We start from the raw sequence: 144,179 nt of genomic DNA, 5'->3' as shown, positions 1-144,179 counted from the left end.
TACAGTACGTCAAGTCAGTATCCTCCACGGGTTCATTAAGAGCATAACCCATTGTGCAATAGGTCATGACACAAATCCTTTAAATCTGTACTTATAACCCAATAACAGAGGAAAGTTAAGTGCGCTGGAAAATGAAAACATGTTTATAGGCTACAGAAGAATTTTATTCTACACTCAGTAATTATGAAGAACATATTAACGGCAGGAAACATATGTTTTTACAATAGGCACTAATATTGTCTGTACAGAATGGGATTGATTTACTTAAAGGGTAACTCCACTTTTGGTAGAAAAAAAAAAGCAAATAAAAAAATAATATAGCATATACAACTGGTACACAAATCATACTGCAATTGAATGTTATTAAAAAATGACCTGTCATTTTCAATCTGCAATGCTGTAATTTTCTGTAAACTGCAATATGGCAACCTGGAGGCGTTCTGTACACAGATGATGTAGAGAAGCCCCCCAGATGTGCCATTTCCTGCTTGCGTGATTGGCTCACTGATTTTTGCCAGAAGTCTGCACTAAGATGCAAGTCAGATTTTGGGCATCCCCTGCAACATAAATGTCATGTTTACTGAAATACTCCCAAAGGCAATTAACATCAAAAGGAATGCAGACCCTGATAATTTCCTCACTAGAACCCTGCAGGTGCAGCAGCTGATTGATCATTATAAAATCACTCCTATTCACATTTAGTTTGCGCATGGCCAAATACAAATAGCTATTTCTTCAGAATTACAAAAGGTAGGAATCAGCTAAAACGTTTGTTAAAATCCATGCAATACACAGACCACCCAGAGGGGATTTTTTTTTCTTAACAAAACTGGAGTTACTCTTTAACCCTTTTCCCGACCGCCCTATAGCAGAAATACTGCTACAGGGCAGCATGGGTGTGCAAAATCACATATATATATATATAGACGTGATTTAGCATCTCCGGGTAGGGAGCTCGCGCGAGGAGTAGAGCTATACAAAGCAGTGTGCATGAGCTGACAGGTGAGAGATCTTTGTTGTTTATACACAGGTCTCTCACCAGTCGAATATACTCGACGATCACCGACTGCCGGTGAGAAATCAGTGGCCAGGAACCAGTGATTGACAGCTGAGGTCGCGAATGTCCCCGTGGCGCCCTGTAGCAGTATTTCTATTATAGGGCGGCGAGGAAGTGGTTAAAGGAAATCAGCAAAAGTAAGCAATATGTTTATATTTTAAATTTGCTTTTTATTTTGATTTTGTTTACAAATATGATTTGAATTCAATTAGAATTTCGGGCAAAATTTTGTTTTGTTATTTCGCATTTGTTTGTAGTTTGGAAGTTAGGATACATCTGAATCTCCAAATAATAAAAGTTTTGTTCGAATTTCATTTTGGAACAAAATGAACCGCTTGTGTCCAGTGGCAACTCCAAAAGTTAGGATATCCCCTTTAGCCCAATACTTGGAGGGTGGTTGGAGCAGGTCCTTGGCCAGGAAGTAAACTTTCTTTTTCTTTTTCACATCATTTCATTTCTTCCTGTCCTGCTACTTTGGGAGCTTACGTGCCTTCCCATAAGTTTTGAATATTGGGAGGCTAATATAGGTAAGACCTTATTATGAACATTCTGATAGGTTCCAAGTTTCCAGTGCTAATGCTAACACAATAACCAGTTTTGGATACAAGTTTTGTTCTCATTACTCATAGGGGCGGCACAGTGGCTAAATGGTTAGCACTTCTGCCTGGCAGTACTAGGGTCGCTGGTTTGTATCCCAGCCACAGCTCCACTTGCCTGGAGTTTGCATGTTCTCCCTGTACCTGCGTGGGTTTCCTCCGGGTACTCCGGTTTCCTCCCATACTCCGAAGACATGCTGGTAGGTTCATTGGATCCTGTCTAAATTACCCCTCGTATGTGTATGTATGAATGTAAGTTAGGGACCTTAGATTGTACACCCCTTGAGGGTTAGGGACTGATGTGAATGTACAATATATATATGTGTAAAGCGCTGCGTAAATTGACGGCGCTATATAAGTACCTGAAATAAATAAATAAAATATCATAAAACTGCATCTTAGCTTCAGATTCAGGCCCAGACATCTGAAACCTAGGCCTCTTTGATGGTCTTTCCTTTCACTTTAACTATAAACATCCAGATTTGGCTTTTAATATACAGTACGGGGGAGATTTACTAAAACTGGTGCACACAGAGTCTGGTGCAGCTGGATAGCTTCTAACTTCTAGCTTCTAGCCAATCAGCTTCTAACTTCAACTTGTCAAATTAAGCTTTCACAATAGAATCTGGAAGCTGGTTGGTTACTTGTGTACAGCTGCACTAGTTTCTGTATATACCGGTTTGAGTAAATCCCCCCCATGTGTCCTGTTGAGTAAAGACTGGGAGGACTTCTGTATGTATGACTTTTTTTTAAATATTCAATAAAATTCATTGAAATACAGAATTTTGGATACTCGTATCCCACCATTTTTTGTTTCAGTGACAATGGTCTCCAAGAGAAGCAGAGAGAGTGAGTTTCCCCAGCAGAATACAGACAGCCATGAAAAAAAGGTTCTCATTCTTCTCTGCCCTATCCAAAAAAAAAAAGATCTTGGCTTTGCATACATGTTAATTCCCACAACCATATCTGCAATTCGGGTTTCATGTGGCTAAATTTGACTCGAAGCTAAATTTCCTACTTCATCGGGGGGGGGGGGGGGGGTACTAGGCCCATGACATAAAAGGAGGTAGGATCGGCTGCCAAGATAGCAACTTTGCCCTGTAAGAACAACAACATTTACTGAAGCAGCAGAACTGCTCCCCAATGTTCTCGGGGGGGAAAGGAAGAACCAATCCTATTTTGTGGTTGCGGAAGGGTCCTGTAGCAGGACCGGTTTTAGTATATCCCCCCTATGTGTCCTGTTGAGAAAAGACTGGAAGGACTTCTGTATGTATGATTTTTTTTTAATATTCAAGTAAAATCATTGAAATACAGAATTTTGGATACTTGTATCCCACCATTTTTTGTTTCAGTGGCAATGGTCTCCTAGAGAAGCGGAGAGAGTCAGTTTTTCCAGCAGAATACACACAGCCATGAAAAAGGTTCTCATTCTTCTCTGCCCTATCCAAAAAAAAAAAATCTTGGCTTTGCATACATGTTAATCCCCACAACCAGAAACCATATCTGCAATTCAAGTTTTATGTGGCTGAATTTGACTCTAGCCTAAATTTCCTACTTCATCGGGGAATGTTCTAGGCGGGTAAAGGAAAAACCAATCCTATTTTGTGGTTGCGGAAGGGTCCTGGTAAAACAAAACAAACAAATTTGAAAACAAATTCGAAATATATATATATTGCTGAATATTGCTGATTTCCTTCAAAGACTGTGTGTATTAGTGCTGGAATATAGCCTTCTTCTGAAATTTGAACTTTGAAAAGTAGAATAGAACAGAATCGAAAAAAAAATAGAATATAAAATGCAAGCATAGAATAGAATAGAAAATAAAGGAATAGAATAGAAAAGAATAGAATAGAATAGAAAGAATATAGTCATCTTCCAAAATTTTTATTTTGAAAAGAATGGAATAAAATACAACAGAATAGAACAGACTAGAATAGAATAGAAAATAATAGAATATAATAAAATAGAAAAGAATATAACAAAACATACAAAATTGTAAGTGTTTCCTGGAGTTCTACTTCAGTGTAAGCCAGAAAGACTAATTGACTGGTTACCATTAAAAACAAATTATGTAGTATACATTTACTAGGACATAAGCATTAAAAGCTAAGTTCACCTTAATGAAAGAAATAATAAATGCACATATGTTTGCATGCAAAAAAATGTTCATTTATCATTTCTTGCTCAGGAGCCTGCAGAGCATTTCACCCATGATCAGTGGATCTCGGGTGCAATGCCAGACTCCTGCAGACTAATGCAACCAGCACATCTAAGCACTGTGATATGAAACATATTATATTTTTGCTTTTGAGTTTAGTTATCCTCTAAAGTGGTTCTAAGTGCTGGTTCACATATATGTGGATTGGATGCGGTTTGATCCACATCCAATCCGCATGACATGTGAAATACCTTTGCTTCCCATGGTGCTTGTTCACATACTGTATGTCCGGCGCACGGCCTGCGCAGATTCAGTGCGGTTTTAAAAAGAGTCCCGTCTGATTTCTGAGCAGTGGCTTCAGGTTCAGGTGTAGATTACAGGCAATGGACTGCTATGGGAACCATTCCCAAATTGCATATGTGTCAACAGGATAAAATCCTGAGCTAATCCTGTCCTGAACCTGATATAAACCTGACGTGAGCCTGTGAACAGCTACTGTATCGATTAGCTATAAAGCCTGAGCTTCAATCTGCACTGCATGCAAAAAAAAAAAACCCTTCTGTATGTATCTCCCGCAGCAAACCCCCCCCCCCCCTTGGCCTTATCTACAGGTGAAACTCGAAAAATTAGAATATCGTGCAAAAATTCATTTATTTCAGTAATGCAACTTAAAGGGTGAAAATAATATATGAGATAGACTCATTACATGCAAAGCAAGATAGTTCAAGCCGTGATTTGTCATCATTGTGATGATTATGGCTTACAGCTCATGAAAACCCCAAATCCACAATCTTAGAAAATGAGAATAATGTGAAAAGGTGCAATATTCTCGGCTCAAAGTGTCCCACTCTAATCAGATAATTAAGCGATAACAGCTGCAAAGGGTTCCTGAGCCTTTAAATGGTCTCTCAGTCTGGTTTAGTAGGAATCACAATCATGGGAAAGACTGCTGACCTGACAGTTGTGCAGAAAACCATCATTGACACCCTCCATAAGGAGGGAAAGCCTCAAAAGGTAATTGCAAAAGAAGTTCGATGTTCCCAAAGTGCTGTATCAAAGCACATTAATAGAAAGTTATGTGGAAGGGAAAAGCGTGGACGAAAAAGGTGCACAAGCAGCAGGGAAGACCGCAGCCTGGAGAGGATTGTCAGGAAAAGGCTATTCAAAAGTGTTGGCGACTTTCACAAGGAGTGGACTGAGGCTGGAGTCAGTGCATCAAGAGCCACCACACACAGGCGGATCCTGGACATGGGCTTCAAATGTCGTATTCCTCTTGTCAAGCCGCTCCTGAACAACAAACAATGTCAGAAGCGTCTTACCTGGGCTAAAGAAAAACAGACCTGGTCTGTTGCTCAGTGGTCCAAAGTCCTCTTTTCTGATGAGAGCAACTTTTGCATCTCATTTGGAAACCAAGGACCCAGAGTATGGAGGAAGAATGGAGAGGCACAAGGACCCCGAGTATGGAGGAAGAGTGGAGAGGCACACACTGCAAGATGCTTGAAGTCCAGTGTGAAGTTTCCACAGTCTGTGTTGATTTGGGGAGCCATGTCATCTGCTGGTGTTGGTCCCGTGTGCTTCATTAAGTCCAGGGTCAACGCACCAGTCTACCAGGAGATTTTGGAGCACTTCATGCTTCCTTCCACAGACGAGCTTTATGGGGATGCTGACTTCATTTTCCAGCAGGACTTGGTACCTGCCCACACTGCCAAAAGCACCAAAACCTGGTTCAATGACCGTGGGATTACTGTGCTTGATTGGCCAGCAAACTCGCCTGACCTGAACCCCATAGAGAATCTATGGGGCATTGCCAAGAGAAAGATGAGAGACATGAGACCAAACAATGCAGAAGAGCTGAAGGCCGCTATTGAAGCATCCTGGTCTTCCATAACACCTCAGCAGTGCCACAGGCTGATAGCTTCCATGCCACACCACATTGAGGCAGTAATTGCTGCAAAAGGGGCCCAAACCAAGTACTGAGTATATATGCATGATTCTACTTTTCAGAGGTCCGATATTGTTCTATGTACAATCCTTGTTTTATTGATTGCATGTAATATTCTAATTTTCTGAGATTGTGGATTTGGGGTTTTCATAAGCTGTAAGCCATAATCATCACAATTATGACAAATCACGGCTTGAACTATCTTGCTTTGCATGTAATGAGTCTATCTCATATATTAGTTTCACCTTTTAAGTTGCTGCACTGAAATAAATGAACTTTTGCACGATGTTCTAATTTTTCAAGTTTCACCGGTAAATTCAATTTCGATCCAGAGCTGTATACGAGAGCAGAGGCTCTCTCCACTTTCTCTCGTCTCATTGGCTCAGAGACAGTAGCATGAGCCATTGACTATCGCTGCTATTAATCACAAACAATGAAGAGTGAGTGGCGGATAGGGTTGAGCCACACTCTGTGTGTCAATGGATCAATGGACACATAGAGCGTGGCTTTGGAATGAGCCCACACGAGTGCCCCCCATAACAAGCAGCTTGCTAGTAGGAGGGAGGACTCAGGAGCACCGGTGGAAGGGGAGGGCAGAAGAGGATGATTGAGGCTGCTCTCTGCAAAACTATTTTTTAAACTCTTCCCATGTCGATAAACAGATGGACGGGGGCACTGCTGATGCGGGTGGACGTTTCTAAATGTCCCCCCGCATTAATTGCCTGTGCATGCTCCCTGAGAGCGCGCAGAACCACAATCTGTACCCACTGTGTCCAGACACAGCAGAACACATATCACTTTACAGGACCTCTGTGTGAGGTCCCAATTCATGTGATCCCTGATTGGCCAATCAGAGATCACATGAACAGTAGTAAACAAGATGTCACTTCCTGACATCATTGCTTACTACTTGTGAAATCTGTGAATGATCACAGAGGTCACATGGTACAGGGCTAATCACAACATCCTTGTACCATGTGACAAGCTGTGACCAATCACTGCTCACACAGTAGTTCTCAATGGCTGCAGAAATGCAGTCAGAGAGATGGAGAAATGATTGCTTTTACACCCATAAAGGCTGTAAAAGCAATCAGTGAAAAAAAAGGGGAAAAAAATCTTCATCACCCCCCACAAGCAGTACACAAGCAGTACAGTGTCACTATGGTGACACTGTACTGCTAGGGTGACAATATGTTAAAAAACATAAATAATAAGATAAAAAATAAAATTAAAATGTAAAAACATTTTTTGAAAAATTATAATTTTTGGTTATAGACTAATTTGTTTTTTTTTGTTTTTTTTTACTAAATAGATAGATGAATACATTTTGGCCAACATTTATGAAGAAAGATTATTTGCAAAATTTTGTAAGAAAAACTTTTTTTTTCAAAATTATTGGACTTTTTCATTTATATAGCAAAAAAAAATTTAAATTCCAGTAGTGAATAAATACCTCCAAAATAAAGTTTTATCTGTCTCAAAAAAATGCTAAAAATGTCATATGGGTACAGTGTTGCATGAGCCTCAATCTAACTAGTCTTAAAAATAACCCCCCTGCAACACTTACTGTATGCTTACTAACCTGTGTTAAAAGGATCTATGTACTTACCTATTCTTAGCCTACTGATGTGATCCCCTGTGTCAGCCAGCAGCAGCTGCAGGGAAGAGGAGAAAGCATGACATTGGCTTTGAATGCCTGGGAACTCAGACGTCACCCATAGGCTCCCATGTTCCAGACATTGTCGGCTCTTATTCCTCTCCCCTGCAGCTGCTGCTTGTTGAGACAGACTATAACTATATTCCCTTCACACACATTCCTGGAAGTATGGCTCATCCATAGAGGGTGCTGTAGCGACTACCAGCTGGGACTGGAAACACCATAGGCAAACGTACATATTCGCCAGCACACCACGGATCTCGATATGGTACAAAAAGATTTTTATTCCAAAAAGATCACATCACAAAGAAAAGTGCAATGCTTTTGAGCCGTGCAGGACCCCTTCGTCAGGCATGTGATGATGTCATCACCAGGGCAGACTGACCATTTGGAAACTTTGGCACTGCCCGAGGGCCCGGGATCAGTAGGGGGCCCCATGAGATGCCCTTGGTACCTTTTTCATAGGTTTTTTGAGTTTGGGCAAGGACACAGGGGCCCCATGATCCCCTATTGCCCGGGGGCCCCATGAGTTGTCAGTCAGCCCCTGGTCATCACATGCCTGACGAAGGGGTCCTGTGTGGCTCTGAAACATTGCACTTTTCTTTATGATGTGATCTTTTTGGAATAAAATCTTTTTGGACCATATCGAGATCCGTGGTGTTCTGGTGAATATGTACATTTGCTGGTTGACACAGGGTAACTGGATCACTTGACTGGACTGGAGCTGGATGAAAATTTCTAAGTATTTCCATTTTTAAGACTAGTTAGGTTTAGGCTGGAATTCTACTTTAACCATGTTACCACAACACATGGTGGGGAGGAGCCCTCAATATACTACTCCATATTGGTTCAATCCAATTAAACTGAATAGGTGTATCTAAAGCCAAAACTAAAAAGAAATGTAGGCTGGAGATGCACTTCAATCAATAATCACTAAGCGGTGTGTAATACAATTTATTATTATACAGGATGTATGTAGAGCCAACAGTTTGCGCAGCACTTCACAAAATGAAGGTAGACATTACAGTTACAATACAATTTGGTACAAGAGGAAACAGAGGGCCCTGCTCGTTAGAGCTTACAGTCTAGGATGAAGGGTTGAGTGATACAAAAGGTAATAGCTGTGGGGGGGATGAGCTGATGGAGGAAATAAATGGCGGTTTACTAGTTAGAAGCAGGATAGGCTTCTTGAAAGAGAAAGGTTTTCAGGGATCGTCTAAAGGTGGATAGATTAGGAGACAGCCGGACAGATTGGGGTAGGGAGTACCATAGGATGGGAGAAGCTTTGGAGAAGTTCTGGAGGTGAGCATGGGAGGAGGTGACACAGTAACTACAGAGCAGAAGGTCTTGGGAGGATCGCACAGAGTGGTTTGGTTGATATTTTGAGACCAGGTTGGTGATGTAGTTGGGGGTAGAGTTGTGGATGGCTTTTTAAGTTGTTAGTATTTTGAATTATTCATTGAGCGAGTGGAAGACAGTGGAGGGATTGGTAGAGAGGGGTAGCAGACACTGAACGGTTGGTAAGGTGGATGAGCCTGGCGGCAGTATTCATGATGGTAAAAAACAAGTGCAGCGCTATATAAAAATAAATAAATAAATAATGATAAAGTACATGCAATTAACAATAGACTACAAAAATCGTCCCAAAATAGAAACAGCAATATATATTCTCAATATGAAGATGCCCAAGGTGATGTTAAATATCTCAGGTGACAGTGACAGTCCCCAATAATGTTGATGGACAAGTATCTCCCGGTGTGAATCAAGATAATTCAGTGATGTGCAACCAATAGAAAGATTGCCCACTCACCGGAAGCGCAATCTTAATACGCATAGATCAAATATGCCAGAACCGGCGGTTTCTTTTAGGGTACAGCCTGGGACAGGATACTGTCCTCTGCAGGTGTGGGTGCTAGAGATGTCACTCAACAACGCCCTTAACCGGATATATTGGAATGGGATCTGGTGGTCAAAAGAGGTTCCCCCCTCTGGTCCTGGTAGGATACCTGGGATCCTGGATGGATTTAATTGCTCGGTAAAGAGCAACAAAATGGATGCCCATAGTGTAGTATGTAACCAAATAAATTATGAAAATAAAAGTATCACTGGTATTTTACATACATGAGTAAAAATTAAGGTAATTAGATCCTAAAATCAAGTAAACCGGGTAAAGCAGTAACCAAACTGCTAAATTCACTGACCAGCTGGAGTGGGAAGATGACCGCCGGACCTCCATGATCCAGTGGCGTGATGTCACGGTGCACAAAGGCTCTTCCTTGACGCGTTTCATATGCAAATACATCCTCAAAAAGGGGTGGTGCCATCTATTCATGATGGACTGGAGGGGGGATAGCCTATGTAAAGGTAAGCCAATGAGGATGGAGTTGCAGTAGTCGAGGCGAGAGATAACCAGGGAGTGAATTAGGAGCTTTGTGGTATCATTGGTTAAAACGGGGCGTATTCTGGAGATGTTGCGGAGGCTGAGGTGGCATGATTTGGACAGGGATTGGATGTGGGACTGAAAGCATAGTTCACAATCCAGGGTTACACCTAGCACCCTGGCATGCGGGGATGGGTTGATGGTGGTGCTATTGATCCTGACTGAGAAAACAGGGGAAGAGGCACGTAGGGGAGGAAATATTATGAGCTCAGTATTGGATAGATTGAGTTTTAGGAAGTCGTGTGACATCCAGTCTGATATGTCTGTTAGTAAATTGGTGATACGCCAGGAAACTGATGGGGTGAGCTGAGAAGTAGAGAGATAGATTTATGTCTCATCAGTATAGAAATGGTATTGGATACAAAAAACATAACTTTATAAACGGATACAATGAACTAATGGCCACACAATACACCTTCACAATAACATTCATGAGCTAATGATTGAATTTTATTATCCTGTCCTAATTATGATGATGATCCCTGGTGTAAATTACACTTAATGAGGAATCGCTAGCTGATTACATGTCAGCCTAGAAACACGTCTTATCATACATCTGTTGATGTCAATGATCAGATGCAATCTGGAATACAGCAGTTTTTAGGGATTATGTGTTCTGTCTCATTGGAAAGATTATACTTTAGGATTTAACATGCCTAAAGATTTAGGGAGAATAGATATTTTACAAATGGATGCCTCCCAGAAAAGGCGTTTTCCCAGGATAGCTAAGAATGTTAAAGTGTATTTCCACATTTGTAGCCAAATTGGGATAACATCTACGAGGGGCATTCAAGTCAAACTGGGATTTTTAATTTAACAGGTATAAAATGCTAGCGTGGCTCTACTACATGCAGTAGTAAGTGGCAAGGGTGTCCTAATATTGATAGGTGGCACACATGACGTGGGCCAGTCTAGAGACTGCTAATTAAAATGGCAGACAACAGTGTTAGTGCGTCCATGGAACAGTCATGGTGATGAAGTTTCTTGTGCATGAAGGCATAAAACCCACAGATATCAACAGAAGACTTCAAGCACAGTATGGTGATATTTGAATGGTGTAAACATTTCAAAGATGGCTTTACATCCGTCAGTGATGATCCTGACCATGGTGGTTCCCAACCCACAGCAGTCATTCCTGTGAACATTTAGTATGTGGAACACCTGATCTTGGATAATTGACACATAACCTGTCATGAAATTGGACCCCTTTTGTTCCTTGGTGGTCAGCATTTCAGCACTGATAACAAAATGCTAGCATGGCGGTACTACATGCAGTAGTAAGTGGCAAGGGTGTCCTATTATTGATAGGTGACATTTGAATGGTGTAAATGTTTCAATGATGACTGTACATCCATCAGTGACAATCCCAGCCATGGTGGTTCCCAGCCCACAGCAGTCATTCCTGTGAACATTCAGTGTGTGGAAAGCCTGATCTTGGATAACTGATGCATAACCTGTTGTAAAATTGGACCCCTTAAAGTGTTCCTTGGTGATCAGCATTTCAGCACTGATGACAAAGTGAAGCCGGCTGTCCTAGGATGGCATACTGACAAATCTTTCTATGCTGAAGATTTAAGGTATTAGTTTAATATGGGGATAAATGTAGCAGGGGAGTATGCTGAAAAATAAATGCAGTTTCAACTCCTTGAAATTTGTTCTTTTATTATATACAGTAAACGCAAAAGTCCTGGTTTCCCGGTGTTCTTAAAAGAGTTCTGCTTGGCCTGGAAAAGAGACCAGTCACTAGTGGTGTACCCCAAAGCTCTGTACTAGGTCCTGTTCTATGTAATCTATGTATAAATTATGTAACTAAAGGTTTTTTGGGTAAGGCATGTCTTTTTGCTGATGACACAATGGTGTGCAATAGGGTTCATATCTCTGGAGGTGTCCGTAACATGGAACATGATTTGGCATTGCTGGAAGACTGGTCAAAAAAGTGGAAATTACAGTTCAATGTTTCTAAATGGGAAATAATTCACCTGGGAAAAAGAATCCCTTGACAGAGTACAACATTGGGGGTACAGTGTTGGCCAGCACTACAGAGGAGAAGGACTTGGGGGTACTTATTTCAGATGATTGCAAAATGAGAAAACATTGTGGCAAGGCAGTGGAGAAATAATTCTAGGTTGCATCACTGGAGGGGTCACCAGCAGGAGGAAGGAGGTCCTGATTCCTCTATATAGATATTTAGTTAGACCTCATTTAGAATACTGTGTCCAGGTCTGAAGACTTCACTTACAAAAAGTTATTGATAAGATAGAATGAGTCCAGAGACGGGTAACAAAAATGGTGAAAGGTCTGGGGGATAAAACATATCAAGAGCGACTTCAGTAACTTACCTTGTACAGTCTGGAGGAAAGAAGGGAAAGGGGAGACATGACTGAAACCTTTAAATACCTCAAGGGGGTGAATAAGGTTCAGGAGGGCAGGCTTTCCAACATGAAACCAAAATCAAGAACACGGGACATGACCTTAAACTAACTGGTGGAAAGTTCAAACTAATCTCAGAAAGTACTATTTTACTGAAACAGTGGTTGATGCTCGGAATAAACTTCCAGCAGAGGTAGTGAGGCAGTCAACAGTAAATAGATTCAAACATGCTTGGGACAAACATAGATATATACAAAACTAAACAACAACAAAAAAAAAAACAGAAAAAAGGCAGACTCGATGGACCACTTAGTCTTTTTCCGTCATCACTTTTCTATGTTTTTAAAATAGTTGCTCGCAAATATAGGGGCTGCCAAAAAATGATGACGATGACTTCCGCTGCATGAATTCGCTAAGTGTAAATGCATTTTTACAACAAATTAAAAAAAATCAACATTTTTAAGAAAGTTTACAATTTTGCGTTGAGCCACAGTCTTAGCTGTCTTGGGCCGCATGCAGCCCATGGGGTGCTGGTTGGACACCCATGCTCGAAATTCGGCTGGTTCAGCATGGCCTGGCCAAATTTCAATCCATGTGCCGCCAGTGTCCTAGCAAAGAATTATGCTGTGCAGCCTCTTGCACCATAACAACCAAATGTCTATAACAGTCTGACTGTCAACCAATGATGCTGTGCTGCCCCAACGCCATAATTCTAGCAACTAATGACCCTGTGCAGCCCCTGACCATAACAACCAATGAAGCTGTGAGACCTGGCAGCAGGGCTGGTGCTTCAACTAAGCAAACTAGGTGGCTGCCTAGGGTGCACTGCCACCTAGGGGTACCTAGGTGCAGCACAGGCTGGCATTCTCTCTGTGGGTCACTGCCACATCATGAATGATTCTTCAGCTGAGAGTATTGGCAGCAGAGGGAAGGAAGAAAGGACAGAGGAAGATGCCAGGTGTCTGGGGCCAGTTTAGCAGCTGAGCCTCTGCAGGGGTATAGTAGTGGCCCTTCAGCTGTTGCGAAACTACAAGTCCTGTCATGCCTCTAGCTTTGGGAGTCATGCTTGTATCTGTCAATCTTGCAATGCCTTATGGGACTTGTAGTTTGACAACAGCTGGAGGGCCACCAGTTTGACACCTGTGGTCTAGCCTGGGATCTGTCAGAGTGTGGATCCATCATCCTCCACTCACTGCAATTGTCACCCCGCCACTGCCAGTCACAGATACAGTCCATCCGTGACATTCATTTTGTCTTTAATATTGGTGCTGGTGGCATCTTACGGCACTTATTTTTGCAAATTAAAAGAAATTTAGCAGTTTCATGTTTTGTTGATTTAATATTTTCTACTGTTTTTAAACAATTTTCTTTTTCTTTTGTGGGAGGGGGGAGCAAGTAGCTTGTCTAGCCTTGGGAGCAAAATAGTCTAGCACCGGCCCTGCCTGGCAATCTGAATTCCAGCACACAATGACGGGGGCAACATCTACTTCAGGCCTGGCCCTGTCTAAAGGTTTTCACTTTATACCTGTAGCAATTTTTTTAAATACCAATATATGTTAGATGATGCTGTTAGATGCACTACGGCTAGGTTCACATATGTGCGGGTGGTGCCGTTGCGGATCCGCACAAAAACACCCACACAGAAGAATGCGGACCCGCGGGCGAGTGCCATTAATTCTAATGGCACGCCGCCCGCACTGGAAATCGAAACCGTACTGGGAACTGAGGTTCCCGTGTGGGCTGCATTCTCAGAACAAGTGCAGGGACTTCTTTCCTGCATGACCTGGGGCACGGGAGTCTATTTAAATGTATGGGCTCTCATGCCCGCGCAAAACACGGCCCGCAGGAACGTGGATATGTGAGCCAGAGGTAACAGTATCTCTTTAAGTATTCAAAACAGGTACTGGGCTGCCTCCTAAACCGAAGATATAAAATTAGAACTTATGTATGTATCAATGTAACATTATCATGAACAGCTACAAAGGACTCCGAAATAAAACAAACATGCAGAATCGGGACAGATCAGCGGTGTATAGATTTCTGTAACATGGATGATATCTGTTGGGTCAGACACTACAGATGAGGAACTCCAGGGACACCTGAAACTAATTATTTCTGAGATCCGTGCCAGGGATATTTCTGTAGCAGCCTGGACATGTTTAATGAGCAGGAGCGTACAGGGTATTATGAACCCACAAAACAAATTAATATGTTTCACATGACTGGGTGAGTGAATGCATATCACAGCTTATTGAAGAAAAAAGAGACAGATTTGCACTTAAATACTATTACCAAATGTTAATTTTATTTTTATTAATAATAGACTAACCAGCAATATTAATGATATGAAAAAAAAAGTGCTCACTTTTAGACCATAACTTACTTACGACAACAACTGCACAATGTATTTGTATTTAGATTTGCAATTGCAAGGACCAGAAAGGTCCCATACATATTCCATCTGTACATAGCAGTGTATTAAAGGCCCATATAAATTATCTTAGAGATCCTTGCCAGGGATATTCCTGTAGCAGCCTGGACTTTAATGCACAGGGGCGTACAGGGTATTATGAACCCAAAAAACAAATTAATATGTTTCACTTGACTGGGTCAGCAAATTTATATCACAGCTTAATGGGAAAAAAAAGAGACAGGTTTCAACTTAAAAATACTATTACCATTTCTTTTTTATTTATATTCATAGACTATCCAGTGATGCTAATGAAAAAATGAATCCCATTTAGAGCATAACTTAATTAATTGCAACAGCTGTACAATACACATTTAAATTTGGAAACCCAAGAGCCAGAAAAAAAACCATTTGGTCATGTATGAAAAATGCCACCTTGTCCAAATTGTCTTTCTGGCTTGCTTGTGCTCCTTCTGTCCCTCTGTGCTGTGCTCCCCCAGCCATTGTGCCCAGCAGGTCCACCGCCAGCCACTATTGCCACCTGTTCCCTTCAACCTTAGGGTCACCTGCCTAGCCCCTGGGCCCCATGGCAGCCAGAACAGCCAGTACAGTAGCAGGTGCTATGCATCAGCCCACCATATTAAACATCAAATATCTCAGTTCCTCAAAAAAAAAAAAAAGCCAATCTTAGAGAATGCTCACAAACAGCTCATCACCATTATTGTCTGAAGTTTTGCCACTTAACCACTTGCCCTCCAGAGGATTTCCCCCCCTTCCTGACCAGGCAATTTTTGCGATATGGTGGTGCGTTAATTTTACTGACAATTGCACGGTCATGCAACGCTGCACCCAAATTAAATTTATGTCCTTTTTTTCCCACAAATAGAGCTTTTTTTTTCGGTGGTATTTGATCGCCTGTGCGTTTTTTATTTTTTGTGCTATAAACAAAAAAGACCGACAATTTTGAATCAAAATATATATATTTTTGACTTTTTGCTATAAAACTGAGGGGAAGTGACTAACTGTCAATGACATCCCCAGTGAGACTAATACAGTGATCAGTGCCTATAAAAAGCAATGACACTGTACTAATGGCACTGGGCAGGAAAGGGTTAACATGTGGGGTGATCAAAGGGTTAACTATGTGCTGTGTGTGTTCCACTATGGAAGCATGCTGCTTTGTATTGCTCTGCCATGCATTGTTTGCATACAGACCTCTCCCCTGTCTGGGTTCCGCAGTGATTGCCGGGTGCTGGCCGGAATCTCCTTCCGGGACCCAGTGATCGACAGCTGCAGCTGCCAATGGAGATGAGGATAGGACGGCATACGTGTGCCCCCTACCCGGAAATGCAAAATCATATATATATATATATATATATATTTATATATATATGTGATTTTGCATGGACCTTATGCCCTGTAGCAGTAGTTCTGCTATATGGCGGTAGGGAAGCGGTTAAAGTGATGTTAAAGACATTTTTTAAAAATAACAAATATGACACCGTATTTGCCGGCGTATAAGACGACCCCCTACTTTTCCTGTTAAAATATAGGGTTTGAGCTATACTCGCCGTATAAGACTACCCCTCTTCCAACGCACACCAAATAAAAATGAAAAAACATCAGATTTTATTTCAATATGGTATGCTATTTCAGTATGGTATTCCAATGATGGGGTGCTATTCCTCTCACTGACACCAATGATGGGGCACTATTCCTCCCACTGATACCAATGATGGAGCACTATTCCTCCCACTGATACCAATGATGGAGCACTACTCCTCCCAGTGACACTAATGATGGGGCACTATTCCTCCCACTGATATCAATGATGGGGCACTATTCCTCCCACTGATACCAATGATGGGGAACTATTTCATCCACTGACACCAATGATGGGGCACTATTCCTCCCACTGATACCAATGATGGGGAACTATTCCTCCCACTGACACCAATGATGGGGCATGATTCCTCCCACTGATACCAATGATGAGGCACTACTCCTCCCACTGATACCAATGATGAGGCACTATTCCTCCCACTGACACTAATGATGGGGCACTATTTCATCCACTGACACCAATGATGGGGCACTATTCCTCCCACTGATACCAATGATGGGGAACTATTCCTCCCACTGATACCAATGATGGGACACTATTCCTCCCACTGATACCAATGATGGTGCCCCATCATTAGTGTCAGTGTGTGAGGAATAGTGTCCCATCATTAGTGTCAGTGGGAGGAATAGTGTCCCATCATTAGTGTCAGTGGGAAGAATCGTGCCCCATCATTGGTGTCAGTGGGAGGAATAGTGTCCCATCATTAGTGTCAGTGGGAGGAATAGTGCCCCATCATTGGTATCAGTGGCAGGAATTGCGCCCCATCATTGGTATCAGTGGCAGGAATTGCGCCCCATCATTGGTGTCAGTGGGAGGAATAGCGCCCCATCATTGGTATCAGTGGAAGGAATAGTGCCCCATCATTGGTGTCAGTGGGGAGGAGGAATAGTGCCCCATCGTTGGTGTCAGTGGGGGAGGAATAGTGCCCCATCATTGGTGTCAGTGGGGAGAAAAGTGCCCCATCGTTGGTGTCAGTGGGGAGGAGGAATAGTGCCCCATCGTTGGTGTCAGTGGGGAGGAGGAATAGTGCCCCATCGTTGGTGTCAGTGGGGGAGGAATAGTGCCCCATCGTTGGTGTCAGTGGGGGAGGAATAGTGCCCCATCATTGGTATCAGTGGGGAGAAAAGTGCCCCATCATTGGTGTCAGTGGGGAGGAGGAACAGTGCCTCATCGTTGGTGTCAGTGGGGAGGAGGAATACTGCCCCATCGTTGGTGTCAGTGGGGAGGAGGAAGAGTGCCCCATGGTTGGTGTCAGTGGGGGAGGAATAGTGCCCCATCATTGGTGTCAGTGGGGGAGGAATAGTGCCCCATCATTGGTATCAGTGGGGAGAAAAGTGCCCCATCATTGGTGTCAGTGGGGAGGAGGAACAGTGCCTTATCGTTGGTGTCAGTGTGGAGGAGGAATAGTTCCCCATCATTGGTGTCAGTGGCAGGAATTGCGCCCCATCATTGGTGTCAGTGGGAGGAATAGCGCCCCATCATTGGTATCAGTGGAAGGAATAGTGCCCCATCATTGGTGTCAGTGGGGAGGAGGAATAGTGCCCCATCATTGGTGTCAGTGGGGAGAAAAGTGCCCCATCGTTGGTGTCAGTGGGGAGGAGGAATAGTGCCCCATCGTTGGTGTCAGTGGGGAGGAGGAATAGTGCCCCATAGTTGGTGTCAGTGGGGGAGGAATACTGCCCCATCGTTGGTGTCAGTGGGGGAGGAATAGTGCCCCATCATTGGTATCAGTGGGGAGAAAAGTGCCTCATCGTTGGTGTCAGTGGGGAGGAGGAACAGTGCCTCATCGTTGGTGTCAGTGTGGAGGAGGAACAGTGTCCCATCGTTAGTGTCAGTGGGGGAGAGGAGCGGCTGCTCCTTCTTTCAGTTCGGCCGCTTGATTTTCGCGAGGCCATTCGGCTCCGCCTCCTCGCCGGTGATTGGTCGCCTGTGTGCCTTTCCAGTGCTGGCGCCCAATCACCGGTGAGGAGGCGGAGCCGAGCTGCCGCGCGACCATCGAGCGGCTGAACTGAAAGAAGGAGCAGCCGCGCTTCCTGGACCGGATCGTCGTGGGACCGGGACCGGAGCCAGGTAAGGTACAGCAGCCCCTCTGCCCACCCCTGTACTTGGTGTCCATTGGAGGAGGAGGGGGGGGCGGCGCCGCCCCTCGAAAAAGTGCTGCCATGACACCGGCTCGCCGTATACCGGCGTATAAGACGACCCCCGACTTTTCAAACGATTTTCACGGGTTGAAAAGTCGTCTTATACGCCGGCAAATACGGTACTTACCTGCTCTGTGCAATGGTTTTGCACAGAGCAGCCTCAATCCTCCTCTTCTTGGGAGCTCCTGGCCCCTTCCCCCTGCGGAGTGGCCCCAAAGCAAGCAGTTTGGGGGGCACCCAAGCAGGTTCATTCCTGAGCCACTGCTCTGCATGTCCATTCACACATACAGAGCCATGGCTCTGCCCTTTCCCGCCCTGCAGCTTCTCTCTTCTCATTGGGTCACTGGCTGTGATCGACATCAGTGGGATCCAATGAATACGATTTTGGTGCACTCATATTTCTGCCACTAAACACTCCTGCCTCTAAATGCCTGTAAATGCCTATGTGTGCAAGGACACATAGGCCAACAATGAGAGGCAGAAAAAAAAAAAAGTCAAACGGATGTTTGACAGCTACAATGTGCATGAGGCCTATATCAGTCCCTCATCAAGCATAAGGATCTGGTATGTATTTTTTGGGGGAGAACCCTATGACACTTTTTTTTTGTTTGCCGTCCTCCATTAACATCTGTATCAGACTCTCATCTAGGATAAGGTATAGATGCAGGAAATCCTGAACAGCTTTGTTTACAAAAAAAAATAAGGGTGGTAAAATACAGGCATTTTACATGGCATGTTTTTCTTTGTAAATGTCAGTGTTGCTATAGTAAGTTGTATACATTGTAAAAATGTGCCACTTCACGGGCAGGTTAAAGTGGTTGTAAAGACCTAAGGTTGTATACCTTCATGCGTTCTATACATGAAGGTAAAAAACATTGTTTGTGCAGCAGCCCTGCAGCCCCCCTAATACTTACCTGAGTCCCATCATTAACCAGCTATGTGCACAGAAGCCTAGATCTCTCTCTCCTCATTGGCTGAGATAACAGCAGGAGCCATTGGCTCCCGCTGCTGTCAATCATAGCCAGTGAGCCAATGAGGAGAGAGAGGGAGCAAGGCCAAATTTCTGCTTTGTGTGTGAATGGACACACAGGGCAGCAGCTCAGGAGCAAGCTTGCTCAGGTGCCCCCATAGCAAGCTGCTTGTTGTGGGGGCACTTGGCAGAAGAGAGGGGCCAGGAGCAGCAGCGTGGGACCTGAGAAGAGAAGGATTGGGGCTGCTCTACGCATAATCATTACACGGAGCAGGTAAGTATGACATGTTTTTTTCTTTTAAATATTGCCTTTAATACCACTTTAAGAACTTCCCCTGGCATGACATTTAAAGGAAAATCCCATTTCAGTCTTTGCAGATGACACCAAGCTGTGCCGTGGAATAACGTCCTTACAGGATGTCTTCAACTTACAAGCCGACCTCAATGCTCTGTGTAATTGGGCAACTATGTGGCAAATGAGGTTTAATGTTGATAAATGTAAGGTGCTGCACTTGGGGGCTAAGAATATGCATGCATCATACATACTGGGGGGGTACAACTGGGGGGATCAATGGTGGAGAAGGATCTGGGAGTTCTGGTAGATCACAAGCTTAATAAATGGCATGCAATGCCAAGCTTCGGGTTCTAAAGCGAGCAAAATCCTCTCTTGTATTAAAAGAGGTATAGACTCCAGAAAGAGAGATATAATTTCCCCCGATACAAATCATTAGTAACACCTCATCTGGAATATGCAGTTCAGTAATGGGCACCAATTCACATAAATAACATTAGGGAACTGGAGAAAGTACAGAGAAGGGCAACCAAACTGATAAGAGGCATGGAGGAGCTCAGCTATGAGGAAAGATTAGAGGAACTGAATTTATTCTCTCTTGAGAAGAGGAGATTAAGGGGGGATATGATCTCCATGTATAATACATAAGGGGGGATATGATCTCCATGTATAATACATAAGGGGGATATGATCTCCATGTATAATACATAAGGGGGGATATGATCTCCATGTATAATACATAAGGGGGGATATGATCTCCATGTATAATACATAAGGGGGGGATATGATCTCCATGTATAATACATAAGGGGGGATATGATCACCATGTGTAATACATAAGGGGGGATATGATCTCCAAGTATAATACATAAGGGGGGATATGATCTCCATGTATAATACATAAGGGGGGATATGATCATCATGTATAATACATAAGGGGGGATATGATCACCATGTATAATACATAAGGGGGGATATGATCACCATGTGTAATACATAAGGGGGGATATGATCTCCATGTATAATACATAAGGGGGGATATGATCACCATGTATAATACATAAGGGGGGATATGATCTCCATGTATAATACATAAGGGGGATATGATCTCCATGTATAATACATAAGGGGGGATATGATCTCCAAGTATAATACATAAGGGGGGATATGATCTCCATGTATAATACATAAGGGGGGATATCATCTCCATGTATAATACATAAGGGGGGATATGATCGCCATGTATAATACATAAGGGGGGATATGATCACCATGTATAATACATAAGGGGGGATATGATCACCATGTGGTTGAACTGGATGAACTTTTGTCTTTTTTCAGCCAGACTAACTATGTAACAATGTAACATTTTTAATGTTGAACTCTAGTCATTAAAAAAAATTACTGCTCCCTGCCATATGGAACTTTTCAACAATATTTTCCATAGAAACATAGACAATTGACAGCAGAAAAAAGACCAAGTGGTCCACTGAGTGTGGTACATTGTCCCCAGGATGGAATCCAGCCCCCTATGCCATTTGTTTGATGATGTCTTGCCTATTAGCCAAGAAAATAGCCATTACTTTTTTTTATATCATTAAAGTGGTTGTAAAGGTTGAAGGTATTTTACCTTTATGCATTCAATGCATGAAGGTAAAAAAACCTTCTGTGTGCAGCAGTGCCCACAACCCTCTCAATACTTACCTGAGCCTCATCGTGATCCAGCGATGTGAATGACAGCCTCGGCTGTTCCGGATCTCTGCCTATTCATTGGCTGAGACAGCAAGCAGTAGCCATTAGTCAATCACAGCCAGTCAGCTAATGAGGAAAGAGAGGGGGCGGGGCCATGGCTCACTGTGTGAATGGACACACAGACCAGTGGGTGCCCCCATAGCAAGCTACTTGCTGTGGGGGCACTCGATAGACAGGAGGAGCCAGGAGAGCCTGACCCAAGAAGAGGAGGATCCGGGCTGCTCTGTGCAAAACCACTGTACACAGTAGGTAAGTATAGACATGTTTGTTATTTTGCAAAAAAAAAAAAAATAGGACCGTTAGAATTGCTTTAAGCTTATTGGGGTTCAGATTTTGACACTTCAGTAATGTTCACCAAACCTTCCTCAAAAGGAACCCAGGTACATTTGGTTCATCCCTACCCAGGACTGTATCATGTCTATTTTAAATTTAATTGTGACTAAGAAACTCTTGAAGCAGTAAAAAATAATGCTATACCTACTCTTTATGCTCAGTGTCCTGTTAATGATTTATGAATATGGTTGTTATTTTTCGGGGTCAGGCTTGAAGACCAGTAGCTATGGCAGTAGGGAGGCTCAAGTGCACAAGCAGGTCACCCTGGTGGATGACGCAAGTCCACTCGAGGTGAGGGGTCTAAGCACTAACTGTTATTCCCCCAGAGCTCCTGATGGTGGAGACTTTTTTTTTTAAATCACGTTTTATTGTTTAACAAAGAAAACAATACAAACAAGTGTCAAGGTGTCTGTCACCATCACAAAAAAAAGTGATGTATAAAGCAAACTTCCAGCATTACGTTGTAGAAACATACCATGTATCAAAAATAGAGCTTGTCAGATAACAGGTTCGGCATCTGTATAGGCAGGTCCATCGACCTTTATCGTCTACATCAAATGCAAGAAGACTTTATTGCCACCTTCTCTCAATATCACATATCAGCAAGATGACAGCTTTGAAGAACCGCCAAGAGATAAAAATAGAGATAGAAAGAAAACAAAAAAAAAAAAAAAGACGAGGGAAAAAAATACCAGATTATATAGAAATCATAGAGAAAATGTATAAACGGATATCAGATGCAGGGCAAGTGAATCAGGTTGGTATCAGGGTTTCCAATAAATATGTTCATAGTATCATCTTGGAAGTTTAACAGTTTCTTCAAGGCATAAAGGTACGTTAAAGAAAAATCTCAGCATAGAAAAGTTGCCCCTAAGTTAAATCAGATGGCACATTAACCACTTCCAGACCGGGCACTTTTACCCCCTTCCTGACCAGGGCAATTTTCAGCTTTCAGCGCTATCACACTTTGAATGACAATTGCGCGGTCATGCAACACTGTACCCAAATGAATTTTTTACCATTTTTTTGAGACAGATAAAGCTTTATTTTGGTGGTATTTATTCACCGCTGGGATTTTTATTTTTTTTGCTATGTAAATGAAAATGTCCAAAAATTTTGAAAAAAAGTGTTTTTTTTATAAAATTTTGCAAATAAATAATATTTCATCATAAATCTTGGCCAAAATTTATTCCGTTATCTTTTTAGTAAGAAAAAAAAATCCAAAATTAGTTTATAACCAAAAATTATAATTTTTAAACATTTCTTTTTACATTTTTATTTTATTTTTTAATATTATTTTTATTTATTTATTTATTTTTTTACATACTGTCACCCTAGCAGTACAGTGTCACCATGGTGACACTGTACTACTTGTGGGGGGTGATGAAGATTTTTTTTTTTTTTACACATTGCTTTTACACCCATATAGGATGTAAAAGCAATCATTTCTCTTTCTCTCTGTGTGCATTCTTGCACTCATTGAGAAGTACTGAGTGAGCTGTGATTGGTCACAGCTTGTCACATGGTACAAGGCTGTTGTGAATAGCCTTGTACCATGTGACCTCTGTGATCATTCACAGATTTCACACGTAGTAAGCAATGATGTCACAAGTGACATCTTGCTTACTACTTTGAATGTGATCACTGATTGGCCAATCAGTGATCACATGATCGGGACCTCGTACAGAGGTCCCGTCCGACGATTGGTGTTTCACTGTGTCCGGGCACTGGATCGTGGTGCTGCGCGCTCCGAGGGAGCGCGCACAAGCAGGGTGCGGGGAGGCCGTTTATAGATGGCCACCCGACCCTGCACTGCCACCGTCCGGCTGTTTATATGCAACGGCCGGTCGGGAAGTGGTTAACAGGGCTGCCTGAAATTGGTGGAGATGAGTTTGTACCAGGTCACGGACCTCAGGATCGTCTGACCAGGAGGTGAGCAAACCATGGTCCAGTAACAGATATAGCAGGTAGGGATCAAGCAGAAGCATAGTCAGTAAAGAAGCCAAAGGTCAGTAACAAGTGGTTGCAGATTGGGATCAAGCAGAAGCATAGTTGAGGAAACAAGCAAAGGGAAGATAACAAATGGTTGTAGGTTGGGATCAAGTGGAAGCATAGTCGAAGAACAAACCAAAGGTTGGTAATGTATGGTAGTGAAGCTAAGGACAGCCGCAGGTACAATGCAAGATATGAACTGGAAAGAGCACAATAATCTGGTAAACAGGAAGTGTAGAGACGTGGCTTAAATCAGGAAATTCATGGGAGGAGCAAAGAGTTCAAGGTCCACCAGAAACAAGATACAAGGCAAGATTGTTGTAAGGCATCAGACAGGGAGCTGTCCAGCATCTCAGGTAGCACAGCAAGAAGAGCCACAGCCAGACACCACATAAGTTCCAGGTTCAGATCCAGATTCTGACAGAGGTTTACCTGTTGCTAATTTTTTTATTGCAATTCCAAATCTTTCTAGAACATTTAAAGACTCTCATAAGTGGCAACATGGAAGAACAGAGCAATAAACTTTATGTAACCTCCTTGTAATGGCAGTTTTCTGAAACCTTGCGATGATCTTGTGATGACAAGCTGGGAATCCAATGTCACGTAGCACCTTTGCTAGGATGACAGCAGAAAAAGCCCTCCTGTCATTTCTTGGTCCTGACATCACAAGTATGAACTAATATTAATTATGAGTTTTGCACAGATTCTCATAATAGAATGTGTTACTTTTAGTGGCTTTTAGGCATTCACATAGTTCATAAAAAATAGTAATGGCTAAAGAAATGGTAATTATATATAACAAGTGTTGCAGTGTTACATATTCCCTGCAATGTGTAAATGAGTGTCTAAATTGTAGTTGTATTGTATTGTAAATTGTAATGATCTAAATTGTAGTAATGATCACACTAAGCAGCAATGTAAGGACCAGGGGCGGACTGACCATTTGCAAACTCGGGCACTGCCCGAGGGCCCGGGGTCAGTAGGGGGCCCCATGAGATGCCCCTGGTACCTTTTTCAAAGGCTTTTTTGAGTTTGGACAAAGACACAGGGGCCCCATGATCCCCTATTGCCCGGGGGCCCCATGAGTTGTCAGTCCACCCCTGGTAAGGACATTTGTCAATGCATATAAGACTGCAGTGGAATGCCAATGCAAAGAGGGTAATGGTTGGACATTAAAGGCTGCCATTGACTATCAATGTAATGTGGCCTAATATAAGGTGGGGGCACTAAAGGTTACCACTGACCACCAATGTAAGGGGACTACTATCAGTGAGGCAGTATACACTCTACCACCAATGCCAAGTGTTATATATTGCATAAAGATGTCACAGGGTGAGACCCTTGTTATTTATAGATGCCACACTCATAGGGCTCATTTACATTTGCATCGAATTAATACACATTAAAGTGCCTACTGCTTTAAAACCTTTTTTTTTTGTTTTTGATGCTTCGGTGATGCTTTGATGATGCTTTTTTAAAGCTTCGCAAATGTGTGTTGATTTTCTATTAATTTTTAAGTGGCCCAGTAGAACCCCAGCTCAGTAATACCCCCAGTTAACAGATTAACAGTTCATTAGTACTGCTGTTTAGCAGATCCCCAGCTCATTGGTACCCTTGTTCTGCAGATCTCCAGCTTATTAGTACCCTTGTTCTGCAGATCATCTCCTCAGTAGTACTCCCAGCTCTGCTGATGCCCCACTCAGTAGCATCCTCTATCTCTGCTGATCCCCTGCTTACTACTACTCAGTAGTAACCCTCAGCTCTACTGAGAATTGAATTCTGGTCACTGACGTCATCACGCCTACGCCGACGTTGCGCATCAGCGTGCGTTCCAGCCGCCATCTTGAGGAGTACGTGCTTGCCGGCCAGCTCCACATTGGTCTCCCTCCTGCTACCATGCTTGTCCAGCGAGATGCAGACGTATAGGCACCTGTGACAGCCATTCCACACTGTATATGTCAGGGACCATCGCGACGCATGGGTCTGCACATATGTAGGTGTCTGTCAAGACATGCAGGCATCAGGGCACTAGGACCCAGGCGCACCCATCACCTATGACGGTGCTGGGCAGGCACTAGGACCTAGGCTGCGCCCATCAGGTGCAGGGCGGGCTACTTAAACCAGCCCTGCACAGACACAAGTTGCCGTATGGTCTGATCTGGTTCCTGTGTTCCTGTGTTCCCGTTGTTTGAGATTCGTTGCTGACCTGCCTGGACCTGACCTCTGCTGACTTCTCCTGCTCTTACCCCTGGCTAAGTTTGACCTCTCTTTTTGGATATCCCTACCTGATCTGAACTACTGGTACCGACCCCGGCGAGTGACCTGATTATTCTTCTGCCTGCTGCCTTGTACTACGTTGACCCCTCTGTTACCGACCTGGCCCGTTTGACCACGCTTTTGCTCAGCCATCAATCCGACCCGCACGGATTAGCTGCTACTCTCCAGACCTGTCTGCCTCTTCACGTCAGGCTCTCTACCTGTCATTACCTCTGGTGATTCCTCTACCTCAGGTGGGTGTACTCAGGGGCCACGACCTGGTCACTGTCCGCTCCAAGCCCATCCCCACCATCAGGGGCTCTGGTGAACAAGCGGACTGGGGCTTAGACTCCGCGCCCTGGGGAATCCTGTCCTGGGGACTGCTAGAGTACACCAGGTGGTCCATAACAGTATACAAACATGCCTGTTTTACTCAACTAACATGGGAGTGCTCCTACTTTTATGCTGAATTAAAGTGGTCTGCTGCAATTAGAGGCGCTTCTTCTCTCCTTTCACTACACAGAGTTCTGCTACAGTACTGCATGAAGCTTGCCCTTAGTGCCTTACGGACCCCTCCTAATCCAAGTCACTCAGACTTATACCACTAACTATTGGACTATTTGGACTTGGTTCTAGTATTTATTTATTACAGGTACTTATATAGCGCCATCAATTTACACAGCGCTTTACACATATATATTGTACATTCACATCAGCCCCTAACCCTCAAGGAGTGTACAATCTATGGTCCCTAACTCACATTCATACATACACATACTAGGGCCAATTTAGACAGGATCCAATTAACCTACCAGCATGTCTTTGGAGTGTGGGAGGAAACAGGAGGACCCGGAGGAAACCCACGCAGGCACAGGGAGAACATGCAAACTCCAGGCAGGAGGTGCCGTGGCTGGGATTCAAACCAACGACCCTAGTACTGCCAGGCAGAATTACACTGATTACCATTTCTTTCTACTCTACTGATCCTCTGGTTTGCTATTCCTCTTCTCTTTCTGGTCCCCACTCATCTCCCGCTATATTGTTCCCATGCTGATCAGCATGTGACATTATGCGTTTCTTATGCTTCAGTCCCCCAGCTCTGCTGATCCTCTTCCACTCAGTCCTCTCTCTCTGGTCTCCTCTCACCTTCTGCTATAGCATTCCCATGTTACACACCATGTGTGCCGTCTGCTCCACTCTGGTCTAGACCCCACTCATCTTCCTGCTGCTCCACTCTGCACATCAGATGTGACATCTGCACCAGACACTCCCAGAATATATATAAATGAACCAGAAATGACTGCTGATGATGTCTTTCCTGAGAGCCAGCTGTTATCGTACAATATCAGAAACACTCTAAAATCTCATGGAAAGCCTTCCCAAAAGAATGGAGGTTGGGGTGTGGTTAATGGGAACATGCCTATGATTTGCAATGACATGTCTATCCCATTGCATCTAGGTATTATAGTTATGTGTCCAGAAGCCTTTAACCATTTCAATACCGGGCAATTTTCCCCCTTCCTGCCCAGGCCAGTTTTCAGGTTTCAGCGCTCTCACACTTTGAATGACAATTGCGCGGTCATACAACATTGTACCCAAACTAAAATTTTATAATTTTCTTCACACAACTAGAACTTTCTTTTGGTGGTATTTAATCACCACTGGGATTTTTATTTTTTGCTAAATTAATAAAAAAAGACAAAAATTTTGAAAAAACCACACGTTTTTCTTTGTTTCTGTTATAAAAGTTTGCAAATAAATAAATGTTCTTCATAAATTTAGGCCAAGATGTATTCTGCTACATGTCTTTGGTGAAAATAACCCAAATTAGGATGTATTTTTTAGTTTGTAGGAAAGTTATAGAGTTCACAAACTATGGTATAGATCTGAATATTGATCAATCCTGAAGTACTGATGGCCAATCTAATTTCTTGAGGTCCAAGAATGTCAGAATAGTACAGATATCCCCCAAATGACCCCTTTTTGCAAAGTAGACAGTCCAACGTACTTCATAAGAGGCATGGCGAGTTTTTTGAAGTTGTATTTTTTTTGTCATAATTTTTCGGAAAATGAAAAAATTTAAAAAAATTAGTTTCACAATTTTTTTTTTACATACTGTCACCAGTGCAGTACAGCGTCATCATATAACTGTCATGGCGGTGATCAGGGACACTGACTGGTGACAGTATGAAAAAAATAAATATTTTTTTTTTTTAAGATTTTTTTTTCATATTTCACTATGACCAAAGTAGTACAATGTTACCATAGTAACATTGTACTACTTTGGGGGAAGTGATCAGTATTATTTTATTTTTTTTTTTTTACACAATTTGCTTATAGCAAAGAATTACTTTGCTATAAGCAAGCATTTAGCTGAATGACATCGATTCATTCAGGGTTTTTTTTTTTTTTTTTGTGCTTAGTTGTGATTTGGCCACAGCTAATCACATGACATGTGCATGTGAATAGCTGTGACCATTCACAGCTAGACACTAGTATACAATGGATGGCATGAATGAAACCATCCATTGTATACAACTGATTGGTCACAGCAGGTCACATGGTACCGGCAACGGGGGCCGATACTCAGATCTGTCATCGGCCGTGCCCGAGGTACACGGTTGGTGACAGATCGCGCCACTGCGTGGCTCTGCAGGAGCGCAATCTGCGCATGTGCGGGAGGACGCCATATGGCGTCCACCCGGAACGCTGATGACATTTGCCGGCCGCCGTTCGGCCATAGGGCGGGCGGCAAATGGTTAAATATATAGTGTATGAGCTAGAAATAAATATGATGTTGCTTCTGGAAGCTTAACCTGTTATCCAGGGAAATGTCAGACAGAATACGCAGACAGCATAGCCTTTTCTAATATATATATATATATATAGCATTTTAGCGATTATTTCCAATATGCTATTTTCCTCAGTACACATATTTTGAAATTAAAAGACCATCGGTGGTTCTATTAGCTTTAAATCTGGATGGAAAGGTTCACGTTTGTGTTCCCAGTGATTCCTGGGATATCTCATACCTGCAATACCTCCAAAACAAAGTGAAGCTAAAGCTGAATAAAAGCCTCTCAAAAGCTGCAGGTGCTGCAAGCGAGCTTTGTCATAGACTTCTATGGAGGCTTCAGAGATGCTTTGAAGCACCAAGAAAGCAATATGGGGTATACTTTTTGAAGCAAAGCAGAAGAAACGTGTAAAAAAGACTGTAAGCTAACCATTTTATTTAGTGAGCACTTTAAAAAAAAGTATGTCCAAAACCACATTTTGAAGCATTTGTAAACAAGCCCATAGCTTTGACATTTAACTTTGTTACAAGTGATCAATTGGGGAAAAGATTGGCAAGTTTATGTTTTTTAGACAAGGGGTTTATTACACTTTTCCTTTCAACTCTCACTTAATATGACCCATTGTAAACTCCACTGGAAAGAAGCACATTCTGTTCATGGTCCTCTGGAGTCCTGGCATTCCACTCTCAGTGCTGTCACACAGGTAACCCATAGCCTGTCTAAGCTGTGACTCTGGCAACGTGCAGCTTGCACAGGGCTTTCATTTCTCCCTTAGCAACTTAGCCGAGCAGCAGGGAGTAAAAGAAAAGTAAGTACACTATATTGTGCCTGGCTGTGCAGAGGGAGGCTTAGAGATACCCACAACACAGCAGCCCTCATGAAGGTAGCGCTACATTCATATAATGCTACATATACTGTATGTATATATATATATATATATATATATATATATAGTATATATATATATATATATATATATATACACACTATAATGCCAAAAGTATTGGTCGGCCTGCCTTTACACACACATGAACTTTAATAGCATCCCAATCTTAGTCCGTAGGGTTCAATATTGAGTTGGCCCCGCCCTTTGCAGCTATAACAGCTTCAACTTTTCTGGGAAGGCTGTCCACAAGGTTTAGGAGGGTGTCTATGGGAAGGTTTGACCATTCTTCCAGAAGCGCATTTGTGAGGTCAGGCATTGATGTCGGACGAGAAGGCCTGTCTTGTAGTCTCTGCTCAAATTCATCCCAAAGGTGTTCTATTGGGTTGAGGTCAAGTTCCTCCACCCCAAACTCACTCATCCATGTCTTTATGGACCTTGCTTTGTGTACTGGTGTGCAGTCATGTTGGAACAGGAAGGGACCATCCCCAAATTGTTCCCACAAAGTTGGGAGCATGAAATTGTCCAAAATGTCTTGGTATGCTGACGCCTTAAGAGTTCCCTTCACTGGAACAAAGGGGCCAAGCCCAACCCCTGAAAAACAACCCCACACCATAATCCCCCCTCCACCAAACTTTACACACCTGTGGCCGTAGAGGTGATTGGAACACCTGAATCCAATTAATTGGAGAGGTTTCCCAATACATTTGGCAATATTGTGTACTATGTATAATAATAACGTGCTGCTATGAAGAGCCCAATTAGCATGAAGCCGTTCCTTTGTTCTGTGTAGGCAAAGCACAGGATAACTTTAAAGCCCGACTCCACTGTTTTTTTTTTAAAGTGAAATCCAGCATAGTTAAAAAATAGCACTTCTTTCTATGGCAATTTAGAGGCGTCCCCCACCATAGCTCTTCTTCCTTTACAGTTTTTAGGTTTGAATTTGGTCCAACACTCCCCAGGGGTGTGTGATAATGCCTGCCTTGGCTCATAGTGGTCCTGGACAACGTCATTACATGTAATAAAAATAGAAATTGAAGCATCATATCATTGCTAAGAGGTCCAGATACAAGGTTTTGGTCTATTCAGATTGTTGTTAATCAAGCCTTGTTAAACAGGGCGCTTTTGGGGCCTTTAATTAGTAGTTATGTCACTGTCAAGGGTTAGCCTCAGAGAACAGTAGCTATAGCAGTAGAGATGCTTCCACCGACCAGCTGGATAAGTACACAAGCAGGTCACCCTGACAGATGACTTTGGCTCACCCAAGGTGCGGAGTGTAAGCACTAACCACTTTTCACCAGAGTTCCTGATGGTGAAGTTGGGTTGTACTGCCTGTTATTACCAGGTCATGGTACTCAGGATCACCCCAACCAGGAGGTGAGCAAACTGTGGTCCAGTAGCAGATATAGCAGGTAGGGATCAAGCAGAAACGTAGTCAGCAAACAAGCCAACGGTCAGTAATAAGTGGTTCCAGGTTGGGATCAAGCTGAAACATAGTCGAGGAACAAGCCAAAAGTTGGTAACAAATAGTGGAGATAAGGGCAGTCGCAGGTATGAAAAGGAGCAAGATACTGTCAGGAAAGAGCACAATCATTCAGAAAAACAGGAAGTGAAGAGACATGGCTTAAATAAAATTTTCATGGGAAGGTTCAAAGAGTTCAAGGTTCACCAGATACAAGTGACAAGTCAAGAAAGCTCAAAGGATTAGACAGAGAGCTGTCCTGCATTGCAGGTGTCCCCTCAAGAAGAGTCACTGCCAGATGCAGCAGAGGTTGTGGGTTCAGTTCTCAGTCATCACATGTGGTGTAGCACTTTAATTTCCATTTTGTTGTAATACACTAAAATCCAAGGGGACCATAGAGATCCTCTGGGGTGTAGAAGCCTTCTGCCCAGAGACCAAATCACTTAAATCAACATCAATACTTTAGGATAGCCATACCAGTGAAATAACCCAGTGGTCCAGTGCTGTTTTTCCACTTTCCTCAACATATTTCATGAGCACTGAATTTTAGACGGTAGAACTGACCGCCCACCACAGAGGAATAAGAAGAAACCACATTGTCAGTAGACTTTTAATCATGCCTTCAGGTGGAGAGTGAGGAGGGAGAGTAGAGGGAAAAGTAGACTTGGACTATAAGGTGGTAGTTGACAATGTAAAGTACCCAGTAATGGTGGCTTAAGGGAGAAAGAGGATGTATGGTAAGGTCTGATGATTGTTCAAACAAGAAGAAAGAAACCAACTCAATGGCATCGAGTCTACAGAATTACAGATTACAAAATGTGTTGTCAATTATTTTATGCAATCAGTCAAAAACAGGGGTGACTAAATCAAAATAGCATGAATGTAATTTCATAAGCCACAAAAGGAAAACATGCAGCGCTAGGATATTGAGGTATATCTCACAATGCAACACAGCTAACATATAAGTGATGGTGTATACAACCAATACTACAACATTCTCATGGTAAAAAAGGATGTACATGGTGACATTGGTGTCAAAGTCAATATATCAGTGGAGTGACATTAGGAAATCTGTGACATCTGTGGTAGGAAGTGTGGCTGTAGAATGCACTAACCAGATAGCGCAAATAGTAGCGCATTGGAGTAAAATGACCTACTCCTGGTCAATGGATCAGGAACCCTGCCGGAGTGGTGGTCGTCTCTGCTGCAGTCACCAGAATCATCTGCGTCCTCTCCAATTATGGCATCACCAGACATCAAGTGGGATAAACGCTCATCTGATATGTTGTGGAATCCTTTATAACGGCAACCTCCAGGGGGTGTGGTGCACGCTCATAGAACATGAGTCACCTTAAGGGCTCAGAAATAAACCCAAAAGAGAGGCTTCCGATAGTGTAGTAACTTTTATTAAGGAGTATAAAACAAATGTAGCACTTACATGATGCAATTCATGACAACGTGCATTTGCCACGAAACGCGTTAGGGAGATGCTACTTTACCTACTACTATTGTCCACACCTTGATACGGGCGGCCACCTTCACACCACTTGGAATTGTGAATTGCATCATGTAAGTGCTACATTTGTTTTATACTCCTTAATAAAAGTTACTACACTATCGGAAGCCTCTCTTTTGGGTTTATTTCTGAGCCCTTAAGGTGACTCATGTTCTATGAGCGCACACCGCACCCCCTGGAGGTTGCCTTTATAAAGGATTCCACAACATATTGGATGAGCGTTTATCCCACTTGATGTCTGGTGATGCCATAATTGGAGAGGACGCAGATGATTCTGGTGACTGCAGCAGAGACGACCACCACTCCGGCAGGGTTCCTGATCCATTGACCAGGAGTAGGTCATTTTACTCCAATGCGCTACTATTTGCGCTATCTGGTTAGTGCATTCTACAGCCACACTTCCTACCACAGATGTCACAGATTTCCTTATGTCACTCCACTGATATATTGACTTTGACACCAATGTCACCATGTACATCTTTTTTACCATGAGAATGTTGTAGTATTGGTTGTATACACCATCACTTATATGTTAGCTGTGTTGCATTGTGAGATATACCTCAATATCCTAGCGCTGCATGTTTTCCTTTTGTGGCTGTTACCCCATGAGGCGTTTTTGAGGTTTGCCTTTCATGCCAGCTGCTTTTATATTTTGTTCTAACACCATCCAGCGCTCGTTTTACCCCCTTTTTATCTAATTTCATAAGCCATTTGGTAAGCAGAAGATTTGTCATATGCAGGGGCGGACTGACCATTTGGAAACTCGGGCACTGCCCGAGGTCAGTAGGGGGCCCCATGAGATGCCCCTGGTACCTTTTTCATAGGCTTTTTTGAGTTTGGGCAAGGACACAGGGGCACCATGATCCCGTATTGCCCAGGGGCCCCATGAGTTGTCAGTCCGCCGCTGGTCATATGTGTGTTAAAAAACATGCATTGTGCTGTTTGGCTGGAATCACCCTGAGCTTGTTGTAACCCTTGTTAAGCATGACAACAGACATGCTTTATATCGGGTTATTCTCAGTGAAAAGAGCCATATGGTAAAATGAGCACTTTGTGACAAACAGAACAACTCCCCGGCGTCTTTAAACGAGCTACAGCTGATGTGCTTCAAATGAAAATGTTACAGTGAGTTTCTTTGGGGGCCAACAATAGATTGATCCTGACTCTCTCTGCTCAGCTTGGACACACACAGCCGGTTAGGCAGCTGCCAATCATGCGGAGGGTAATTGTATTTTAATGAGGCAGCGAGATCCATGGATTACTTGGACATGCTGCTTGATTTACTGAACAGTTCTGATAGTCAACAGGCCACTAACCTTTTATCATTGTGTCAACAAAGACTGCTAAGACAGCAGTTCAGGAATATCTCAGATAAATAAAAAATCAATGCGTTCAATATTGAGGAACAGATGATCTGCATTTTAATTACTTGGATTTTTAAAAAAGCATTTCTACTGTATTTAAAAAAAAAAAAGATTTAAAGCAAGCCTAAATATTTCCTAAAAAACATATTTTTATAATATATATCTATCTCCTAGATTGTAAAAAAAAGATTTAAAGCAAGCCTAAATATTTCCTAAAAAAACATATTTTTATAATATATATCTATCTCCTAGATTGTAAGCTCGAAAGAGCAGGGCCCTCAATCCCCTCATGTTTTGCATTGTATTGGTATTGTTCTGTCACATGTTCTGTCCCCCTTTGTAATGTACAGCACTGAGCGAACTATTGGCGCTTTATAAATACTGCATAATAATAATAATAATAATGTATTATATTATGTCATATATTATATTATGTTATTTTATTTTATATTATATTATATTTTTATATAAATATATATTTTTCTGAAATAGCAAAGCAAAGGGTTTTTTGGTAATATATAACTAATTTTAAATACTTTTTGCATAAGGAAATCAACAATTTTAACCCTGTTTTCAATTAGGTAACACTAAAAATGTATCAGGCTCCGTTCACACCAATGCGTTTTTTTAGTCCTTTTTTTCTTTTTGCAGAAACGCACTACAGTCCATTTAACATGGTTTCCTATGGAACATGTTCACATCAATGCTTTTTTTGAGCTGCTGCATTTTTGGAAAGGGTCAGGGACTTTTTTAAAAGCAAAAAGCAGCATTTTTACTACAACAGAGTTCAATGGAGAAGCTGCTAAAATGCATGGTAGTGCGTTTTTGCCATGTTTTTGCCACGCTTTGCATTTTTATTCTGCCCAGCAACAAAAATTTACACTTTAACAAAAAAAAAAAAGAGCTGAACAAAATACAAAACGCGTCAAGAATGCGTGTAGGAAGATTCAAAAGAAACTGCAAAAAGCACTGGAGAAAGCATATATGTGAACCAAGCCTTAGATCTATGTGACCCAAATTCACCTTGTATTAAATAGTTCAGCTCTCACCTGTACATCCACTGTGGACCAGAACAACTTTTATATTCTGCTATGGGCCTGTTTATTCCACAATAACTTTGGCATTGCTTAAAGTGGAGCTTAACAGTATGTGAGCACCACAAACTGAAAATGCTGCATATTCCATTTTTAACATTCAAAGCAAACTTCCCCATCACTCCATGACTCAGTGTTTTATTTTGTTTAACCCCCCCCCCCCCCCCCCTAGCATTTCTAGCTGTGGCAATCTTGAGTAAGGGCAGTTGATTCAGGTTTTGCTTCTAAATATCAGACATTTTTAAAATGCATTTTTAAAGGGGACGTTCCGTTTTAAAGATTGGTCCTCCGCTCCCCATTAAGGATTGGCACCTTTGGGGAGCGGGGAGGATGGGTACCCGAATTTGACAGGTACCCCCTTCCGGCAGCGATCGCCTAGGTGATCAGAAACAGAAGTTGTCCTCCTACCCTCCCTCCCGAAGTCTTGTGGGACACAAGCGCGGCACTACTCTCGCATGCGCAGTGGGCATCCGGCTGTGTGCAGTGTGCTGAGCTGACAGGGAAGAGAACTGTTAGTAAACAAAACAGTCCTCCTCCCAGTCAGAGATCCTTGGAAATCACCTGGCACCAGAGAGTAATCACCGGCCGGGACCCGGTGATTGACAGCCTGCGAATGGTGGCATGGGTAGGGCGTGTGCATGGCCCGTACGTGCACCCTACCCGGAAATGCTAAATCATGTATATATGATTTTGTGCACCCGTGCCACCCTGTAGCAGTATTTCTGCTACAGGGCTGTCGGGAAGCTGTTGAACATACTTTTTTTATGCCAGGTTGTTTATGTCCCCAGTCACACTGGACCAGTGGCGGACTGACAACTCATGGGGCCCCCGGGCAATAGGGAATCATGGGGCCCCTGTGTCCTTGCCCAAACTCAAAAAAGCCTATGAAAAAGGTACCAGGGGCATCGCATGGGGCCCCCCAGGCAATAGGGGATCATGGGGCCCCTGTGTCCTTGCCCAAACTCAAAAAAGCCTATGAAAAAGGTACCAGGGGCATCTCTTGGAGCCCCCTACTGACCCTGGGCCCTCGGGCAGTGCCCGAGTTTCCAAATGGTCAGTCCGCCCCTGCACTGGGGTGCAACTTTTCATGCAATTTGCATTCCATATGACTTGCAAATAGCATGGCAAGTGGCACCCTATTGTCCACAATTACAGCGGTCATATCGGTGCGGTGCCAACTTGGAGCCGCACCGATTTCTAAAGTAGTTCATTCACTACATTTGGGGCGATTTGCACATCTGTGTCAGATGCCTTGCAAATCGTACCTCAAATCGGCATGTCATCCGACTTTGCAATTGTGCGACTGCACTGTAAGTCACAGGATTTCAAAGCCGGGATCAGTGTGATCGGGGTGTTAACTAATATCATAGGCAGATGAGAGCTCACACCTTTGATCTGCAGGTGGATATAATACAAAAGAAACAATGTCACATTGCATCTCTCTATCCCATTTCTGAACAGTGTTGATAAATAATGTGCCAAAGGTCTGTGTTTTGACAACAGATTCTACAGCTGCTGTAGTTACACATGAAATCCAGGCTATCATTTTGACATTTAGGAATTGCTAATGTTTAAAACCCAAAATTATAGTCCAAATAAATTAATCCTCCGTGTCCAACTTCAACATCCTCATAAATCCAGATAATATGTGTACCTCAAAAAAATGAAAACATTAAATAGTGTATTACCTTCAATATCAACTGGTATATACTTTCACCTAGGTGAGCACAGACAAACCCACATGTGAAAGGAATCAGAAACAGCATTGCAGCAAGGAGGATGATGAGTTATGAGATGTTTGCCTAAGGATTGGAACCCCATCTGTAACATACTGGAGTGAGAGTCCAGGGAGTGACTACAACACTGGAGTGAGAGTCCAGGGAGTGACTACAACACTGGAGTGAGAGTCCAGGGAGTGACTACAACACTGGAGCGAGAGTCCAGGGAGTGACTACAACACTGGAGCGAGAGTCCAGGGGGTGACTACAACACTGGAGTGAGAGTCCAGGGGGTGACTACAACACTGGAGTGAGAGTCCAGGGAGTGACTACAACACTGGAGCGAGAGTCCAGGGGGTGACTACAACACTGGAGCGAGAGTCCAGGGGGTGACTACAACACTGGAGTGAAAGTCCAGGGAGTGACTACAACACTGGAGCGAGAGTCCAGGGGGTGACTACAACACTGGAGCGAGAGTCCAGGGAGTGACTACAACACTGGAGCGAGAGTCCAGGGAGTGACTACAACACTGGAGTGAGAGTCCAGGGTGTACTCTTTAAAGGCTTGCTACTACTCTAATGAGGGTAATTGTATGCATTTCAGCTATTTAGAAGTGTTCACGGAGTGTTCACAATTTATATAATTTTATTTATTTATTTCCATTATTTTATTTTTAATTTTATTTATTATTTTTTTTAATTTCTTTTGTTTTATGAGTGTACACTGAATGTTCATATATATATATATATATATATATATATATATATATATATATATATCTGGTCTCCCACAGTACACACAACATAGAAAAGCAATTATTTTAGTAAATATAAACTGCTAAATACCTTTTCTGATCAGCAGTATATAGCAATCGTGTGACTTCTATCAGTGTCCAGCCCAGCACATGTTAAAGCTTGTAGGAGGCGTTTTCTTTCTGCTCTAGGAGGAAGCATAACCCCTGACCTCTGTCTGGGCAGTGCTGATTGGCTCTGTGCTGATCACATGCACTCTCCCAAGAAAAAAAAACTTCTCTAGCAATACACAATAAACTGAGCATGTGCAGAATGACTACAGTTCCCTTTGTCTTATCAGCGTGGACATTCGAACAAGAGGAGGTGCAGAGAAGTCAGGATCAAACAGCTTTTTTACACAATGCAGAGGATTAACCCCTTAGGTTCCACAGTGAGTATAACAAGCATGCTTTACTGTATATACAGACTGATTGTACTGTTGTGGGTTTAGTAACATTTCAACCACTTGTTGACTGCCCTATTGCTGAATGATGGCTACAGCAAAGTCATCCAGTTTTGGGAGGGCATCATAAGACGTCATTCCAGAACAGCGCCCCCTGCGTACCTGCAGTGGCACTTACCCGACAATGCCCTGATTATCAGTGCAGCCCCACCAGTGCCAAACAGTGGCCAGCAGTGCTGCCAATCAGTGCCGCCAGTCAGTGCCACATATCAGTGCTACCTAACAATGCCGCCTATCAGTACCCTTTATTGCTGCCTATTAGTGCCCTTCAGTGCTGCCTATTAGTGCCCATCAGTGCCATCAGTGTCCATCAGTGCCGACTATCAGTGCCGACTATCAGTGCTGCCAGTCAGTGCCACCTATCAGTGCTATCTAACAATGCAGCCTATCAGTACCCTATTGCTGCTATTAGTGCCCATCAGTGCCGAATATCAGTGCCGAATATCAGTGCGAATATCAGTGCAGCCTCATCAGTGCCGACCCATCAATGCCCGCCAGTGGCTCCTCATCAGTGTCTAACAGTGCTGCCTATCTGTGCCACCTCATCAGTGCTGCCAGTCAGTGCCACCTATCAGTGCTACCTAACAATGCAGCCTATCAGTACCCTATTGCTGCTATTAGTGCCCATCAGTGCCGAATATCAGTGCCGAATATCAGTGCAGCCTCATCAGTGCCGACCCATCAATGCCCGCCAGTGGCTCCTCATCAGAGTCTAACAGTGCTGCCTATCTGTGCCACCTCATCAGTGCAGCCTATCAATGCTGCCTATCAGTACTGCCTATCAGTGCCCATCAGTGCAGCCTCATCAATGCCCATCAGTGAAGGAGAAAATTTTTTTTTTTTTCAAAATTGTCTGTATTTTTTTAGTTTTTTTAGCAAAAAATAAAACACCCCAGTGATTATTAAATACCACCAAAAAGAAAGCTCTATTTGTGTGGAAAAAATGTCATATGGGTACAATGTTGCATGACTGCGCAATTGTCATTCAAAGTGTCAACAGCGCTGACAGCTGAAAATTGGCCTGGGCATGAAGGGGGTAAAAGTGTTGAATAGGCAAGTGGTTAAAGCATTTGAGAGGCATTTTTGTTTGTGAACAGGCCCCCCAAGATTCAAGGAAGAATACACAACCTCTCAGATTTAGCCAATATTTGTTTATTCCGGAGTTGAGCTTTAATCTGTCAAACACAATGGTGAAATTATGCTAAGTGTGCGTTTAAACAAAGATCTCACGTATAATAAATCACAGGAGGAAACACGTCTAGCTCAGGTGTTTCTCTCAACGTCTTAAAACGAATAATATAATATGGTATTTGTGAATCAACAAACAGCCGACGTGATGCACGGAGGTGCAGAATCACCATCTTCATGCTAAAATTGTAATTTCAAGCATTACATCATTCATAGCAATATTGCTGGAAGGAAAAAAAAGAAATCTCAGGAATTATCAACACCTGGCATTTTTCAAAGGAAAAAGTTCGATGTGTTAGGCAATTATTTTCCCCTTCTGGTTATAACACCTGATTCACATTTTTTTTAAAGGTGAAAAAACTGGTTTGGGGTGTTAGAATTACAAATTATTATTAAAGTGTTGCACCTGCTAAAAGCAGATCCCAGCTTTAGCTTTTCACCTTCCAGAAGAGCAGTCCTGTGTGCTTCTATCACATTGCAGGGGCCCCGCTGTACAATTTTAATTTTAACTACTTGCTGATCCACTCACAGTACATTTACTGAGGGCAAACCGTATCTACAGGCATGACCATATATATATATATATATATACACGTGATCTTCCGGGTTTGGCGTATGCATGCATACCCCCTGTGATTGGACACAGCACAAGTTTGGCAGATGATTTCTGATTTCAGCCAATGATGTTGGCTGATGTAAGCTGATTGACTGTGTCCAATTACAGCACAGAGTTCTGTGTTTACAAAACACAGAACTCTGTGTACAGGGAATAGCAGTCTGGCTGTTTATTCTCCCTGCAAAGCTGGGAGAATAAACAACCATACAGTAAAGTAAAAGCAGCACATATTGCACATTCTTAGGCACACAAAAAACCCTTGATCACCCCTTGATGTTAACCCAGTGGTCTCCAAACTGTGGCCCAGGGGCTGAATGCAGCACTTTGCTTGCTCTTATCTGGCCCTTGGAGCACTACTTCATTCACTGACACCAACAAATTCCTCCCAATGACACCAATGATGGGGCACAGTTCTTCCCAATGATGCCAACGGTGGGACACAATTTCTCCTAATGACACCAATGATGGGGCACAGTTCCTTCCAATGACACAAACAATGGTAACATCAGAGACCGGCACATTCTTTCCAATGACACCAGTGATGGGGCACAATCCCTCCCAATTGCACCAACAATGGAGCCCAATTCCCATCAATGTTGGGGCACAATTTGAGTGGGGGAGGAATACTGCTCCATCGTTGGTGTCAGTGGGGGGAGGAATAGTGCTCCATTGTTGGTGTCAGTGGGGGCAGGAATAGTGCCCCATCGTTGGTGTCATTGGGGGGGAAATAGTGCCCCATCATTGGTATCAGTGACACCAATGATGGGGCACTATTCCTCCCACTGACACCAGTGATAGTTACCTTGCTGACCCCTGCTCCAGCCTGGGCTCGCTCCCTCCCTCTCCCATCCACAGCCAGCATACCTGGCTGCAGGAGCATGATCATGCAAATCAGTATCATTTGTTAGACATGCATTTCTTTCAAATTTTTTTTTGCTATTCTGTCTCTCAGTGTTACAATACACCTACCATTCGATTTTTAGACTGATCATTTCTTTGTGAGTGGGCAAACATTCAAAATCAGCAGGGGATCAAATACTTATTTCCTTCACTGTAGTAGATTGTGTCATATACCTATGTGCCTTGAAAACCTAGCTATGAAGTTGGATAGGGTGTCCATTCCCCCTGTGGCTGTCTGACAAAGGGTTGTCCTGGCCCCTTGCCAAGCCTCCTGTTGGGGATTGGTCAGGCTCCCTCAAAAGTGCAGATCAGCCACTCCTCAGATCCACCCACTGCTTCTAGACCTTTCTCTAAAGTTCTAGAACAGGGGGACATTCCAGAGGGCTGGTCTACAGAGCCTCTCAGCTCTGACCCAATTTTGACCCCCTGCTAGCTAGCCCCAGGCTGCTACTCATCCCTTGCTAACAATTGGTGCTACATATAGAATATATTCCTTTGGTGTTTTTCAGTGACATAAGATACTGAGAATGCCTGTATGATTAATAAGGCAAGACAATGTCATACAGTATGGGTCTCCAAACTTTCTAAACAAAGGGACAGTTTACTGTCCTTCAGACTTTAGGGGGGGGGGGCAGACCATTGCTAGTGGGAGTAGGAAATGACCTGGCATCAGAGGGAATAAACGATGTCCCATCTTTTCTATTAGAGGAATTATTAGTGCCCTAGCTTTGGTGTTAGTGGGAGGAATAGTGACCCATCATTGGTATTAGTGGGAGGAATAGTGACCCATCATTGGTATCAGTGGGAGGAATAGTGTCCCATCATTGGTATCAGTGGAAGAAATAGTGACCCATCATTGGTGTCAGTGGGAGGTATAGTGCCCCATCATTGGTATCAATGGGGGGAATAGCGCCCCATCATTGGTATCAGTGGGAGGAATAGTGTCCCATCATTGGTAGCAGTGGGAGGAATAGTGACCCACCATTGGTGTCAGTGGGAGGAATAGCGCCCCATCAATAGCATCAGTGGAAAGAATTGTCCTCCATATTTGGGAGGGATAGTGCTCGGTCGTTGGTGTCAGTGAAAGGAATAGTGCCCCATTGTTGGTGTCAGTGGGAGGAATAATGCTTCAAGGGCCAGATAAAGGCAAGCAAAGGGCCATATTCACCCCTGGGTGGAGACCACTGTCATAGAGTGTGATGGGAGTGGTGACTTTTGGGGGTGGGGAGACCCCTTTCTCAGCTCCCTAAATTACTCTTATGTTTAACCCACCCTGTGCCTGTTAGGGGTACAGGGTGGGAATGTCCTAGTATTGTGTATTGGTGTGGGGATTGTTCATTGTTCACTGCCATGTGGTTGTCCATTGTTCACTGCCATGTGATTATTCCATTGTTCATTGTTCTCTGCCATGTGGCTGCATCCTATTGTTATGTGTCTTGGTTTGGTGGGGGGTGTTTCCTTCAGCCCTTCCCCGTGATGGGAGGGCCTACTGATGTATTTCCTGTTCCTGGTGGTATTTCCCCGCCCTGTGTATATATCTTGTGTTTGTGTTAAAATAAAGCAGTTGACTTCCTGTCTTAAGAAGAGTCTGGTGCTGTCTTATTTCCTGCATGATCAGCGGTGGTGACCGGGGATTTGTGTTCGGACAGGGAAGCGGGAGTATAACGGAAATACCCAAGTGCGGTCTGGGTCTGGTTCCGTTACATAGAGGATCAAATTGATATTGTGAAAGCCATTTCATGCTGTATGGGAGGATTACATAGCTGAAATAAATCCCTAATTTACTTAATATAACAGCCTATTGATTTTGACTTTGGTTGAAACCATTTACATCTTTCATGGAAGTATGATAAAATGTATTTTAGGGCTCATGCTGTCATTAGGTAGTGTGGCCCCAATTAGGCACAACACAAAGACAAGTCGTTTTGGTTCAGCCCTAAGTCCTATCAGTTCAGTTCACACCACTGCACTGAAAAATGTATTACATGCTGTACTTCTTTCAGCTCAGCACGTTGCGATGCACTACAACGCATCTCAAATCACTGAAGTGTAAAAAAAAAAGAAAAAAAGATTAAAATATAATTTAACAGAGGTACCAAATTGGTAGGCAAGAGTAGAATCAGAAGGCAGTCTGGGGTCATTATCAGATGAACAGCAGAAGTTAAAAAAAACAGTAGAGGATGAAATTGGGACAAAAGCCAAGGTCAGCAACAGCGGATCAGGATAAAGCGGAGTGAGGAGATGAGTCAAGTCAAATACAAGATAGCAGATCGTCTGCTCACAAGTCACAGGAGCTGACAACTTCTCAGCAATTCTCCTAAATTGTTCTGTGCTTTAAATAGCACTCTGGGTGTCAAAAGCGAGTGCTGTTCATGCATGCTACTTCACGCTAATGCGCAGATGCACACACAGCCTTGATGCACCATGCACACGCATAGATCCTTCGGCACAGCCATGAACTTGATCTTCTTGACAGCAAGTCTGGATAAATTCAAAGTGCCAGGCTACCTAGGAGGGGTCTGCTAACTTCTGAGTATTGCATTTTTTTTTAATTTCTATATACCAACAATCACAATTTCTATTCCTGGAAAGAACATGTTCATTTCTTATCAGAGCTCATTTTGAGGTTAAAGGGAATTTGTCACTTGTCAAAAAACACTTGAAAAAAGCAGCATTTCTGCAGGTCTGAATTCATGTATTCTGCACATCTGATTAGCTGACCTGATCTGACAGATATTTATTTAAAGGTGCTGAATACTGCTAAATACTCATAAAAGACAACATGGAGTTGGATGAAAATATAGAAACAATACATGAATTGCAGATGCAAAAGTGACAACATGTTCAGGGCTCATGTACACTGCAGCTGATAAACTGACATTCAGGAGCTGTTCAGCGTTTTTTCCAGCAGCCCCTGAACTCTCCCTAATGTTTTCCTATGTGTCCATGTACACATCGTCATTTACAGTCGTTTACAGGCAGTTGAGTTTACAGTCATTTTTTGAATGTGCCAAACTTGCGTTCAGGAGTAGATTTTACTGGCATTTCAAACGCCAAATGCTTGTAAACAAGGTTAACTGTGTTTTTAAGCGTTTGCATTTAGAAGCGTTTTTTAACTGTTCCATGTACAGATGCTGTCCAGAGCCTTTTTCATCATCAGAAATGCATGCAAAGCATTTTCCAGGTATTCAAATGGACCCGGTACACCAGCGCAGTCAGTTCCAGGTTTAGAGTGAATGAAAAAATTATAGAACGTGCCGCATTATGCTCATGATGGGATCCATAGTGAATACAACCAGAAAAGACAGGTCATCTCAACACATACTGCTCTCTCTGCTTCTGCTCTCTCTATTCCTCTCTGCCTGAAATAGTTAATTTTTTACTATTTTTCAGTGCATTCTGGGCATTTGGGAAGGTCTCCTGATTTTATCTTTTAAAAACGCTTCTAAAAGCAAACGCGACTAAACTTACGTTTTTTAACCTACGTTTTCCAGCAGTCAGTTTCCATCATTCAGAAGAGTTTTCCAAATGCCTCATGTACATGAGCCCTTAGTGTTGAAAGCAGAAGTGATGTAACATTCTTTTGCTTCCGCTGTATGATGAGACACCTAGCTAACAGGTGGGAAGCCTCCCTTTGTCATTCACGCATTCCCTGCTAGTAATATGGAGTCATGTCAGAGCTTCAAAGAGAGCAAATTGATAGCTGGTGCCTTTAACATGTAGCAAAGTATGACGACTTATATGGTTTCTGGGAAAATGTCATCTGACAAGTATAAGCAGGGTCGACATGGTAAACTGACCGAAAGAAACAAGAGAAAATTGCAAAGGATTGTGAAAAAACTGCTGCAAAGCTTCACACTATTCCCAACCACCAAACCTGTTTACATGTGGCAAACACCGTCCCAAGCTTACAACCAGGACTGTATAGTGCCAACTGTGAAGCATGGAGGTGGTGCAATCATAGTTTGGGTAGCCATATATTGGCATTCTGCAGGTCCCCTCATCACCTTGAAAAGTAAAGTAATTTCCAGATACTAGGTACAAATTTTGGCCAACCATGTGCACCCCATGGTGCAGATATTGTTTCCCAAAGACAGCGCCATTTTGCAAAAGGATAATGCTACAATTGTTGTTTTCAAATGCAGACAAAGTCTTGCACCTTCCCTGGGCACCACCGTCACTGGACCTCAATATCATAGAGTCACTATGGTCAATTTTGGAGAACAAAGTTCAGGCTTGTTTTCTGCCTTCAGCATCTCTGCAAGAACTGGAACGATTTCTTCATGAACTGGAACGATTTCAAGTGGCATCAGATTCCATTATCCACCATCCAAGACTTACTGTATATTTGTCAGTTTTCAGGAGATTTCAGGCCACATTGGATGCCAAAGGCTGTCCAACACCATATTAACCTCCCTGGCGGTATTCCTGAGTGTAGCTCGGGGTAAAGTTTTAGTACCAAAAGCGGTAACCCCAAGCTACACTCGGGCTTACCATGCGGCGCTGCTCTGGGATCTGTTCTTCACTTACCTTGTCCTGCGCTCCCGCGATGTCCCTCCTGCAGTGTTCCCGGCCATCTCCTCTAGCCGATGCCGGCATCTGTCTTCTGTTCCCTGCGACATCAGGACGTATGGGGGACGGAACTGGCGGTAAATTTGAAAATGACAAAAAGTGAAATTCACTGAATACACTAAAATCACATAGTATAACATTCCTGTATCAAACCATTTCACATACATTTTGTCCCGAGTGCTTTGTCCGGCGCCCTGCCTGCATTTTTACTGTTCTTTCTGCCTGGAAACTGAGAAACGTCCATGGCATCCAAAAAGCGTCCCTTTAGGGCAAAAGCGGTTTTAGACCGGCTAGAGAACAGCGATAGTAAATCAGAACCACTTGCAGAATTGAGTGATAATGATTCGTGGGGAAATTCGTCATCAGACACTGAAAACGATTCTGCGACTTTGCTCAGCGATGTGCGAACTTGGCGCTATTTTTCAAATTTCAGTGTTTTTGGTTTGAATATATTATTGAATTAAATGTATTATTATTATTTTTTATGATTATTTATTATATTATAATTTATGATTTCGTGTTTCAAATTGTATCATACCCGGGATGTTTACTAGACTCTTGTTCGGACAGATTTCAGTGAGTTATTCCTAAAAATTACAGGCCTACAATAAAAAAATGACATATTTCCATGCAAAAAAATGTACCACTTTGAGCACAGAAATATGGACATAATCAGACGGCTAGGGAGGTTAGGTAACAATTTTGTTCTTTTACCTGGTGTTTCCATAATTTTGTCCAACTTCTAACATGAATTAAAAAAAGGAACATCCGTTTTTGCAGTATTTCAGTCCATTTAACAGCATGATGATCTTGACTCATCAGTGACAATTTGAATATATATTGTTTTTGAATATAGAGAACAAAATAGGAAATAAAACAGACTCATTTTAGGTCTGCTAACCCTTGTGTTTGTTTAGGGGCTTGTTCATGGATACAGGTGTAACAATGAACAAAACAAATGGAGACTCCGGCTGAATACGGGGGAGACCTGGGGCCATTCTAACATTTTTTAAACAAACCTTTTGAGTTTCAAAGCTAGAATTCTAAGAATAAAAGTCAAAATTTTGTTTATTCCGTGTTAGGATGGACCCAGGTCTGTGTACTCATCATCTGCATTGGTTGTAAAAAAACAATTACCCTTTTTGTACCCTTTATCAAAACCATGTAGAAGCAAAATGAACCATGTAGGATTAGCCATGTAGAAGAAAAGTCTTCCATATGCATTTGGAGTTTACCCTTTTCTTTTTTAAAGTGTCACTAAACCCACAACAGTAAAATCAGTCTCTATATTCAATAAAGCATGCTTGTTATACTCACTGTGGAACCTAAAAGGTTAGTCCTCTCCATTGTGTAAAAAGGCTGATTTATCCTGACTTCTCTGATCTTTCCCTTCTTCCAGTGTCCTCCTCTTATCTCCTGGTAAGACATATCATATGGAGACACACATGCTCAGTTTGGTGTGTATTGCTAGATAGGTTTTTATTTTCTTGGGAGAGTGCATGTGATCAGCACAGGGCCAATCAGCACTGTCCAGACAAAGGGTCAGGGGTTCTGCATCCTCCTAGAGCAGAAAAAAAATTCCTCCTACAAGCTTTAATCAGTGTTCAGCTGGACACTGATAGAAGTCGGAAGACTGCTATATACTGCTGATGGGAAAAGGTATTTAGCAGTTTATATTTACTAAAATAATTGTATTTTCATGTTCTGTGTACTGTGGGAGACCAGATATAGTGAATGCAGGGTCCTGGGAGACAGGATATAGTGAATGCAGGATCCGGGGAGACCAGATATAGTGAATGCAGGGTCCGAGGAGACCAGATATAGTGAATGCAGGGTCCGGGGAGACCAGATATAGTGAATGCAGGGTCCGGGGAGACCGGATATAGTGAATGCAGGGTCCGGGGAGACCAGATATAGTGAATGCAGGGTCCGGGGAGACCAGATATAGTGAATGCAGGGTCCGGGGAGACCAGATATAGTGAATGCAGGGTCCTGGGAGACCAGATATAGTGAATGCAGGGTCCGGGGAGACCAGATTTAGTGAATGCGGGGTCCGGGGAGACCAGATATAGTGAATGCGGGGTCCGGGGAGACCGGATATAGTGAATGCAGGGTCTGGGGAGACCAGATTTAGTGAATGCAGTGTCCGGGGAGACCGGATATAGTGAATGCAGGGTCTGGGGAGACCAGATTTAGTGAAGGCAGGGTCCGGGGAGACCAGATATAGTGAATGCAGGGTCCAGGAAGACCGGATATAGTGAATGCAGGGTCTGGGGAGACCGGATATAGTGAATGCAGGGTCTGGGGAGACCGGATATAGTGAATGCAGGGTTCGGGGAGACCAGATATAGTGAATGCAGGGTCTGGGGAGACCAGATATAGTGAATGCAGGGTCCGGGGAGACCAGATATAGTGAATGCAGTGTCCGGGGAGACCGGATATAGTGAATGCAGGGTCTGGGGAGACCAGATTTAGTGAATGCAGTGTCCGGGGAGACCGGATATAGTGAATGCAGGGTCTGGGGAGACCAGATTTAGTGAAGGCAGGGTCCGGGGAGACCGGATATAGTGAATGCAGGGTCCGGGGAGACCAGATTTAGTGAAGGCAGGGTCCTGGGAGACCAGATATAGCGAAGGCAGGGTCCTGGGAGACCAGATATAGTGAATGCAGGGTCTGGGGAGACCAGATTTAGTGAAGGCAGGGTCCGGGGAGACCAGATATAGTGAATGCAGGGTCCAGGGAGACCGGATATAGTGAATGCAGGGTCCAGGGAGATCGGATATAGTGAAGGCAGGGTCCTGGGAGATCAGATATAGTGAATGCAGAGTCCGGGGAGACCGGATATAGTGAATGCAGGGTCCGGGCAGACCGGATATAGTGAATGCAGGGTCCGGGGAGACCAGATATAGTGAATGCAGGGTCCGGGGAGACCGGATATAGTTAATGCAGGGTACGGGGAGACCAGATATAGTGAATGCAGGGTCCGGGGAGACCGGATATAGTTAATGCAGGGTACGGGGAGACCAGATATAGTGAATGCAGGATCCAGGGTTTAGTAACACTATAAGCTCTGCAGTCAAAGTGGAAAAAAAGTCTTGCTAGATCACTTCAGGCTGGCCACTTTTGCAGATATGTAAGACATTAAAAATAAGTGCCTATACTGTTTAAAATCCAGTAATACACTGTCTCACCCTGCTTTGTACATGCTCAGTTGCTCTCTATTATTAGGCATTGTACCAAATTTGTAGAGGCTGATTTGCTAACAGCCTAAAGATTTACTCCTGCTCAGGGGCTCTTGGCTTCAGCAAAATGGCCACCTCCAGCAAAAAGAAACAGGAGCAATGCTGGAGGCAGTTTACAGCACACACTAATTTTGGTAGCAGAATTAATCATGTGAAATGTACACTCACCGGCCACTTTATTAGGTACACCTGTTCAATTGCTTGGTAAGACAAATTGCTAATCAGCCAATCACATGGCAGCAACTCAATGCATTTAGGAATCTAGACGTGATGAAAGCAACTTGCTGAAGTTCAAACCGAGCATCAGGATGGGGAAGAAAGGAGATTTAAATGACTTTGAATGTGACATGGTTGTTGGTGCCAGATGGGCTGGTCTGAGTATTTAAAAAACTGCTGATCTACTGGGATTTTCACGCACAACCATCTCTAGGGTTTACAGAGAATGGTCCGAAAAAGAGAAAATATCCAGTGAGCAGCAGTTGTGTGGATGAAAATGCCTTGTTGATGTCAGAGGAGAATGGGCCGACTAGTCCAGATGATAGAAAGGCAACAGTAACTCATGTCAATATGGACCAAAATCTCTGAGGAATGTTTCCAACACCTTGTTGAATCTATGCCACGAAGAACGAAGGCCGTTCTGAAGGCAAAAGCGGATCCAACCCGGAACTAGCAAGGTGTACCTAATAAAGTGACCGGAGAGTGTATGTTCCTTGCTAAGGAACATTATTTTTTATCTAGTATTGATGGATAAAGTTCCACTTTAATGAGCATGGTACAATGAGGGAAGAGGCACGGACATCACAATTTTCAGGTTTTTATATGTAGGGTTGAACGTTAGATTCTTTCCCATTGCACAGTGATATGGAGAAAGTGTTAATGAGTTTGTTTTGCAATTTTCAGTATCTCTTTTATAAACAGCGTCTTCTTTTCCATTAGAAGTTGTCATTTCTTTAGCAATGCAAAAGTACAGCTTACATAGACCAAAAAAGGAAACTGTATTTTACAGCTCAGTCTGACAGCCACAGAGAGAGATTGAAACAAAATGTGTTACATAGTTAAAGGATACGTTCACCTTTTGAACAAAAAAATAAATGAACCTTTTTTTTGCAGATAAAAAAATGTGCATTTATTATTTTTGTCTAAAGGAGCCTGGAAAGTATTGCACCAGCGATCAGTAGATTGCTGATGCCATGCAGGTCTCCTGCAGACCTTTCAGAATATCTGCTTGCCGTATGGGGTGTACTGGATGTGCGGGATGTACGGGATGTGCGGGATATACAGGAAAGCAGATGTACTGACAGGAAGCTTCAATAAACTTCCAAGATGCTGTGGAACGCTGTGGTAGTTCATTGAAGCTTCCTGTCAGTAAATCTGCATGGCCGTACATCCCGCACATCCAGTACATCCCATACATCCCACACATCCAGTACATCCCGTACATCCCGCACATCCCGTACATCCAGTACATCCTGTACATCCCGTACATCCCGCACATCCAGTATATCCCATACATCCCGCACATCCAGTACATCCCGCACATCCATTACATCCCGTACATCCCGTACATCCAGCACATCCAGTACATCCCGCACATCCAGTACATCCCGCACATCCCGCACATCCAGTACATCCTGTACATCCAGTACATCCTGTACATCCCGTACATCCCTTACATCCCGCACATCCAGTACATCCAGTACATCCCGCACATCCCACACATCCTGTACATCCCGTACATCCTGCACATCCAGTACATCCCGCACATCCAGTACATCCCATACATCCCGTACATCCCGCACATCCAGTTCATCCCATACATCCAGTACATCCTGTACATCCCATACATCCTTTACATCCCACACATCCAGTACATCCCGTACATCCCTTACATCCTACACATCCAGTACATCCCGTACATCCCTTACATCCCACACATCCAGTACATCCAGTACATCCCATACATCCCTTACATCTTGCACATCCAGTACATCCAGTACATCCCGCACATCCAGTACATCCTGTACGGCAAGCAGATATTCTGACATGTCTACAGGTCAGCCGCTAAGGCTGCCGGGACTTGTAGGCACTCATTCACAGAACACTGAATGAGTGACGCGGCCATGTGGGCGGAGCCCCGCTTGGCTTCGCTGTTTTCAAATCTGGCAGATAGTACAGGGAAACGTCTCCCCATACTACCCGAAAAACAGGTGGAACTTGTAATATGTTCCCAAAGGTGAACTTATCCTTTAAAAGGGTTGAAAAAAGATAAAGGGTCCATTCAGTTTCACCTATGTCTGTGTGATGTTTAGTCTCTAACAATGCATGTCACCTTGTATATTCTGCTTATTTAAGTTGTCGACATTTTTTGGCTAGTACCACTTCCTGGTGAAGGGAGATCCACCTATTTTAATGCTCTAACAGTAAAGAACACTTTCCCAATCTAAGGTTAAAATTCCTTTCTTCTAACCTCAAAATGTGACCATCTCTCCTCTTCAGGGACCTTAGAGTTAATTACCGTTACTGAAGCCACCTTTGATATATTTATAGATTGTAATCATATCCCCCCTTAAAGTGTTACTAAACCCACAACAGTAAAATCAGTCTGAATACGCAGTAAAGCATGCTTGTCATACTGTAGAACCTAAGGGGTTAATCCTCTGCATTGTATAAAAATGCTGTTTGATCCTGTCTTCTCTGATCCTCCCTTTCATCTACTGTCCCAAATCCATCTTCTGATAGAACAGAGCTTTGGGGGCAAACTGTGCATGCTCAGTTTGGTGTGTATTGCTAGAGTGTGTTTTTTTTTCCTGGGAGGGTGCATGGAATCAGCACAGGGCCAATCAGCACTGTCCAGACAGAGGGTCAGGGGTCATGCAGACTCAAAGGAAAATCAGGGGAGGATGAAAACTCCTCCTACAGGTTTAACCAATGCTTTGCTGGACACTAATAGAAGTCACCAAACTGCTATATACTGCTGAGGAGGAAAGCTATTTAGCAGTTTATATTTACTAAAATAATTGAATTTATTTATTTTATTATTTATTACAGGTACTTATATAGCGCCGTCAATTTACGCAGCACTTTGCATGTATATTGTACATTCACATCAGTCCCTAACCCTCAAGGGGTGTACAATCTAAGGTCCCTAACTCCCATTCATATACAAGGGCCAATTTAGACAGGAGCCAATTAACCTACCAGCATGTCTTTGGAGTGTGGGAGGAAACCGGAGTACCCGGAGGAAACCCACGCAGGCACAGGGAGAACATGCACACTCCAGGCAGATGGTGCTGGGATTTTCCATGTTGTGTGTACTGTGGGAGACCAGATATAGTAAATGCAGGTTCTGGGGCAGGGGCGGACTGACCATTTGGAAACTCGGGCACTGCCCGAGGGCCCGGGGTCAGTAGGGGGCCCCATGAGATGCCCCTGGTACCTTTTTCATAGGCTTTTTTGAGTTTGGGCAAGGACTCAGGGGCCCCATGATCCCCTATTGCCCGGGGGCCCCATGAGTTGTCAGTACGCCCCTGGTCCGGGGTTTAGTAACACTTTAAGTACCTCTTCTCCAGGGTGAATAATCTACGCAATTGATCCTCATAGCTGAGCTTCTCCATCCCCCTATTAAGTTTCTTGCCCATCACTGAACCCTTTCTGAGGCTAGGTTCACACGCAGTTTGTGTTTGATCCGTTTCTGCAGTGCGTTTTGTGTTGCACTTTTGCAAATGCGTTTTGACGTGTTTTTGATGCATTTTGCGGGATTTTTTTTCTTGTTGCTAGGCAGATTTAAAATGCAAAACGCATCAAAAACGCAAAAATGCACTACATGCTTTTCTGCAGCATTTCCATTGAAGTCTACAGAAACAAAAATGCAACTTTTTGCATTTAAAAATGTCCCTGACCCTTTCCAAACAATGTATTGGGTGGAAACACGGAGAAGTGAATGTGTCCCATAGGAAAACATGTTAAATGGACTGCTGTGTGTTTCTGCAAAACGCAACAGAAAACGCCTAGGTGTGAACAAAGGGTAAGTCAGCAATATATTACCTGAGGACTGGTGACCAAACTGAACTGCATATTCAGGATGAGGGTGAACCAGTGTCCTGTAAATGGGTAGAATTATTGATCTATCTCTGGAATTAGAATTGGAGTTTTGTAATGCATAGGAGTCATTTTCTAGCTTTGTTAGCTGTGTCTTGGCATGAAAATGCTATTGCTAAGTCTGTTATTTATGAGCTCCCCCAGATCTTTTCTCCTCACTGATTCTCCTTGGGGAGAACCTCACAATGTGTCATTTGCATGTGTATTTTTGGCACCCAAGTGCATACATTTACATTTCTCAATATTGAACCTCATCTGCCATGTTTTAAATAGACTTAAATTATTTTTGTCGTTGTGTCTATTTAAATTACAGTAATTCATATTTCGACTAATTGCTCCCCTATGATATATTTTAAACAAATACTGTATTTTGCATACCCATAGTTTTATTATATGAGTATAAACCATTTTTTTTTTTTTACTGTAGGGCCATGGAAGGTTTGGAAGAATTTACTGGTCTCAGGTTGAAGGCTCAATGGTGGAGAAACAATTTGAGATGGGCTTTAACTTTAAAGCGATTTTAAAGGCTAAACGTTTTTTTTCCTGAAATAAAAAAGAGTCCGATACTTACCTGCTCTCAGGGCTGTCTTAATGCATGGGCACCTCTAGGCATTATAAATCAAAAGAGGTAAGTGAGCGCAAAACACAGAGCGAGCTGCTAGCATATAAGGCAATCCTCAGCACCTCAAATGAAATAATATGTATAGGGTATGCAGCGCTATAGAATGATAAGATGAATAATATTTTGATTTATAGATATAGAAATCAACCATATATCAACAACATATAGCAGTCCTTGTATTGAAACTCATATATTCAGATAATCAAGAAAAGCAAAACTTATAATGATAAGTTCATAAATCAATGCTAACTGATATAAAAGGTATGAGATACACCAGGTGACATCAGAAGCAATTGGTGCGTTCCAAATCCAGATTTGTGTATTCAGAAAATCTAGTGCAATTATGCGCTTACCACAGGGACATACAAACTGAACGTTGTATGTATGACATCAAGTAGATCACCGGTGGACATCAGGGCCCCATCAGCGGTAAAGACAGCATCCGGTCATCGGGGATGGTAAATCTCACTCTGGGGTCATCTCAGTCTCCCAGTTTGTATGTCCCTGTGGTAAGCGCATAATTGCACTAGATTTTCTGAATAAACGAATCTGGATTTGGAACGCACCAATTGCTTCTGATGTTACCTGGTGTATCTCATACCTTTTATATCAGTTAGCATTGATTTATGAAATTATCATTATAAGTTTTGCTTTTCTTGATTATTAAATATATGAGTTTCAATACAAGGACTGCTATATGTTGTTGACATATGGTTGATCTCTATATCTATAAATCAAAATATTATTCATCTTATCATTCTATAGCGCTGCACACCCTATACATATTACCTCTAGGCATTGCCCAGGCACCCCAGATACATGGGGACCCCATGATAATCTTGCATTACATCATACATGCCAACTGTCCTGGATTTGCCAGGACAATCACCCTTTTTAGTGAGCTGTTCTGGTATGGTCCAGGCAACATCCTAAAACCTGGCCTGTGCCCTCGTTCCCCGTATTGTGTTCTCCTGCCCCCCCCCCACATACAGTACCCTTTGTGTTGATTAGTCTTTGATTTATGGTATGTTTTCTTATTGTTTAAAATACATTTTATGTTCTCATAATTCTTTCTTTTATACTATGCATTGTTTGATTTATTGCAAAACCAAATAAAGACAAATTTAAAATACATTTTATTGAAAGTACTAATAAATATATACATATAAATATAATAAATATATATATATATATATATATATATATATATAAAAGTGTAGCCCTAAAAAATAAAGCAGTAATAATGCAATCCTAGTTGCCACCCCGTAAAGCTAGGTATGAAAATATTCCAATACAATATCAAAATCATATAAATGAAATGCATTTCCAAGTGGGGGGTGCATTTGTGGCCATGGCTGTCGATCACAGGGTCCTGGACGGTGATTACTCACCAGCGCCCAGTGATTGCTGAGGATCTGCGACGGGGGGGGAGAACGTTATCAGCGCAAACACATGTCACCCCACTCTGTGCTCGAAAAAGGCTTACCAGATGTATTTGACCATCATAATATAGAGTGGTCAAAATCAGCATGATATCAGAATAATAAGGGATCATTTTGATCCCTGATGACGTCATTTGTGACGAAACGTGTTGGATGGCGCTTGGTCGTACATCACTACGCATACGTGTATGCCTGTGGCCATCTTGGAAGTGGGAACATGTGGATGGTTTTGGACACACAGCGCTCTATTGATCTTGGAGTTTGAAAGTGCACTTATTTAGCTTAATAAATTGTTTTAGATGATTTTACACTATGGGAAGCTTTTTCATTTCATGCACATGCCACTTTTAATGCCTGACAATGCATACATTGATGTTCGAGACGGAGTGGGTGAATGATATTTGAGGCAAATTTGGATGCTATGAAGGAGGCTGGAGCGTCTGTTTAATTATCATTCTGGAGCTGATTTTGACCACTCTATAACATGATGGTCAAATACATCTGGTGAGCCTTTTTTGAGCAGGGAGTGGGGTGACACGTGTTTGTGCTGATAACGTTTGGTCGTCTAGCAATTGAAGATTCACGTTTTCACTTTTGATATACTAAACTTTTGGAACTGGGACTCACTTCTGTTATATCATTTTTATGATTTAGATATTGTATTGGAATATTTTCCTATCTAGCTTTATGGGCTGGCAGCCAGGATTGCATTATCACTGCTTTATTCTTTAGCGCTACGCTTTTATATGTATGTTTTGAAAATTCTTTGTATCAGAATTTAGTGTAGGCAGCTTGTGATTTATTTGAACCAGCGCAGATTTTGTTTAGTTTTTTCACTAATAAATAAATGTTTAATTCTATCAACTATGTATACTTTGATTCTTGAAAGTAGGTGTGTAAATTAGGGCAGGCTGGTAGGGGCCCCAGTGCATGATGTTATTAAGATGACCCTGCCGGCTCTCTGCACTGGTACTGCCCGAACCTCATCTTCTAGGGTCCCCCACTACTGCTCTAAGCTTCTCCTCTTCTGCATGTGTCACCATAGGAAGCAGCTTATTATGCTACCCTGTTCTGGTTAGCTTCCAAGCTGCACTGTGTGCATCCATAGACAGACACAGCATGTCCCAGCTGACTTTTTATTGTGCATTATAAATGAAAAAAGAGAAAATTTAGGAAAAAAAGTTTTTCATTGTTTCTATTATAAAATGTTGCAAGCAAGTAATTTTTATCCTTCACTGATGTGCGCTGATGAGGCTGCACTAGTAGGCTGCAGTAGTAGGCAGCACTGATATGCAGCACTGATATGCAGCACTGATGGGTACTGATGAGGAGGAACTGTTAGGAAGCACTGATGGGCACTGATAGGCTGCACTGATGAGGCGACACTGATGAAGTGGCACTGGTGGGCATTAATGAGGAGGCACTGATGAGACTGCACTGATATAAGGCACTGATAGGCAGCACTGATGGGCACTGATAGGCTGCACTGATGAGGCGACACTGATGAAGTGGCACTGGTGGGCATTGATGAGGAGGCACTGATGAGGCTGCACTCATAGGCAGCAGTGATGGGCACTAATAGGCAGCACTGAAGGGCACTGACTGGTGGCACTGATGGGTACAGATTGTCAGCACTGATGGGCACAAATTGGCAACACTGATGGCCATTGATAGGCAGCACTGTTAGGCACTGATGGGCACTTTTGAGGCTGCACTGAGAATCAGGTTACTGATAATCAGTGCCCTGATTATAAGTGTAGATTAATCCTTTCACTGTTGCCAAATATCGGCAATGCTTTCCTCGCACTGTGACAGCATGAGGAAAGTAGTGCCGATAACCAGCAAATGTATATACAGTACATGGTGATTAGCTGTGATTGAACACAGCTGATCACGTGGCAAAAGGTTGCTGTGATTGGCACTTTATTGTGTCATGTGATAAGCTGGGTCCAATGGACACCTTGATCACAGAAAGTGCCAGGTGTGTGCTGCTGGGGGCCCGAAGGGGGTGCGTTCTAGGAAGGCATCATATAACTCCCTCCGAGAACTGGACAACCGCGCTGTAGCTGTTGTTTGGCTATAACATGCTCAAGAAGTGGCTAATGTTCTTTTTGGCATCTAAAAAGTCCAAAATAATATGAGTACTTACTGCTGTGCTACAATCCATCTTTCGCAGGTATAACTACATAGAGGGCAATATCCAGCTATTGTTAAACTCCAATCATTCTAAAAATAAAATGTGAAATAGTGTGCAAAGGGGTGTACTATAATACACCTCCCTCCTATCCAAAAACCTAATTGTTTGCTTCAAAAATGTAATATACACAATAATGATAATTGTGGATTATGTAAAAAAAGGCAAAAAAACGAAAACACTTAGCTTTTTTTGCCTTCTTTTTTGCATATTCACTATTGTTGACAGTGTGTGTATTCCATTTTTGAACCATTAGGTTTTTGGGTAGGAGGGAGGCCCTATTACAGAAATACTGCTACAGGGTGGCACGGGTGCGCAAAATCACATATATGTACGTGATTTTGCAGTTCCGGGTAGGGGGCATGGTGGAACATGGTGCATTGCATGTATTTGTTTGTAAAATTGAAGAAACATTATGAAATAATACAATTATTATGCTCCTCCAAATGTTTGTTGGGAATATATTGTTCTCTTCTCTCCCTCTAGGGGGAGTTCTGTTGGAAAAACTTGGTAATGGCGCCGGAGCCGAACTCCTGTTTTTAGGACAGTAGGGCACTGCCCGCCTTAGGATGTGAACAGATCCTTGCATATGGGAGCGTGCTGCTCATGTGCGCCCCCTGTGGGACTGCACTTGCACAACTCCGGTGCCCGGGCCGCTGGGATAGAGAAGTGGTAGGTGTTTTTGGTTTTCCTCCACTTTTTGTCTAGTGTTGTGGGGTTTGCCAAATAGGTTCTTTTGAGCCCTTTTCACTGTTGCAATCTTTGTATATTATGTTATATATATAGTGTTTGGCTGTTTACCAGGGTTTTGATCACTGCATTACTTGGGGAAGGGATTGAGACAGCCTCAAGAGGAAGTTGAAAGCACACTAGGTAAATTATTAGCCAACACTAGATGAAAAGATATATATTTGTGTGGTTTGTATATGCATACATATATATATACAGTATATATACAGTGAAGAACAGAAGTATTTGAACACCCTGCGATTTTGCAAGTTCTCCCACTTAGAAATCATGGAGGGGTCTGAAATTCACATTGTAGCTGCATTCTCATGATTTTTAAAGAATTTATTTGTCTTGCACTGCTGAACATAAGTATTTGAACACCTAAGAAACAGCAAGAATTCTGGCCCTCTAAAACCTGTTTCTGTGCCTTTGAAAAGTCCACCTCTACTCCACTCATTACTCTAACTTAGTAGCACCTGTCTGAGCTCTTTAAAGACACCTGTCCACCCTACCGTCAGTCAGACGCAAACTACTACCATGGGCAAGACCAAAGAGCTGTCAAAAGACTCCAGGGACAAAATTGTGAACCTCCACAAGGCTGGAAACGGCTACGGGGCAATTGCCAAGCAGCTTGGTGAAAATAGATCAATTGGAGCAATTGTTAGAAAATGGAAGAGGCTAAAGACGACTGTCAGTCTCCCTCGGACTGGGGCTCCATGCAAGATCTCACCTCGTGGGGTATCACTGATGATAAGAAAGGTGAGGAGTCAGCCCAGAACTACAAGGGAGGAGCTGGTCAATGACATGAAGAGAGCTGGGACCACAGTTTAAAAGGTCACTGTCGGTAGAACACTACGCCGTCATGGTTTCCAATCATGCATTGCATGGAAGGTTCCTCTGCTCAAGTCATCACATGTCCAGGCCCGTCTGAAGTTTGCCAATGACCATCTGGATGATCCAGAGGAGGCATGGGAGAAAGTCATGTGGTCAGATGAGACCAAAGTAGAACTTTTTGGTCTAAACTTCACTCGTCGTGTTTGGAGGAAAAAGAAGGATGAGTTGCATCCCAAGAACACCATCCCTACTGTGAAGCATGGGGGTGGTAACATCATGCTTTGGGGGTGCTTTTCTGCAAAGGGGACAGGACAACTGCACTGTATTGAGGAGAGGATGAATGGGGCCATTTATTGTGAGATTTTGAGCAACAACCTCCTTCCCTCAGTCAGAGCATTGAAGATGGGTCGTGGCTGGGTCTTCCAACATGACAACAACCCGAAGCACACAGCCAGGATAACCAAGGAGTGGCTCCGTAAGAAGCATATCAAGGTTCTGGAGTGGCCTAGCCAGTCTCCAGACCTAAATCCAATAAAACATCGTTGGAGGGAGCTGAAACTCCATGTTGCTCAGCGACAGCCCCGAAACCGGACAGATCTAGAGGAGATCTGTGTGGAGGAGTGGGCCAAAATCCCTGTTGCAGTGTGTGCAAACCTGGTCAAGAACTACAGGAAACGTTTGACCTCTGTAATTGCAAACAAAGGCTTCTGTATAAAATATTAATACTGATTTTCTCAGGTGTTCAAATACTTATGTTCAGCAGTGCAAGACAAATAAATTCTTTAAAAATCATACAATGTGATTTCCTGATTTTTTTTTAAATTCTGTCTCTCAGAGTGGGAATGCACCTACAATGTGAATTTCAGACCCCTCCGTGATTTCTAACTGGCAGAACTTCAGGTTTGCCCCCTTGCCTTCATCAGTCCTCTTTTCCCCTCTTCTATATGGGCTTATCCAGGTAAATGGTAAATATAAGAACTACATACACACATTTGGACAGAATATAATATGTACTGATAATTTGTGTTTTTATATTTAGACACATTCATCTCTAGCACCTGATGAAGTGGATAAAATGCAAGAAACACGTTGAACTTTTGAGAATTTGAATTTGTAATCCATATTATATTTGAGATGTAATGCAAATTGAATATGGTTTTAGATATTAAGTTGATGAAAATGCTATATTTTTAATTGATTTTTGTACGAATATACTGCATGTTTTTAAAATAAAATAGTGCTGTTGTGCCTGAAAAATCCCACCATGTCAAATACTGTGTTTAGTCTGAATTAAATGGGCATGTGGCATGTTTTGGGCCATTTATATTGACTTTTTCCTTTTGGAGCCTGTTGGATTTCACTTTATAAGGTTAATTTGTCTTCTTTATATCATCAATGGGTTTAAGATGTTTTTGTTTGTTTTGTTTTTTTTCTTTTAATGTAGCTATGAAATATGAAGAAATGTATTTTAATTTTCACCAGTTGAATACCAGCTGTTTTGTTACCTTCTGTATAAAATTCTGCACAAAGCTGCCTAGGGCCAGCAATCCTTCTCACTGCTGTGTGCCTGAAATCTGCAGATAATTATCCAACAGCCACATACAAAGCAACTTTTGTATCCCATTGTGGGCTTGTTCCCACGTGTCTGTTTTTCTTGCAGTAAAATACATATTTTTTACTGCATTAAAATACATTTTCAAGTAGAAATCTGATTCAATACTCTCTGTATAGTTGGCATTTGTATGCTATGGCCTTTTTCTTCAGAACTGGACAGTTTTTGTGTGTTTGTTTTATTAGTTAGGCCTATTTGACCACTTTAGCTCCACCCCATAGCAGAAATACTGCTACAGGGCAGCAGCTGTGTGCAAAATCACACAGCACACTCAGTCCTCCACCCACTCCAATGGAAACACCCTGGACCTCGTCTTCTCCCACCTCTGCACCCCCCACGATTTCACTAACACCCCCTTCCCCCTCTCTGACCACCACCTCCTCACATTCTCCATCTCCCCCTCCCTCAACTCCCCCCCCCCGAAGCATCTAACCATCACCCGCAACCTCCGCAATCTGAACCCGACCCATCTCCACCCGGCAGCTGACCGTCTGTATGACAGTATCCTCCCTCTGTCATGCCCTGACCTGGCCACTACTGCATACAACGACTCACTGTCAGCTGCCCTTGACTACCTGGCACCCCTAACCACACATAGCATTAGACCCCGACCGCTTCAACCCTGGCAAAACGACCACACAAAATGCCTCAAACGACTCAGTCGCACGTTGGAGCGCTTATGGCGCAAACCAGATCCCCTTGCGCGTTCTTCCTCTATAAAGCCGCCTACCTCGCCTACACCACCTCCCTCCATGCCGCCAAGCAAGCCTATTTCATAACCCTTATCAACACCCTCTCCACCTGTCCTTGCCAGCTCTTCTCCACCTTCAAATCCCTGCTCTCTCCCCCCCCCACCTCCACCCAGCACCTCACTCACCGCCCACGAGATTGCCAATCACTTCCAAAACAAGATTGACGCAATCCGTAAGGATATTGTCAACTCACAATCCACCTCTCCACCCAGCCTCCCGCCCTCCTTTAACCCCACAACCCTCCCCTCCCCCGACCTCATAGCCGCACTACCCTCCACTATACCTAATGCCCTGCACACCATCACCTCCCCAACACTCCGCTCCTTCAGCCCAACTACCCCTGAGGAGGTCTCTAAGGTCTTCACTGAAGCCCGCCTCACCACCTGCCCCCTGGACCCTATCCCCTCACAGCTCCTCCAGTCACCCCCCCCTCCATCACCCACATCTTCAATCTCTCCCTCTCCACCGGCACTTTCCCCTCCCCTCTAAAGCACTCACACATCACCCCCATACTCAAAAAACCCTCCCTTGACCCCACTAACCTTAACAACCTTAGACCCATCTCCCTGCTGCCTTTCACTTCCAAGCTCCTTGAGCGCCTGGCCTACAATTGCCTAAGCGCCCACCTCACTGATAACAACCTCCTTGACCCCCTACAGTCTGGCTTCCGTCCCCTGCACTCCACCAAAACCGCCCTACTTAAAATCACCAAAGACCTGCTAACCGCCAAAGCCAATGGCCACTATTCTATTCTCCTGCTCCTCGACCTCTCCGCGGCCTTCGACACTGTTGACCACCCTCTCCTCCTTGCCAAACTGCACTCCCTTGGCATCAGGGACGCTGCTCTCTCCTGGTTCTCCTCCTACCTTTCCCAACACTCCTTCAGCGTCACCTACAACACTGCCACCTCCCCCTCTCTCCCCCTCTCTGTCGGGGTCCCCCAAGGCTCTGTCCTCGGGCCCCTCCTCTTCTCCATCTATACCTCCTCCCTTGGCAAACTTATTCACTCCCACGGCTTCAATTACCACCTCTATGCTGACGACACCCAAATTTACCTCTCCGCCCCCCACCTCACCCCCTCACTCTCCGCCCTCATTGCCCACCTCCTAAACGACATATCGGACTGGATGTCGCCCCATTTCCTCAAACTTAACCTATCCAAAACCGAGCTCCTGGTCTTCCCCCCACCCCGCGCCCCCCCACCCCCATCCTCTCCATCACTACTAACAATGCCACCATCTCTCCCACCCCACACGCCAAAGTCCTGGGTGTCACCCTGGACTCCCACCTCTCCTTCCTACCCCACATCCAACTGCGATCTAGATCTTGCAGGCTCCACCTCCGCAACATCTCCAAGATACGCACATTCCTCACCCCAGACACCACCAAACAACTCGTACACTCCCTCATCATCTCACGCCTGGACTATTGCAATTCCCTTCTCACTGGCCTACCCAAACGAACGCTATCCCCACTCCAGTCGATCCTAAACTCAGCGGCTAGACTCATCCACCTCACCAACCGCTCCACATCTGCCTCCCCCCTCTGCCAATCCCTTCACTGGCTCCCGATTGCCCAACGCATCAAATTCAAACTGCTAACTCTGAACTACAAAGCCATTCACAACGCTGCCCCAAACTACATAACCGACCTGATACCCAAATACTACCCTACCCGTGCCCTCCGCTCCTCACAGGACCTCCTGCTCTCTAGCTTCCTGGTCTCCTCCTCCCACGCCCGATTGCAGGACTTCTCTAGGACTTCCCCCATCCTCTGGAACTACCTACCCCAATCCATCAGACTGTCACCTACCCTCCTCACCTTCAGGCGCACCCTGAAAACCCTCCTCTTCAGGGAAGCCTACCCCAACCTCACCTAACACCTGACCTCACCTAACAACTAACCTCCTCCACTCCATCCCCCACAGCCATTTCCTCCTGTACCACTTTCCCCTCCCTCCTAGATTGTAAGCTCGAAAAAACAGGGCCCTCGATCCCCTCGTATATTGTATTGTTACTGTTTTGTCTCATGTTCTGTCCCCCTTGCTACTGTACAGTGCTGAGCATACCCTTTGGCGCTATATAAATACTGTATAATAATAATAATATATACGTGAGTTTGCATTTCCAGGCAGGGGGTGCATTAGAGGCCATGGCTGTCGATCACCGGGTCCTGGACGGTGATTACTCACCGGCGCTCAGTGATTGTCGAGGATCTCCGATGGGGGGGAGTACTGTTAGTAAACAAAACAGTTATCTTCCCTGTCAGCTCCTCTCTCCTTCATTCAGAGAGAAAAAATAGAAGGGGCCGGGCTATACAGTGACTGATCACTGTGATAGCCTATCAGAGGCTATCACAGCGATCATGTTATCTGGAATCGGGAGTCCAGAGTCCCGATTCTTAGAATGGGACCCAGGACTCTCAGTGACACCCCGGTCTTTGTTCTTGGAGAGCGCTGTGCAGCGCGCTCCTAGCACAAAGACAGGTACTCAAATATGCAGCCCCACAGAAAAAAGCCCAGTTCTCTGAGGCCGCATATTTGTGTGACGTCGGCATCAAGCTTACTTGGATAATGAATAATGAAAACCTGGTTAGCATACTACGTGATACCTCCTCAAGAGAGTCTTGAATCCATGGATGCAATATCTTCAACCCCCTTCAAAATGGTTGTTGTGGAGGCGGTCGGGAGGGGTGGCAGGTCATGGCTTTTTTCTCTCTCCCCTCATTTTTTTCTTCTTTCTTATTTATTTCTTTTTCTCTCTGTTGATTTCTCTAAATGGCTTTTAAGAGATACCAACTACCCATTATTATGGTGGTATGCTGGTTTCTTATATTCTTTGTGCCTTAGTTGGCACTTGGCAACTTATGTTGGGGATTTGTTCCTATCAATTTGACAATTTATATTTCACTTTTCTTCATTAACTGGAATGTTGGTGCTATTTTCATTCCATGTCTTGACTTACGTAAGCTTGCAACCACATGTTACTACTGTTGTTCTGTTATGCTAATGGTTGCAGTATCTGTCAGCAAGCAAAACACTGATGCAAAGTGTAATAGTAGAGGAAGGACCAGGGGTGGACTGACCATTTGGAAACTCGGGCACTGCCCGAGGGCCCGGGGTCAGTAGGGGGCACCATGAGATGCCCCTGGTACCTTTTTCATAGGCTTTTTTGAGTTTGGGCAAGGGCACAGGAGCCCCATGATCCCCTATTGCCCGGGGGCCCCATGAGTTATCAGTCCACCCCTGGGAAGGACTAAATACCCTCCCAGCAGCCAGCATCAGGTGGAGACTGATTACTGGGATTTGTTAGGAGCAGGGGCGGACTGACCATTTGATAACTCAGGCACTGCCCGAGGGCCCGGGGTCAGTAGGGGGCCCCATGAGATGCCCCTGGTACCTTTTTCATAGGCTTTTTTGAGTTTGGGCAAGGACACAGGGGCCCCATGATCCCTATTGCTCGGGGGGCCCCATGAGTTGTCAGTCCGCCCCTGGTTAGGAGACACTTGCTGGCGGACACTGAAACTACAACCTTCCACTCTGGGAAGCACAGTGTCACCGATAGGTGATCCAGGTCCTGGCAGGTGCAATTACTGCAACTCCATAGAGTGTGTTATTCTAATCAAGATTTGTGCAAAAACATTTATTTAAATGTTAGGGCCCTTTATCACTGCTCCATTGAAAAAAAACGGGTAAAAATGCACATGCATGTTTGATGCATTTCTGGTGCATTTTCAGTGTGTTTTGTGGTTGCCCGACTCCCAGTATGCACCTGTGACACATGGACATGTGACTTAAAAAGCACACCAAGAACACAACTGCGGTGCATTTTTTATACTTTTTTGACACTTTTTTTATTCATTTCAATGCGCACCAAAGATGCAGCACGCAAGACTGTTCAAAATGCACCACACCCACAGCGCTTTGGTGTGAAGAGTTCCATAGGATTTAAAGAGAAATATTTTTATTGCACGTTTCTTGAGCTTGTAAAAAGGTAAAAATTAAAAAAAAAAAAGCAAAAACACATCAGTGTGAAAGGACCCTTCAACTACCACATGTTCAAGTATTCTTTTTTGCTGAAAAATTCTATAAGAATATCTTTTTTATCTGCAATACATCTCTGTCTTTTTTTTACAACAGTATGAGTCATGCTTATTTTCAAAATGATATGTTCCAAGAGTTCTGTAAATCAAGTGACTGTTTTACAAATTTACAGTGTAGGTGAGCTCCATGAAGGAACAAATATGTACTGAGCTCAGATTTATGATCTAGAACAAAAGTGTGAAGTAAAGAAAAGTACTAAACCCATTATAAACTTCTTATTATAAAGATTTTCACAGTCGCAGCAGCACCAACTCACTAATTAATAGACATGTGTTTTGGGGGTCACCACTAGTCATTATTGAGGCTTTCTTTCCTATTAATATAATTTTTGTAGAAATAAAAGAATTTTCAGAAATCAGCTGTATTTGTGAAGTGTCGAAAGACAAAGCCTGCAAAAAAAAATAGACCGAGAGCAACTATTTGCTCAGGCCAATGCGAATGTTTGAGACAAGATAGAAAAGGAGGTACAGACGTTGCCATAATGTAATATATTAAAAATGTGTATAAAAAACACATTAATAAAAATATATTAAATCCTGTATAATAATAATAATAATCATAATAATCATATTAATAATAATAATCACAATAATCATATTAATAATAATAATAATAATAATAATAGAAAATGGTATTATTATTATTATTATTAATAATAATAATAATAATAATAATAATAATAATAATAATAATAATAATAACACAGAATTAAACTCAATCAACATTAACTATTTGCAATCCTTATCCTGTTGGCATTAGTAAATAAATATGAAGGTATATTATATTTACTTGTTTTAAACTTTTTTTATAATATATTCCTTCAGTTGCTTCCTGGTTTCTGGTCTAGGCCACAATGATGTCATACGTACATCCCAGGAGTCAAGTTATTTTCTTTCATTTGGAGGAGAGGCTTTCTCAGCTAAACACACCCCCTGCCTGCATGCTTGAGCTAAGGGCAGGTGGCTTCCAGGCAGCTGGCATCAGTCATCTGCCCTTACTCAAGATTGCCACTGTAAGGGATACTATAAGCAGTTATTCAGCAGGAATGACCAGATCAGTTGACTACACTTCAAGGAATCATGAACCAGACCAAGTATTATTATACGAGGTGGTATCAAAAAGTTTTGAGACTAGTTTTGAAACACGCCAATAGATGGCAGCACAATGATGCAGGCACAGTCACAGGGAGCACCAAAATTCATACGTCAGCGTGCCAAAAACATCATCTTGTGTATATTGAGAGCAACTGGTCCTATTCAATCCACCTGCGTTACCACGTCTTCTATTTCATCATGGACAGCAAGTTAGAACAAAGAGCAAACGTAAAATACTGCATGAAACTGGGAAAATCACTGGATTTTCACAATGTTGTCAAAATGGCGACCATTGAGCTGGATCTTCATCTTCAGGAAGAGGGCATTTTCAGGGATTGAGCTCATTGAAGGCCTTCCTGAGCTTTCATCTTCTTCCAGTAATGTTCTTCCACTCTTGAAGTGCACATGCCACTCAAAACAACTTAAACGACTCATTGCAGTACCGCTGTAAGCTTCCAAAGTAATGTCAAATGTCTCTCTGGCAGATTTGCCCAGTTTCACTCGGAATTTAATGGTTTCTCTTTGTTTTATTTTGCTGGCTATGATTACATAGCAGATGTGGTAACGCACATGGTCAGAATAGCACCAGTTGCACAGCTCCTGATGTACACAGAACAATGTCTTTTAGCATTATTATACAGAAAATGCTACTAAATAGTTCAACTATTTAGTAGCATTTTCTGTATATTAATATTTATACATCTTCAGGGGTAAAGGTGTTGATTGTGCTGTGAGGAGTTGAATTTGTATATTTATTTAGGACGTGTTTTTATTTAAATAATGTCTTTTAGCACACTGACTTATGGTCGGTGATCCCTGTGACTGTGCATGCAGCCTTGTGCTGCCATCTGTTGGTGTGTTACAAAGCTAGTCTCAAAACTTTTTGGTACCACCTCGTATAAAGTTTATTTATTAACATAAATAACACCCTTCCAACACCAACAAAACGTTATAGCGTAGCAAACCCAGAACAACAATGTAGCAAGTGCTAAGAACAAAATAGAGAGAGCTCGCATAAATATGGCAGGATCAGAACTGGGACTGGGAACAAGGGGAGTGGCACAGAATAGAGGGTACTGGATGCAGGGACCAGGATACTGGATACCAGGTACAGGATGCAGGGTACTGGAAGCAGGTCACAGGAAACAAGGCACAGGATCATGCAGGGACATGGCTCAGAGGTAGACCACTGAAGCTTCATTCTTCATCAAGGGAGGGAATAAATACCTTTCTAGCAGCCAGTATCAGGTGAACCCTACTTACAGGATAATCTTCCTGCTGGGAGACACCTGTTGGTGGCCACCGAAACTACTCCCTTCAATTCCAGGAAAAACAGTGCTACCAACATGGCAAGTCCTGACAGCCATGGCCAGAAATACTAGGGGGCGGTTTTCCAAAGTGATTTCTCAACAAAATAACCCATGGAGACATGGATGGATGGGGGATTTTGCTTTGAATATTACAGATGAATTAAATAGAATTTTGAGTTTGCGGTGCTCAGATACAGTTAAGTTCTGCTTTAAAATGCATTTATGAGTCCAATAAAGTGCAAGAGGTAGCCTGGAAGAGTAGGCTGATAAAAGAGATGTGTCTCCCTAGAAATGCATTCTAACCCTTTGATGTCATACCCAGAATGGGTGGAGCCTAGCATGCTGTTACCACTCTCTTGCTGTAGACACTTGTGGTGGTTTTTCCATCCTGTGCCTGCTGAGTGGTTTCACCCAGCTGATGCCCTCCTTTGGGATACATGCTGCTTATGATTTTGCCACATTCCATATGTGTTTCAGGGTAAAAGTGAGACAGATGATCCTCTTGCTGAAAAATGATTGCACAAGAAGTCAGGTGTGGGTTCAAAATATTGCTTCCCAATGTACCTAATTTTAAATATGTTACTTTATGATCTTACCAGACTTTTTATATATTATCCATGAAATGTGATTAGAACCTCTTTGCAGGCAACAGCTTGTACTTTAATGGTTAATTAACTTTTTATAGTCATGGAATACATGTTGACATTTTATTCTTCATTATCTTTCTTAAAATCTTTTTTTTTTCTCTGCATTGACAAATTTTATTTTCTTTTTAAATAAAGGAATTTTATTATGCTTTTGAGGAAGTAATTGGCTGGGGGACCTTCATTTGTTAAATCTAGAAACATGAGATGACTATAGCTAAATTGGGTGAGTTTCATGTCTATGGAAACAGGCAGGAATGCCCAACTGACCAATCTAAAGACGTAAGATCAGCCAGATGTGTTAGAAAATACCAGTTCAGATGTATCATTTAAAGGAGACAAGATAGCCAGGGTGCAGAACACGGTGAATGGCATGAATGAACGCCATCCGTTGTGTATAATTGTGAACTGATGTGCAATGATTAGTCACAGCGATCACATGATACCAGCAGTGAGACGGTACACTGATCTGTTATCTGCAGTGTTTGGTGGTCACAATGGGTGACATATTGCATCACGTGTTCTGGGAGGAAGTCATATGATGTCCACCTGGATCTAGAGCGGTCCTGCCTGGCCATCATTTGACTATAAACCAGGTGAGAACTGGCTGATAAACCATAAATTGATTTATTGGAAAGACAATATCCACACTTCCATTAAAATACAGGATGTGCAGCTTGGGACATGGAGAGAGATGGTCACAGAAATGGATGGAATGACAGACAGCCGCTTAATGGGAGACTCGCAACCAGCAAGTAAGGATGTTTCGGGACGTTCTTCATGTTCACTACAGGCTTCAGGATCAAATTGTGGACCAGCACTATGCGATTCTGGGGCTCCACCTCCTTTCTCAAGTCCTTCTAAGGATCTATTGTATTCAGCCAACGGGGAGCCTTGCCAACCTGCAAATTACAATGACCACTGCTATAGCCGCCGACAATGATCATGTGAAAAATATCCAACAGGCTGGTTGTACTGAAGTCAATCAGAGGATCAACTTCAGTACAACCAGCATGCTCTTAGATGGATTGATTCTCAGCCAGTCACTGTTGATTCCATCTATGGCCATCTATGGTCACAGTTGATTCGTTTTATTTTCAAAAGCAAACAGATTCCTCCATCCACAATAAATGAAGTGGATTGAAGAATCCCCAATGCTGGGACATTGTTTTGCTGACAGCAGGACCCTATCAATACAAACGTTTTCCAACTTTTCTATTTGACAGAAGTTGATCTAATAATCTAATTTTTGATTGCATGGATTGACATTCGGTCAGTCCCTACTGAACCAGCTGAAATTTGGTGCATCTATGGTCAGCTTTAAGGTGTCTCCCCTATGGATGGAGGAACAATAGAGCCACCCTTGAACAGCAGCATTGTCAGTCTGGGGAGAGGAAAGTGTTTAATGAACTAGCAGACTTAGATGGACTTAACTAACAAATCCTCCTCTTCTCAGGTCAACTTTGCTCCTGGCTCCTCCTTCTCACTGAGTGCCCCCATAGCAAGCTGCTTACTATTGGGGCACCTGTGTGGGCTCGCTCCTGAGCGGTGCTCTGTGTGCACATTGACACACAGAGTGCGGCTCAGCCCCGCCCCTTGCTCCCTTTTTACTGGCTGTAATTGATAGCAGCAGGAGTGAATGGCTCCCACTGCTGTCTCTAAGCCAGTGAGGAGGGAGAGAGGCAAGAAAGCTGCTGCTCCCGTGCTTTCACTGGATCGTGGTCAGATGGGGGGATGGAGGATTTTTAACCTAAAGTGATATTAAAGGCAATTTAAAAAAAAAAATACCAACATGTCATACCTACCTGCTCTGAGCAATGGTTTTGCACAGAGAAAACCACGGTCCTCCTCTTCTCGGGTCCTCTGCTGGCGCTCATGGCCCTTCCTTACGTCCAAGTGCCCCCACAGCAAGCAGCTTGCTAGGGGGGCACCCAAGCAGGCTCGCTCCTGAGCTACTGCTCTGCGTGTTCATTCACACACAGAGCTATGGCTCAGCTCTGCCCCCTCTCTCTCCTCATTGGCTCTCTGGCTGTGATTGATAGCAGTGGAAGCCAATGGCACCCACTGCTGTCTCAGTCAATGAGGAGGGGGAGTCCTTGTAAAGCCGAGGCTCTTGTGCACATCGCTGGATCGCTACGTGACTTAGGTAAGTATTGGGGGGGGTTGGGCTGCTACACACAGAAGGTTTTTTTATCTTCATGCATAGAATGTATGAAGGTAAAAAGCCTTGAGCTTTTACAACTACTTTAATTCAGAGAATATATTAAGGTAAAAAAAAACCTTCAGCTTTTAGATCCACTTTAAGGCCAGGGTGCGGACTGACAACTCATGGGGTCCCTGGGCAATAGGGGATCATGGGGCCCCTGTGTCCTTGCCCAAACTCAAAAAAGCCTATGAAAAAGGTACTAGGGGCATCTCATGGGGGCCCCTACTGACCCTGGGCCCTCGGGCAGAGCCTGAGTTTCCAAATGGTCAGTCCGCCCTTGTTTAAGGCTGAACTTCAGATAACACATTTTAAAAAGGAGTTCCGCCCCCCCCCCCCAAAAGAAAAAAATATTAAAAGTCAGAAGCTACATATACTGTAGCTGTTGTCTTTTAAAATTAGGGCACTTACTTGTCCAGGCATCCATTAGGGCGCTTACTTGTCTTTTCTTCAATCAGCTTGCCCAGCCGGTTTCCTACTGTGTGCTGCGCTATGTGGATGGACCGGGGCAAACTGACCATTTGGGAACTCAGGCATTGCCGAGGGCCCGGGGTCAGTAGGGGGCCCCATGAAATGCTCCTGGTACCTTTCATAGGCTTTTTTGGGTGTGGTTTGAGTGTGGGCGAGGACACAGGGGCCCCATAAATCCCTATTGCCCAGGGGCCCCATAAGTTGTCAGTCCGCCCCTGGGATGGACCACAGTTTTCTAGGACCTGTGAAGTGTCCCAGAAGGCTGCAGGTAAAGGAGACAGGGGGGGGGGGGGCAAACGTCTGGATCAGTTGAGCCGGAAGTGGGAGCAGGTACCTGTCAAAATCAGGTACCCTCTTCCCCCTCCCCTCAAAAGATGCTAAATGCAGCGGCAGAGGGAGGAGAGGAGGCAGAAAAGCAGATCTTCCCTTTTTGGGTGGAACCCAGCTTTAAGCAGCTACAGCAACAGTTTTTTTTTCCTTTTGGGATAAAGGGTTTACATCAATTGATAAAAGCTGAAAATTGCAGGTACCCCCATCAGTGGTAATTGACTTTCTCATCCCTCCAACTGCCACTTTTACTGAACAGCTTAGTCTGTTAAAGGACGTTCAAAAATAAAACTAATGCAGTCATCACATTTGTGGATTGGTAAACTGCAATATAATTTTTGTTTTGGGGTTTGATATCATGTTAAGCTGGCAATTAAAAATCACTTCTTGTCATGTTTACAAACTTTTCAAAGCTTCAGTAGACTTCATAAAATGCCTGAAATATGAAAATTCACAGTATATTTTTTCTACTAGTTATGTATAGTGTGAGCTGGATGTAAACGGCTCCATAGTGCCTTACAAGTGCCACAATATTCTGCGTGTTTTCACAACATGCAATCAGCCTGATGTCTGCTAGGTGTCAGTGTTAATCAGACAGAGACATTCACAAAACACCTGAAAGAGATTTAATTAATTTTTAGAGCGCTTGTTTAGCTCCATGCCTAAAGTCACAGTATGCAAGTTGCTTGGGGTACAGAGGTGGTGCACATGGTGTGCTGCTACAAAATATCAATTCCCTTTATTCTATAATTAAACACATTGCGTTGGATTTAGTTTCTTGGCCCTTATCATTTATTAAGTAAAATGAAAAAAAAAAAGAGGAAATCAAAGAAAAACAGATAAATCAAAGTAGTTAATTAGGATAATATGCAAGAGGTTAACACTGTAAACTTTATAACAAATGTAGTTTTTTTCCTTCAACTTTTAGGCCTCATTGGCCTCTGCGCATTTAATAAAAAAAGTGAAAAACATGCTAAAATAGGCTTGCAGTGCCATTAATTGTTAACCAGTTCACCATTCTGGGTGGACGCTATATACCGTATTTTTCGCTCAATAAGACGCACCTGACCATAAGACGCACCTAGGTTTTAGAGGCAGAAAACAGGAAAAAAAAATTCTGAACTAATGGACTGCAGACATAGTACAGGGATGACCAGAGACTGCGGACAGCACGGGGATGACCAGAGACTGCGGACAGCACAGGGATGACCAGAGACTGCGGACAGCACAGGGATGACCAGAGACTGCGGACAGCACAGGGATGACCAGAGACTGCGGACAGCACAGGGATGACCAGAGACTGCGGACAGCATAGGGATGACCAGAGACTGCGGACAGTACAGGGATGACCAGAGACTGCGGACAGCATAGGGATGACCAGAGACTGTGGACACAGTACAGGGATGACCAGAGACTGCGGACAGCATAGGGATGACCAGAGACTGTGGACACAGTACAGGGATGACCAGAGACTGCGGACAGCATAGGGATGACCAGAGACTGCGGACAGTACAGGGATGACCAGAGACTGCGGACAGCACAGGGATGACCAGAGACTGCGGACAGCACAGGGATGACCAGAGACTGCGGACAGTACAGGAGATGACTGCTGACCTTTGGGGAGGGGGGGGGAGCGGGTACCTGAATTTGACAGGTACCCTCTCTTACTTCCACGGAGTTGTTCTTTGATCTTACCTGTTCCTCTATCCAGCCGCGCGCTGTCTTCCCGGCTTCTGTAGTGTTGGTTCTCGGCATGACAGCTGGATGCCCAGTGCGCATGAGCGAGAAGCACTTGTGCTTTGTGATTGGTCCGGCGGCTTCTGGGATCTGTCATGTGTCCCAGGTACCACCTTACTATTCACAAAAAGCACCGTTTCTTGTGAATGCGCACTTGGCACCCGGCTGTCACGCCAAGCGCCCACACTACAGAAGCCGGGAAGACAGCGCGCCGCTGGATAGAGGAACAGGTAAGATCAAAGAACAACTCCGCGGAAGTAAGAGCGGGTACCTGTCAAATTCAGGTACCCGCTCCCCACCTCCCCAAAGGTCAGCAGTCATCTTCATAAGGTCCCGCTTCAGAGCTGAGCGGCCGGCCCGGTATTCTGACACGGCGGCGGTGGAAATACCGGACCGGCCGCTCCATATTTGCTCCATAGGACGCACTGACATTTTCCCCCCTTTTTTTGGGGGAAAAAAGTGCGTCTTATGGAGCGAAAAATACGGTAATGTCCTCCTGGAACACGCCTCGTGTGTGCTCCACGGGCCGAACCACAGCGTGAACTGTCACCTGCTGCATTCACTAGACAAAGCCGATGACCGATCAGTGTACCGGCCACTGCTGGTACCAAGTGATCGCTGACCAATCACAACAGATCACATGACAATTGTACACAATGGATGGTGTTCAATCATGTCCATGTACTATTGTCTTGATCTCTGTGATTGGTGATTGTGATCATATGATACAGTCAGGGCCAATCATAGCCCATCTTTAATATGTAATTAGCTGTGGCTAATCACAGCTAACCACAATAGTAAACAACGAATTAATCAATTTAATTCAGTAAAAATGGTTGCTTATAACAGTGAAATTCACTGGTATGAGCAATCATAATGTGTAAAAAAAAAAAAATTCTGATCGCTGCCCCAGAGTAGTACAATCTTACTATAGTAACATTATATTGCTCAGGTTATAGTGTGTTAAAAATATTTTTTTTTTCAAAATTTACATACTGTTAACAGTCCTTGTCCCTGATCACTGCCACACCAGGTAAATGATGACACTGTACTGCTCTGGTGACAGTATATAAAGAAAAAATGTGAAAGAGGAAAGTTTTTTTTTATTTCTTCATTTTCCAAAACGTTGTGACAAAAAAATTACAACTTCAGAAAACTTGTCATGCCTCTTCCTAAATACCTTGGACTGTCTACTTTCCAGAAAGGTGCCATTTGGATTGTATGTGTACTGTCCTGGAGTTTTCTGCCCTCAAGGTATGAGAGGCCATCAGTACATCAGGATTGATTGATTTTCAAATATATATCCCATAGTTTGTGGATTCTATAACTTTCCTACAGGCTAAATATTAAACACAACTGTGGGATATTTTCCCCAAAGAAATGTAGCAGAATACAGTTTGGCCTAATTGCATGTTTAAATATTATTTATTTGCAAAATTTTATAACAGAAATGAAGAAACATGTTTTTCTTTTCAATTTTTTTCTTTTTTAGCAAAAAAAAAACAAAACAGTGCTGATTAAATACTACCAAAGAAAGCTCTATTTGTGGAAAAAAAAATATAAAACTTCATATAAGTACAGTGTTGCATGACTGCGCAATTGTCATTCAAAGTGCGACAGCTCTGAAATCTGGAAATTGGCCTGGACAGAAAGGGGATGAAAGTGCCCGGTATTGAAGTGGTTAATGGCACCCCAAATAGTGCCCAGCAGACACATATTTTGTCATGTGACAAAGCCCAATGGATGGATTAATTTCCTGCTGTGGCTATTATATTTTGACAACTGGCCCCACTGGCTGTCAAGATACCTGAACAGTATCTGATTGGATACAGTTCCTGTTTGGCCGACAGCAGGTGAATCCTTTGATTTTGTGGTGGAAGGATATCTGGCAGGGCTCAGATATGTAGTCCCAATGGGGAAGCGTGGGCTGCAATGGCTCCATAGAGAGCCTGTTAGTGATGGGCCGAGCATCCCTCCGTTCAGTTCGCGCTCAAATATTGAAACCTAATGAATATTCGAGCGAGAACTTCAAAATTGATGCAAGTCTATACACTATATATGTCAGGAACATGGCACCATAAGTCAGGCTAAAACGGATTGTGTGTTAGTCCTTGCCCACACATATGAGCAGCCCAGCAGCCCATTTAAACCTGAACTCTGCACAACTTCTATGCTGTATGGTCTTCCGCTTTGCTGTTACCTCAATACTTCAGTTGTACATTCAGACAGGGGCGGACTGACAACTCATGGAGCCCCCCAGGCAATAGGGGATCATGGGGCCCCTGTGTCCTTGCCCAAACTCAAAAAAAAGTCTATGAAAAAGGTACCAGGGGCATCTCATGGGGCCCCCTACTGACCCCGGACCCTTGGGCAGTGCCCAAGTTTCCAAATGGTCAGTCCGCCCCTGCATTCAGACATTGTTGAAGTGAATCAGCCTGTCCTCCCTTTTGTCTGTAATCTGGAAATCTGAGGACCTCTGCTCATGATGCAGAAGACTAAGTACCAAACATACCCTACTGTAGACTTTTTGCTTCTCATAGATCAACTGATGTTAACAAATGTTAGCAACTTTAAAGGGTTTACAGCCTCCATTTATATTCAAATTTACATTTAAGTGTAGTTGACTCTACCAATCAGTGCCGGGACAAGGTCATCCAGCTCTCAGGGCAAAGATCCCAAACTGTGCCCCCTCATTTATGATGTGCAAGTTTAGGGGATAATACGCTCAGCAAACACTAACTTGTCAAAATCACTGCCGCTATCACTACTTCTCTCAACCTTGTAACAGAAGGAAGGCTCCCCCATCCCTACAGTAAACCACTGTGCCTGGGGCAGCCATCACTCTCACCCATCCCTTGTCCCGGCCCTGCTACCAATGGCCCTGTGAGGTGCTTTCTGGATTCCTACTGCAGTGAATTAAATACTTCGCTGCAGTAAGATTAAACTCCAAATCTGGGATCATGCCCCCCACCCAGGGCTGTTGCTAGACTATTTTGTGCCTTAGGCAAGACCAGCTACTTTGCCCCCCCCAAAAAAAAAATTCAAAATAGTAGAAAATATTAAATCAACAAAGCATGAAACTGCTCAATTTCTTTTAATTTGCAAAAATAAGTGCCATAGGATGCCACCAGCACCAATATTAAAGATGAAATCAGTGTCCCGGACAGAGTGTATCTGTGGCTGGCAGTGGCAGGGTGATAGTTGGAGTGAGTGGGGGATGATGGATCCACACTCTGACAGATCCCAGGCTGGAATTCCCCAGGCAATGGGGGGAGATAAAATGCTGTGACAGCAGGCAACTGAACTGAGCGATCCCACACAGTGACAGATCCGATACAACACACCACCGCCAACACTGACACAGATCAGCAGGCCCAGCAGGCACTAGAAGAGCAGGCTGTGGGATCGTGATGATGTCATCACTCACTGATACATTGCACATGTGATGGATGGCTGGCCGGGTCACATTCACACAGGCACAAGACATCAGAGTCAGACATTACCTTCCTCCACAGGCACAGTTCTGCCCCAGCTGATGAATGGAAAGAGAAGGGCTGGAACTCCACGGTGATCAGTAGCCACCAGCTGGCTTGCAGCAAGGGACTGAGTCTGAGAGGAACACTGGAAAGCGCGGCAGCTCAGCTTCTACACTGCCCCAGAAACCCAGCATCTTCCTCTGTCTTTTCTTCCTTCCCTCTGCCTCCCCTCCTCTCAGCTGAAAGATCATTCATGATGTGGCGGCGTCCCACACAGAGAAAGTGCCAGTCTGTGGTGGAAAGATTGATAAATAACAGATAATTGTGACTGATGAAGATTTACATAACGGGAAAACGTGATTGACGTTGGATTTACATCAGGGGACATTGTTTCAAGAATAGAACTTTGTCACAATGTTTGTGTTTTTATATTTACTTGTTTCATATTTTTGGGAATGACTAAGAAGGGTTCATACACTCCATTCCCATTTTGCTGTAGGGAGGCAGATATCTGGGATCACCGCTATAATAAAGGGGGCTTCCATATTTCAGTTCTCTCCACAGGCCCCTCATACTTTTTCAAGGATAGGGTGGGGGAATGAGGTTCTTGTCCACTCAACCTAGAGACAAGGGGCTTTATAGTGAGGCATGTGTCATCCTTTCCCTTGCATCGTACCCTCCTAATGTTGAAGGCACGTTGCATGGTAAGATTTGTGGGAATTAGAGGGGTGTATGACTGGTTACATAGGTGAGTGCTGCCAGAATGTACAGTGGGCAGGGGCGAACTGGCAACTCATGGGGCCCCTGGGCAATAGGGGATCATGGGGCCCCTGTGTCCTTGCCCAAACTCAAAAAAGCCTATGAAAAAAGGTACCAGGAGCATCTCATGGGGCCCCCTACTGACCCCGGTCCCTCGGGCAGTGCCCGAGTTTCCAAACAGTGGGAGTGGAATTTCCGACTCTCCACCACATAGGACACACGTTCTGGAGTTGTGCTTTTGCCCACTCTCTCTGGTTAGCACAGCAACAGCATCATCATATGGTTAACATAATTATAGAACCCATTCACAATGGTATGTTTAGCCTTGGTTCACACTGCTGAGACATCTGGTGCGACATTTTGCAACCTGCAGCACAGAAAGTTGCAAGACAAGTAAAAACACATTAATTTTAATGAGTCTCGTCTTAATTGCTGTGAATGATGTCACAACACCAAAAAAATTAAATAGCTCCTGCACTACTTTTCTACATTTTTGGTGTGATATACAGTAAGTGCCATAGACTGCAATGTTAAAATCACAAAAGTCACAAGGTAGACGTATCTTTGTCTTTTATTTGCCACTATGGCTGTGACTTCAGAAGGGTTTTTTTTTTAAGTCAAACTAGTCAAAACATCAAAGTTGCATGAAAGTCACATTGTAGTCACATCGAAGTCCCACCAAGTTGCAAGCAAGTCATAATGCACAGTCGCACAGGAAGTCACATCTTGGGGTTGCAACAGTGTGAACCAAGCCTTATACTCGTACTAGTGATTTTTTTATACCTTTTATTTATACTGTGGTTTTAATATTATTTATTACACTTTTGTGTGGTTTTTTCATCCCTCTCATCAAAACTTGTGGCTGAAGGTGAAGAATTCTGAGTATGAGGAGAGCAACCACTTATGAAGACGATAGTGCCAGTCTTCCCTCTGACTCACTAGAGATCAGCTTTTTTTTTTATTCAAGGCACCCTTTGAAATCCTGCAAAATCTCGAGCCACCCCACTCTAATATGTGGAAAAACAGAATTAATAATTTTACATTTTGTAGCAGCATCCACATATGGAGGACATCCTACACTAGAGGTGATTTATTCTTACAAAGAAAATACACTTTGCACACTGTTACTAACTAGTATCCAGGGGCGGACTGACAACTCATGGGGCCCCTGGGCAATAGGGGATCATGGGGCCCCTGTGTCCTTGCCCAAACTCAAAAAAGCCTATGAAAAAGGTACCAGGGGCATCTCATGGGGCCCCCTACTGACCCCGGGCCCTCGGGCAGTGCCCGAGTTTCCAAATGGTCAGTCCGCACCTGCTAGTATCCCAGTGTTTCCTCTTCTCCCTCACTCTAAGATGACCACAGTGCTGATGGAGAGAGGCATCGGAGGGCAAACAAAGAAGCCTTGCAAGCTGCCCAATGTCCTTCTTATCAATCAATGACATCATTGTTTATTAGGATGCCACCACATGGTGCCCAAGGTTGTAATGATGCACAATAAAAATCTGTGGATTTGTGTAACAAAAAGGCAGGCTTAATCAAATATCTGTGACCACTGTGACCACTGTTTTGTATTGTTGTATTGTAGGTAAGTGGGTGCACTGGATACCCTGGCTGCCATTGTGCTATATTCTGGGTGTCCAGTGTGCTCCTGTGCCTTTAAGGAGGGGTGGACTCCCTCAGGTTCACCTGCCCTTGGTCTATCCATTAAATGCATGTGACTCTACTATGGGGGCTCTCAAAATTTGTAGAGCTAGGACCACAGAATATCGGAGTGCCGTGATGTGGCTCTGTGGCTTATGTATGTATTTGCAAATGTGTGCTAACTAAACCCCTATTTTTAAATGCACATTGTTAGACAGGTTAATTTGGTTGTTGGCTAGCTGGCTGGCAAGTTGAACTGGGTATTTTCTTTCCTTTTTTTGATATGTGATGCCTGTCCATGTTCCTTCCTGCAAAAGCCAATTATAGACTGGGGCAGTGACCACTGTTTTGTATTAATCAAATATCTGGCTTGTTGACAATTTGTTGCAGTTTTTGAGCATTTTGCCAAGGTACCCATGAAGAGCCCAGAAGGCAATCCATGGTGCAGAGGCACCCTGGTTGAAAAAGGCTGTTCTAGGTTGAAGGGCTAAGGAGTGGTGGACAAGAGACAGCCCAGAGAGATCCATGGATAGGAGATGCAGCCTAGAGAGATGCTGGTGTTTGCTTCCTCCCAGGGGCAGACTGACAACTCATGGGGCCCCCGGGCAATAGGGGATCATGGGGCCCCTGTGTCCTTGCCCAAACTCAAAAAAGCCTATGAAAAAGGTACCAGGGGCATCTCATGGGGCCCCCTACTGACCCCGGGCCCTCGGGCAGTGCCCGAGTTTCCAAATGGTCAGTCCACCCCTGCTTCCTCCATAAACTTACCATAAGTTCTGATTTACCTTTCTGGTGCAGTTTAAAGTCATTGGATCTGCTGTGTTTGCATACAATTTTGGGTGAAGCACATTGTTGGCTTGTCTTCATATACTGCTACATGAACAAATCTAAATCTGCCAACAATTAATTGAGTTATTTTTTTATTTCAGGCACTTATATAGCGCCATCAATTTATGCAGTGCTTTACATATATATTGTACATTCACACCAGTCCCTAACCCTCAAGGGGTGTACAATCTAAGGTCCCTAACTCACATTCATACATACACATACTAGGGCCAATTTAGACAGGAGCCAATTAAACTGCCACCAGTGTGGGAGGAAACCAGAGTACCCAAAGGAAACCCACACAGACACAGGGAGAACATGCAAACTCCAGGAAGGTGGTGCCGTGGTTGCGATTCAAACCAATGACCCTGTACTGCCAGGTTGAAGTGCTAACCACTTAGCCACTGTGCTGCCCTTCAAGTGATTCAAGTGATTAGCATGGAGATGATTGCTTTTGAACTTGTGGTATCGTATAATTGTACCATAAGTGTAAACGTACCTCTTTTATACAATTTGAGGTCAGTGAATCTGTCAAGTTTGACATTCACTTTTAGGTGACACACCTTTATGACTTTTCTCCTTACATCGGTGAAAGTTTCTTTTTCTTGCTTTTGAAAGGATCTAGTGCTGCTGAAAATGTTTCGTATTACTGAGGACAGAGCTGGTCAGGATAAGAATTCCAGAGTACACGGCATTGCTGAGTTTGCAAATAAAATGTGACACTACCCTTGATGCTCTGTAAACTTTAGCATTTTCCAGATTTATTAAGCAGATAAATTGCATTAAAAAGATGCCAACAAAACAAATCCATTATTTTGACCTTGCGTTGGGTTGCAAGAACACTGCACTGCGATATATATTGTGTTTTAAAAGAGGAAAAAAAAAATCAATCTACATTTTCATCTTTAACATATTGTTTTCATGTTGGGTAAATGGAAATGAGATATAGAGAAGAAATATAGACAATGTTAAAAAGGCTATATATATATATATATACAGTCAGGTCCATAAATATTGGGACATCGACACAATTCTAACATTTTTGGCTCTATACACCACCACAATGGATTTGAAATGAAACAAACAAGATGTGCTTTAACTGCAGACTGTCAGCTTTAATTTGAGGGTATTTACATCCAAATCAGGTGAACGGTGTAGGAATTACAACAGTTTGCATATGTGCCTCCCACGTATTAAGGGACCAAAAGTAATGGGACAATTGTCTTCTCAGCTGTTCCATGGCCAGGTGTGTGTTATTCCCTCATTATCCCAATTACAATGAGCAGATAAAAGGTCCAGAGTTAATTTCAAGTATGCTATTTGCATTTGGAATCTGTTGCTGTCAACTCTCAAGATGAGATCCAAAGAGCTGTCACTATCAGTGAAGCAAGCCATCATTAGGCTGAAAAAACAAAACAAACCCATCAGAGAGAAAGCAAAAACATTAGGCGTGGCCAAAACAACTGTTTGGAAAATTCTTAAAAAGAAGGAACGCACCAGTGAGCTCAGCAACACCAAAAGACCCGGAAGACGACGGAAAACAACTGTGGTGGATGACTGAAGTATTCTTTCCCTGGTGAAGAAAACACCCTTCACAACAGTTGGCCAGATCAAGAACACTCTCCAGGAGGTGTGTCAAAGTCACCAATCAAGAGAAGACTCCACCAGAGTGAATACAGAGGGTTCACCACAAGATGTAAACCATTGGTGAGCCTCAAAAACAGGAAGGCCAGATTAGAGTTTGCCAAACGACATGTAAAAAAGCCTTCACAGTTCTGGAACAACATCCTATGGACAGATGAGACCAAGATCAACTTGTACCAGAGTGATGGGAAGAGAAGAGTATGGAGAAGGAAAGGAACTCATGATCCTAAGCATACCACCTCATCAGTGAAGTATGGTGGTGGTAGTGTCATGGCGTGGGCATGTATGGCTGCCAATGGAACTGGTTCTCTTGTATTTATTGATGATGTGACTGCTGACAAAAGCAGCAGGATGAATTCTGAAGTGTTTCGGGCAATATTATCTGCTCATATTCAGCCAAATGCTTGAGAACTCATTGGATGCCGCTTCACAGTGCAGATGGACAATGACCCAAAGCAGACTGCAAAAGCAACCAAAGAGTTTAAGGGAAAAAAGTGGAATGTTATGCAATGGCCAAGTCAATCACCTGACCTGAATCCGATTGAGCATGCATTTCACTTGCTGAAGACAAAACTGAAGGCAAAATGCCCCAAGAACAAGCAGGAACTGAAGACAGTTGCAGTAGAGGCCTGGCAGAGCATCACCAGGGATGAAACCCAGCGTCTGGTGATGTCTATGTGTTCCAGACTTCAGGCTGTAATTGACTGCAAAGGATTTGCAACCAAGTATGAAAAAGTGAAAGTTTGATTTATGATTATTATTCTGTCCCATTACTTTTGGTCCCCTAAGAAGTGGGAGGCACATATGCAAACTGTTGTAATTCCTACACCGTTCACCTGATTTGGATGTAAATACCCTCAAATTAAAGCTGACAGTCTGCAGTTAAAGCACATCTTGTTCTTTTCATTTTAAATCCATTGTGGTGGTGTATAGAGCCAAAAATGTTAGAATTGTGTTGATGTCCCAATATTTATGGACCTGACTGTATATATATATATATATATAATAAATCAATAATAATTTAGGGTCTATTTACACTTTCGTGTTGCGGTGATGTTACATGCGTTGCTTTGTTGTGGTGCCATTCATTTTCATACATGTAATGTTACATACATTGATTAGGTGAGGTGCCATGAATTTTGAATGGGACCCCGACGCACTAAGGCAATGTACCTGCATTACAGTACATTTATCATTAGAGGTATAGGTCTGCTTTTCTAAGCCTATCACAAACCTGGTGTTCTCAACAAACTGAGACGATGATACAGTAGAGATATAAACAGCCTAAGTTATACAGTATGTAAATGTAGACTTTTCTAATAAAAGCCAAGCCTGGTCCTTCCATTGCTTCAGTGGTACATATAACAGAGGTTTGTCCAAATTTGCATATAACTTAACCTCTTGGCGCCGGCGCCTCTCGGCCCTTTAAGAGTTTCTCAGAAGCCGGGAGGCGGGGTTTTAGGGTCATGTGACCGCCGTGATTCGCCATCACGGCGGTCACGTGATCGGAAAAGGTCATGATCGAAAGGGGAGATTGGGACCTTTTCAGGAGTCGTGGACATATGTGCTGGGAGCATGCAGGGCGCGTGCTCTCAGCACATATGTAATTTCTAATTGCACACAAATATGCGGCTGCTCGGCATCAAAGCCCAGATGCCATGTTTGCGTGCGATCTGTGTCAAGGGGTTAAAGTATAACTAAACTGTATCTGAGCACCAAAAACTGAAAACATTAGTCAATTCATTTTTAATATTTAAAGCAAACTCACCCATCCATCCATGGCTTTATGCTTTTTGTTGAAAAATTGCTTTGAAAAACGCCCCCCTAACATTTCTAGGTGTAGCCATCTTGAGTAAGGGCAGATAATACATGTAGTCATTCACTACATGCAGGCAGGAGGGTGTGCTTAGCTGAGACAGTCCCTTCTCCCCTCCTTCAGATGAAAGAAAGAAAATGCCCATGAAGACTCTTGGGATGTACGACATCATTTTTGCTTAGGCCAGAAACCAGAAAGAAACTGAAGAAATGTAAAGAAAAAAAAAGTATACAATAAGTAAATACCTTCCTATTTATTTACTAATACTAGCAGCATAAGGATTAAAAAATACTTCATGTTGATTGCAAGAATTTCCCTGCAAAGCAGGGGATAAAAACTGTCTCATCACCTAGTAAAGGCACCACACTGTACACACACAAAGCACTGTGAGACATACATTTAACCCTGTGATCTCCCCTAGATGTTAACCGCTTCCCAACCAGTGCCATTAGTACAGTTGACAATCAACACAGTGCTCTCAGAGGAAACAATCTCTATTCATCTCTGGAAAGCAGATCTCTTAGTAAAATCAGCACACTTTACACACATTATTTTTTTTTTGAGGTTCTTATATTGCATTGTCAATTTATGCAGCGCTTTACATATATATTGTAGATTCACACCAGTCCCTAACCCTCAAGGGGAGTCTAATCTAAGGTCCCTAACTCACATTAATACATACACATACTAGGGCCAATTTAGACAGGAGCCAATTCACCTACCAGCATGTCTTTGGAGTGTGGGAGGAAACCCATGCAGGCACAGGGAGAACATGAAAACTCATGGCAGGTGGTGCCGTGGTTGGGATTCGAACCAACGACCCTAGTACTGCCAGGTCTAAGTGCTAACCATTTAGCCACTGTGCTGCTCACACATTGCACATAATTAGGTGCACATTTAACCCCTTGATTATGCTGGATGTTAACCCCTTCCCAGCCAGTGTCATTAGTAATGTGACAGTATATTATATTATCATTGATACTGTATTAATGTTACTGGTGATGTTAATGGCAGTAAGTCAGTTCCCCCCAAGTATCAGTTAGTGTTAGATTGCCTGCCGCACTATCACAGTCCCATTATAAGTCGCTGATTGCCGCTTTTACTAGTATAAAAAAAAATATTCTAGTATATAACCCATATTTGTAGGCTCTATAACTTTTGCGCAAACAAATCAATATACACTCATGGGGATTTTTTCACCACAAATATGTATCAGAATACCTTTTGTTCTAAATTTATGAAGAAGTCTGATTTTTTAATTTTTTATTGTAAATATTAGAGATGAGCGAAGTATTCAAAAATTCGATTCGACTGATTCGGCGAATTCGTGGAAAAATTTCGATTCGAGTCGAATATATTCGCTGTGAATTTAACTTAAAAAAGGGTGTTTCTAGGCTTCAGAGAGACTTAATATTAGTGCTGAACACTGTACCTTTAATTTAAATGCCCTTGGAGTCTGCTGGGGAAGAGAAATAATACTGTCAGGCAGTATGACATGCAGATGAGTGCCGTCGATCTTAGAATCACCGCACACTTCACTCATTTGGCCAGTCACGGGGCCAAAACCAGAGTGTGGAGCCACAGTGTGGCGGTGGAGGCAGCAGCAATGGGAGGCCATACAGCACCCTATGACAAAAATGGAAACCACCAGCAGTGTGAGGAGACCTGAAAGTGGCACATGGCAGAGTGTGGCGATAGAGACAGCAGCAATGGGAGGCCGTACAGGGACCCATGACACACTCTGGACCTGGCAGCAGCATGAGGAGGCGGTACAGGGGCCCATGACAGATTACGGGCCTGGCAGCAGCATTTGGAGTCGGTACGGGGGCCCATGACACACTCTGGACCTGGCAGCAGCATGAGGAGGCGGTACAGGGGCGCATGACAGATTACGAGCCTGGCAGCAGCAACTTGGACAGGAGGACGTTCAGTTTCTGCACCGTCTGGTGCGTGCTCGCAAACTGTTGTCTCTTGGAAACGGACTCCAAGAAAGACTGCTGACGGAATCCGTGAAGAGGAGTAGCAGGAGAAGGAGCATCTGAACGAGCGGAATAAGCGACAACAGGGGCCCATGACAGATTACGGGCCTGGCAGCAGCATGAGGAGTCGGTACGGGGGCCCATGGCAGATTAGGGGCCTGGCAGCAGCTATGGGAGGCCCGTAATCTGCCAGCACCCTATGACAAAAAATGGAACCCACCAGCAGTGTGAGGAGACCTGAAAGTGGCACATGGCAGAGTGTGGCGATGGAGACAGCAGCAATGGGAGGCCGTACAGGGACCCATGACAGACTCTGGACCTGGCAGCAGCATGAGGAGGCGGTATAGGGGCCCATGGCAGATTAGGGGCCTGGCAGCAGCTATGGGAGGCCCGTAATCTGCCAGCACCCTATGACAAAAAATGGAATACACCAGCAGTGTGAGGAGACCTGAAAGTGGCACATGGCAGAGTGTGGCGATGGAGACAGCAGCAATGGGAGGCCGTACAGGGACCCATGAGAGACTCTGGACTTGGCAGCAGCATGAGGAGGCGGTATAGGGGCCCATGGCAGATTAGGGGCCTGGCAGCAGCTATGGGAGGCCCGTAATCTGCCAGCACCCTATGACAAAAAATGGAACACACCAGCAGTGTGAGGAGACCTGAAAGTGGCACATGTTTGGGGCATGATTCATGGCGGATTTAGTCAGTTGTGTCAGGAACTGGTGGTTTGAAATCCAGACTAATCCACGCCTGATTCATTTTCACAAACGTCAGTCTCTCCACACTTTGGGTGGACAGTCGTGTCCTCCGCGGAGTTGCAATACCTCCTGCCGCACTAAACACGCGCTCCGATGCCACGCTACTGGCCGGGCATGACAGCCTTTCAAGGGCAAATTCAGCTAGTTGGGGCCAAAGGTCAAGTTTCGTTGCCCAGTAGTCAAGGGGATTGTCTACCTCGGTTGGCAGGGTGCTGTCCAAGTAGGCCCAAGCCTGTTGTTTGAGGTCCTGCTCCAGGTCCACCTGATGCTGCTGCTGCTGCTGCTGCTGCTGCTGCTGCGGCTGGTTAGTAGTTTCCTCACTGCGCTGGTGAAGAAAGCTACTCATCATCGACTGCAGACTGAGGCAGCCGCTGCTGGTGGAGCTGCCACTGCTCCTACCACCCCACCCCTCCCCTGCTGCCATGGCAGCGGAACGCGAGCGCACAGGGCCCACAGTGTCTGAGGATGGACGTTGGCGCAGACAGGCAGAGACCAGCTGACTACATAGGTGGTTTTTATAGTACGTTATTTTGGCCTCCCTCTCAGCAGGTGTGAAAAAGGCCACCATTTTTGAACGGTAGCGAGGGTCCAACAAGGTGGACAGCCAAAAGTCATCCCACTGTCTGATGGTTATTATTCGGCTGTCGCTACGCAAGCAACCGAGCATGCTATGGGCCATTTGTGCCAAGGAATGCGAGGGACTCCCTGCCTCCATCTCCACAGCATACTGCCACGGTGCGTCTGGGTCCTCTGTCTCCTCCTCCTCCTCCTCCTCTGCCAGATGCTCCTGCTCCTCCACTCCTGTCCGCTGAGTGGAAAAACCACCCATTTCACTCAATAATTCCTGAGCACCAATGTCCTCCTCTACCTCCTCCTCTTCTTCCTGTCCTGCCCCCACAGGGGTCATGTGGCGTTGAGATCTGTGCGCCACGTCTACCGCACCCTGACCAGCCATTGTTAACAGCATTTGTTCCAGGACGTGCAACAGAGGAATGACGTCGTTCATCCCATAGTCCTGGCGACTCACGAATAGCGTGGCCTCCTCAAAGGGCCTGAGCAAGCGCAGGTGTCACGCATGAGCTGCCAATGGCTGACATCTAAGTTACACAGGGAGTACCTTTATCCGCTTTTAACATCAGGAAATCGGTGATGGCCTTTCGCTGTTCGTAAAGGCGGTCTAACATATGTAGGGTTGAATTCCACCTTGTTGCAACGTCACAGCATGAGGAGTCGGTACGGGGGCCCATGGCAGATTACGTGCCTGGCAGCAGCAATGGGAGGCCCGTAATCTGCCAGCACCCTATGTCAAAAAATTCAACACACCAGCAGTGTGAGGAGACCTGAAAGTGGCACATGGCAGAGTGTGGCTATGGAGACAGCAGCAATGGGAGGCCGTACAGGGACCCATGACACACTCTGGACTTGGCAGCAGCATGAGGAGGCGGTATAGGGGCCCATGGCAGATTAGGGGCCTGGCAGCAGCAATGGGAGGCCCGTAATCTGCCAGCACCCTATGTCAAAAAATTCTACACACCAGCAGTGTGAGGAGACCTGAAAGTGGCACATGGCAGAGTGTGGCGATGGAGACAGCAACAATGGGAGGCCGTAAAGGGACCCATGAGAGACTCTGGACCTGGCAGCAGCATGAGGAGGCGGTATATAGGGGCCTATGGCAGATTAGGGGCCTGGCAGCAGCTATAGGAGGCCCGTAATCTGCCAGCACCCTATGTCAAAAAATTCTACACACCAGCAGTGTGAGGAGACCTGAAAGTGGCACATGGCAGAGTGTGGCGATGGAGACAGCAGCAATGGGAGGCCGTACAGGGACCCATGAGAGACTCTGGACCTGGCAGCAGCATGAGGAGGCGGTATATAGGGGCCTATGGCAGATTAGGGGCCTGGCAGCAGCTATGGGAGGCCCGTAATCTGCCAGCACCCTATGTCAAAAAATTCTACACACCAGCAGTGTGAGGAGACCTGAAAGTGGCACATGGCAGAGTGTGGCGATGGAGACAGCAGCAATGGGAGGCCGTACAGGGACCCATGAGAGACTCTGGACCTGGCAGCAGCATGAGGAGGCGGTATATAGGGGCCTATGGCAGATTAGGGGCCTGGCAGCAGCTATGGGAGGCCCATAATCTGCCAGCACCCTATGTCAAAAAATTCTACACACCAGCAGTGTGAGGAGACCTGAAAGTGGCACATGGCAGAGTGTGGCGATGGAGACAGCAGCAATGGGAGGCCGTACAGGGACCCATGAGAGACTCTGGACCTGGCAGCAGCATGAGGAGGCGGTATATAGGGGCCTATGGCAGATTAGGGGCCTGGCAGCAGCTATGGGAGGCCCGTAATCTGCCAGCACCCTATGTCAAAAAATTCTACACACCAGCAGTGTGAGGAGACCTGAAAGTGGCACATGGCAGAGTGTGGCGATGGAGACAGCAGCAATGGGAGGCCGTACAGGGACCCATGAGAGACTCTGGACCTGGCAGCAGCATGAGGAGGCGGTATATAGGGGCCTATGGCAGATTAGGGGCCTGGCAGCAGCTATAGGAGGCCCGTAATCTGCCAGCACCCTATGTCAAAAAATTCTACACACCAGCAGTGTGTGAGGAGACCTGAAAGTGGCACATGGCAGAGTGTGGCGATGGAGACAGCAGCAATGGGAGGCCGTACAGGGACCCATGAGAGACTCTGGACCTGGCAGCAGCATGAGGAGGCGGTATATAGGGGCCCATGGCAGATTAGGGGCCTGGCAGCAGCAATGGGAGGCCCGTAATCTGCCAACACCCTATGTCAAAAAATTCTACACACCAGCAGTGTGTGAGGAGACCTGAAAGTGGCACATGGCAGAGTGTGGCGATGGAGACAGCAGCAATGGGAGGCCGTACAGGGAACCATGAGAGACTCTGGACCTGGCAGCAGCATGAGGAGGCGGTATATAGGGGCCTATGGCAGATTAGGGGCCTGGCAGCAGCTATGGGAGGCCCGTAATCTGCCAGCACCCTATGTCAAAAAATTCTACACACCAGCAGTGTGTGAGGAGACCTGAAAGTGGCACATGGCAGAGTGTGGCGATGGAGACAGCAGCAATGGGAGGCCGTACAGGGACCCATGAGAGACTCTGGACCTGGCAGCAGCATGAGGAGGCGGTATATAGGGGCCTATGGCAGATTAGGGGCCTGGCAGCAGCTATGGGAGGCCCGTAATCTGCCAGCACCCTATGTCAAAAAATTCTACACACCAGCAGTGTGTGAGGAGACCTGAAAGTGGCACATGGCAGAGTGTGGCGATGGAGACAGCAGCAATGGGAGGCCGTACAGGGACCCATGAGAGACTCTGGACCTGGCAGCAGCATGAGGAGGCGGTATATAGGGGCCTATGGCAGATTAGGGGCCTGGCAGCAGCTATGGGAGGCCCGTAATCTGCCAGCACCCTATGTCAAAAAATTCTACACACCAGCAGTGTGTGAGGAGACCTGAAAGTGGCACATGGCAGAGTGTGGCGATGGAGACAGCAGCAATGGGAGGCCGTACAGGGACCCATGAGAGACTCTGGACCTGGCAGCAGCATGAGGAGGCGGTATATAGGGGCCTATGGCAGATTAGGGGCCTGGCAGCAGCTATGGGAGGCCCGTAATCTGCCAGCACCCTATGTCAAAAAATTCAACACACCAGCAGTGTGTGAGGAGACCTGAAAGTGGCACATGGCAGAGTGTGGCGATGGAGACAGCAGCAATGGGAGGCCGTACAGGGACCCATGAGAGACTCTGGACCTGGCAGCAGCATGAGGAGGTGGTATATAGGGGCCTATGGCAGATTAGGGGCCTGGCAGCAGCTATAGGAGGCCCATTATCTGCCAGCACCCTATGTCAAAAAATTCAACACACCAGCAGTGTGAGGAGACCTGAAAGTGGCACATGGCATGAGACACTGTGGACCTGGCAGCAGCATGAGGAGGCGGTATATAGGGGCCCATGGCAGATTAGGGGCCTGGCAGCAGCTATGGGAGGCCCGTAATCTGCCAGCACCCTATGTCAAAAAATTCAACACACCAGCAGTGTGTGAGGAGACCTGAAAGTGGCACATGGCAGAGTGTGGCGATGGAGACAGCAGCAATGGGAGGCCGTACAGGGACCCATGAGAGACTCTGGACCTGGCAGCAGCATGAGGAGGCGGTATATAGGGGCCTATGGCAGATTAGGGGCCTGGCAGCAGCTATGGGAGGCCCGTAATCTGCCAGCACCCTATGTCAAAAAATTCTACACACCAGCAGTGTGTGAGGAGACCTGAAAGTGGCACATGGCAGAGTGTGGCGATGGAGACAGCAGCAATGGGAGGCCGTACAGGGACCCATGACAGACTCTGGACCTGGCAGCAGCATGAGGAGGCGGTATATAGGGGCCTATGGCAGATTAGGGGCCTGGCAGCAGCTATAGGAGGCCCGTAATCTGCCAGCACCCTATGTCAAAAAATTCTACACACCAGCAGTGTGTGAGGAGACCTGAAAGTGGCACATGGCAGAGTGTGGCGATGGAGACAGCAGCAATGGGAGGCCGTACAGGGACCCATGAGAGACTCTGGACCTGGCAGCAGCATGAGGAGGCGGTATATAGGGGCCTATGGCAGATTAGGGGCCTGGCAGCAGCTATAGGAGGCCCATAATCTGCCAGCACCCTATGTCAAAAAATTCAACACACCAGCAGTGTGAGGAGACCTGAAAGTGGCACATGGCATGAGACACTGTGGACCTGGCAGCAGCATGAGGAGGCGGTATATAGGGGCCCATGGCAGATTAGGGGCCTGGCAGCAGCTATGGGAGGCCCGTAATCTGCCAGCACCCTATGTCAAAAAATTCAACACACCAGCAGTGTGTGAGGAGACCTGAAAGTGGCACATGGCAGAGTGTGGCGATGGAGACAGCAGCAATGGGAGGCCGTACAGGGACCCATGACAGACTCTGGACTTGGCAGCAGCATGAGGAGGCGGTATATAGGGGCCTATGGCAGATTAGGGGCCTGGCAGCAGCTATGGGAGGCCCGTAATCTGCCAGCACCCTATGTCAAAAAATTCTACACACCAGCAGTGTGAGGAGACCTGAAAGTGGCACATGGCAGAGTGTGGCGATGGAGACAGCAGCAATGGGAGGCCGTACAGGGACCCATGACAGACTCTGGACCTGGCAGCAGCATGAGGAGGCGGTATATAGGGGCCTATGGCAGATTAGGGGCCTGGCAGCAGCTATAGGAGGCCCGTAATCTGCCAGCACCCTATGTCAAAAAATTCTACACACCAGCAGTGTGTGAGGAGACCTGAAAGTGGCACATGGCAGAGTGTGGCGATGGAGACAGCAGCAATGGGAGGCCGTACAGGGACCCATGAGAGACTCTGGACCTGGCAGCAGCATGAGGAGGCGGTATATAGGGGCCTATGGCAGATTAGGGGCCTGGCAGCAGCTATAGGAGGCCCATAATCTGCCAGCACCCTATGTCAAAAAATTCAACACACCAGCAGTGTGAGGAGACCTGAAAGTGGCACATGGCATGAGACACTGTGGACCTGGCAGCAGCATGAGGAGGCGGTATATAGGGGCCCATGGCAGATTAGGGGCCTGGCAGCAGCTATGGGAGGCCCGTAATCTGCCAGCACCCTATGTCAAAAAATTCAACACACCAGCAGTGTGTGAGGAGACCTGAAAGTGGCACATGGCAGAGTGTGGCGATGGAGACAGCAGCAATGGGAGGCCGTACAGGGACCCATGACAGACTCTGGACTTGGCAGCAGCATGAGGAGGCGGTATATAGGGGCCTATGGCAGATTAGGGGCCTGGCAGCAGCTATGGGAGGCCCGTAATCTGCCAGCACCCTATGTCAAAAAATTCTACACACCAGCAGTGTGAGGAGACCTGAAAGTGGCACATGGCAGAGTGTGGCGATGGAGACAGCAGCAATGGGAGGTCTCCCATTGTCCCAACATGGCCCAAATAGTCCCAACATGGGCCCCCTGGCCACGCTTGACTTTCTGGCCACATAGTCGACATACAGCTACGTTTACTTCCTCGGGCGGCTTGACGAAAAATTGCCACACCGCCGAGTAGGAAACTTTGCCCCCGATACTCCTCACTGGCTGACTGCTGCTTCCTCCGTGCACACCGGCACCACTACTGGCCGTGGTGGTAGGCTGCAGTGGAGCTGGTGCTCTACTCCGTGGCCGTTTGGCTCCACTGACACTGCTTCCACTGACACTGCTGCGACCCTGCTGCTGTCTCCTGGGCAACCCACCGACTGTTTCGCTCACTGCCAAGCTGCCACCCTCTTCTCCTGATGATGCGGAAGAAATTGCCTGATGACGACGAGGCTGCCAAGTGCGATCAACCTCCTCATCATCAAGTAGGGTCTCCGCCTCACTACTAGCCCCCTCGGCTGCGTCTGGGTCAGGAGACAGACCTGTCTCTAGACCGGCTACCGGGCCACTCTCCTCGCCACTACTTCTTCGCCTAGCTGCTGAAAAGGCGGATGTCTCCCCCCGTTCCTGACCGCCCTCTGTTAGCTCTTCCTCACTGTACAGTTGGGCTGAGCCCACAGCATGCGATACTTCGCTTGGTGAGGGAACACCAAAGGACAGGGGCAGGTAGAGGACACGTGATTTCAGTGGGCTTGGTCCCGGGCCATGCCAACTAACGGTTGTGTCTGACGTACCCACCGACCGTTGGCTGTAGGTGTCAGAGGTGACCTGGGAAGAGGAAGACGACCGAGCCAACCAATCGACGACGGCAGGGTTGTCGGTGGAGACACGACCGCTGGATGACACCGGGAGCACTGGCCTCTGGCTGCGAATAGTGCTGCCTCGACCCCTTCCTCTGCTGCCACGTCTGCTCGCTCCTAAAACATTGCCTCCTCTGCCACTCCTCTGCATGTTGTCTGACATACTCTTTAATTAAACGATTATGTGTCCCTGAGTAACAATTCTGTGTCCCTGAGTAACAATTCTGTGTCTGTGCGAGTAACAATTCTGTGGCCCTAAGTAACGGTTCTGTGGCCCTCAGTAACAGTTCTGTGTCCCTGTGTAACAATTCTGTGTCTGTGCGAGTAACAATTCTGTGGCCCTAAGTAACAGTTCTGTGGTCCTCAGTAACAATTCTGTGTCTGTGCGAGTAACAATTCTGTGGCCCTAAGTAACAGTTCTGTGGCCCTCAGTAACAATTCTGTGTCTGTCCCTGAGTAACAATTCTGTGGCCCTAACTAAAGTTTCTGTGGCCCTAAGTAACAATTCTCTGGCACTCAGTAACAATTCTGTCTGTCCCTGAGTAACAATTCTGTGGCCCTAATAACGTTTCTGTGGCCCTAAGTAACAATTATCTGGCACTCAGTAACAATTCTGTCTGTCCCTGAGTAACAATTCTCTGGCACTCAGTAACAATTCTGTCTGTCCCTGAGTAAAAATTCTGTGGCCCTAAGTAAAGTTTCTGTGGCCCTGAGTAACAATTCTCTGGCACTCCGTAACAATTCTGTCTGTCCCTGAGTAACAATTCTCTGGCACTCAGTAACAATTCTGTCTGTCCCTGAGTAAAAATTCTGTGGCCCTAATTAAAGTTTCTGTGGCCCTAAGTAACAATTCTCTGGCACTCAGTAACAATTCTGTCTGTCCCTAAGTAACAGTTCTGTGGCCCTGAGTAACAATTCTGTGTCTGTGCGAGTAACAATTCTGTGGCCCTAAGTAACAGTTCTGTGGCCCTCAGTAACAGTTCTGTGTCTGTGCGAGTAACAATTCTGTGTCTGTGCGAGTAACAATTCTGTGGCCCTAAGTAACAGTTCTGTGGCCCTCAGTAACAGTTCTGTGTCTGTGCGAGTAACAATTCTGTGTCTGTGCGAGTAACAATTCTGTGGCCCTAAGTAAAGTTTCTGTGGCCCTCAGTAACAGTTCTGTGTCTGTGCGAGTAACAATTCTGTGTCTGTGCGAGTAACAATTCTGTGGCCCTAAGTAAAGTTTCTGTGGCCCTAAGTAACAATTCTCTGGCACTCAGTAACAATTCTGTCTGTCCCTGAGTAACAATTCTCTGGCACTCAGTAACAATTCTGTCTGTCCCTGAGTAAAAATTCTGTGGCCCTAAGTAAAGTTTCTGTGGCCCTGAGTAACAATTCTCTGGCACTCCGTAACAATTCTGTCTGTCCCTGAGTAACAATTCTCTGGCACTCAGTAACAATTCTGTCTGTCCCTGAGTAAAAATTCTGTGGCCCTAAGTAAAGTTTCTGTGGCCCTGAGTAACAATTCTCTGGCACTCCGTAACAATTCTGTCTGTCCCTGAGTATGAATTCTGTGGCCCTAACTAGCGTTTCTTTGTCCCTAAGTAACAGTTCTGTGGCCCTGAGTAACAATTCTGTGTCTGTGCGAGTAACAATTCTGTGGCCCTAAGTAACAGTTCTGTGGCCTTCAGTAACAATTCTGTGTCTGTGCGAGTAACAATTCTGTGTCTGTGCGAGTAACAATTCTGTGGCCCTAAGTAAAGTTTCTGTGGCCCTAAGTAACAATTCTCTGGCACTCAGTAACAATTCTGTCTGTCCCTGAGTAACAATTCTCTGGCACTCAGTAACAATTCTGTCTGTCCCTGAGTAAAAATTCTGTGGCCCTAAGTAAAGTTTCTGGGGCCCTGAGTAACAATTCTCTGGCACTCAGTAACAATTCTGTCTGTCCCTGAGTAACAATTCTCTGGCACTCAGTAACAATTCTGTCTGTCCCTGAGTAAAAATTCTGTGGCCCTAAGTAAAGTTTCTGTGGCCTTGAGTAACAATTCTCTGGCACTCCGTAACAATTATGTCTGTCCCTGAGTAACAATTCTCTGGCACTCAGTAACAATTCTGTCTGTCCCTGAGTAAAAATTCTGTGGCCCTAAGTAAAGTTTCTGTGGCCCTGAGTAACAATTCTCTGGCACTCCGTAACAATTCTGTCTGTCCCTGAGTAACAATTCTCTGGCACTCAGTAACAATTCTGTCTGTCCCTGAGTAAAAATTCTGTGGCCCTAATTAAAGTTTCTGTGGCCCTAAGTAACAATTCTCTGGCACTCAGTAACAATTCTGTCTGTCCCTGAGTAACAATTCTCTGGCACTCCGTAACAATTCTGTCTGTCCCTGAGTAACAATTCTCTGGCACTCAGTAACAATTCTGTCTGTCCCTGAGTAAAAATTCTGTGGCCCTAAGTAAAGTTTCTGTGGCCCTGAGTAACAATTCTCTGGCACTCCGTAACAATTCTGTCTGTCCCTGAGTAACAATTCTCTGGCACTCAGTAACAATTCTGTCTGTCCCTGAGTAAAAATTCTGTGGCCCTAAGTAAAGTTTCTGTGGCCCAGAGTAACAATTCTCTGGCACTCCGTAACAATTCTGTCTGTCCCTGAGTATGAATTCTGTGGCCCTAACTAGCGTTTCTTTGTCCCTAAGTAACAGTTCTGTGGCCCTGAGTAACAATTCTGTGTCTGTGCGAGTAACAATTCTGTGGCCCTAAGTAACAGTTCTGTGGCCCTCAGTAACAGTTCTGTGTCTGTGCGAGTAACAATTCTGTGTCTGTGCGAGTAACAATTCTGTGGCCCTAAGTAACAGTTCTGTGGCCTTCAGTAACAATTCTGTGTCTGTGCGAGTAACAATTCTGTGTCTGTGCGAGTAACAATTCTGTGGCCCTAAGTAAAGTTTCTGTGGCCCTAAGTAACAATTCTCTGGCACTCAGTAACAATTCTGTCTGTCCCTGAGTAACAATTCTCTGGCACTCAGTAACAATTCTGTCTGTCCCTGAGTAAAAATTCTGTGGCCCTAAGTAAAGTTTCTGGGGCCCTGAGTAACAATTCTCTGGCACTCAGTAACAATTCTGTCTGTCCCTGAGTAACAATTCTCTGGCACTCAGTAACAATTCTGTCTGTCCCTGAGTAAAAATTCTGTGGCCCTAAGTAAAGTTTCTGTGGCCCTAAGTAACAATTCTCTGGCACTGAGTAACAATTCTGTCTGTCCCTGATTATGAATTCTGTGGCCCTAACTAGCGTTTCTTTGTCCCTAAATAACGATTCTGTGGCCCTCATTAACAAGTCTGTGTCCCTGAGTAATGGTTCTCTGTCCCTAAGTAACTTTTCTCTGTCCCCAATTATCGTTTCTGTGGCCCTAACTCTGTCCCTGTCCCTAGTACAGAGCCTCTGTTCAATAACTGCAGGCAAATGAAGAATTCCAAAATGGCCGCTATTTATAGCTCGACCATTACACAGTGCTGGCTGGCTGGCTGCTGATTGGCTGATGCGATCACATGTAGTTGAGGAATGCATTATGGGTCAGCGCGCCTTGTCTGCGCGCCTTCCCAGACATCCCCGCTCCGTCGCCGCACATGTCAGCCGCCATTTTCTGAAAAATTTCGATTCGCGCGTCCGAATTAGGCTATTTTTCGGATTCGGCACGAATCGAAATTTTTCCGATATTCGACTCGAATTCCACTTCGGATACTTCGATTCGCTCATCTCTAGTAAATATGTATTATAGCAGAAAGTAAAAAAGATATTTTTTTTAATTGTCAGTTGTTTTTAGTTTACAGCCCCCCAAAATAATCTAATACCACCAAAAGAAAGCTCTATTTATGTGAAAAAAATTATATAAATGTCATGTGGGTACAGTGTTGCATGACTGTGCAATTGTCAGTTAAAGTAGCACAGTTCAGAACAGAAAAATGGCCTAGTCAGGAAGGGGGTAAAATCATCTGGACGGCAAGTGGTTAAAACATGCTTGAATAAAATAGAAAGCCTTACATACCCACTAACTTCAGAAATACACAGGTAATTTGCAATTCTAGTCATCAAAAAGCAAACTGCTGTTTGACATTCACATGGTGAAGGTACTAAACAGCAGCCTGTAGTATGCATAAAGTCTAACAAGGTAAATAAAATGTTACTGTTAATTATCTCCCAACTGTACTGCCATTTCTACTTTTTACAATGCCTCATAGCCATGTTGATACATTTTTTGACTTTTTCAGTCATGTAGAATAACAAAAGTTTTGTCAATAAACTGAAACACGATGCAATAAAGTGCGCATAGATACACATGTTTTTGTAAATGGTTTCCTAATTAAAGAACACATTGAGATCTCATCATGATACATTATAGTATTATAAACAAGTGGTAATAGTCATTTGTTGTTTTATACTCTCTTGGCTTGCGTCTTCTCTGGAAAGCCGACATATTTTTGCAGCATATGGCCTTCAACGTAAAACTTTAGTATTGTTTCACCGCTATCCCAAATCTACTTTTTACAGCAAAAGCAACAGAGAAATATATAGAAAAAATAGGCTGGGTTCTCTCTATACAAGAAGTGGGCCCATCGTATGGTATATACAAGGTTATACAGTGGGGCAAAAAAGTATTTAGTCAGCCACCAATTGTGCAAGTTCTCCCACTTAAAAAGATGAGAAAGGCCTGTAATTGGCATCATAGGTAGACCTCAACTATGAGAGACAAAATGAGAAAAAAAAATCCAGACAATCACATTGGCTGATTTGGAACAAATTTATTTGCAAATTATGGTGGAAAATAAGTATTTGGTCAATATCAAAAGTTCATCTCAATACTTTGTATATATCCTTTGTTGGCAATAACAGAGGTCAAACATTTCCTGTAAGTCTTCACAAGGTTGGCACACACTGTTGCTGGTATGTTGGCCCATTCCTCCACGCAGATCTCCTCTAGAGCAGTGATGTTTTGGGGCTGTCGCTGGACAACACAGACTTTCAACTCCCTCCAAAGGTTTTCTATGGGGTTGAGATCTGGAGACTGGCTAGGCCACTCCAGGACCTTGAAATGCTTCTTATGAAGCCACTCCTTCATTGCCCGGGCAGTATGTTTGGGATCATTGTCATGTTGGAAGACCCAGCCACGTTTCATCTTCAATGCCCTTGCTGATGGAAGGAGGTTTGCACTCAAAATCTCACGATACATGGCTCCATTCATTCTGTCCTGTACATGGATCAGTCGCCCTGGTCCCTTTGTGGAGAAACAGCCCCAAAGCATGATGTTGCCACCCCCATGCTTCACAGTAGGTATGGTGTTCTTTGGATGCAACTTCCTTGGCACTGCAGGATCTGAGTCCCTGGTGGCGTAGTGTGTTACTGATTGTAGCCTTTGTTACGTTGGTCCCAGCTCTCTGCAGGTCATTCACTAGGTCCCCCCGTGTGGTCCTGGGATTTTTGCTCACCGTTCTTGTGATCATTTTGACCCCATGGTGTGAGAACGTGCGTGGAGCCCCAGATCGAGGGAGATTATCAGTGGTCTTGTATGTCTTTCATTTTCTAATTATTGCTCCCACAGTTGATTTGTTCACACCAAGCTGCTTGCCTATTGCAGATTCAGTCTTCCCAGCCTGGTGCAGGTCTACAATTTTGTTTCTGGTATCCTTCGACAGCTGTTTGGTCTTCACCATAGTGGAGTTTGGAGTGTGACTGTTTGAGGTTGTGGACAGGTGTCTTTTATACTGATAACAAGTTCAAACAGGTGCCATTGATACAGGTAATGAGTGCAGGACAGAGGAGCCTCTTAAAGAAGAAGGTACAGGTCTGTGAGAGCCAGAAATCTTGTTTGTTTGTAGGTGACCAAATACTTATTTTCCACCATAATTTGCAAATAAATTCTTTCCAAATCAGCCAATGTGATTTTCTGGATTTTTGTTTCTCATTTTGTCTCTCATAGTTGAGGTCTACCTATGATGCCAATTACAGGCCTCTCTCATCTTTTTAAGTGGGAGAACTTGCACAATTGGTGGCTGACTAAATACTTTTTTGCCCCACTGTATATTCTTAAACAGGTAATATACTGTAGAGGAGGGTATACAGAAAATATATAAACTTATCTTTTTAAAATTGTTAAGAATTTGTATACTTTTAGGGTAACTTTAAAGAGGACCTTCATTCCTCAGATTCACTTCCCTGCACTACCCTTCCCCATCCACAATATAAAACACCATTTTTTTATTGGTTTGTTTATTTTTGTTTGCAATTTTTGTCTGTCCTGCTGTGTTGCTATGGATATTTGGTGTTTTTTTTTAGCTTAGATATTTGTTACATTTTTAGATTTTAAGATCATGTGCTGTTTTAGAAGCTAAGCCTCCCCTATTGATATGCAAATGAACCAGTCAGACTGGTTTATGAGCTAAGCAGAGGATATGATGTAACAGGAAACGGGGGAGTGGAAAGGACCTTGAACAATCATGTGGGGAGAAACAAAGACAGAGTGTGGTCAACAGATGTTTTGTGCTGGACTCTGAAGGAAGATCCTGAAAAGAATCCATTACAAGAAAGAACTAAGTTAAGTATATTTTAGTGTATGCCTATCACATAGATAGTCAGCGTGTGCATGTTTTACACATGATTATGATTTGCGTTTTCTGCAGTTGTATGTGCAGATTTTCTGTCTAGTAAAAGCCTTGATACGCTACAGAGGTCTAAGCTTCTGTAGTGTATTACAGGGCATTTATTGCAAGAACATTTACTAAATACCAAGCAAAACACCTGTCCCCGCCACCATTCTCACCTAGGTGGGAATGGCATGTCCTTGCTCCCACCGACTTCTTGGATATCCCTTTCACATTTCCCAGGAGGCTTTAAGGACACACAACTGGTGGTGGATGGACCTGGCAGCAAGTAGGCAGGGACAGTCTGTACTCTCCTCTGGAGGTGGCACTAGGCTTTAGCGGCAATGCAGAAGGGGAAGGAAGACGTGAGGCTTTTAGTTCTTCTTTCACTTCCTGCCATCATCAGTGGTGGCTGTCTGATTGGACAGTAATGCCTTGACTGACCTCTGTGATCATTTTGCATGGAGACAGAGATTATTTAAGAACTGGCTCCCTGATTTGGTGCACATTTTTTGCAAGTTGTTAGTGTAGGGGCAGGTTCCCTATCTGTCAGGGAAAGTATACAGAGATAGGGAGAGGTTTCAGAGGAGAAGGGACAAGGCAGAGACCATGCTATCTTCTGCTTTAGGAAGCCTCCCAGTCAGGTGTGGACTGGCCAGGCCTCATTCCTGCTCCTCATTGCAGAAGCTCTTAGCACCATCTCATGTTAACAGACCACTGCTAAAGGTCCAGTAAGTGGCTCCAGATGGTTGTGCATACCCGCCGGGCCTTGTTGGAACTTGTTGGAACTTTCTACAATGCAGTTCACATTACCTCTGCCTCTGTGTGATTTCTGCTGCAGACACGCCACTCTATACCCTGTTCACAAGCACATCATTGGGGACTGACTGCAGTACCTGGAAGATGGCAGTGCAGGACTGCGGCAGGAAATCAGCAGATAACAACATGAACATTCTGGATTTGTTGGAGGGTGAGAATGCTTTCTGGGGAGAACTCAGAATAGGAGGTAAGAGAGGATAGGAAGAAAAAAAATCAGGAGAGTGCAGTTTCTCTTTAACATGTTATTGAAATTTCAAAAGTTGTTTTCAATAATTTTAAATCTTCAGCTTTCTTTATGATAATTAGAGATGAGCGAATTATTCAAAAATTCGATTCGGCTGATTCGCCGAATTTGCGGAATAAATTTGATTCGCTGCGAATTTAACTTATTAAAAGGGTTTCTAGGCTTCAGAGAGCCTTTATATTAGTGCAGAACACTGTACCTTTAATTTAAATGCCCTTGGAGTCTGCTGGGGAAGAGAAATAATACTGTCAGTCAGTATGACATGCAGATGAGTGCCGTCGATCTTAGAATCACCGCACACTTCACTCATTTGGGCAGTCACGGGGCCAAAACCAGAGTGTGGAGCCACAGTGTGGCGGTGGAGGCAGCAGCAATGGGAGGCCATACAGCACCCTATGACAAAATGGAACCCACCAGCAGTGTGAGGAGACCTGAAAGTGGCACATGGCAGAGTGTGGCGATGGAGACAGCAGCAATGGGAGGCCGTACAGGGACCCATGACACACTCTGGACCTCGCAGCAGCATGAGGAGGCGGTACAGGGGCCCATGACAGATTACGGGCCTGGCAGCAGCATGAGGAGGCGGTACAGGGGCCCATGGCAGAGTGGCGGAGCAGAAGCAGCTTCAATTGAAGGCCATACAGAGGCCTATGTTAAAAAGTCCCCCCAGCAGCAGCGTGGGGAGACGACTATCAAGAGTCCAATGGCAGAGTGGCGGAGCGGAAGCAGCTTCAATTGAAGGCCAATAGTGGTTGTGAAGCAGAAAGTCAGTTTATTGTACACAATCGGTCAATTGCAGCTTGCCGTTGGCTGGAAACTGTACGTTTGTGTCACTGGAATGCACTAATCACCCAAAAAATATTACCGCCCGCCGGCGTGTAAATGGATTTAACTCTTTGAACGTACAATAGTGGTTGTGAATCAGAAAGTCAGTTTATTTTGCACAATCGGCAAACTGCAGCACCAACTGTGCACGACAGCCACCAAAAAAAAAAGGGTGTATGTCACTTTAAATTTTTGATTCTTTGATAGCTGTGGCCCTAAGTAACGATTCTGTGTCCCTGAGTAACGATTCTGTGTCCCTGAGTAACGATTCTGTGTCCCTGAGTAACGATTCTGTGTCCCTGAGTAACGATTCTGTGGCCCTAAAGTCTCTGTGGCCCTAATGCAGGCCATAGATGGGTCAAAAATCGGCCGATTTTTCGGCCGAAAATAAAATCGGAAGATTTTCGGATCGTTAGTGGGCTATTTGGTCAGCCGTTTTTCGGTATTTTGGCCATTTTTTTTTCCTGTAAAGTTGGAAAAAAAAATCGGCCGATTTTGCCGATCGGCCGATTTTCGCGGCAATAGTGGGCAAATCGTACGATTTTTTTGCCGATAAAAAATCTGCGCATGAGCAGTGACCTGCAAGAGGAAGACAAAAAGAAGAAAAAAAAGAAGAGGAAGAGGATGAAGAAGAAGAAGAGGAAGAAGAGGATGAAAAAGAAGAGGATGAGGAAGAGGAAGAAGAAGAAGAAGAAGAGGATGAGGATGAAGAAGAAGAAGAGGAAGAAGAGGATGAGGATGAAGAAGAAGTAGAAGAGGAGGATGAGGATGAAGAAGAGGATGAGGATGAGGATGAGAAAAAAGAAGAAGAAGAAGAGGATGAGGATGAAGAAGAAGAAGAAGAAGAAGAAGAAGAAGAAGAGGATGAGGATGAAGAAGAGGATGAGGAAGAGGATGATGGTGAGGAAGAAGAAGAAGAAGAAGAGGATGAGGATGATGAAGAAGAAGAGGAGGATGAGGATGAAGAAGAAGAAGAAGAGGGTGATGATGAAGAAGAAGAGGATGAGGATGAAGAAGAAGAAGAAGAAGAGGATGAGGATGAAGAAGAAGAAGAAGAGGATGGGGATGAAGAAGAAGAAGAAGAAGAGGATGGGGATGAAGAAGAAGAAGAAGAGGATGAGGATGAAGAAGAAGAAGAGGATGAGGAAGAAGAAGAAGAAGAGGATGAGGATGATGATGAAGAAGAAGAGGATGAGGATGATGAAGAAGAGGATGAGGATGATGAAGAAGAAGAGGATGATGGTGAGGATGAGGATGATGATGAAGAAGAAGATGAGGATGATGAAGAAGAACAAGAAGAAGAGGAGGATGAGGATGATGATGAAGAAGAAGAAGAAGAGGATGAGGATGAAGAAGAATAAGAGGATGAGGATGAAGAAGAAGAGGATGAAGAAGAAGAAGAAGAAGAAGAAGAAGAAGAGGATGAGGAAGAAGAAGAAGAAGAAGAAGAGGATGAGGATGAAGAAGAAGAAGAGGATGAAGAAGAGAATGAGGATGAAGAAGAAGAGGATGAGGATGAAGAAGAAGAAGAAGAGGATGAGGATGATGATGAAGAAGAAGAAGAGGATGAGGATGAGGAAGAAGAAGAAGAGGATGAGGATGAAGAAGAAGAAGAAGAGGATGAGGATGAAGAAGAAGAAGAGGATGAGGATGATGAAGAAGAAGAAGAAGAGGATGAGGATGAGGAAGAAGAAGAAGAAGAAGAAGAGGATGAGGATGAAGAAGAAGAAGAAGAGGATGAGGATGAAGAAGAGGATGAGGATGAAGAAGAAGAAGAGGATGAGGATGAGGAAGAAGAAGAAGAAGAAGAAGAAGAGGATGAGGACGAAGAAGAAGAAGAGGATGAGGATGAAGAAGAGGATGAGGATGATGAAGAAGAAGAGGATGATGGTGAGGATGAGGATGATGATGAAGAAGAAGAAGAAGATGAGGATGATGCAGAAGAACAAGAAGAAGAGGAGGATGAGGATGATGAAGAAGAAGAAGAAGAAGAAGAGGATGAGGATGATGAAGAAGAAGAGGGTGAGGATGAAGAAGAAGAGGATGAAGAAGAAGAAGAAGCAGAAGAAGAGGATGAGGAAGAAGAAGAAGAAGAAGAAGAGGATGAGGATGAGGATGAAGAAGAAGAAGAAGAAGAAGAAGAAGAAGAGGATGAGGATGAAGAAGAAGAAGAGGATGAGGATGAAGAAGAAGAGGATGAGGATGATGATGATGATGAAGAAGAAGAAGAGGGTGAGGATGAGGAAGAAGAAGAAGAAGAGGGTGAGGATGAGGAAGAAGAAGAAGAAGAAGAAGAAGAAGAAGAAGAAGAAGAAGAAGAGGATGAGGATGAAGAAGAAGAAGAAGAAGAAGATGATGAGGATGAAGAAGAAGAAGAAGAGGATGAGGATGAAGAAGAAGAAGAAGAAGAAGAGGATGAGGATGAGGAAGAAGAAGAAGAAGAGGATGAGGATGAAGAAGAAGAAGAAGAAGAGGATGAGGATGAGGAAGAAGAAGAAAAAGAAGAAGAGGATGAGGATGAGGATGAAGAAGAAGAAGAAGAGGATGAGGATGAAGAAGAGGATGAGGATGAAGAAGAAGAAGAGGATGATGGTGAGGAAGAAGAAGAAGAAGAAGAAGAAGAGGATGAGGATGAAGAAGAAGAAGAAGAAGAATAGGAGGATGAGGAAGAAGAAGAAGAAGAAGAAGAAGAAGAAGAGGATGAGGATGATGAAGAAGAAGAGGATGAGGATGAAGAAGAGGATGAGGATGAAGAAGAAGAGGATGAAGATGAAGAAGAGGATGAGGATGAAGAAGAGGATGAGGATGAAGAAGAAGAAGAAGAGGAAGAGGATGAGGATGAAGAAGAAGAAGAAGAAGAAGAAGAAGAAGAGGATGAGGATGAGGATGAAGAAGAAGAAGAAGGATGAAAATAAGAATTCCAGTCCAGCAAAAAGTGTATCTGCAGAGAGCTCCGCTATTTCTGACAGTTCTCTGACAGTTCCTTCACATTTACAGCGGTTGAAACATTGTATCTATTTGTTTCCGAATAAAAACATCTGTATCCTAAATGGAAACAAATAGATACAATGTTTCAACCGCTGTAAATGTGAAGGAACTGTCAGAGAACTGTCAGAAATAGCGGAGCTCTCTGCAGGGACACTTTTTGCCGGCTGTAGAAGGGATGAAAATCGGCCGATCGGGGAAAATTCGATTTGTGCATCCGAAGTTTGCTAATTTTCGGATTCGGCGCGAATCGAATTTTTCCTAATATTCGAAACGAATTCCACTTCGTCATGTTCGATTCGCTCATCTCTAATGATAATACTTAGTGATGCCACAAAGAAGATCCTTGTTCATGTACTTCCTATCTCCCTACCTTGCTCCTGAGTTGGCACCTCTTCAGTGCATTCAAGGCAGCACTAATGACCACTGATCACCACCAGAAGAAAAGGAGACAAACCTGTGCTACCTTTCCTATGGAAAATAGGTGTGTGTGTGTATATATGTGTGTATGTATAATATATAAATATTTTCTTTTTTTTAATGGTTGGCAGGTATCTGAAAAAGGATGGAAAATAGCCAACAAAAATGGTAATCATTTAATGTAAAATGCAAGCCCCAGGTTCCCAACAGCAGACTAATGGCACATACTGCCAGCACGGTGGGCCTAGCTTTTATCCTTAAATGAAAGAACTTGACATTAAAACTCACTGAAAAAAAAATAGTGGGGTAGAAAAAATGTAGCTGATGTTTCCAAATTAAAATTACAGGCCTTGGATGCAGACCTTGCAACCACCCATTCCTCTTGGTCTGACTGAGATTGAACAGTAAGCATCTTATTTTGCCGTGGTAGCCTATGAAGTAGATAGGTATGGTTAAAGCAGGACTATAGAGACTAATGATTGGCAAGTCCAGGGAAGGATATTATTCTTGCTGACTGGCCACCCTAGTTGGAGAGGACTGAAGAACTATTAACTGAGGAACTTGCATTTTCTGCATCTGAAAACTTGAATCAGATATTTTAAACTAGGGTATGGAACCCTAGAGTTCTTCTACAGGTCAATACGAGCTCCTTGAGCTGTAAGAGATTGTGTTCTCTTCTGGTGGTGTCTGTTTAGTTCCAGATCCAACAACACTTGGCACAGCCAGTGGCATGACACCACTAATCTTTTTAGTTGTCTAAAGGGTGGCATTCTGACCACCACTGTAAGAGGGGCATTCTTCTCAATGACCATCAAAATAAGAGACATTTTCCCCACTGACCTGCAATGATTTGGTCTTAGTAGGGATTCCCAAAAACCTTAAAATTATTTTAAGTGTTCCTCTAGGGCAAAATGGCTGAGAAAGGCTGACTTAGATCTTAAAAGATGATGGCTTAAGAAGGCTAAATACTAATTCTATATCAAAAGGATAGTGACTCAATTTATTTTAGAAAACATCTCTTTAGTAGCGTCATCAGAATGCTTTCACTTTAAATTTAGCATAAACTTGTACTGAAATTATATTTAGCTGATATGCTTGTTTCCAGCTGAATAAATGACTTCACCGTGAAAGCAATGTGATCTGTTATGAGCCATTTCACATTCATTGTCACACCCAAGTGCTAAAAAGTTGCCGTCACCTCCAGACGTGGAACAGCTTCTAGACAAAATAACTGGACCAGCTGCCAAACTAGGGCCACCTACTGTTTTATGTTCTTCATCACAAAATGATCAAGTACAGCTGTATTTTACTGAGCAAATGTGCAGAAAGCAATTCAGAACCAACTCATCCAGGAAAGGTAACATATTCTTTTGTAAAATTATGGCTCGGTATCACTGGAGTCACTTTTTAAGAATTACCTAGCAGATTTTATGGCATGGTTTTAGGCATAGCATTATAGGCTTAGTAACTTTTTACAAAGGCAATTTACTATGTAACATTTGCTATCGGTATGTTTTATTAGACCATATGGTATACATAACTAGATATCCATTTTGCTTTACGCTGGAACACTCATTCTGTGTCAGGTGAAGATGATTTGAATGTTATATTCTTTTTTTCAGGTTTCAAAATGCCATTTAGAATACTTCCAGTATCTCTATCTCTATCTCTATGTCTCTATAGCTTCCAATTTATCTAGACTTACTTTGCAGCTCTTCTGATTTCCTAACCTCAGAACTTGCTAATGGGAATGAACGTTGTTTTTCATATATTTGCTCTGTTTATGTGTTCTGTTCAGGCGTTAACAAAACATTTTTTTTACTTTTTATTTTTAGTATGGAAAATATGAATTTATTATCTCATATTTATCCACTTTAAGGCAGTAAATGGTGGGTGCAAGCCTGTTATTCCACACAAAGTGAATAATTTAGAAGAGGGACAGCTACCTCCCTCCGAGTGAAGGTAGTGCCATCTAGATTTTCAATCTATAGGAGGAGACTAGTGCTGGGCTCAAGAATTGCATGCATTGAAGCACCGAAGCACCTGGTGTTAAATATTTGTTTGGAAAATAAGGCAGCTTGTTTCTTAAATATTTTTCAAACATCTTCAAGAAGAATATCCCATATGTTTACACACAGGTCTCTCCCCTGTCACTGTTCCTCGGAGATTGCCGGGTGCTGGCGGGGAATCTCTGGCCGGGACCCGGTGATCAACATTTGTAGCCGCCAATGGCAGCAAGGGTAGGGCAGTGTGCGTGCCCCCTACCCGGAAATGCAAATCACACACACGTGTGTGTGTATATATATATATATATACACACACGTGATTTTGCGCAGCCCTGCCACCCTGCAGCACTAGTTCTTTTATAGGGCGGTAGGGAAGCCGTTAATGTGCATGTTCTCCAGAACAATAATGTTTAATTGAACGCTGAGATCATGGTGGGCAGCCAATTTTTTTTACTGTGAAGGATGTACGGTATGAGGAGCGGGGATAAGTTCCATACAACAATTTGCACCCTAGTCCCCAGAAACCAGTAACATGGAGAGAACAAGGGACCACCAACCTTTTCTTACATTTGTCTTAAAGATGGTGCAATAACTTGTCTTTGGTCTTACAAATTTGGTGGCCCCTCCTATTCTATCTCAAAAGTATAGATGGTACCTAGAGTAGCATGAAAAATTAACTGAGGCATTCGGCAGGTAAAAAAAAAACAATTTTATTTAACAGAGCAAAAACTGAAGAAAACAAGGCAAAACATAGCTTACAGATGGACAGATGGAAAATATCTTAAATAAATCAGATGCTTTAGCTTGTACTATATCCAGACAGGTAACTTTCTAAGCAGGGGCTCACGCTATCCATTACCAATGGTTCATTCACACAAGTTTTGTCCTCTGTAGAGTGATTTGTGGTAGATCACTTTAGAGAGGTCTTTTGACAGGTGTAAGGAGGTGTTATGTCACTTCATTACCACCTGTTTTTGCCCCTTTTGCAAGACAATTATGGCACAGCATCATTCAAATGAATGGGTCATATTAAAAAAAAAAATTCTTACCTGCTCTGTGCAATAGTTTTGCACAGAGCAGTCCACGCCTGCTGGTACACTCCACTCTTCCCCCCTATTGAATGTCCCCATATCAAGCTACTTGGTATGGGGGCATGCATGCATGCTTGATCCCGAGCCAAACAGTGTGTATTCATTGACACATAGAGTATGGGTTGGCCCTGCCCGCCTGTTCCCTCTTCACTGGCTGTGATTGACAGCAGCAGGAGCCAATAGCTGTTTTTTTGAATGAGTATATGGTCCAATTTTATTGAACAATTTTGATTAGAGCACTGCATGCACAGCTCAGTTTAGATTCCAGCATAGTGCCTGTGTGGTGGGATGACTGCCCTCCTGCGCATGCACAAGAGTGACATCATGCTGCACCGGGTAATCAAGGCAACTGAAGACTGGCATGTGGAAGAAGCTGGGGAGAAGATGCAGATGCTGTCAAAGGAAGGATTACTTCCTGCGGCATCATGTTCCCGTAGTGACGTCACTTCCGCCCGGCTGCCATCTTGCGTTCAAGCCTGGTTCCATACACGAGACACAGCCTGTACACACTGCAGAGGACTCAATGTGAGTCAGGAGACCTGGCTTTCACCACAGCCGTGGCCCCCAGATGTCCATCTACCCTCTTCTCTGCCTCTGGAACCTTTTCTGGATGACGTCTCTATGTACCCATGCCTGCTAACTCCTTACCTCTTGTGAGTTACATACCATTGTGTGCAATAAATGATTGTCAAATACTGCACTTAGTCTGGCGCCCCTCTCTCTCCTCTTGTCAAAGCATCAGACTGTTGGAGCAATCGGTGAATATTCATGTCCTTGGTTCCACTTTAAATTGGAATTCCAGTCCCAACCTCCAGTAGGTCTCTCTCTCCTCTTGTCAAAGCATCAGACTGTTGGAGCAATCGGTGAATATTCATGTCCTTGGTTCCACTTTAAATTGGAATTCCAGCCCCAACTTCCAGTAGGTCAATATAACTACAGTATGTATATAACATACCTGTATGATGCCCCTGGAAGCTGGAAATCACTGGTTAAGAAACCGCTACTCTAGTGCTCTCCACTTGCTTCCGGCTCATGTGCTGAGCGACTGCACTTCTGCTTGCTGAACACAAGAAATTGGCCTCTCAGTATGGGCAACATTCACAGAATTCTTTGCATTTCCTAAATGAATGCAAAGTGTTCTCTGATTACACAAGGTAGAGAGGTTATGATGTCACATTCTCCACCTCTTCCATTCAGAGAAGATGGACCAATGTAACTATATACTGTATTAAATATCCATACCTGGATTTCCTCTTAGGTTCAGTTCACACCAGAATGTGGCACGGGAAACTTGTGTTCCATGCGCATTTTCCGCACCACATTCAAAACACACTGCACTTGCGATCTGCAGGTGTCATTGTTAAAGTAAGAACAATTCAAATGCAGGTTGCAAAAGCAGTGCGCTTGCTTGAACCAGGTCACCTGGTACAGTAGTACCAGTTTTGTAAAGTAATGCATAAACTAAAATAGTGCAGTCCAGCAAGATTTCAGCCCATTAAAAAAAATAGGCTGAAATTGCGGTGCACTTGCATCACATGTGAATTTCACAGTAACGCACAATGTGTTCCTGTGCATTCCATAAAACAAACAAGACATACCTGAGCTCAAATCCCAACAGCTAGTGCATGCATTTATCCATCAGGTGCTAAAGGGGTGTAACCACATATTAACACTAGAAATTCTGAAGGACCCTCTGCACATTGGTATACACCCTTCCAAGCAGACTATGTAATAAATAGGGATATTTAGTTCACACATATTGCAATACATGCTTAAGCTGGCCAACTGCGTCAAAGTAATCCCTCTATGGCCAGTCCTACTCTGCTCTGCCTACGCAAATGCTACTGTGGAAATAATGCTAGCATAGGGGAAAAGACACAATGGGGAGAGCTACAAGGTTCAGGTCTGGCTACTGAGCCAACAATACAACAAACAAGAGATCCCTGTGCTCAAATCCCAACAGCTAGGGCATGCATTTATCCATCAGGTGCTAAAGGGGTGTAACCACATATTAACACTAGAAATTCTGAAGGACCCTCTGCACACTGGTATATACCCGTACATTCCATGGCGCGAACTAACCGTTAAAGTATTTCCATAAGCACAACATCTGATTGCACATTTTTTACAATATGATTATCTCCTATAATCATCAGCTCCATCTAGTGGCAATAACGTGATTTTATTTTTAAATTGAGGTATTTCATTTTCTATGAATGTCCACTAGATGGAGCAGAAGATCATGGGAGATCATCATATTACAAACAATATGGCAGTTATTAGTTGTGCCTGTGCTAATACATCTGTATTGGCGAATTTTTCAATACATAGACCCAATGGGGTTGATTAACTAAAAACGGAGAGTGCAAAATCTGGTGCAGCAGTGCATGTTAGTCAATCAGCTTCTAACTTCAGCTTGTTCCATTAAGCTTTGACAAAAAAAAAACTGGAAGCTGATTGGTTTCTATGCACAACTGCACCAGATTGTGCATTCTTTAGTTTTAGTAATTGACCCCAATGTGTGGTTTTGAAATTTAATAGATTCAATCATATTATCTCAATCTGTGAAGACTCATTCAATCAGATATTACAAGTATGCTCCCCATAAGCTTTCTGCACATAAGTCCTCATGCACACTGGCCGTTTTTACAGCTGCTGTTTTTGGCTTTTGACAATTTTTGAGGTTTTTTTCTACATCTAGTAAACCCCCAGCATGTTATCCTATGTTTCCATGCACACATAGACTGGGATCAATGTTTTTTTGGCTGGGACGTTTTTTGGCTGGAAAATAAACCAAGGACTATTGGGTTTTTAGAGAAGTTTTTTGGTTGTAAAAATGCTCTAGTGCTGAAAAACATGGCAAAAGTCAGTAAAACGCAGCAAACTAGCGTATTTTGGCTTTTAAAAAAAAAAATTTTGGTAAAAAAAAACCCGCTAAAAATGCAAGCGTGGAAAAACACAGGAAAACGCCGCTAAATGAGTCAAAATGCTAAAAAAAAGCTGAAAAACTCAAGTTTTTAACGTGACTTTACACAGCTAACGTTACCAGCGTTATCAAATCACCCAGTGTGCATGGAGCCTAAAGGTCCCTTTTCTAGAACAGATCCAGAATTGTGAGATAAAACACCCTGGGGTTGATTTACTAAAACTGGATCGTCCATAATCTGGTGCAGCTTTGCATGGTAGCCAATCAGCTTCTACCTTCAGCTTGTTCAGTTAAGCTTTGGCAATAAAACCTGGAAGCTGATTGGTTTGTATGCAGAGCTGCACCAGATTTTGCACTCTCCAGTTTCAGTAAATAACCCCCCATTGGGTGCTAAGTCATGCAGAGAGACATTGATGTAGAGGAGAGATGAGGAGCATTGGGACCACACCAAACTGTAGCTATGGATCCTCGTGATTTGTAGGTATGGGTCATCTTTTAATTTAGCACTTTTCCTTCTCAGTCGCTGTAAGCAGTCAGCAGATAAAGTAAACAACTTTTTATTCAGACATAAGAGCCTGTCCAAAATCCAGTGTATATTGGAGTTATTATTAAGAATCAATAGGTAGCAGTATAATTCTCTGACTGACTCGGCAACTCTCAGGGGCCCCTTAAAGACATGCAGTGTGAGAAGATGATACAGCCGCTCTTATCAGCTTACTGGAAGCCAAAGCTGCAGCACAAATGATTTACCTGGCTGCATGCTTTATTAAACATGAAGACTCTGATGAAATACATCCTCTCCGGACTGTGAAAAACGGGCCCCTATGGAACCATAATGTATACTGGAAGAAAATATAATGCTCACCATACTTCAAAGAGATACACTCACCGCACAGAATGAATGAGCTTTTTGGAGGGATAAATGTGACAAAAGAAGCTTCTGGAAGTTAAAGAGCTGCAATAAACTGTGAAATCATTTTTTTACTAAATGTTTTGTTTACTGATCATCAAATCGCACACAGAGAGTAAGCAAAATTAAAGTAATAGTACAATAGGGAGAAAGCTTGATAAGCAGTATAATGGTTTAGAGATTGGCGCTTCTACCTTGCAGCACTGGGTTCCCAGCAGGGGCGGACTGACCATTTGGAAACTCGGGCACTGCCTGAGGGCCTGAGGTCAGTAGGGGGCCCCATGAGATGCCCCTGGTACCTTTTTCATAGGCTTTTTTGAGTTTGACAAGGACACAGGGGCCCCATGATCCCCTATTGCCTGGGGGCCCCATGAGTTGTTAGTCCGCCCCTGGTTCCCAGGTATGGATCCTGGTCAGGACACTATCTCCATTGATTTTTCTGTGTTTTCACTGTGCTTGCTTTGGTTTATAATTGGCTCTCTGTGGCTAAGTTGGCCCATTGTAGAAAGAACAGCCTAGTGTGTTACCTTCATACACCCTTTACTAATACAATAAAACCAAATATTTTACTTGTAGGCAGGTGCCTACAACTTGGGTTGTTGGATAGGAATTTTTGATGGTCCAGGTGGGGAAGGATTAATGCTGGGTCTGCCGTTTTACTGGGCTTTTGTGGGCTCTACCCTCCTCCCTGTGGAGGGTCTAGGAGGGGGCTGGGGGGACCACATGGGATAAGGCTAAAGGGTGCACATGAGAGGATGTAACCTGCAGCAACCCACCAGTGCTACCACAAGGGAATCTACCAGTATTGGACTCTTCTAGAAATGAACCTCTACCTGCAGAGGTATGCTTGGGCAGTCTATGGATTCTAGTTAGGGACTTGTGTATTGATGGGTTGTGCCATTGCAGAATTCTCAAGTAAAGTTTTTTAAACCATTTCTAAGGCTGGTCAAAAGTTACTCTAAAGGGGTTTATTGTGGTACATGGCGTATGGTAAAGAACATGCACAAGTGGGGTGAAGTGGAGAACATTCCATTGCTAAGGGAATGAAAGGACAGCCTGACAGCGGGAGTACAGTAGCGCCAAGGGTGATGGGTCTCATACATTTCGAGGAAGGCAGTTTGCTTCCTCCCTCTCGAGTGGTCAGTGCCCATCAACTGAATCCACATGGAAGAGACCATAGGGACCTAGCTTCAGGTCCAAGAGGAGTCAAGCAAGTTGTGCATGCAAGTGGGTTCTCACAGGTACATGCATCACTGGGAATGAGGTGATAGAAGATCTTGACTGGTGGAATGGGACATTGCTCTGTGGTGGCTTCCTTGAAATATGACATTACAAACAGGTGTACATACCAAGGGGCAGTGTGGTGTATGTAGCAAAGCCTCATGGTATGATACAAATGCATGCAGATGTACGGCTCGCTTCTAAGTATGGGGCACCTCCTTAATATTGAATCCACATGAATCTGGCCCTGCCGTATCCTGGGCTTTACCAAGCACATACACCAGAGAATCTGGAGAGTGAGGAGAGAAACAAAAGTCCCCATTTGCATTTGGTGAGCAGGCCCTTCCTACATACTCACAAACGAAAATGTGTACAAGCTTATCAATATAGTCCAGAAACAGGTACACCAAACCACTGATCCAACTTCTTGACATATGGGAAGAAACCAGACAGGTCTACAAGGTCTAACACGTTTCAAGGGAAGTCCCCTCTTCTTCAGAGTCAAACCTCTGGCTCTGAAGAACAAGGCACTCCCCCTGAAACGCGTTAGCCCTTGTTGACCAGTGTGGCTTCTTCCTGTGTTAAGAAGTTGGAGCAGCAGTTCTGATGTACCTGTTTCTAAACTATATTGATAAGTTTGTACACATTTTGGTTTTGTGAGTATAATATTTGTTTTTATTACATCAATAAATGGTGTATGAAGGTAATATGCTAGGCTGGTGCAGCATTGCTGGTCTTTCTACAGTGAGCAATCTATTAGGACCGCACCAGTCCTAGCAGGGCAGCAAAACGTGGTGGTAACTGAAGAATTTGGATTGCAACAGAAACAGCCAATTGACTTTGAGCACCATACTTGAGCACAGGAGAGAGTTTATTGCTATTGTCCTAAATTGGCTACTGTATGTAAGCATGTTCAATAGGGACCTTAGATTGTAACTAGAGATGAGCGAATCGAAGTATCCGAAGTGGAATTCGAGTCGAATATCGGAAAAATTTCGATTCGTGCCGAATCCGAAAAATAGCCTAATTCGGACGCGCGAATCGAAATTTTTCAGAAAATGGCGGCTGACATGTGCGGCGACGGAGCGGGGATGTCTGGGAAGGCGCGCAGACAAGGCGCGCTGACCCATAATGCATTCCTCAACTACATGTGATCGCATCAGCCAATCAGCAGCCAGCCAGCCAGCACTGTGTAATGGTCGAGCTATAAATAGCGGCCATTTTGGAATTCTTCATTTGCCTGCAGTTATTGAACAGAGGCAGACCGCTCTGTACTAGGGACAGGGACAGAGTTAGGGCCACAGAAACGATAATTGGGGACAGAGAAAAGTTACTTAGGGACAGAGAACCATTACTCAGGGACACAGACTTGTTAATGAGGGCCACAGAATCGTTATTTAGGGACAAAGAAACGCTAGTTAGGGCCACAGAATTCATACTCAGGGACAGACAGAATTGTTACTCAGTGCCAGAGAATTGTTACTTAGGGCCACAGAAACGTTATTAGGGCCACAGAATTTTTACTCAGGGACAGACAGAATTGTTACTGAGTGCCAGAGAATTGTTACTCAGGGACAGACAGAATTGTTACTGAGTGCCAGAGAATTGTTACTTAGGGCCACAGAAACTTTACTTAGGGCCACAGAATTTTTACTCAGGGACAGACAGAATTGTTACTGAGTGCCAGAGAATTGTTACTCAGGGCCCCAGAAACTTTACTTAGGGCCACAGAATTTTTACTCAGGGACAGACAGAATTGTTACTGAGTGCCAGAGAATTGTTACTCAGGGACAGACAGAATTGTTACTGAGTGCCACAGAATTGTTACTCACACAGACACAGAATTGTTACTCGCACAGACACAGAATTGTTACTGAAGGCCACAGAACTGTTACTTAGGGCCACAGAATTGTTACTCGCACAGACACAGAATTGTTACTCGCACAGACACAGAACTGTTACTGAGGGCCACAGAACTGTTACTTAGGGCCACAGAATTGTTACTCGCACAGAATTGTTACTCAGGGCCACAGAACTGTTACTTAGGGACAAAGAAACGCTAGTTAGGGCCACAGAATTCATACTCAGGGACAGACAGAATTGTTACGGAGTGCCAGAGAATTGTTACTCAGGGCCACAGAAACTTTACTTAGGGCCACAGAATTTTTACTCAGGGACAGACAGAATTGTTACTGAGTGCCAGAGAATTGTTACTCAGGGACAGACAGAATTGTTACGGAGTGCCAGAGAATTGTTACTCACGGCCACAGAAACTTTACTTAGGGCCACAGAATTTTTACTCAGGGACAGACAGAATTGTTACTGAGTGCCAGAGAATTGTTACTCAGGGACAGACAGAATTGTTACTGAGTGCCAGATAATTGTTACTTAGGGCCACAGAAACGTTATTAGGGCCACAGAATTGTTACTCAGGGACAGACAGAATTGTTACTGAGTGCCAGAGAATTGTTACTCAGGGACAGACAGAATTGTTACGGAGTGCCAGAGAATTGTTACTCAGAGCCACAGAAACTTTACTTAGGGCCACAGAATTTTTACTCAGGGACAGACAGAATTGTTACTGAGTGCCAGAGAATTGTTACTCAGGGACAGACAGAATTGTTACGGAGTGCCAGAGAATTGTTACTCACGGCCACAGAAACTTTACTTAGGGCCACAGAATTTTTACTCAGGGACAGACAGAATTGTTACTGAGTGCCAGAGAATTGTTACTCAGGGACAGACAGAATTGTTACTGAGTGCCAGATAATTGTTACTTAGGGCCACAGAAACGTTATTAGGGCCACAGAATTGTTACTCAGGGACAGACAGAATTGTTACTGAGTGCCAGAGAATTGTTACTTAGGGCCACAGAAACTTTAGTTAGGGCCACAGAATTGTTACTCAGGGACAGACACAGAATTGTTACTGAGGGCCACAGAACTGTTACTTAGGGCCACAGAATTGTTACTCGCACAGACACAGAATTGTTACTCGCACAGACACAGAATTGTTACTGAGGACCACAGAACTGTTACTTCGGGCCACAGAATTGTTACTCACACAGACACAGAATTGTTACTCACACAGACACAGAATTGTTACTGAGGACCACAGAACTGTTACTTAGGGCCACAGAATTGTTACTCGCACAGACACAGAATTGTTACACAGGGACACAGAACTGTTACTGAGGGCCACAGAACTGTTACTTAGGGCCACAGAATTGTTACTCGCACAGACACAGAATTGTTACTCGCACAGACACAGAATTGTTACTCGCACAGACACAGAATTGTTACTGAGGGCCACAGAACTGTTACTTGGGGCCACAGAAACGTTAATCAGGGACACAGAATTGTTACTGAGGGCCACAGAACTGTTACTTAGGGCCACAGAATTGTTACTCGCACAGACACAGAATTGTTACACAGGGACACAGAACTGTTACTGAGGGCCACAGAACCGTTACTTAGGGCCACAGAATTGTTACTCGCACAGACAGAATTGTTACTCGCACAGACACAGAATTGTTACTTGCACAGACACAGAATTGTTACTCAGGGACACAGAACTGTTACTGAGGGCCACAGAACTGTTACTTAGGGCCACAGAATTGTTACTCGCACAGACACAGAATTCTTACTCGCACAGACACAGAATTGTTACTCAGGGAAACAGAACTGTTACTGAGGGCCACAGAACTGTTACTTAGGGCCACAGAATTGTTTCTCGCACAGACACAGAATTGTTACTGAGGGCCACAGAACTGTTACTTGGGGCCACAGAAACGTTAATCAGGGACACAGAATTGTTACTGAGGGCCACAGAACTGTTACTTAGGGCCACAGAATTGTTACTCGCACAGACACAGAATTGTTACTCAGGGACACAGAATTGTTACTCAGGGACACATAATCGTTTAATTAAAGAGTATGTCAGACAACATGCAGAGGAGTGGCAGAGGAGGCAATGTTTTAGGAGCGAGCAGACGTGGCAGCAGAGGAAGGGGTCGAGGCAGCACTATTCGCAGCCAGAGGCCAGTGCTCCCGGTGTCATCCAGCGGTCGTGTCTCCACCGACAACCCTGCCGTCATCGATTGGTTGGCTCGGTCGTCTTCCTCTTCCCAGGTCACCTCTGACACCTACAGCCAACGGTCGGTGGGTACGTCAGACACAACCGTTAGTTGGCATGGCCCGGGAGCAAGCCCACTGAAATCACGTGTCCTCTACCTGCCCCTGTCCTTTGGTGTTCCCTCACCAAGCGAAGTATCGCATGCTGTGGGCTCAGCCCCACTGTACAGTGAGGAAGAGCTAACAGAGGGCGGTCAGGAACGGGGGGAGACATCCGCCTTTTCAGCAGCTAGGCGAAGAAGTAGTGGCGAGGAGAGTGGCCCGGTAGCCGGTCTAGAGACAGGTCTGTCTCCTGACCCAGACGCAGCCGAGGGGGCTAGTAGTGAGGCGGAGACCCTACTTGATGATGAGGAGGTTGATCGCACTTGGCAGCCTCGTCGTCATCAGGCAATTTCTTCCGCATCATCAGGAGAAGAGGGTGGCAGCTTGGCAGTGAGCGAAACAGTCGGTGGGTTGCCCAGGAGACAGCAGCAGGGTCGCAGCAGTGTCAGTGGAAGCAGTGTCAGTGGAGCCAAACGGCCACGGAGTAGAGCACCAGCTCTACTGCAGCCTACCACCACGGCCAGTAGTGGTGCCGGTGTGCACGGAGGAAGCAGCAGTCAGTCAGTGAGGAGTATCGGGGGCAAAGTTTCCTACTCGGCGGTGTGGCAATTTTTCGTCAAGCCGCCCGAGGAAGTAAACGTAGCCGTATGTCGACTATGTGGCCAGAAAAACAAGCGTGGCCAGGGGGCCCATGTTGGGACTATTTGGGCCATGTTGGGACAATGGGAGACCTCCCATTGCTGCTGTCTCCATCGCCACACTCTGCCATGTGCCACTTTCAGGTCTCCTCACACACTGCTGGTGTGTTGAATTTTTTGACATAGGGTGCTGGCAGATTACGGGCCTCCCATAGCTGCTGCCAGGCCCCTAATCTGCCATAGGCCCCTATATACCGCCTCCTCATGCTGCTGCCAGGTCCAGAGTCTCTCATGGGTCCCTGTACGGCCTCCCATTGCTGCTGTCTCCATCGCCACACTCTGCCATGTGCCACTTTCAGGTCTCCTCACACACTGCTGGTGTGTTGAATTTTTTGACATAGGGTGCTGGCAGATTACGGGCCTCCCATAGCTGCTGCCAGGCCCCTAATCTGCCATGGGCCCCTATATACCGCCTCCTCATGCTGCTGCCAGGTCCACAGTGTCTCATGCCATGTGCCACTTTCAGGTCTCCTCACACACTGCTGGTGTGTTGAATTTTTTGACATAGGGTGCTGGCAGATTACGGGCCTCCCATAGCTGCTGCCAGGCCCCTAATCTGCCATAGGCCCCTATATACCGCCTCCTCATGCTGCTGCCAGGTCCAGAGTCTGTCATGGGTCCCTGTACGGCCTCCCATTGCTGCTGTCTCCATCGCCACACTCTGCCATGTGCCACTTTCAGGTCTCCTCACACTGCTGGTGTGTAGAATTTTTTGACATAGGGTGCTGGCAGATTACGGGCCTCCTATAGCTGCTGCCAGGCCCCTAATCTGCCATAGGCCCCTATATACCGCCTCCTCATGCTGCTGCCAGGTCCAGAGTCTCTCATGGGTCCCTGTACGGCCTCCCATTGCTGCTGTCTCCATCGCCACACTCTGCCATGTGCCACTTTCAGGTCTCCTCACACACTGCTGGTGTGTTGAATTTTTTGACATAGGGTGCTGGCAGATTACGGGCCTCCCATAGCTGCTGCCAGGCCCCTAATCTGCCATAGGCCCCTATATACCGCCTCCTCATGCTGCTGCCAGGTCCAGAGTCTCTCATGGGTCCCTGTACGGCCTCCCATTGCTGCTGTCTCCATCGCCACACTCTGCCATGTGCCACTTTCAGGTCTCCTCACACTGCTGGTGTGTAGAATTTTTTGACATAGGGTGCTGGCAGATTACGTGCCTCCTATAGCTGCTGCCAGGCCCCTAATCTGCCATAGGCCCCTATATACCGCCTCCTCATGCTGCTGCCAGGTCCAGAGTCTCTCATGGGTCCCTGTACGGCCTCCCATTGCTGCTGTCTCCATCGCCACACTCTGCCATGTGCCACTTTCAGGTCTCCTCACACACTGCTGGTGTGTTGAATTTTTTGACATAGGGTGCTGGCAGATTACGGGCCTCCCATAGCTGCTGCCAGGCCCCTAATCTGCCATAGGCCCCTATATACCGCCTCCTCATGCTGCTGCCAGGTCCAGAGTCTGTCATGGGTCCCTGTACGGCCTCCCATTGCTGCTGTCTCCATCGCCACACTCTGCCATGTGCCACTTTCAGGTCTCCTCACACTGCTGGTGTGTAGAATTTTTTGACATAGGGTGCTGGCAGATTACGGGCCTCCTATAGCTGCTGCCAGGCCCCTAATCTGCCATAGGCCCCTATATACCGCCTCCTCATGCTGCTGCCAGGTCCAGAGTCTCTCATGGGTCCCTGTACGGCCTCCCATTGCTGCTGTCTCCATCGCCACACTCTGCCATGTGCCACTTTCAGGTCTCCTCACACACTGCTGGTGTGTTGAATTTTTTGACATAGGGTGCTGGCAGATTACGGGCCTCCCATAGCTGCTGCCAGGCCCCTAATCTGCCATAGGCCCCTATATACCGCCTCCTCATGCTGCTGCCAGGTCCAGAGTCTGTCATGGGTCCCTGTACGGCCTCCCATTGCTGCTGTCTCCATCGCCACACTCTGCCATGTGCCACTTTCAGGTCTCCTCACACTGCTGGTGTGTAGAATTTTTTGACATAGGGTGCTGGCAGATTACGTGCCTCCTATAGCTGCTGCCAGGCCCCTAATCTGCCATAGGCCCCTATATACCGCCTCCTCATGCTGCTGCCAGGTCCAGAGTCTCTCATGGGTCCCTGTACGGCCTCCCATTGCTGCTGTCTCCATCGCCACACTCTGCCATGTGCCACTTTCAGGTCTCCTCACACACTGCTGGTGTGTTGAATTTTTTGACATAGGGTGCTGGCAGATTACGGGCCTCCCATAGCTGCTGCCAGGCCCCTAATCTGCCATAAGCCCCTATATACCGCCTCCTCATGCTGCTGCCAGGTCCAGAGTCTGTCATGGATCCCTGTACGGCCTCCCATTGCTGCTGTCTCCATCGCCACACTCTGCCATGTGCCACTTTCAGGTCTCCTCACACTGCTGGTGTGTAGAATTTTTTGACATAGGGTGCTGGCAGATTACGGGCCTCCTATAGCTGCTGCCAGGCCCCTAATCTGCCATAGGCCCCTATATACCGCCTCCTCATGCTGCTGCCAGGTCCAGAGTCTCTCATGGGTCCCTGTACGGCCTCCCATTGCTGCTGTCTCCATCGCCACACTCTGCCATGTGCCACTTTCAGGTCTCCTCACACTGCTGGTGTGTAGAATTTTTTGACATAGGGTGCTGGCAGATTACGGGCCTCCCATAGCTGCTGCCAGGCCCCTAATCTGCCATAGGCCCCTATATACCGCCTCCTCATGCTGCTGCCAGGTCCAGAGTCTGTCATGGGTCCCTGTACGGCCTCCCATTGCTGCTGTCTCCATCGCCACACTCTGCCATGTGCCACTTTCAGGTCTCCTCACACTGCTGGTGTGTAGAATTTTTTGACATAGGGTGCTGGCAGATTACGGGCCTCCTATAGCTGCTGCCAGGCCCCTAATCTGCCATAGGCCCCTATATACCGCCTCCTCATGCTGCTGCCAGGTCCAGAGTCTGTCATGGGTCCCTGTACGGCCTCCCATTGCTGCTGTCTCCATCGCCACACTCTGCCATGTGCCACTTTCAGGTCTCCTCACACTGCTGGTGTGTAGAATTTTTTGACATAGGGTGCTGGCAGATTACGGGCCTCCTATAGCTGCTGCCAGGCCCCTAATCTGCCATAGGCCCCTATATACCGCCTCCTCATGCTGCTGCCAGGTCCAGAGTCTGTCATGGGTCCCTGTACGGCCTCCCATTGCTGCTGTCTCCATCGCCACACTCTGCCATGTGCCACTTTCAGGTCTCCTCACACTGCTGGTGTGTAGAATTTTTTGACATAGGGTGCTGGCAGATTACGGGCCTCCCATAGCTGCTGCCAGGCCCCTAATCTGCCATAGGCCCCTATATACCGCCTCCTCATGCTGCTGCCAGGTCCAGAGTCTCTCATGGGTCTCTGTACGGCCTCCCATTGCTGCTGTCTCCATCGCCACACTCTGCCATGTGCCACTTTCAGGTCTCCTCACACTGCTGGTGTGTAGAATTTTTTGACATAGGGTGCTGGCAGATTACGGGCCTCCCATAGCTGCTGCCAGGCCCCTAATCTGCCATAGGCCCCTATATACCGCCTCCTCATGCTGCTGCCAGGTCCAGAGTCTCTCATGGGTCCCTGTACGGCCTCCCATTGCTGCTGTCTCCATCGCCACACTCTGCCATGTGCCACTTTCAGGTCTCCTCACACTGCTGGTGTGTAGAATTTTTTGACATAGGGTGCTGGCAGATTACGGGCCTCCCATAGCTGCTGCCAGGCCCCTAATCTGCCATAGGCCCCTATATACCGCCTCCTCATGCTGCTGCCAGGTCCAGAGTCTGTCATGGGTCCCTGTACGGCCTCCCATTGCTGCTGTCTCCATCGCCACACTCTGCCATGTGCCACTTTCAGGTCTCCTCACACTGCTGGTGTGTAGAATTTTTTGACATAGGGTGCTGGCAGATTACGGGCCTCCTATAGCTGCTGCCAGGCCCCTAATCTGCCATAGGCCCCTATATACCGCCTCCTCATGCTGCTGCCAGGTCCAGAGTCTCTCATGGGTCCCTGTACGGCCTCCCATTGCTGCTGTCTCCATCGCCACACTCTGCCATGTGCCACTTTCAGGTCTCCTCACACTGCTGGTGTGTTCAATTTTTTGACATAGGGTGCTGGCAGATTACGGGCCTCCCATAGCTGCTGCCAGGCCCCTAATCTGCCATGGGCCCCTATACCGCCTCTTCATGCTGCTGCCAGGTCCACAGTCTCTCATGCCATGTGCCACTTTCAGGTCTCCTCACACTGCTGGTGTGTTGAATTTTTTGACATAGGGTGCTGGCAGATTACGGGCCTCCCATAGCTGCTGCCAGGCCCCTAATCTGCCATGGGCCCCTATACCGCCTCCTCATGCTGCTGCCAAGTCCAGAGTGTGTCATGGGTCCCTGTACGGCCTCCCATTGCTGCTGTCTCCATAGCCACACTCTGCCATGTGCCACTTTCAGGTCTCCTCACACTGCTGGTGTGTTGAATTTTTTGACATAGGGTGCTGGCAGATTACGGGCCTCCCATTGCTGCTGCCAGGCACGTAATCTGCCATGGGCCCCCGTACCGACTCCTCATGCTGTGACGTTGCAACAAGGTGGAATTCAACCCTACATATGTTAGACCGCCTTTACGAACAGCGAAAGGCCATCACCGATTTCCTGATGTTAAAAGCGGATAAAGGTACTCCCTGTGTAACTTAGATGTCAGCCATTGGCAGCTCATGCGTGACACCTGCGCTTGCTCAGGCCCTTTGAGGAGGCCATGCTATTCGTGAGTCGGCAGGACTATGGGATGAACGACGTCATTCCTCTGTTGCACGTCCTGGAACAAATGCTGTTAACAATGGCTGGTCAGGGTGCGGTAGACGTGGCGCACAGATCTCAACGCCACATGACCCCTGTGGGGGCAGGACAGGAAGAAGAGGAGGAGGTAGAGGAGGACATTGGTGCTCAGGAATTATTGAGTGAAATGGGTGGTTTTTCCACTCAGCGGACAGGAGTGGAGGAGCAGGAGCATCTGGTAGAGGAGGAGGAGGGGGAGACAGAGGACCCAGACGCACCGTGGCAGTATGCTGTGGAGATGGAGGCAGGGAGTCCCTCGCATTCCTTGGCACAAATGGCCCATAGCATGCTCGGTTGCTTGCGTAGCGACAGCCGAATAATAACCATCAGACAGAGGGATGACTTTTGGCTGTCCACCTTGTTGGACCCTCGCTACCGTTCAAAAATGGTGGCCTTTTTCACACCTGCTGAGAGGGAGGCCAAAATAACGTACTATAAAAACCACCTATGTAGTCAGCTGGTCTCTGCCTGTCTGCGCCAACGTCCATCCTCAGACACTGTGGGCCCTGTGCGCTCGCGTTCCGCTGCCATGGCAGCAGGGGAGGGGTGGGGTGGTAGGAGCAGTGGCAGCTCCACCAGCAGCGGCTGCCTCAGTCTGCAGTCGATGATGAGTAGCTTTCTTCACCAGCGCAGTGAGGAAACTACTAACCAGCCGCAGCAGCAGCAGCAGCAGCATCATCAAGTGGACCTGGAGCAGGACCTCAAACAACAGGCTTAGGCCTACTTGGACAGCACCCTGCCAACCGAGGTAGACAATCCCCTTGACTACTGGGCAACGAAACTTGACCTTTGGCCCCAACTAGCTGAATTTGCCCTTGAAAGGCTGTCATGCCCGGCCAGTAGCGTGGCATCGGAGCGCGTGTTTAGTGCGGCAGGAGGTATTGCAACTCCGCGGAGGACACGACTGTCCACCCAAAGTGTGGAGAGACTGACGTTTGTGAAAATGAATCAGGCGTGGATTAGTCTGGATTTCAAACCACCAGTTCCTGACACAACTGACTAAATCCGCCATGAATCATGCCCCAAACATGTGCCACTTTCAGGTCTCCTCACACTGCTGGTGTGTTCCATTTTTTGTCATAGGGTGCTGGCAGATTACGGGCCTCCCATAGCTGCTGCCAGGCCCCTAATCTGCCATGGGCCCCTATACCGCCTCCTCATGCTGCTGCCAAGTCCAGAGTCTCTCATGGGTCCCTGTACGGCCTCCCATTGCTGCTGTCTCCATCGCCACACTCTGCCATGTGCCACTTTCAGGTCTCCTCACACTGCTGGTGTATTCCATTTTTTGTCATAGGGTGCTGGCAGATTACGGGCCTCCCATAGCTGCTGCCAGGCCCCTAATCTGCCATGGGCCCCTATACCGCCTCCTCATGCTGCTGCCAGGTCCAGAGTCTCTCATGGGTCCCTGTACGGCCTCCCATTGCTGCTGTCTCCATCGCCACACTCTGCCATGTGCCACTTTCAGGTCTCCTCACACTGCTGGTGGGTTCCATTTTTTGTCATAGGGTGCTGGCAGATTACGGGCCTCCCATAGCTGCTGCCAGGCCCCTAATCTGCCATGGGCCCCCGTACCGACTCCTCATGCTGCTGTCAGGCCCGTAATCTGTCATGGGCCCCTGTTGTCGCTTGTTGGCATATTCCGCTCGTTCAGATGCTCCTTCTCCTGCTACTCCTCTTCACGGATTCCGTCAGCAGTCTTTCTTGGAATCCGTTTCCAAGAGACAACAGTTTGCGAGCACGCACCAGACGGTGCAGAAACTGAATGTCCTCCTGTCCAAGTTGCTGCTGCCAGGCTCGTAATCTGTCATGCGCCCCTGTACCGCCTCCTCATGCTGCTGCCAGGTCCAGAGTGTGTCATGGGCCCCCGTACCGACTCCAAATGCTGCTGCCAGGCCCGTAATCTGTCATGGGCCCCTGTACCGCCTCCCCATGCTGCTGCCAGGTCCAGATTGTGTCATGGGTCCCTGTACGGCCTCCCATTGCTGCTGCCAGGCCCGTAATCTGCCATGGGCCCCCGTACCGACTCCTCATGCTGCTGCCAGGCCCGTAATCTGCCATGGGCCCCTGTACCGCCTCCTCATGCTGCTGCCAGGTCCAGAGTGTGTCATGGGTCCCTGTACGGCCTCCCATTGCTGCTGTCTCTATCGCCACACTCTGCCATGTGCCACTTTCAGGTCTCCTCACACTGCTGGTGGTTTCCATTTTTGTCATAGGGTGCTGTATGGCCTCCCATTGCTGCTGCCTCCACCGCCACACTGTGGCTCCACACTCTGGTTTTGGCCCCGTGACTGCCCAAATGAGTGAAGTGTGCGGTGATTCTAAGATCGACGGCACTCATCTGCATGTCATACTGCCTGACAGTATTATTTCTCTTCCCCAGCAGACTCCAAGGGCATTTAAATTAAAGGTACAGTGTTCAGCACTAATATTAAGTCTCTCTGAAGCCTAGAAACACCCTTTTTTAAGTTAAATTCACAGCGAATATATTCGACTCGAATCGAAATTTTTCCACGAATTCGCCGAATCAGTCGAATCGAATTTTTGAATACTTCGCTCATCTCTAATTGTAACCTCCCTGAGGGCAGGGATTCATGTGAATGTACAATATGTAATGCATAAAAAGTGTTGGTGCTGTATGAATACCTATAATATTGTTGATTGACTCCCTGAAAGTGTATTCCAGCAGAGGTAGGGATGAGCTTAGTGTTCAGTTGAGACGTTTCTCTGAATGCCAGGCATTCAGTATGGATGAATATGACAGCTTCCAACTGTCAATGGTTGCTAACAAAGCAGCAGCTGCTTCTGCATCCTTACCAGTGGAATTCCCCAGCCACGTAAGCAAGTGAGCGGAGAATGGAGCCGGTTACATCACTGCCTGAATATGGCCACATGACCACATTTGGGCCATGATGTTATCACTATCCCGGCTGTCAATAGTTGTTAAGAAGGCAGTGGCTGCTTGCACCTTCTGCATTCTTACCAATCACTGATGTTACCTGGCTCATTCACCTACATGGTTGGGAATCTCCAGCCAAATAAAAGAAATATGAGCCTTACATCATATATATTTGGGCAATGATGTTGCCACTGTCTTAGCCTCTCTGTTTATATAGCTGATAACAGCTCATGGAGCTGTCCATTCAGGTAATGTCAGGATTTGACTTGTGCAGCATGTCAGTGGGGCAAGCATCATGATTGACAATGGATTTACAATGAGGTGCATTTTTGGGAGTTTAATTTTTTTAACCACTTCTGGACCAGCGACGTACCTGTCCATCATTGGAGTTTCCGTGGTTGTACTGGAGTGATAGCTGCAGCTGAAGGCATCATCCTGGCACCAGGGGTGGACTGACAACTCATGGGGCCTCCGGGCAATAGGGGATCATGGGGCCCCTGTGTTCTCGCCCACACCCAAAAAAGCCTATGAAAAAGCCAATGAAAGGTACCAGGAGCATCTCATGGGGCCCCCTACTGACCCTGAGCCCTTGAGCAGTGCCCAAGTGCTCGAATGGTCAGTCTGCCCCTGCCTGGCACTGTTTATTACAGTTAGCGGCTGGTTCTCTTGTGCAAGCAATCGGAGTGGTTACTAGTCGCTCGATTGCTTGTACAAGCAGCGGGAAGGGACTGTTCCACAGGGGAGTCCCGAACGACCAGCCGGTGTTTCCGCCAGCTGGCTGGACAGCTGAACAAATCCGGAATCGGCTTTGACCGGCTCTCCTTTATTGTAAACTGAAAGCGATGACCTGAATTCACTTCTGGTTTCCTCAGAAACTTTTGACACGATTTTTAAAATCTGAAAGCATTTTTAAACACCTATCTTGGTGCTTTGAATGCTTTCAAGTGCAGAGGAGGGATTTGGGGTCTCATAGACTCTGGATCCCTCCATAAAAATACCTGTCACATGTCTATTGCTGTCACAGGGGATTTTTACATTCCTTGTGATAGCAATAAATGTGATAACAAAATAAATTAAAGTAAAAGTGTAAAAATAAAAAATAAAAAAAAAGAATTAAAAAAAATTAAAGTGCCCCTGCCACCCCGTGCTCTATCGCAAAGCATGTGTCGGTCCTGCACACAGTGATAGTCCCACACATGTAAGGTATTGCCTCAATTGTTAAATCATGGGCAGTAATTCTAGCACTAGACATTCTCTGTAAATCTAAAGTGGTAACCAGTAAAAGCTTTTAAAGTGCTACCTATGAATAGTAATATTTACGCTGTTTGTAACCATTGCATGGGTGTGCGCAATTTTAAAGCATGACATGTTTGGTATCTATTTACTCAGCATAACATCATCTTTTATATTTTAAAAAAAATTGGGTTTTGTATTGTGTTTTTAATTCTTTGATTAAAATTATTTTTCCTAAAAATTGCGTTTGAAAAACCTATGCGCAAATACCATGTGACATTAAAAAAAGCAAAAACCACCAATTTATTCTCTAGGGCCTCTGCTTTAAAAAAATCTATATAATGTTTGGGGGTTCTAAGACATTTTCTAGCAAAAAATGCTGATTTTAAAATAAAAATAAAAAGTTCCATAAATGGCTTGGGGCTATAGTAAACATTTTGTTGTCTTTATTTCTCTGTGACATTTTTTTTTGTGAATGTGTAAGAGCATTATGTACCCCATACACACATAGAGGGAGGGAATTTGAGTTCTCCTTACTATTACAGGGGGCTTCCAAGTTCCAATAAGCCCCCCAACAGCAGACCCCACAACAACTGTGCAAGGGTTTTGGTGATAAGGTTCTTCTCCTCATCAACATGGCAAACTGCCACAGCTGGCCCTGCCCACAGCTATACCAAGGGTCAATGCCAAAAAACACAAGCGGGGAAAAAGGAAGTAAAATTGGAATACGGAAAAGGAAAAAAGAAGTCAAAAAATAAAAAAGAGGAGAGAAGGGGGATGACATCATATACATAAATCTCAGTTTCCATCATTAACCACTTAGCGATTGCCCGCCCACAATGTACTGCGGACGGGTGGGTGCTGTAGGCAAAGCAACATACCTGTACGTGGCTGCCTACTTCTGGGTTTCTGGCACACACATGCATGCCCCCCAGCTGGCACCCCACCCACTGTTATTGTACACAGCGAGAGCCTGTCAGCAAATTCCAGCCAATGATTCACGGCTGGGACCACTGTTATTGGAACGGCTGTGTACGATCACAGTCCAGAGCTCTGTGCTGACAATCAACACTCTATAGAGAGGAACCAATCTCTCTGATTCTCATCCCTGCAAAGCAGATCTCTTAGTAAAAGCAGCACACTTTACACACATTACACATAGTTAAGTGCACATTTAACCCCTTGATTACCCTAGATGTTGATCCCTTCCCAGCCAGTGTCATTAGTAAAGTGACAGTATATAATATTATCACTGATACTGTATTAATGTTACTGGTGATGTTAGTGGCAGTTAGTCAGTTCTCCTCCAAGTATCATTTAGTGTTAGATTGCTCATCGCACTATTGCAGTCCCATTATAAGTCGCTGATCACCGCCATTAGTAGTATAAAAAAAGTAAAAAATAAAAATTCCAGTATATACCATAGTTTGTAGGTGCTATAACTTTCAAGCAGACTAATCAATATACAGGTGAAACTCGAAAAATTAGAATATCGTGCAAAAGTTCATTTATTTCAGTAATGCAACTTAAAAGGTAAAACTAATATATGAGATAGACTCATCACATGCAAAGCAAGATAGTTCAAGCCGTGATTTGTCATAATTCTGATGATTATGGCTTACAGCTCATGAAAACCCCAAATCCACAATATCAGAAAATGAGAATATTGTGAAAAGGTGCAATATTTTTGGCTCAAAGTGTCCCACTCCAATCAGCGAATTAAGCCATAACACCTGCAAAGGGTTCCTGAGCCTTTAAATGGTCTCTCAGTCTGGTTCAGGAGGAATCACAATCATGGGAAAATACGGAAAATACGGTATATATATAAAATGGAGTTATCTTTTAAATTTTAATCTGTGTGAGAGCTAGGGCAGTCCCCATTGATACACAGGGGGAGATTTACTAAAACTGGAGCACTCAGAATCTGGTGAAGCTGTGTACGGTAGCCAATCAGCTTCTAACATCAGCTTGTTCAATTAAGCTTTGGCAATGAAACCTGGAAGCTGATTGGTTTCTTTGCAGAGCAACACCAGATTTTGCACTCTCCAGTTAGTAAAACCCCCAATGGAGATAATAGTTTAGACATAACGGTAGAGGAATATTCCCAGCAGGATCTCCAGGTAAAACACATCCAATACATCTGAGGACTGGTAAGCTGCAATATATACATTTTTTTTATTTTAGGGTTCAGATACATTTTAATAAGTGAGAAGTATTATAAATATTACCAAACGCTAGCAATGAAGCAAGGAGAGCACTGGTTAAGTTGTGTGCCGACATTGGATTGTTCTCTAATTTAGGGGAACTAAAAATGGATATATTTGATGTGCTGATATTCTTTTTATAATTATGTCAAGATCTTTTTTTTATTATTTCTTTTTTTTTTTTTTTGGAAATCAGGTAAGAAACAGATGTATGCATAGAAACAGAATTACAATGATGTATATGTGCACTGAAGCAGAACTATTGCATAGTATAAATAGCATGATAGTCACGGTGCAATATTCACTTCATTAAGTATGGAAAGCTCAAGGGAAACATCGTAACTTTAAAGGGATATACCATATTGGTTCATAGGCGGTGTGGGAAAGCATCAGAATGTTCTCTATGGGTCTAAACACACCATTCAATGCAGACATAGCAACGAGATTTGTTTTTAATTTGTAGGGATTTTTTTTTAATTAATATTTAGTTTTATGTTTGAAGATTTTTCACATTTGATGTTATTTAGGTGATGTGATTATGGTGTTTCCATAACATCATGAGCACTGATTTGGAGATATTTTTCAGTTCTGTACTTCTCTGTGAGAATTTTTTTTTGTCAATGTGTAAGAGCATTATGTACCCCATACACACATAGGGGGAGGGAATTTGAGTTCTCCTTACTATTACAGGGGGCTTCCAAGTTCCAAAAAGCCCCCCAACTGTAGACCCCACAACAACTGTGCAAGGGTTTTGGTGATAAGGTTCTTCTCCTCATCAACATGGCAAACTGCCACAGCTGGCCCTGCCCACAGCTATACCAAGGGTCAATGCCAAAAAACACAAGCGGGGAAAAGGAAGTAAAATTGGAACACAGAAATAAGGAAAAGGAAAAAAGAAGTAAAAATAAAAAAGGGGAGAGAAGGGGGATGACATCATATACATAAATCTCAGTTTCCATCATTAACCACTTAGCGATTGCCCGTCCACAATGTACTGCGGACGGGTGGGCGCTGTAGGAAAAGCAACATACCTGTACGTGTCAGCCTACTTCTGGGTTTCTGGCACACACATGCATGCCCCCCAGCTGGCACCCACTGTTATTGTACACAGCGGGAGCCTGTCAGCAAATTCCGGCCAATGATTCACGGCTGAGACCATCAGCTGTGTACGATCACAGTCCAGAGCTCTGTGCTGACAATCAACACTCTATAGAGAGGAACCGATCTCTCTGATTCTCATCCCTGCAAAGCAGATCTCTTAGTAAAAGCAGCACACTTTACACACATTACACATAGTTAAGTGCACATTTAACCCCTTGATTACCCTAGATGTTGATCCCTTCCCAGCCAGTGTCATTAGTAAAGTGACAGTATATAATATTATCATTATATAATAAGTGAGAAGTATTATAAATATTACCAAACGCTAGCAATGAAGCAAGGAGAGCACTGGTTAAGTTGTGTGCCGACATTGGATTGTTCTCTAATTTAATTTCCCGTGCTGTGATTGGCTCATTGATTTTCCTGAAGGTATGCACTAAGATACATACCAGATTTTAGGCATCCTCTGCAATAGGAATTATATTTTTGGTGAGATACTCCCTAAAGGAAAATTCTATCTAAAGGGACACAGACACTGCAACTTTTCTTATTAGAACACTATAGGAATGATTTACTAAATCTGGCGCACTCAGAATCTGGTTCAGCTGAGCATGGTAGCCAATCAGCTTCTAACTTCAGCTTGTTCAATTAGGCTTTGGCCACAGAACCTGGAAGCTGGTTGGCTTCAGTGTAGAGTTGCACCAAATTTTGTACTTTCCAGTTTTCTAAATAACCCCTTGATCAGCATCGGCTGATCAGATTGAACGCAGGCACCTCCATTCAGGAATCAGTATTTAAGGACACAGCCAGGGGCGGACTGACAACTCATGGGGCCCCCGGGCAATAGGGGATCATGGGGCCCCTGTGTCCTTGCCCAAACTCAAAAAAGCCTATGAAAAAGGTACCAGGGGCATCTCATGGGGCCCCCTACTGACCCTGGGCCCTCGGGCAGTGCCCGAGTTTCCAAATGATCAGTCCGCCCCTGGACACAGCAGAACATACAGCTTTTTCTTAAGAACAGCAACAGGTAGGACTCCGCTATGAAGCTTGCTATGTAATGCACATTATTCTCTTAGGCCTGGTTCATTCCAATGTGTTTTTTTTTGTGCTTTTTGCAGAAACTCACTACAGTCCATTTAACATGGTTTCCTATGGGACACATTCACATCTATGCTTTTTTGAGCTGCTGTCTTCTTAAAGGGTCAGGGCTTTTTTTTAAATGCAAAAAAACAGCATTTTTGCTGCAATAGAGTTCAGTGAAGAAGCTGCTGAAAGGTATGCTGTGTTTGTTGTGTTTTTGCCATGTATTTACTGCATTTTGTATTTTTTTTCTGTGCAGCAACAAAAAAAATTTGTACTTTAACAAAAAAAAGCTGAAAAAAAACGAATGCAAAACACAGTAAAAACATGTTAAAAAAAAAGCTGCAAAAATGCACATGCAAAAAGCTCTGCAAAATAGAAAACAGCACAACGCATTGATGTGATGTGAACGAGGCCTTACAGGGGATTGTTTTTTTTTTTCTCAACATAAGTGGAGTTACTCTTTAAGTAAAATTGATGTTTTATGTACCTTTAAGAATGGATAACTTATATCTTCCCATAAATAAAAATACAAAATCTTGAAATGTGTGATTTTTCCCAAAAGTAAAATTTTAGGCATCCCCTGCTGTAGGAATTTTAGTTTTGGTGAGATACCCTCCTCCCCCCACAACCATTCACTAGGAAGACCAGAGCTCTGTTGTTTCTCCTCATCCACTTTTTTACTAGTACTGGCTGCAATCAGTGACTTTTAGCGGGACAAAGGGACTGCGGAGGTCATTCTGACACTGGAGGGAACTGACTCGGTGTCACTGACATCCCCTTTCACACCAACACAGTGATCAGTGCTAATAAAAAGCACTGATACTGTACTAATGCCACTGGGCAGGAAGGGGTTAACATGTGGGGCGATCAAAGGTATGACTATGTGCTGTGTGAGTTTTACTATGTGCAGGAGCTGACAGGGGAGAGATTTGTATTATTTACATACAGGTCTCTCCCCTGTTGGTGATACTCGCCGATCGTCAGGTGCAGGCGGGACCTGGTGTTCAACAGCTGTGTGTGTGCTGTGTGTGTTTTACTGTGTGCTGTGTGTGTGCTTCACTGTAAGCACACTGCTTTTCATGGCTGCAAATGGTGGCGTGGGTACGGCACACCCCCTACCTGGAAATGCAAAATCACATATATATATATATATATATACACATGATTTTGCGCACCTGTGCCACCATGTAGCAGTATATCTGTTATTGGGCGGACGGAAAGCGGTGAATTGGCTCCTTTCTAAATTGTCCCTAGTATGTGTATGTATGAATGTAAGTTAGGGACCTTAGATTGTACACCCCTTGAGGGTTAGGGACTGATGTGAATGTACAATATATATGTAAAGCGCTGCGTAAATTGATGGTGCTATATAAATACCTGTAATAATAATAACAAGTACAAAGTAAGCATTTGTCATTTTGATTTTGTATGAGAATCGTCTCTTATTCAAGCACTGGCATGCTTTGGCAATAGACATCGTACAAATGAGAAGTATATCATTAAAGCTGTTGTAAAGGCTGAAGGTTTCTGACGCATTCTGTGCATGAAGGTAAAAAATCTTCTCTGTACAGCAGTGCCCCCAACCTCCCAATACTTACCTGAGCCCCATCGAGATCCAGCGGTGTGCATAACAGCCCCGGCTGTCCCGGGTCTCTGCCTCCTCATTGGCTGAGACAGCAAGCAAGAGCAATGGGCTCCCGCTGCTGTCAATCACAGCCAGTCAACCAATGAAGAGAGAGGGGGGGGCAGGGCCAAGCCATGGCTCCATGTGTGAATGGACACACGGAGCAGCGGGTGCCCCCATAGCAAGCTGCTTGCTGTGGGGGCACCCAACTGAAAGGAGGAGCCAGGAGAGCCTGCAGGGGACCCGAAAGGAGGAGAATCCAGGCTACTCTGTGCATAACCACTGCACACAGCAGGTAAGTATAGACAGGATTTTATAATACAAAAAAAAGAACCTTTAGTATAAGTTCCTGTTTTGCAGTGTCAGCATTTTCCTTCGCTATCTGCTTCAGGTTCAAGTTTGAAACACCCTTAAATGTGTAAGACAAATGCTCGAGAAAGTTGACACATACAGAGGAATCTAGGTACAGGCCTAAATTCACCATATTTATTAAAAAAAAAACAACAAAAAAAAACAATGCTCAACAGGGAAACAAGGACAGATAATTATGAATTAAATTGAAGTTTTATTGCCAGGACAGATTTTAATGTGAACAGAAATAGAAGTAAAATTGTGAATGTCGTCACCTGAGTTTCACGCACGGCAACGTTGTATTTAAGGTGAGAACAGACTGCAGTGAAAAATAAGGTAAAAATAGTCAGATGTATAAAAATGTCCAGATGTACATTGTTAATGAGTGTACTCATCTAGTCTGCACAGGTGTGACAAACATTTACTTATTTCAGCAAAAAATAAAACTTACAGTAGGGGATACATGTAGTTTTACTGGACCAAAGAGATGGATGGGAGGGTGAGGGTTGGCGTCAGGCTGGTCATTATTTACCATCTACCCTATCAATATGCCATCCCTTTATCACGAGTGCACTGTCCCTGCCTTTACTCATCAGAAGTAAAGATGAAGAAATCTGCCTGAGTTCCGTTTGCAAACAGTTTCATCAATTTTTTGTTTGCATTTGGTAAACTTTAGGCTGAATCTCAATGGGAAGGAGTGAAATGGGAGTGGTAGGGTTGGGGGCGAATCTTTTTTTAATTAAATTCTTGCCATTTGTGGGGCTAATAAGTAATAGGTAACAAGAGGCATGGGAAGCCAAGCACTGCCAATGGGATTAGTGACAAAGCCAAAGTTACGAAGTGGTATCAAAAAGTTTCAAGACTAGAATTGTAATACACCAACAGATATGATTCAGCAAGTTTATGGCAATGCTGCAATGAGTTGTTTGAGGTGCTTTGAGTGGCACGCACGCTTCAAGAGCAGAAGAACATCACTGGAAGACCACAAGAGATCGGGAAGACCTTCAACAAGCTCAACCCCGAAAATTCCCTCTTCCTGAAGATGCAGATCCAGCTCAAATGTCACAGTTTTGACAACATTGCAGAGATCCAGTGATTTGCCCAGTTTCACGCAGAATTTCACGTTTGCTCTTTGTTCTAACTTGCTGTCCATGATGAAATAGCAGACATGGTTATAAAAGGAATCATTTGAGGAAACAAATTGCTTGAACTTGGTAAATTTTGGGCTGAATCTCATTGGGAAGGGGTAGGGTTGGGGGCAAATACTTTTTTTAATTAAATTATTGCCATTTGTGGGGCTAATAAGTAAGTAAAAGGTAACAAGAGGCATGGGAAACTAAGCACTGCCAATGGAATTAGTGTCAAAGCCAAAATTACGAGGTGGTATCAAAAAGTTTCAAGACTAGTTTTGTAACACACCAACAGATAGCAGTACAAGGCTGCATGCACGGTGACTGGGAGCACCGACCTTCATAAGTCAGTGTGCCAAAAGACATCATCTTGTGTACATTGGGAGCTGTGAAACTGGTGCTATTCTGACCACGTGTGTTACCATGTCTACTATTTCATCATAGACAGCATTTAGAACAAAGAGCAAACATGAATTTCTGCTTGGAATTGGGCAAATCTGCCACAGAGATGTTTGACATGATTTGGCAATTTTTACGGTAATGCTGCAAGGAGTCATTCAAGGTGCTCTGAGTGGCATGCACGCTTCAAGAGCAGAAGAACATCACCGGAAGATGGGGAGAGATCAGGAGGACTTTCAACAAGCTCAACCTCGAAAATGTCCTCTTCCTGAAGATGAAGATCCAGCTCAAAGTTTGCTCTTTGTCCTAACTTGCTGTCCATGATGAAATAGCAGACATGGTTATAAAAGGAATCATTTGAAGAAACAATTTGCTTGAATTTGGTAAACTTTGGGCTGAACCCCATTGAGAAGGGGTGAAATGGGAGTGCTAGGGTTGGGGGAGAATCTTTTTTTATTAAATTGTTGCCATTAGTGGGGCTAATAAGTAAGTAATAGGTAACAAGAGACATGGGAAACCAAGCACTGCCAATGGAATTAGTGTCAAAGCCAAAGTTACGAAGTGGTATCAAAAAGTTTCAAGACTAGAATTGTAACACACCAACAGATAGCAGTACAAGGCTGCATGCACAGTGACAGGGAGCACCAACCTTCATAAGTCAGTGTGCCAAAAGATATCATCCTGTGTACATTGGGAGCTGTGCAACTGGTGCTATTCTGACCCCGTGTGTTATGTCTACTATTTCATCATAGACAGCAAGTTAGAACAAAGAGAAAACTTGAAATTCTGCTTGAAAATGGGCAAATCTGCCACAGAAAAGTTTGACATGATTCGGCAAGTTCAAGATGTTTTGAGTGGCACGCACGCTTCAAGAGCAGAAGAACATCACTGGAAGACAACAAGAGATCAGGAAGACCTTCAACAAGCTCAACTCCGAAAATCCTATCTTCCTGAAGTTGAAGATCCAGCTCAAAGGTCACAGTTTTGACAACATTTGCAGAGATCCAGTGATTTGCCCAGTTTCACTCAGAATTTCACATTTGCTCTTTGTTCTAACTTGCTGTCCATGATGAAATGGCAGACAAGGTTATAAAAGGAATCATTTGAGAAAACAAATGAAGTGGTTTCTACACTTAAATGTGAGCACATACAGTATATTACCATTGGGACAGGGACTTCCTATATAGAGCATACAACACTGTACAGTTTTTCTTTTTTCTTTCTTTTTGGTGTTTGTGGAGATTACCACTTGGATAAGGGAAGGATTGCCTGCTTATTGAAATTCCATCGTGTGAGAATGAAATGAGAAAACCAGAGACTTCTGGAGTTTAGTTATACAGTATGCACTTTATTGGACACTAAAGCCTTTGTGTACTGGAAAGCACTCCAGTGATGGTATTGTGATCTATCGTTTTCCTTAAGCTCTGGTTTAATCCTAATAGCATGACCTGAATTGATGCCTGAACCACGTTGTAGGTAAATAATGGATTTCAAGCAGAGGCAACGTGCCGTCATTGAGTTCTTAACTAAGAAGGGAAGGCTCTCATCCACAGAAGGCTACAGAATGTTTATGAAGATGAAACCATTGACAAGAGCAATGTGCACAGATGGATGAAGAAGTTGGAAGAAGGGGAATCCGGCAGTGAAGTCAAACCACACAGTGGGAAACCATCAACAGCGAACACTGACATGAATCGTCAGAGAGTGGAACTCAATGACAGCATGTTGTTTCTGCTTGGAATCCATTACTTACCTGCAATGAAAAAAAAAATACGATAGAGAAAGAGTAACTCTACCAACATGTCAAATTTTAACGCCCTATGTGAATTAATAAAAAAGTGTTTCCCACTTTTGCATTACTTTCAGGACAGGCTTTGTATATGCTTTTGTAAAAGTACTTGCAGCTGCTGACTATTATTTTTAGATAGCCGGGTGAAGATCATCTTTAACCACTTCAAGTCCGGACACGTTTACCCCCTTCCTGCCCAGGCCAATTTTCAGCTTTCAGTGCTATCACACTTTGAATGACAATTGCGCAGTCATGCAACACTGTACCCATATGAATTTTTTAGCATTTTTTGAGACAGATAAAACTTTATTTTGGTGGTATTTATTCACCACTGGGATTTTTATATTTTTTTTGCTATATAAATGAAAAAGTGTTTTTCTTAACCTCCCTGGCAGTATTCCCGAGTGAAGCTCGGGGTAAAATTTCAGTAGCAAGAGCGGTAACCCCGAGCTACACTCGGGCTTACCATGCGGCGTTGCTCACTGAGTCCCTGCAGCACTTACCTTGTCCTTCGCTCCCACGATGTGTCCCCTGCAGCGTCCCCAGCCATCTCCTCCGGCCCATGCCGGCATCCGGCTTCCGTGTTCAGGTCCCTGTGACGTCGGGAGGGCGGCAAATTTGAAATTTTTTAAAAATGTCATTTTTTAAAAAATGATTATTATATAGTAAAACATTGCTGTTTCAATGCATTTCACATATATTTTGTCCCGAGTGCTTTGTCCTGTGCCCTACCTACATTTTGACTGTTCTTTCCGCCTAGAAACTTAGAAAAGTCCATGGCGTCCAAAAAGCGTCCCTTTATGTCAAAAGCGGTTTTAGACCGGCTAGAGAACAGCGATAGTAAATCAGAACCACTTGCAGAATTGAGTGATAATGATTCGTGGGGGAAATTCGTCATCAGACACTGAAAATGATTTTGCGACTTTGCTCAGCGATGTGCGAATTTGCCTCTGTATTTCAAATTTCAGTGTTTTTGGTTTGATTATATTATTGAATTAAATTTATTATTATTATATTATTATTTTTTATGATTATTAATTAAATTATAATTTATGATTTTGTTTTTCAAGTTTTATCATATCCGGAATGTTTACTAGACTCTTGTTCGGACAGATTTCAGTGAGTTATTCCTAAAAATTACAGCCTACAATAAAAACTACATATTTCCATGCAAAAAAATGGTACCGCTTTCAGCACCAAAAATCGAAAATAATCAGACCGCCGAGGAGGTTAAAACCTTTTTTAAAATAAATAATCTTTCATCATAAATCTTGCCCAAAATTTATTCGGTTATCTTTTTAGTAAAAAAAAAAACCCAAATTAGTCTACAACCAAAAATTATAATTTTTCCAAATAGTTTTTTAATTTTTTTTTAATTTTTTTATATTATTATTTATGTTTTTTTTTAACATACCATCACCCTAGCAGTACAGTAGTACCATAGTGACACTGTACTACTTGTGGGGGGTGATGAAGATTTTTTTTTTCTTACACTGATTGCTTTTACACCCATAAAGGCTGTAAAATCAATAATTTCTCCTTCTCTCTGACTGCATTCTTGAACAATTCAGAGCTGTGATTGGTCGGCTGTTGTGAATAGCCTTGTACCATGTGACCTCTGTGATCATTCACAGATTTCACTAGTAGTAAGCAATTATGTCAGGAAGTGACATCATTGCTTACTACTCTGCATGTGATCACTGATTGGCCGTCCGGAGGACACAGTGGCCACCGGATCCTGGTGCCGCGCGCTCCGAGGGAGCGCACACAGCTTGAAAATGCGGGCGCCATTTATGAACAACAACCCACTCGTGCACTGCTCCCCTCCAGCCGTTTATATACATGGGCCAGACGGGAAGTGGTTAATTGGTAAAAGAATTATGAATGGTAAGTTCTGGTGCTGAGCCTTTTGCTCTTTGTGAAAAATTAGCTCATTTAGCGATTTGCAACAGGAAAATTAGCACAGATTCAAAATCTGTCCCTTTTTTTAATATAAATTCATTTTTCTCACTTAAGTCGATGTTTGACTAATGTTTTCATTGCATAAACATTTTACCCTGTGCTGGAGAGGTCCATTTATTTATTATAAAAATGAAAATGTATTAGGCTTAATTAATCAACCTGATACTTTGCGTTTATTCAAATTGTGATGTGAAAATAGAATTGTTTGTATTTACTGCAAATTCTTTCCTCCGAGGCTCATTGAGGCACAGGACCCAGGTGCGGACTGACCATTGGAGCACTCGGTCACTGCCTGAAGGCCTGGCGTCAGTAGGGGGCCCCATGAAATGCCTCTAGTACCTTTTCTATAGGCTTTTTTGGGTGTGCTTTGAGTGTGGGCAAGGACATAGGGGCCCCATGATCCCCTATTGCCCGGGGAGCCCCATGAGTTGTCAGTCCACCCCCTGACGGGACCCATTTGAACAGGAGGAGGATGCTAGGATTAATCAAAAAAATTGAGGGGTAGGAGCCTCTAGTGGCCAAAACTCCATCTCTGCTACAGAGCCTTAAGCTAGCCATAGCGGGTTCAAATCTCAGCTGGTTCACTAGGACCGAGATTTGAACCACGTATGAGCAAGCTCACTGTACCCAATTTGATTGTTGTACAGCTTGGGTACAACACCCTGTCAGATGTTTCATGCAATTATTACCAGCGGCTATAAGGCTAGCGATATTCACTTTGTTCTCTCAACAGGGACGGCTCCCCCCACCTTGGGCTTCCCCGCTGGGAGAACACAATAGCTCTTTGGGAAGGAGTCATAGTTGCAAAAAAGATATCTCATTATTATTATTATTATACAGGATTTATATAGGGCCAACGGTTTGCTCAGCACATTACATTATAGTGGGAGACAATACAGTTCAATACAAGAGGGATTTGAGGGCCCTGCTCCTTGGAGCTTACAATCTAGGAGGGAATCTCATCGTTTACGGCCAGCTTTAGTTAGTAGTAAACAGCACAAAGAACAAAAAAAAAAAAACACCAAGTTGGGCTGGGAGCCTAACAAAAAATAGTGCATGAATTGTGTTCTTCAATGAACTTTAGAGAAAAGAATTTTATGGTGAGTACTAAAGGTTTGACATTTAAGGCCCCATTCACACCTGAGCGTTTTGTAGTGTGAAGCCCGAAGCTCCAAAAGGTCAGGAGGAAAAAAATCAACATTATTCTATGGAGATGGTTCACATCTCTACTCCATGTCACCTGAAGCAGAACGCCTGAAGCTCAAAAAAGTTTTGGAGCTACTTTTGTAACTCAAATTGGGCAGATTTACACGTTTTTGGTGCGTTTTGATTCCCATAGAAAAAAATAGAAAAGCGCAATTGGTGTGTTTTTGCACAATTTTGGGCATTTTAATGTGCGTTTTGCGCAATTTTCTGCTCAAATGAAAAAAAAAAATAGTAATAATATATGAATAAATAAATGTAAAATAAATACACATATAAATAAAACATCCTGATAAATAAATAATAAATAAACCCCTAACCTGAAAAAGAAAATTGTATTTATTATTATTATTATTAATAATAATAATAATAATAATAATAATAATTTGTTGAATATATTTTTAAGGGTTAGGGGGTAAGGGGTTAATTATTTTTTATTTATTATTACTACATAGTATTTATTTATGATTAGTTTTATTTACGTGTGTGTTTATTTTACATGTATTTAATATTATTATTATTACTACTACTACTATCACCCTAACCCTAACAAAAAATAAATAAATAAGAAGAAAATAATAAATAAAATACTAACCTCAATCCAAACCTTAACCCCTAATCCTAACCGTAACCTAATGATATTTTTCTTTATTGGCTAATAAAAAATGCCAAAGCTCAAAAACGGCCAAACACGTTGTAAAAAAAGTGCAAAAATATGCAAAAATCATCAGCAGGACTATCACAAGCAGTATACGTCAGAGGTGGACCACGCGCAAAACAAAACACAACAAATAAGTGTTGTCCCAAGTTGTAAAATAGAACCCATTGCTTTCCCGAGTGAGCTGTGTCCCTCAATAAAGGATGGAGAAATTATATTCTATCCTAACCATCCCTTATTCTAACATGAGATTATGCTTAAAAAAAAATCTCTACATCTTTAGTTACATTACTTTCCTGAAATGAGGGTTTTCCCACAAAGCTGCTATATTCTGGAGAAATCTTCACTGTAGGGTTGCCCTGTCCTCTTCCTGCTGCTCAACCTCCAATGCTGCAGAGCTTTCGGTCCCCGGCAGCTGCACTAAATATGATCCATCAGGGACCCGTCCTGCTTCTGCCATCTCTTCCAATGAGAACAGTTCCTTCTGTGTTTACACGGCCTGTACATGATAGGTGAATGGGGGAGAGTCTAATCAGTCACAGATCATCATTCACTGATTGTGGTACAAAAAAGAGAAAAACAGGAGGCGCCAGTCTAAGTGTAGTAATAAGGTGCTGTATTTAATAATATAGGATTAAAAACACTCACAAGAGGCAAGAAAATGACCAACTCATCTGTATAGGGGGATGTGGCCACTCCTCTCCATCCTACAGGTACCGCCGGTTATACCCCTTGGGTGCCATGGATGTAAGCTGGGACAGTGTGGAGCCATATATGATGGTTGGGAGACTATCCAGAATGTCATGGGGTGGAGCAGAGCTGGACCAGGAAGAGTCCCTGTTGACCATCGTGGAATGCACCGGCGGAAGTGACATCACCGGAAGAGGCGGAGGGCCGGATGTGGGACATAGAAGATACCAAGCCCTCCGCCAGGTCCTCCAAAATTTAACTGAACAAGCTGAAGTTAGATGCTGATTGGCTACATGCACAGCTGCACCATATTCTGTATGCATCAGTTTTAGTAAATCTCCCCCCACTGTTTAATTTACATCATCCCTTCTCTTTCTGTATATGGGTGATGGCTCTGTATTATTTTAATTAAAAAAACATAAGTACCTTTTTCCTAATTGATATACAGCTGACCCAGCTCTTTCCCAGTCTGTCTACAGGGAAACAGTGGCAGGGGGAGCTTTTAGTTAATGGTTGCAATTGAAAAAAAAATCCCAGACTTTTGGGATACAGAGTAAAAATAAATAATTAATATCAATAAACTGTTTTAAATTGTCAAATATATTCTTTTTTTTGCTTATATACAGTACAGTGTTTTAGGGTTCACTTCTCGGCCTCAGTATGATATTTTCTTTTATACAATTTTCATTATTTATGTATTTATTTGATAGTAATGATGGTGTAGCATGGCAATTGATTTATGTTTATTTGTACACAATTGATCTGATTGTTTTGCCAGCAGAAATGTTTGGTATTTTATTTTTCACTTTTTGCGCAACTTTTGTGCCACTTTCTTGTCAGTAGCTGTTGCCCGCTTCTTCCTCTCTGCTTCTGTGGGATGGTTCGGGCCTGCCTGCTGCCCTGGGCTCAATTCCATGGCATGGTGAAATTCTCGCTCATTGTTTTTAACTATTCTTATGGCTTCCAGTTCTCATGTTTTGCTGTCAATTTGTAAGTAATATACTATATATAGATGCAGGGTAAACTCATATTGAAAGATGTATGTAATATAATATATATTCAATTACATTGTAGAGATGTGAAACCCTTAATACCTATGAGGAAAGAGTCGCAGGTCTCTGAAGCGCGTTGGGTGAAGAGTATTTGAAGTCACGTGAATCGTACAATTATATATTGACAGCTATGTTACTATAGGTGCTGAAATACATTAATTTGTAAGCCAAATATGTGTTTTCTTTTTTAATTTTTGTATGTTAATAAAAATATGATGATCTTTTAGCAAAACATATATCTTTTCTACTTGTGATATATATGCCCTGAAAATCCCACAAAAAGGGAAAAAAATTGTATGTTTCATTTGTAAATAGGGATGTGGCATTTTTTGAGTATACCCACAACCAAATATTTAAATTTATGTGCCACTTTATTAGGTACACCTTACTACTTTGAGCAGTCTTCCGCTGCTGTAGTCCATCTGCTTCAAGGTTCAATGTTTTGTGTGTTCAGAGATGGTATTCTGCATACTTTGGTTGGTGGTTATTTGAGATACTGTTGCCTTTCTATCATCTTGAACCAGCCTGCCCATTTTCCTCTGACCTCTGACATCAAGAAGGCATTTTTGTCCACACAACTGTCACTCACTTGATATTTTTTGCATCTTTCTCTGTAAACCCTAGAGATGGTTGTGCGTGAAAATCCCAGTAGATCAGCAGTTTTTTAAATACTCAGACCCGCCCGTCTGGCATCAACACCTATGCCACGTTCAAAGTCACTTAAATCCCCTTTCTTCCCCATTCTGATGCTCGGTTTGAACTGAAGCAAGTTGTCTTTACCATGTTTAGACTCTTAAATGCATTGAGTTGCTGCCACATGATTGGCTGATTAGCAATTTGTGTTACCGAGCAATTGACCAGATGTACCTAATAAATTGACCAGTAAGTGTATATGTATGTAAACTTGTATTTAAAATGGAATCTTTATTATTTTTTTGGCAATAACATAGTGTGGGTGGACTTCTACCAGTCACATGCTGTGTCACTCCCCTCCAGCCTGTGTCTTAGAACAACAGGGAGGTGACGCCTCCATCAATAAAGATGTAATATCCCATTGTGTTTAACTGGTTTGTGGGCATGAAGGAGGAGGAAGGGAGTGGGCTGTCATTACCAGAATGTATACAGTCACATGTTTGACTCTATAGTCACATGGGCTGCTCAGATGTGATAGGGAGGAAATGCTCAAGGTAGAAATACACTGAAAACTGAGCATGTGCAGTACTGCCAACACTTCTCTGCAAAATCCCAAACTGCAGTGGGGACATGGACAGGAAGGGGAGACGGAGAACAGCAGGATCAACTAGGTTTTTTTTTTTTACAAAGGAAACAGAGCAGGGCGCCAGACTAGTGTATGGATAAAACAACACTTTAATGCCATTTCTCACTTACATCTGAAAGACCTGCAGACTGCTCTGGGTGTCAGAGAGTTGGTGCGATATACAGCTCACCGCAATCTGGATGGACCGATAGGGCTGCAGGCACCCGCTGCAAGGTGGGTGGCGTCTCTCCTCTCACTCACGGCACTAACAGGAAGGCAGACAAGTGCTGGGGGGGGAGGACGGACCGCAATGTGTTTCCAAGGTCCTGCCTCCTTTTTCAAGCCTGATTGCGCTGATTGTGCTTGTTTAATCACAAGTTGAACTGGTTAACCAGGTTTTTTTTGCAGAATACAGAAAAGAAATCCCATAGCGACTGAGTGAGTATGAACAGCATGTGATACAGACTTTCTTGATGGTTTGGGATGATGTGTGTTTAGTGACACTTTAAAAAGCAGCAATGTGGGCCTATTTGCCTTCCTCTAAGACAGTGGTCTTTGCTTATTTCTTTTTGCTTGCTTTTATCCAGAACTATTTAATTCACCAACACCAATAATGGGGCACAGTTCCTTGCAATGACACCAATGATGGGCCATAGTTCCTCCCAATGACACCAACTATGGGGCACAGTTCCTCCCAATGACACCAACAATGGGGCCCAATGACACCAATGATGGGGCACAATTCCTCACAATGACGCCAGTGATGGGGCACAGTTCCTTCTAATTACACCAGTGATAAGGCACACTTCCTCTAAATTACATCGACAATGGGGCACAATTCCTCCCAAGTACACCAATGATGAGAAACTATTCCTACCAATGACACCAATGATGGGGCACTATTCCTACCAATGACATCAATAATGGGGCCCAATTACACCAATGATGGAGCACAATTCCAACTAATGACACCAGTGATGGGGCACAATTCCTTCCAATGATACCAATGATGAGGCGCAGTTCCTCCCAATGATACCAACAATGGGGCACAGTTCCTTTCAATGACACCAACATTGGGGCCCAATGACACCAATGATGGGGCACAATTCCTCCCAATGACACCAGTGATGGGGCACAGTTCCTCCCAATTACACCAGTGATGCAGCACAATTCCTCTCAATTACACCAACAATGGGGCACAATTCCTCCCAAACACACAAACGATGGGACACTATTCCTACCAATGACACCAATGATGGGGTACAATTCCACCTAATGACACCAGTGATGGGGCACAATGCCTTCTAATGATACCAATGATGAGGCGCAGTTCCTCC

The sequence above is a fragment of the Staurois parvus genome, unplaced genomic scaffold (assembly GCF_062004578.1).
Source record: "Staurois parvus isolate SC_StPar_1 unplaced genomic scaffold, SC_StPar_1.0 ptg000169l, whole genome shotgun sequence".
NCBI lineage: Eukaryota > Metazoa > Chordata > Amphibia > Anura > Ranidae > Staurois > Staurois parvus.
The sequence above is the reverse complement of the archived record's forward strand: the minus strand, read 5'-3'. Positions refer to the sequence as shown.